The 142,086-nt window shown below is 41.3% G+C and overlaps 10 protein-coding genes, 1 long non-coding RNA gene and 1 pseudogene across 17 annotated transcripts in view; 8 read left to right on the plus strand and 4 right to left on the minus strand.

Annotated features, from left to right (window-relative positions):
- Positions 1–907: 907 nt before the first annotated feature.
- LOC116919885 (cysteine and histidine-rich protein 1) lies at positions 908–66,582 on the minus strand. 5 transcript variants are annotated; one of them, XM_045170409.1, is made up of 9 exons: positions 66,292–66,582; positions 65,845–65,907; positions 65,643–65,776; positions 65,532–65,573; positions 65,407–65,470; positions 65,193–65,340; positions 64,395–64,555; positions 26,813–26,864; positions 908–26,728 (listed from the first exon to the last, which is right to left on the minus strand). In XM_045170409.1, exons 1-8 carry the CDS (start codon positions 66,508–66,510, stop codon positions 26,829–26,831), a joined length of 867 nt encoding a protein of 288 aa, XP_045026344.1. In that variant the 5' UTR covers positions 66,511–66,582; the 3' UTR covers positions 908–26,728; positions 26,813–26,828. The 5 variants fall into 5 exon arrangements, with proteins under 5 accessions (XP_045026344.1, XP_045026343.1, XP_032781839.1 ...); XM_032925947.2 differs by lacking the exons at positions 908–26,728; positions 26,813–26,864 and adding exons at positions 62,714–63,361; positions 63,456–63,658 and having other exon boundaries at positions 66,292–66,580; XM_045170408.1 differs by having other exon boundaries at positions 908–26,864.
- On the plus strand, positions 49,059–61,771 carry LOC116919887. Of its 3 annotated transcripts, XR_006643911.1 has the most exons (4): positions 49,067–49,194; positions 56,433–56,560; positions 56,650–56,705; positions 56,863–61,771. It is a non-coding gene; the product is annotated as an uncharacterized LOC116919887 (long non-coding RNA). The 3 variants fall into 3 exon arrangements; XR_004392066.2 differs by lacking the exon at positions 56,433–56,560 and having other exon boundaries at positions 49,059–49,194; XR_006643912.1 differs by lacking the exons at positions 49,067–49,194; positions 56,433–56,560 and adding an exon at positions 53,464–54,939.
- Positions 66,583–66,866: 284 nt separating the features above from the next.
- On the minus strand, positions 66,867–68,718 carry LOC116919886 (D-aspartate oxidase). Its single transcript, XM_032925949.2, is given in 8 exon segments — positions 66,867–67,135; positions 67,201–67,482; positions 67,563–67,681; positions 67,684–67,715; positions 67,808–67,953; positions 68,011–68,134; positions 68,236–68,439; positions 68,503–68,718. Coding segments are annotated over 7 exon segments (1,032 nt in total). The 5' UTR covers position 68,439; positions 68,503–68,718; the 3' UTR covers positions 66,867–67,009.
- Positions 68,719–69,007: 289 nt separating this feature from the next.
- Positions 69,008–83,501, plus strand: LOC116919883 (laminin subunit alpha). The gene is given in 34 exon segments (XM_045170676.1): positions 69,008–69,213; positions 69,318–69,424; positions 69,551–69,697; positions 70,739–70,823; positions 70,889–70,931; positions 71,003–71,111; positions 71,314–71,484; positions 71,569–71,782; positions 71,846–72,055; positions 72,121–72,393; positions 72,458–72,595; positions 72,660–72,932; positions 73,007–73,141; positions 73,198–73,362; positions 73,423–73,581; positions 73,642–73,898; positions 73,970–74,458; positions 74,526–75,741; positions 75,807–75,913; positions 75,971–76,051; positions 76,117–77,002; positions 77,079–77,568; positions 77,627–77,976; positions 78,041–80,703; positions 80,779–81,264; positions 81,337–81,741; positions 81,774–81,813; positions 81,871–81,975; positions 82,045–82,250; positions 82,327–82,464; positions 82,466–82,573; positions 82,636–82,789; positions 82,854–83,081; positions 83,161–83,501. Coding segments are annotated over 34 exon segments (11,070 nt in total). The 5' UTR covers positions 69,008–69,047; the 3' UTR covers positions 83,427–83,501.
- Positions 83,502–88,141: 4,640 nt separating this feature from the next.
- LOC116919884 (E3 ubiquitin-protein ligase lubel) lies at positions 88,142–95,883 on the plus strand. The gene is given in 20 exon segments (XM_045170411.1): positions 88,142–88,515; positions 89,135–89,808; positions 89,870–90,082; positions 90,146–90,787; positions 90,854–91,096; positions 91,163–91,426; positions 91,488–91,656; positions 91,721–92,880; positions 92,943–93,011; positions 93,013–93,141; positions 93,201–93,479; positions 93,542–93,579; positions 93,581–93,623; positions 93,703–93,785; positions 93,866–93,975; positions 94,047–94,150; positions 94,153–94,209; positions 94,299–94,448; positions 94,561–94,735; positions 95,540–95,883. Coding segments are annotated over 19 exon segments (4,734 nt in total). The 5' UTR covers positions 88,142–88,277; the 3' UTR covers positions 94,630–94,735; positions 95,540–95,883.
- Positions 95,884–96,179: 296 nt separating this feature from the next.
- LOC116918496 (tubulin beta chain) lies at positions 96,180–98,791 on the minus strand. Its single transcript, XM_045170407.1, has 3 exons — positions 98,636–98,791; positions 97,577–97,912; positions 96,180–97,499 (listed from the first exon to the last, which is right to left on the minus strand). Exons 1-3 carry the CDS (start codon positions 98,690–98,692, stop codon positions 96,546–96,548), a joined length of 1,347 nt encoding a protein of 448 aa, XP_045026342.1. The 5' UTR covers positions 98,693–98,791; the 3' UTR covers positions 96,180–96,545.
- Positions 98,792–100,223: 1,432 nt separating this feature from the next.
- Positions 100,224–104,833, plus strand: LOC123466468 (annotated as a pseudogene).
- Positions 104,834–105,760: 927 nt separating this feature from the next.
- On the plus strand, positions 105,761–108,212 carry LOC116919463 (eukaryotic translation initiation factor 3 subunit L). Its single transcript, XM_032925461.2, has 11 exons — positions 105,761–105,919; positions 105,978–106,177; positions 106,243–106,454; positions 106,520–106,639; positions 106,698–106,807; positions 106,872–107,042; positions 107,103–107,273; positions 107,334–107,480; positions 107,539–107,702; positions 107,759–107,927; positions 107,988–108,212. The coding sequence occupies exons 1-11, from the start codon at positions 105,896–105,898 to the stop codon at positions 108,120–108,122; spliced, it is 1,623 nt and encodes a 540-aa protein (XP_032781352.1). The 5' UTR covers positions 105,761–105,895; the 3' UTR covers positions 108,123–108,212.
- Positions 108,213–110,552, minus strand: LOC116919464 (3-phosphoinositide-dependent protein kinase 1). The gene is made up of 9 exons (XM_032925462.2): positions 110,290–110,552; positions 110,181–110,223; positions 109,962–110,117; positions 109,640–109,885; positions 109,395–109,563; positions 109,224–109,320; positions 108,685–109,167; positions 108,473–108,625; positions 108,213–108,404 (listed from the first exon to the last, which is right to left on the minus strand). Exons 1-9 carry the CDS (start codon positions 110,383–110,385, stop codon positions 108,312–108,314), a joined length of 1,536 nt encoding a protein of 511 aa, XP_032781353.1. The 5' UTR covers positions 110,386–110,552; the 3' UTR covers positions 108,213–108,311.
- A 60-nt stretch (positions 110,553–110,612) lies between these two features.
- On the plus strand, positions 110,613–113,697 carry LOC116919459 (mitochondrial Rho GTPase). The gene is made up of 11 exons (XM_032925456.2): positions 110,613–110,838; positions 111,047–111,110; positions 111,182–111,413; positions 111,473–111,574; positions 111,658–111,865; positions 111,930–112,050; positions 112,137–112,329; positions 112,400–112,666; positions 112,751–112,966; positions 113,042–113,238; positions 113,316–113,697. Exons 1-11 carry the CDS (start codon positions 110,649–110,651, stop codon positions 113,443–113,445), a joined length of 1,920 nt encoding a protein of 639 aa, XP_032781347.1. The 5' UTR covers positions 110,613–110,648; the 3' UTR covers positions 113,446–113,697.
- Positions 113,698–113,964: 267 nt separating this feature from the next.
- LOC116919469 lies at positions 113,965–120,854 on the plus strand. Its single transcript, XM_032925468.2, has 5 exons — positions 113,965–114,152; positions 114,211–114,342; positions 114,406–115,718; positions 115,789–116,182; positions 120,616–120,854. The coding sequence occupies exons 3-5, from the start codon at positions 115,593–115,595 to the stop codon at positions 120,672–120,674; spliced, it is 579 nt and encodes a 192-aa protein (XP_032781359.2). The 5' UTR covers positions 113,965–114,152; positions 114,211–114,342; positions 114,406–115,592; the 3' UTR covers positions 120,675–120,854.
- Positions 120,855–138,426: 17,572 nt separating this feature from the next.
- Positions 138,427–142,086, plus strand: part of LOC116919456 (agrin) — a 25,449-nt gene continuing 21,789 nt past the window's right edge. Inside the window, 2 exon segments of the mRNA XM_045170406.1 lie at positions 138,427–138,907; positions 140,545–141,217. Of these exon segments, the coding sequence (XP_045026341.1) occupies positions 140,590–141,217 (628 nt within the window). The 5' untranslated portion in view covers positions 138,427–138,907; positions 140,545–140,589.

Below are 142,086 nucleotides of genomic sequence, written 5' to 3' on the forward strand. Positions count from 1 at the left end.
ACAGAAGGGTGGGGAGGAGTAGCATTAAGCAATCTAGGGATTTCCGCTCAGGCATCAGGTGGTATACGTTTACTCCACCAAAAAAAAAAGACATGAAAACAACGACTCGCATTTTTGTTCTTCTTCCTGCTCATTTCCTTCATCGTTTTTTTTTTAGCTTGAATGACCCATAAGACATTTGATAGCCTTACCTAATCGAGCTCAATCACTTCGACGTCCCATTTTTGTTTTTCTCCCCTCCATTTTTTTTTTTCAAAAGAAGGGGGTGGGGAATTATTTCATTTGCTTCCGTTTCTTTTCTTCATCGTCGTCCATCCTCATCAGAATGGCTCGACCGAGTCTGTATCGTCGTCATAACGTCACCAAAAAAAATTGAACGGGCCAATGTCGGAAGCTACGAAACCTTTTCGAAGGTTGTTGGACCGGGCAAAAACATTGAAGAGGGCCGCAGGGAGCCCTGGAGTGCTGGGCGAGGCCGCACACGCTGGATCAACACACAGACACAGGAAGTCGGCTCGGCTGGATTGCTATTTGTCTCTCTATTTTTTTTTTTCTTTTCTCCCTTCTCTTCTTATTTTTGTGTGTCTGTGTTGGTTCCCAAGAGCAGTCCAGCTATTCCCTTCAACCGGCTCCCCTCAGTAGCATTGTATATAACCATGACATTGGTTGGTGTATATAATGTGAAGCCGGGTGGCGGCAGCAACAGCAGTTTGGCCCACCAGCAAACGAAACGATGATGTCCGGAATATGTTTTTTTTTTTTTAGTAAATGGAAGAGAGTGGATTGTCGAGTTTGTTTCCTCCTCGTCTGTCCTGCTAAATGATGGAATCTCCCCTAACACAGAAAAAAGGACCCACCTCTTCTGTCCCCCCTCCGCCTTATTCCTCCCCCCAGTGAGAGCAAGTCATTTTTGATTGTATAACATGTGTAATATGCGAGAATATAATAGAGGGGGGGGGAAGGCGGAGATGAAAGTTTGACACGGAATAGACGAGAATGTGGGGCACACATACATGTAAACATTTTTATTGAATATCACATGAAAACATCTTTGATGTCATTTCATAGTGTCAAAAAAAAAAACGGCGGCGGAACAAAAGGCGTCCACACGCAGATAGGAAAGAAACATCAAAAGGCCAAATAGCCGTGTTGTTGTCATAATACATATATAACATGCAGAGGTCGTTGCTTGGCAGATCGACATCCAGCCCGTGGAATTCCGGAGAGGGTGGGACTTGCTGTTGGCTGAAAATCCATCTCGTTTCGCAGAGTCACGGCACTGATGGGCTTGAAGGATTTTCTCGTAATAGCTCCAAAAGGAGGAATCCTTCTTCTTCTTCTTTTACGCGCTGTCGTTGTGTTGTCGTCTCGGGCAGGAAGAAACGGAAATATAAAAAGAAAAAAGAGAAAAAGTGAGAGCAGTAAGAGAAACATTAAACGAGCAGCGATTTCGTCGACGCTGGCACGGCCCTTCTCTTATCGCGGACCCGTTCTTTTGCTCTCCTAGAGTCTCACCAACGCAATAAGCTCTCAATGTATGTTAAGCTCGACATTAGTATGAGCAATATCCAGCCGGAACACACACACACACACACACACACACACACACAATGTACATAGATGGGAAAAAGGAACCCATATATCTATCCGTTTCCTTATCCCTTTTGACTGCGCACAGTTTATCGTAGACACATTCATTCTTGCCTTTTTTTTTTTTTTATTCTGGGCCCCAACGATGGGGATTTTATAGGCCGAGGAAGCTGAAAGAAGAAAAAGAAACAAGAAGCAAAGTCAAACGAGCGAAAGACGGGAAACCTTCATCTGGGATGCAAAGCACATTTCGCAAAGTGCAGGCAACGTCTTTTTATTTTGTACACTCTACATATATCCACCGCCCCCAAAGAACAAATCCCCTGTCTCTCGTCTTGTTGACTCTTTGTCTCAATTTCTTCGCATTTGTATTTTTTTTTTTTCTTGCCACTCTGTGGCATCTCGTGCGCACACAGACAGACACACTTGTCTTATTGCATGGCCGCCATGTCGCCTTACTGTTCTTTTCATATTTGATTTCGATTTGTGCTGTGTTATTATTATGATACCCAAAGAGACGTCGCAGCGACAGCCAACGATGACGCCGAGTACAATGTGTTACGCTCGCGACAGTTCTAAAATATAATAAACAACAAGAAAGCATATAGAATGCTCTTGACGCTGCTGCAAGTCGTATCCGCTACAGTGTATAGAGTTTGGCTGTATCCGAGGAACTGGATGATGGAGATGATGGCATAAAATATCAAAAAGTACATGAAAATAAGGAAGAGAGACTTGATTCTGACACAACGGGGCCTGGCTCTTTTCCCAAATGATACACGCAGGCACTATACATATGGAGTGTAATCATAACTCGTAGAGACGTCATATATTATGAGACTTGCGTCGAAACGACCAAAACGGATATCAAATGTAACACACTGCGTCAAACACAGCCCATAGTCAACATCAGCTGAACCCTCCCTAAAAACTCAAGATTTACCGTATACATAGGACATTGTCCGTGACTCTTTCTTATATTTCATCTTTTGTTTTTTGTTTTTCCGGGTCTCTTCGTACTCATTTTTGTTTTTAAATTTTATTTCCACCATCATCTGTTCAAACGGAAATACGATGAAAGAAGAAACCGAAAGGCATAAGCTGCTGGTAAAAAGGACCGTCATCAGTCTGGCGGCAGCAATCCGAGTAGCAGCAGCCGGAGAAAAGCCAAGAAAAAAAAACAAATCTTACATGGGGGGCCAGCAGGAGTGCTTCAAGCAATCAGTTGTCTGAATATTATAGAAGCTTGTATGTATTCCTCTGGTGCCTGCTGGTATTTCTTGTGGGCCAAAAAAACCTTTTTTCTTCTTCTTGACATCGACATCATTTATAACTGAAAATGTACAGTTGACTTGAGAAACGAGCCCGGATCGTTCGGCTCCTCTTTTTTTCTTCGCAATTCTTCGATGACCTTCTCAGTGAATCTCGTCTCATTCAGTATTGATACGCAAACGAATACACAATTTTTTCATGAGTGCGATGATAATGTCCTACGTTGTTTGGTCCAATCCTTGTCTACAAGTTACGAAACTCTTCTTTTCTTCTCCTCTTCCAACTGCCGATGAGATCTCATATCTCATCCGTGGATAGCGGCTGTCTTTTGTACCGCACACCAGTCGCTCTGTCTTATTCCAGACCATCTTCACTGATGGCATTAAAGGAAGAAGCCACCACAATTGGCTGCGGAGAAAAAAAGATATAGAGAAAAGGTCGGTGACCATCACGTCAGTCGTCACCGAATCTTGGTCCTGTAAAGATGTTCTCTTATAGATGTAGCAGCCCGCATTCACATCATACATTTTGTACGACACGCACACATACATGCAGCTGGCCCTCTAACATAGGTTGCGTTACTGCATTGTGTGTTAAAAGGGGGGAAAAAAGAAAGAGCCAGACGATGAAAAAGAAACAAGGACAAGACGTGGAAGGCGAGGGTTGGTAAATGCGGCGCACGTGAGGAGCGGAGGATCGATAAAAAACGGACGTCGACGTCGGTGCTCATTTATCCAAGTTCGAGTCGACAAAAGAGGGACCGTTCGATGTACTTTGATAGCTCATTTATATTGTGTCCCCCCCATCCCACAACACGAGCCAAATCAGCTCGAGATAATTCCGAGGAACGACCGCACCGGCCTGACTTTGACATGTCATTAATTTCTTCTTTCCTATTCTTCTCGTTTTTCTTCCTTCTTCTTTGCCCTCATTTTGCTCGTTTTTCTTTACTGATTCTTTTTTTTTTCATTTTTCTCTTTCACTTTTTTTTTTTGTTTTGTTTTGTTTTTGGAGAGGAAAAATAAAAATCTGTTGGAAATGTACAGTGACTCGTTCTCATGATGTGCGTGCGTATGTTGATCGCTTCCTTTTAACCGAATATGACCCCCCTCTCGAAAAAAAAAAGGGAAAAAGACAGAGGATGTCTGCTGCTGGTGGCTCATGTCACGAGGCAAGCCCAAATAATTTTCAAATGAGTATACAAAAGCAGCGATAGGTTTAGACAGCTTTTTCAAACTTTTCCCTTCTGCTGTGTCTGCATAATTTGCCTATTTTTTTTTTCATCCTCCCCACAGCGGTGGGCCTCGTAAAAAATCACCGAGATGGGGCTGTCGCGTCCAGTTGGCCGAATTTCAAGGAAATCCTCTTCTTTCCCCATCATTGCTTTCTGCTATTTTTCTGACATTTTTCGTTCGGTGGGTCTTACAGTATTTTTAGAGCTGCTTAATGGCTCGCCAGAAACTCTAAACGAAACGAATTAGCAAGAGAAGAGCAAAAAACTGAAAGAAAGCGTATTAGTTATCGAGCGTCAATCTAACACTAAAAGGAAACCTCCTAATTGAAGCAGGGCATTAGAAAGTAAACGTAAAGACAGGATGATTGAAGAAGGACGTGATACAAGGAGAGAAATAAATACAGGAGAAACAGAGCAGAGAAGTAGAGAGAGAAGAAAAGAAGAAATGTCCATATGAAAATGCGCATCAATCTGAATGGATCAAAAGCTTTTCCGTGATCCTTGAGTCTTTCTCTTGTTGTCCGCTTGGTCTTCTTTTCTTCCAGGGCGAGGAATGAGCTCAGACGGGAAGGAAAACATCCCGACTAAAAGAAGCCTGTCACATAAGTAGCGTAAATAAACTTGAATACGTACAGTACGTATAACGATATAGACCAGAAAAAAAACACAAAGAAAGGAAAACAAACCGTATCCATGACAAAAGAGGAAGTAGAAACGACCAAAACAAAAAACAAATGAGGTATATGACCGTTTGCATATTGTACTCGTATACGTAGGCATTTATTATGCATCAAGTGTCAATGAGGCATGAACTATGTTGATTTTATGTCTAGGACGAATTAAAGTACTGAAAAAAGTAAGTCAACTTCCCTTTATGGGGCCCAAACTCTAAAAACGAAAGAGGGAATAAGGATACCTCAGATCATTGGCATATTAATAGATACACTTTCTATTCTATCGATTTAAACTTCATTTCAAGTATCAGATACTGTTAAATTAAATTTTTGTGTTTACGCCCATTGGTATAGGACAAATTTCAAGACGTTGAGGAATTTCGGACTCACTGGCCTTTCGGGAGGTTCGTATATTACAGTCACATAAAAGTTTTCTATGCAAAATAGCCGTTGCATCCAACCGTGTAAAATCGAGAAGCCGGCCTTAGGTAACAATAGGGGCTTTCCTTTCACTGTTTGCCCACATAAAAACAAAAAAAACAGGAGCTGCAAGGGGAGAGGGGGGGGGGGAACAAAAATGTGAGCCGCGTGATAGGGCAAGAGCTGGCAGGGAGGATGACCTCTTCCGTGTGTCAGGCTCACGGCCACGAACGGCCGGAATCATCCACGTGGAATTACCAGACTAGAACACATTTTGTTTTCCATGTTGCATTTAAGAAAAAAACAAAAAAAAAACAACTTAACAATGGATGAAGGGGGAATTCGGGGGTCCTTTTTCCTCTCTATCCTTTTTGTTTGTGTCTGTTATTGTTACGTTGCCCATCTTTTCTCTTCTTTCAAACTGAAGGTTTCCTCTTGTGTTGTCTTTTCTCTTCTTCAACATTTGGCTCCTAACAAAAAAGATAACACACACACACACACACACAGAGAGGCAAGAAAAAGAGAAAAATATTCGAGGGGAAAACTATGTTAACAACCCTCAAGGGCCAGTGGTGAACTCTCGAGTCACTCGGCTTCTTCTCGTGATGGTATATAGCTTTACGACGACGACCTACTCTTTTTTTTTTTCTCCCCCCGTGTCGACACATGCATATACAAGAACTAACAAATAAAATATTTAGAAGCGAGATGTAACCCTACAAAGGGAGACGACAAGATGAAAACATAGAGGGGGGGGGTTTGTTTTTAGATATTTTCAGAAGCCCCTCCTGGCTGACTGTTCTCTCCTAGAGACGAGTGTTTCCTCTTTTTGGTATCCCGCATTGTCACAACGGGCAGGAGCCATCACCTCATGTCAAAAGATAATGTAATAACGAAACGCAATTTGATCGAAGCAACAAAAATGAAAACCGCACCCAAATTCAATTAAGAGACGTGCAAGAACGATGGGGATAGTGCGTCTGTATACAGCTAGAACATAACGGGCATGATAGATGTGATCGAAACATCACGCTGAGTTTTAATTAATAGGTGAACATGACCCTATGATATTTGTTATTCTGATTAGCCAATATGGCTTCCATGTTCGTTAGGTCATTGGGCATTTGTACGTACAAACTCTTATACTATAAATGTCATATTTGTTTATTCAATTGTTATAGATATTATCGTATTAATGTGCGCTAGCATTCGGTCCACTTTCACCCGAAACCATTTTTTCGTTTGTTTCTGCCAGCCTTTTTGTCGTATTGAACCTTGTGTCACCTTTGTAACGTGAATCAGTACCACCCATTCGTTTGAAATGTCTCTATTCCACAACTGCCAGCCTTTCTAATCCAATTTTCCATCTTGAATTGCGTGTGTGGCATATTGGAAGGGCGTTGAGCCGGGGCCTTTAAGTATATCGCTGATTGGCTTGAAGAATCAACAGAACGTATGTACAGTATGTGACTGTGTGAGTAATACAATAAATATTCATAAAGCAGGGGGTTACGGTGCTACAGTCCGTGCTACGCCTTCAATACAATCGTGCGACGTATAACAACACCCACCTGGCGTCCACGAAGGGAAGGCATTGGGATTGCACGTGCGGGATTTCCCGCTGCCAGTGTAATTCGAAAATTAGACAAGATTAGAAGAACATAATGATTGAGGAGGTTGGTCGACTTTTGGCTTATGAGTTTGAAAAAAAAAACACGGTTTTTTAAATTGTTCGTGTTGTGGTCGAAAGAAGGATAACGCAAAATGTTATACTGTTCAATACCTTTCGAGGTAGCGCCATAGAAACTACTGCCGATTGATTTTGTTCGATAACAATCCAATTATCTTTTTCGATAGATGTCGTGTTAGCATCGACGTGCCCCTCGTTCGATAAGCCCCACGTGTTGTCCTTGTGTTTTTCCTAGTTATTATTTTTAATCGTCGTGTACATGAAGGGTCGAATCCGTTGGTTTGGGACTGTCATCAAGCTTTTGAATGCTTGCGTGCTGCCCAGTATTGTCCAGAGGGTTAGACTAATCTCTGTCGGTGAGTTCGTGTCACCACAAATACTCTGGAGCTTCAAACGTCTGGAATTTTCGTCCTTTTGCATGCGGTGGGGGGGATCTTTCAATGTCAACGAAAAACAAAAGTCTTTCAACTGCCAATTAGCAACAGGAGAGGCTGAAAAAGAAGGAAGGACTTACGTCCATTTATCGGTTTTCGTTTAATAGTTTTCCGACGTAAACATTGAAATGTTTCTGCCGTTTTCAATCTCCATTCGTAGCATTCCAAAGTGTTGAATTACTACGTTTCGCTATACACATTTGATGTTCAATCCTTGACGAAAGGATCGATCCAAGGGGATTGTTGGGGCATCACATCAAATCGATTTCATCCGGCGTAATAATCGAGCGGAAATGAGGTCTTCGACCAATGTCTCTGCTAAAACGTTGGAAACTGAAAAGAGGGGCAAACCTGGGGAGGGGATAACAGAGTCCGTGTCGTCAACACACTTGGCATCTACACGCACTTCCGTCAAACGATCAAAAAGCGGAAGGTATTGAGATGCCCAGCTGGCCGGAGGAAACCCCCCCAAATTTCATATCGTCCCATTCGGTTCGAGTTGTATAGACCCATTGATCAGCTGACCAATCAATCAGATTGTCCCTGCTTTGGCTTGAAAACTAAACAATCCATCCTTTGTAAATAATATCTCATCACACTTTCACATCCAGAGGTACATAACACTACAAATACAGTACGTAGTCCAGTCAGTAGGGTGAGAGGCGAAACGAAACGAGGTCATGTTGAGCTGCTTTTTAACCCACAAAAAAAAATTCGATTGATGTTGGCCGAGTCCTTCCGGCTCTGGATAGCTTTCCTCACACTCGTTTGGTGGGTACCCAAACGTTATAGGGCGTTTATAGAGGGTAGCAAAAGAGGGTCAGCTGCTGTGCACATGGTGCTGGCAATATAGTTGATGACGAAGCTGAAGAGATGAACGAAAAAAAATCCGAGGGTGGCTCAATCAATGAACAACAACAAAAAATCCCCCCCTCGAAAAGCGGCAGTTCTGTGTATTTCCATCGTATCTCTAGTTAGATCCGGAATCTTTCTATAGTCTCATCGTAACTAGCCAATAAAAAAAAAAAAGAGACGAAAAAAAAAAGAAACTGCATCGTATCTCTATAGGTATAATAGCCGAGGATTGGGGAATCGAACGATGGACAATAAGTCGCCCCTGTCGTTTCGTGGTGGACATTGTCGGATGAGGGGAGAAATAAAAGAAGAGGAGCAAAGGGGCGTAAAGTATAACGACCGTCAGGGTAACTGCAATGACGGCGGTAGTCGTGGTTAAAGTTCTCTTCTGTTTGTGTATTCCCTCGTTATGGACGTCCCTTTTGATCCCTGACTGTCCCTCTGCTGCTTATCCACCAACGATACACGGAGAGTAGGGGAAAATTGAAGGGCGCGGTTGATGCCGGTGGAGAGAGGAACCATCGGTTCACATGTGAGTCTTGTGAAGCGCATCCCTACAAAAACGACAGTATGACTGAGATTCTTTCTCCCCCCTCCCGTTACTATTTTTCATAGTGTATAGATGGCAAGAGATCATTATTGAGTCGACTGTTTCCTCCATTGTATTTCAAATCTACACAGCGCAATGTCGGACAACCCCTCCCGATTCTGTCAGAAAAGACGTACGTACGCTGCACTATACGGCGTGTGGATACGGTCTCCATCAGGGCTATACTGGAACGCAATCCCTCTAGTTGTAACACGTGCCCGAATGAAGCAGAAACAAAACCCATTGAAATACTATAACACTATACCTAAACCCATTTGAGTTTATTCTCTCTGGTGTGTTTTTCTTTGCCCGCACTTGCCCCGAGTTGAATTTTCAAACTTGTAATTCAACTTTTCCTTTATTTAGACCTGGTGAGATGGAGATGTTTGTAGTATGTACGAGTTTCTAGGTCGTATAGGTAAAGCACAAGATATTAGTTGGCCCCCCATTCGGATGAGATGAAAGAGATATGGAAGGAAAAACGGTTGAATGGATGTACGGAATAAGCATCCAAACTGCGTCGGTGGAGGGTAAATAACAGAAACTTTCATGAACTGTATGCCTCTTTTTTGGACTGTCACTATGAAAGACGGGCTGCTCGTAAAAACTCGATATTACTATAGGCTCTCCTGTATCGCTCGTTTTGATTCTCCCCGTCCGCTTTATTTCAATCGCCCATTTGTTCTCATCTATACACACTTTAGATGGCACAGAGTGCATACAGTGTCCATGTATTCCACTACATTGATGCCTTCCCCCATATATAAATACAGAGATTGCTGCGTATATATATACGTCTAACATAAACAGAATAGCCTCTTCAGTGTATAGATGTATCTCTTTTACCAAGCGCTAGCTATATCTCTTTTTAGGCATATAATATTGAGCATATAGCAATATCCTTTATATACAGATATACTGTTTCTTACGTACTATAGCACAATATGAGGAGGATATACTCTGCCAAGGAGACGGGAGTGAAATCACGCTGGCCCTGCCCATCTTCGATCTCTTTATGTGGCCACCAATTCTTGCCGATGCGAGATATAGCTGACAAGTCCCAGACTATAAAGAGACGGAGGGTAGCCAAAAATAAAAAATCTCACACACACACACACAAAAAAATGTATAATATATTTATGCTGTGGAGGATAAGAAGAAAGAAATACGTAGGGGAATCTTGGCCTATATTACATACATATCAACTGTATAAAGATATTGAAGAAAAACAAAAATGGGGGAGGAAAGAAAAGATGAAAAGAAATTCACCAGAGTTCTCGTTGAATACGGCAGTTTTCATTTTACGTTATTATTATGATTACAATTCCTTTTTTTTTGTGTGTGTGAGTCGAGTATAATCGAGCTTGTGTTCAATAATGTTACGTCATATGATGAACGTTATTATCGACCCAAACAGTTGTTGGTTTCGTGCGTGCCATAAGAATTGGCAGATGCTTCTCAAACGGCCAGGTGTTTTGTTTTTTTATTCTTTTTTCCGATTCCTCCATTTCTACCCCGACGCTATAGTCATCTTAAACACGAGGACAGCTACTGTTGCTCATTGTAGCCCAGAGTTTTTATTATTATTATTATTCACCTATTAGATTTTTATGCGTTGTAGCCCCCGCAGTGAAAAGAAACATTGCCAGCAGCTCGTGATAAAACACACACACACAGAATGCTCCATCGTTTCTGTAGTGCCTTAAGTTGTGTGATGGGGTTACCCCGTTGAGATAAGGGCCCCACCCCTCCAACGAAAATCAGCCAAAGGAAAGAAAATTACGTGCGAAAGAAGCGGACTTTTATTTATTTCTGTTTTCTTCTTTCCGCGTCCGCCTCGCTATCCGCCAGCAGCTAAGAGTGCGGAGATAAAAGTAGAAAATGCCTGTTGGATTGGATGTTCGAGGCGAGAAGATTCGAGCAATTGAGATTGGGACGCTCGATAGGGCGTTACCCCCTTATTTTATTTTTTTTTTCCTCCCCTCTTTTCATCTTCTTGTTCTTTGCATCGGATTAGATTCTTGTTGCACCAGGGCTTTTCAACGTACTTATACTCACACGGGCTTCCCCCCTATCCCTTTTGATATTCTTTTATCATTATCCTCTTGTATATATCGTTCTCTTGAGAACCATCTCCACCGTGAGTGGGGCATAGAAAACAGAAAGAGAAAATAGTGATAAATAAATGTGAAGATATAACACAAAGGATCTTTGATAACTGCAGGTTTCGCACTGCACGTCGCAAAACATCATAATTGACCTGTCATTATATACACATAACAGAGATATGCTGACACATCGGGGCTAAACTGCAGTAGAAGAAAAGAAGATTTTAATAAAAATATATAATAATAACTGGTGAATGAGACCTCCTCCGTTTTCGTGACGACCGTTCCTCCCGCATCCTCCATCATGCAACAATCATATGTTTTGAAAAACATCATCTCTTCTTCGCATGCTGTCATCACTGCTTTCTCTACATGTATGCAAAGTGATATGATGATATTCCTCTTTCTCTCCCTTTCCTTGAGTTCATATTGATGCGTTCATCATTCGAATTTCTTTCTATACGATCCGCATCGAAGAATATCATCATAGTACGTGCCTGTATTACATGTCCGTTCGGTGTGGAGAACTCTCTTTGAACTGATACCCTTAAAAAAAAAAAGTGATTATAAACGTCATCCAATGACATGGGTCGCTAAAAATAATCCCGTTCTCAGTGTACAGCATTTGACGGTATTCCTCCTCTTGCGCTCCGTTTGTAATGTCACTCTATCCCATCAAATAACATCGCGAATAGCTATAACGGCAGATCAGCGACCCGTACGCATTTGTACGTGCGCGGACCGTGAGCGATTTGTGCAAACGATGAGTCACGTTTTCTTGTCACCTTCATTCACGTCATCGTTCAAGAAAAGCCGATGCCCTTTCTTTACTACACTCGTAAAAAATGTTCTGGACACCTTAAACATTTATTTGTTTTGTTTGTCAGCTTTTTCTTGTAGAAATTTTGTTTAAAAAAAACAAAAAACAAACCCCGCCCAAGTTTTGTTATTTTTCCATCGCTTCCATCGAGTTATGCCGATAAAAACACGATTCCCCTTTAACACAAGTAGAAACCTCATGACAGCTATAGCGCTTAAATTTTCCTCAATTGTTTGTCCAAGTTTGTGCCATCAATTGCTCCTAGTGGTTCAAGTCCTTGAACACGTACGCACATTACGTCCGCGTCAGTACCGCACCGCAGCAACAAAAACTGTTAAAGAGAAGTGTATTGCGTGATGAAGACACCCCCCATACTATCTTCCCTGATCGATGTATTTACTCTCATTTTTCGTTTTGTTGTATTTTGTTTCTCCCCCTTTTTGTGAGCTCGTTGTGTTGCTGGACACGGCAAGTTTGTTTTATTTAGTTTTTCCCATCGGCTTTTTTCTTTTTTCTATATAGATGCCCACCACCACCCACTTGTTTCCACCTCGCTTTTTTTTTTCTTGATAAGATTATAAATAAATGTGGGCGTCGATACCGCAGACACGCAGAGTGATGGCACACAATGTACACACACGTAACACACCGCAACTGTAAGGTTGAGGCGGATCGAAGCGGTCGAACGACGTTTCAAACGTTGCCGTTGATGAAGAGAAGGAAAAATAGGGAAGCGAAGAAATTCGTGACTGAATTATTTTTGTTTTGTTCCGGTATTCTCTTGTCTGTATGGAGCTCGTTTTCTTTTCAATACATGCATCCATCACAACAATCGATGGTGTATTCTTCCATCTGCGTTGATTTCGTTTCCGCTCTTTCTCTATTTGAATACTTAATTCCTTGTACGTGTAGTTTTTTATGACTATTTGTCCTATCCTTTCCGAGAAGGGGAACAACTATGTTAAGTTTACAAGAAGCTTTGATTATTGATCAAATCACGCCGACATATAAAAAAAAAGGTCTTTCGAGCCTATCGGTATTCGTAGAAGGTTTTTGCTTATTATCTTGTTTCAATTCATTTTGAACCATGTTTTAAAAAAAAATGGCAGCAGTAAGCACACACGGTGTGCCTCGCCTTCTGTGAAATAGAAGGCGGAAGATTTTTTTTTTTTCCCCCTTCCACCGTTATCGCTATGTATGCAAAAAAGGGCCTGTATAATAGATCACGCTGACTTGGACTTCAAGGGACGATGAGTTCAAACACAAACCAGACAAGCGAAGAAGATTGGTTGATGTTCCCCCCATTTTTTTTTCTTTTCTTTTGGGGAGGACTACTTTGTGTTTAGCTTTTAAACTCTTTTAACTTGCAAACCCCCCCCCAAAAAAAAAAAAAATAATAATAAATAAATAAAACGAGAGAAAAGAAACAGGAAAATAAAAAGGAAACAGATTTATCAACATGTCTGCCAAGTTTGCGTCCATATACTCACGAACGGATGCTCATCTTCCTGACGAAGTTCCTCCCGAGAAAAGCTCAATGTTTTCATCAGTTTATTCGTTAGACATTGTCCGAATGAAAAGATGCCCCATCCGCAATTCAAAATAATGTGAGTCAGTGCGCAGCGCAAGTATTGCCAAGCCCGAGCGCTGTATACTGTACGAAAAAGAATAACTACGTACATATACATACACGTCTGCTGGGATAATAATAAATTTAAACAGCCCAATGCAGTACACACGTATACTGAATACGAACAACATAGAAACTATTATGCTTAGTGGGGTACCGTATATTGAATAACAGATACGCAATGCATAACAATATGAGATGCGTATTGAAGTTTCTTCGACTGAAAAAGGCCACACACAAGTGCGACTAGGGGACCTGTGTTTGCATCCGTAATTAGACAGACGCGACAGTTAGACGCCGTCATCGAAATTTCTCGACGCTTGCACATGCAACATGTATACCTTTCAAATAAATATATATAAATCAAACAGGTTTTCTTTGTAACCATTTGTTTCTATTCGAAATCCGATTGCGTTATCAGCCGTTTCTCCCTTTAAATTTATTTCCCGTTTGTTTGTTGTTTTTTCCATTCGTTGTGCCATCCTTTATCCATTGAGTAGATATATCGTCTATGTTGTTTGTATAGAAAAGACCCCCCCCCATACGCTTCCACACACCAAAAAAAAAACATCCTACACAGAACGTCAGAAAAAAGAAAAAGAAGAGGCGCAATCGGAAATATTCGTTAAGGGATTTGTTGGCCTGCGCTTTCAGTTTGTCTACTTAACTCACGTCGTCTTTGTATGTGTTTCGTAATTTGTGTGTGCAAGCATTGGGATACCCGGGCAAAAAAAAAATAATAATAGCTGGACAGTTATGGCTTTTTAGGAAGGCAGGGGGGCAGACACGGCTGTGTGGTGGCAGAGCGTGCGGACTCGGGATGTTTACGACCTCACATTTTAAAGAGAAGAAGAAGAAGAAGAAAAAGAAAAAAAAGAGTGTCTTTTTTGTTAGCTGTCATGTGTGGTGGTTGCTCGGTGCTCCGGTAATGAGCTCGACTATAGTCGATTTCCTGCGTGGGTAAAAATAACAAAACAAAACACAACAAGAGAAAAAAATCATAGAAAATGAACGGCGTGAGAATGAAATACCTCGAGCAAAGTGAGTGACTAAGAGAAAAAAAAAGGGGACAATTGGGAAAGAAAAAGAAAAAAAGAGGTGATTCGATCATCATTTATATAGTATAACACTCTCTAATTGTGTGTAGAGTTCAATGTTGTTGTTGCTATTGAACGGCATTTCGAGGTGCACAGCGCGAGCAACCGCACAGAAAAGAGTAAAAAAAACCCCAAACAGTAAAGTATTACGCCAACAAGAGTCTCAACAACGAACGTGATGAGAAAAAGGAGAGAGGGAACCCAACAACATAACTCGGGTGATTGTCTCTTAAATTGGATCTGTTCTGTTCATGGCAGCGAATATCCTGTCAGAGTGTCTATATGTACCACACACACACACACACACACACACAGTGTTAGATGTATAAAAAATATATTCTATGCGGCGTGTGGATGGCGTGGCAAGACCCCAGAAAAAAAAACGTTTCCGGACCCCCCCTTCCTTTTTACCTTCCCCCTCTTCAAATAGCAGCACCCCAACATTCACGTACACACACAAAAATAAGGGAGGGGGGGACTGTTTCATCCAGCTCTTCCATTCGGTTTGTGTGGTATGTCAGTACCCCTGTTGTGTATAGTTGCGCGTCCGGGTGCTGCATAGTAATAAGTATAACACATATACAGTATCGTTCTTCTAACACACCGTGTGTGTGTACATATAAGCCCCCCGCAATGAAAACGGGCAGATTCATCCCCCCTCTGCACATCGTTGGCTCGTTAAAAAAAACGGCCAACAAGAAGAGATAGAGATGAGAATTTTCTCAATCATATTTCTCCCCTATAAAAAAAAACAAGCATTTAACATTGGAGCTATAGGCTCTTTACCTCGTTAAAGCCAGCCCAACAGCTGCGTTCAGTTTTTTTGAACCGCTGTCGTTGCACAGAGGAAAGAAAAATGGGGGGAGGAATTAAGAAAAGCGACAAGAATGGGCGGATGATGAGAGCTGTGGCAATAGGAAACAAATTGTTGTTGGAAGATGGGCTGCCTCCACTTGTGCATAGCAAATAATTCCATTGATTCGTTCCATTCATCCGCTTCCCATTTTCACTGCGCTGCTTTGGGTGGAGGGAACAAGAAGAGTCGAACATTCTGTGCAACCACTCATCGTCAATGAGTGGCATGAAGGCGCATACCACCCAACAACAACAACAAAAGTGGGAGGAACAGGGAGGAAATTAGAAAGAAGTCGTTTGTCGTTGTCTGGCCAGGTAGACACAAATGCACACACACCGTATATTCACACAAAACGGCAGACAAGACACTTGAAAAACAACAAATTATATATGCAAGGACCTTTTTTCTTTTCCCCAGTCTCTAATGGACGATTTCCGGCAACTCGAACTTGTCACGTCCGGCTCAATGGACGGTGCAACCCAAGTTCTATTTTTGTTTTTTTTTGTTTTGTGGTGGTGGGCTTTTCCCATTTTCAACATGGATCCTTTATATAGGGACATGCTAAGAATCGACATTTTTCAAGTAAAGATATAGGGCCGGTGACAGGCCATTGCGGATCAAAAGGAAATTCAACTTGGTGCTGCCTGCTGTCTTGAGCCCATAACAACGGCCATCAGAGTTTGACCAGTAGGAAAAAGCCATAAGAGAATGAAGGATAAGACAAATAAAAGAAGAGGCAAAGGAAATGAGCCACTAAATTGCTCCCGTTGTCCGTCTCCTGGGCTCTCTAATCAGCTTCGCCGGACTTTTTTTTTTCTATTCTTTTTTTGCCCTTCATTGCGTTCTTCTTATCATTCACTACGATGTGGGTATAAGCACACCTCAATCCAACGGTTGGTCAGAGCCCGCTATGGGTTTGCTCCCCCCCCTCACTTTTTTTTTTAGTTATTTCTCTGTGGTCCTTTCTTATATTGGACTCGTCTACCCTCCTCGGTGTGTAATAGAAGAGAAAAGAACCCAAATAAAAAGGACGGCCAGCAGGAGCCATAACGAACGTGAACGAGAAAAAGAAAGAAATGGATCACAATTAAAAACCCCTCGCAGAGAGAGAGAAGAACAATAACAAGACCATCGAGATAAAAACACAACGGAGGTGGAACAACCGCCAACGGGGGTGGGGGGTCTCCACGACAGAAGAACGGAGCAAAATGAGCAAACGAGGAGGAACTCAAATGCGATGGAACAACTAGAAAAAGGAAAACAGTCGTGTCAATGCGCATCAGTGGCTTTCGCCCCGTTGCTAAACCAATCATTTTTCAATCATTCATTTGTCGAATTCATTTACAGACTCAACTCATTTCTTAGATACAAACACATCGAATCTAAAAGAGGCCGTGACCAACGATTGAAACCAACACTGTTATGCTGGGATAGTTCACGCGGGAGCACCATGTTTTCAACGATGAACGAACATCTGCTGATCGCGTAGCATCTCTTTTCAGGTCCTTTTTTTATTTTTCAATTTTTTTCCAAAGGCTCCACCAAGTCTCAACCGGATCCTCTCGAAAGCTTCAGCTTTTGAGTCCCCCACCCCCAAAAAAAAAAGGGGGTTTGTAAACGTAAAAAGAAAAAAAAGGGTTGGCCATCAACGACGACAAAATACAAAGAAACGCGTTGACAGTTTGAAAAGAGATTTGACCTCGATCCAGCTTTTTCTTTTCTGCCCATCAAATAGTTTGAAAAATGGAATAGCGCACAGGCCGTTTATTCACGTCGTTGGTTACTGATTAATAGACGTCATCGTCACTATAACCTCAAGAGGCTTTCACGAACAGACGCGTTCCACGAATGAAGAAGAATTTCATCGATTATCTTTTTTTTTTAAAGGTAAAATGATATTTGGCTACTGCTACGCGTTATGTTGCCACTAATACGTTTGCCAAAAGCACGTAGAAACAGATGAAATTAAACAACAAATGAATAAACATAATTCATTTGTTGTTTTTTTTAAATTTTATTTTCTGTTTACTTCTCAAAAAGGCCTCTTTATCTTTCACGTAGCATTGGTTATGCAGCTCTTCGTTGGCTTGACGTAACCGCCTATGTTATATCAAAAAAGGATGTGAAATAATTCGATTTCTCTTCGTGAATATTCAAGGCTTTTCGGTTGCGTTATGTCGAGGGACGCGTGAAGGGAAAAGGTGAAAGAAAAAAATAAATAAACACACAAAATATATATGACGACGTAACGGGCGAGTAGGGCACAATAAGTCGACGGGATAACAATCAGTCGACATTAGCATCATAAAGACGGCCGTGCAGCGCGCACGACGCGATGTGGGCGCGTCGTCCAAGTAACGAAAAAAGGAAAAACGTTAATGTATGTATGAAGGGACCGCAGACGTGGACACTATTTATGTCCACTAGCACCCTCCTTCTCTCTCCTGATATTTCCATCTATTTTGGCTTGTTCCATAACGCCGAAAGAATTGGGAAAAAAGAAAAGAACTCTTTCCTGTCCTCTGTGTATATATAACTAACGCCATCTTTTTCCTTCTCTCTATACACACCCCCCGTCGTTGTCGTCGTCTATGAATACACATATTCCATAGCTTTTTTTTTTTTTTTTTCGTGTGTGGAGGACTTGATAAAATATATGAAACTGGCCTGCGTGCGTAGACATTATCCGCAATGGTTGGCCAGTTTTTTTTTCCCCTCCCGCACGGAGTACATCGAAAACAGGGACATTATCCGGGGGGGTTGAAGAAAGAAAGAGAAAAAAAAAAGAGAGAGAGAGAGAGGCGGGTGTTTACACGTCTCATATATTAAAGCCTGAAAAAGAAAAAGAAAAAAAAAAGGCCACGCTCAAATCGTGAAAACCGCAGAGGGGGGAAAAAGGGAGACTCGGTAAGACAACGTGAAATACGATGGAACGGGCTGCCCACCACCACCAACACACACACCTATATAACAACACACGCGCTGTATTTCGTATATGTTTGTATAAATATATTTATACTCAACGAGGCTGATTTAAGTCTCGATAGGGACGACATATTTTTCTCGCCGGCCACTTGAATAAAGGCCAAAAAGAGAAAAAAAAAACATTTGAAAATGGAAAAAAAGCGGAATAACTTAGACGTGTTTATTTATGCAACTGCTAACAAAGTTCGGTTGGATCCCAGCAACACCTGTACAGTTTGAATAACATCAAACTGAATCGCAATGAAAGTAAGAAGCGCGACAGTCTGATTGGACTGCCGTTACATCAGAACTGTTTGTGTGTGGGTCACTGCAGTGAAATCAGAGCCTGTATTGTTTGTGTGTCTGACATTGCTCTTCGCCTCGAGGAAAAACATTTTTATTTTTTCCCTTTCAAATTAGCGTGAACGTGAACGTCCTTTCTTACTTTATTTCACCGTTCTTGTGGAGAGAGAAGAGAGAGAAAAGGAGAACAGAGTTCCAGCAATACAAGCAGCATGACGTGTAGTCGTGCATAACTGTCTGTCGTTTGGTAACGAGACACAAGAAAGTCAGACGTCAATCCTGTGAGGGAAAAAATAAAAGAAGGCCAACGACATGGTCGTCTTTTCGTCTCCAAATTGACGACCGTGGAATCCATCAACAACAATACGACACAAACGCAGAAATCTAATCATAAAAAAAGAAAGAAAGGAGCGCGATCAAATAAATTAAAACGCAACCAGACAACCTACTATTCGTGGAAAAAAAAAAGAAGAAGAAGCGAATAGACTGTCTGAATGTTGTGTACATGCACACAACATAATAAAGGGAAGTCAAAACTTTCCAGCTGAAACACTTCACGACGAGCGAACCGCTATGGATCCATGGTGACAGCAAGGCCATTTGTCGGATATCCGCTCTCAACTGCTGTCCGAATTTATTATTTTTTTTTTTCGTTATTTGTTATTATTTGATTTCACCCAAAACCTTGGCGACGCGTCATCATCTCTTTTTTTTTCCCGAGGTAATTCTTTGATTTGATTTCATAGTCGGGTTTTTTTATTATTATTTCCCCCCGCATTTCTGGTTTGCCTGGTTTCGTAATTTTTCATCGACTGTTCCGCAAGATGGATTGAGATAATAAGAAATGAGGTGGAGGAACTATTCCAAGAATCTAATCTATGCCCTTCTACATCCTCCTTCAATATTAAATGCCTACTGTACATTATTTATCATTTCTCGGCAGCAGAGCCTTTCGCTTCTTATTGTTACAACTCAAATAAAGTTAATACCCAAAGTGGCCGAGTCAAGAAGATCGTTCAGCCCTAGTAAAAAAAAAGAGCGAAACGAAAAAAAACAAAACAAGAAAAAATGTAAGAATATAATAAATAAAAGAGATGGATGAATCATCAGGGAATGCACACAGTTGGGCGTCAAACATTGTAATCAGATTTCCACGATTTTTCTTCTTTACACCGTTCCCCTCTTGAAGTTTTTCCTGCCTCAAAAAATATTAATAAAATTATATAAATAAATATCCAATAACCCTCTCTATGTAATCTCATTTTTTGTTTTGTTCGTTGGATGTGTTGGGATAGGATACACAGCAGACCATCCATCGTTCATTCCTCTACTGCTTCAATGCGATAATGATAGGGCTGTACAACCAGGTGAACACAGGTCACCCTCTCTCCTCCACAACTGTATTGTCTAAAGTCATTTTCTCTTTCATATAATTCCCTGACATCCACGCCAAACAAATTAAAGTAGCGTTTCTTTACTTCCTATAAGTCTCGAGAGTCTTGTCTTATATACTGTGCCGACTATTTCCGGCAAGTCTAAACAAGTCTACGTTGCGTGACGTGTTTCGGGGTGGTTTCATCAGGATAGAAGGATTAAAACATGCCTAACATTTGTGACTGTATAGGTCTGTCTTAACTCGAGTTTTAGTGAAAGACGAGATGTGGCCTCTTCATCTTCTACAAATGCCCCCACATAGGGACACGTCCAGAGCCTGTGGGGTATTAGCATATGATGGACATACAAGAAAACGAGTGTTAGTAAATGGCCAAGAAGAAAGGGAAGCAAACATAAAGCAGCTTGGTATACACGTACACATTCGTTGGATAAAAGCTGGAAGCTCAAAAGAGGAGGTCTAACATCGATATTGTACGAGACTCATGGCATGCGGATGTATACAAAACAGTTTTTCCAGGGGGGTGCGCCTCTAACCACCTTATAACTACTCACCTTTTTCCCTCTGTACTTTCTCTATCATTATTATTATCAAGTTGTATATGCCCGGCTGTCAATCTCTCCCCCTATTCAACTCCGCCTCTTCTTTCTATTCTTCAATCTTTGTGATGGACGAAGAAAGGGATGTTGTTCACCACATTAAAACCGTGAAACCTAAAGCTGAGGGTGATTGGCCGTAATGAATCGAATAATAAGGAAACATCTGCGACGGGAATGAAAATTTCAAACAGGAGATTGTCAAATGTAAAATGGGTTCACCTCTGCATATGTTTAACCCTGAAATATTAACAACCATTTTTCTTGTACAAGACACGAATTCGGACTCCTCCCATCCAGAAAACAAACACGAACAGACACTTACTTCTCCCCAATTTGGAGTTGAAAGAGAAAATGTGAAAATGATCGTAATAACATAGTCCGATGAAGTGTTTCGCAATCACGACAACAGGTCAAATGGATATACTATAATTTAACGGAAAATAAGTTCTATACGGTTTATACACATGTGTAAACGGGTCAACCGTTTCACTTTTATTCGCATTTAAAAGAAAAGAAAAAAAAAAACAGCAACCAGCAAAAAGAATTGTGTGGCACTATTAGCCTTGTAACAAATTCAATGCGATTACAATCAACAATAAAACACAATGTCTCTTTTCATATCTATCACATCTCTACCTTTTGAAAACTATAAATGGGAAACGGTCCCTCCGATTCTTGGTGGAAGCGGACAAAATAATAGAATGATGAATCTAGCGGGTGTTTTTTTAAAAAATGAGAGAAAGAAAGGGAAAAGTTTAAGCTGAATGATAAAATATTGAAACGTTTTTCGGGAACAAAGATTCACGAATGGATGTCGCTAACAATAGATACCGGAGACGCGGGCGGATGGAGAATGAGAAAGATGATAACCAACGGTGGTTATTGTTGTATTTTTAAAAAGAAACACACGATTGAGCCTTGTGACGTTGTTGTTGTGTATAATAGTGTGAATGAGTTGCAGCAGACGGCAAGCGGATGTCCACCTCACGGAGACAACACGACGAAAAAAAAAACAAAAACAAAAAAAAATGAAAGGGAGGGAAAGAAAACATAAATAAAATGAAAAACATCTGACCACACCACCGGGCTAAAATATCTACATTCGATATGCTAATACAAGCGACGATGCCAGTGTGATATCATAACAGAACAATAAAGACAGCACGGCTTGGTGTTGTTACGCTTCTCTGCACGAGAATGATAAAAAAGGAAACAAAACAGCCATGAAAGAGAATCATTTTTTTATTTTTTTTTTACTATACTATTATCTTATAAATTATTGTTTTCGTGTGTGTTGTCAACGAAGAATCAGCCCATATTTTCTGAATTTTAAAAAAGGAAAAAAAGTATACCGCTCGATTGTTATTCACACTGCATCAACCCTATCTCTTTTTATGGTCACCACTGTATGTATATTTTTAAATCCATTATTATATTTATTACTTAATAATAATAGTAGGGCCAAGGAAGCGGACGAGAAAGACTTGGGAAAACAATCGTTTGCAATCATAACGACTTTATTCATTGATGTTGCTGAAGAAAGGAAACAAAAACTGGACGGCTTAGAATACAATGGAAACAAACAAAAGAAAAACAATTAAAAATTTTAAAGAAAATGGCTGGTACGAAGTAGCCATCATTATGTTATAACTCCATATCGAAAAAAGGAATTTTTAAAAAACAATACAATGTCTAATATCCATAAATTGAGAGCTGAGTGAAAAGTCTGGTTTGAACGTCACATCACAAAACTCAAATAAAAACCCCCAAATTCTCTACAACTACTATAAAAAAACCAATAGCTCATATTATAGTCACCAAATAATGACTCTTTGCATATTTTCCTTATATTACCCTTGCCCATCTTAATTTTCTCAATATCCATGAAGAGATTAATATCCCAGTTCACATGTGGCACATAGCAAAAATGTCCCAGACAGTGTTATGCGCTTCATCAAAGCGGATATTATTATTTATGTGTTACTGTTGTTCTCTGTGTGTGTGTGTAACGAGAGTAGGCGTACCGGTATCATGCTAGAAGCGCTGCAGAAAAATATCACGCACAAGTGACGAGATAGAGCTAGACTATTATTTTACGTATAGCTTTGATGATGTAGACACATATTATACCTACGATGGAGAAAAATCCGACATGTTCTTTTTTTTTTTATGTTACCCTCAAACCATTTCGAAAAAAAAAAATGTTTGTTGGGTTGTGCATATATCCACACACGCATTAAGAACACACCCTTTCCGCTTCCTGCACAAACTCCGAGTCGTGTTGTTGTTTTCCCCTCTTCCGTCCATCGACATACCGACCGAAACAGATCGCAGTTGCGTGTCTATTTAACTACATTTTTAAAATAACGTTTCATCTTTTTTTTTTTGGAGAGCAAAACATGGAGAACTCGGCATAGGCATGATAGTGCAACGCGCTGGATTATGTCGGGAGCTGACGAGAGGGATCTGCTGCACTGGTCTCATTCTTTTTTTTCGTGCAGGATTTCTACGAAACTCTATAATTTTGGAGAGTGAAAATCACAAACATCATCGGGTTTCGACGCCGTTAAGAGGGAGGAACACAGAGTGAAAAAGGCAGACAGCTACAGGTTCTATATGTTTCTGATTACGACTCCCGACACCAATCACGTTCTCTGTGTGGGTAGTATAACCTTCTGCTCATCATGGCCTCTCTCCTTCTTTCTTTTTTCACTCATAAATTACAATGAATTAACGCTTAGACAGACATACACACAAGAACCCGGGCGGACGTTCCAACACATATACAAACATATACAAGAAAGAGTAAAAAAAAAGGTCTACAAAAGAAAAAGTTTCGAAAATGAAAAAAAAAAAAAAAAAAACAGTACGCCCCGTGGATGTGCTTCCCACTTCTCATTTCAGTTATAATCACCTGTTCATATGGGACTGGGCCAAGAAACTATGTTGGTAGAAAAAAAAATGTGGGGGGGGTGGGGGGTTTAGAAAATAATATTTGTGTTTGTGAGTTTTGGAAAGGGAAATCAAAATAAGAGAGAGAGAGAGAAAATAAAAAAAGAGAGAGAAAAAAGAAAATCATTATAATAACTAAAAAAACAAAACAAAAGAGATTGTTCTGAGCTCATAGCCGGAGATATGGCAAGTTACAGCAATTTGAAAAATTACCTTTTTTTTTCTTTCTAATTCATTTTCTTTTTTTTTCACCTTTTTATCTTTTAAATCTTTTTTTTTTTTACCCCTCTGCCATTTGTTTTTTTCTCCATCATCTATTTTTATGTTATTGTACTTTATTTAAATCGGTACATTAACCAGTCCTCTTATTCCCATTGTGTTCCATAAACTTTTCTTTTCCAGACTCCCGATTACCATCCGTCTCCTATTGCTTGAGTCGCCTCTTCCGAATTGGTGGCACCATTAAATAAACAAACACCTATGTACGGCCATTGATAGCCAGCACGTTTACGTAACACTGTAAACCTGTACCAAATCATACCCAGGTGAAGGTAGTTCCGCAAATTAGTTGATTCATTTTTTAAACTCCGTTTCATTCGTTTTTCAACAATGTCTAATTGCCAGCTGAATAACACAGCATGTCTCACGTCAACTTCTCTGTATAGAATGACTAACACCAGGTAGAGCCTCATTAAAACGTAGGAGAATAACAGGTTGCAAAAGGGATACTGCTCTCTTACGGTGCGGACGGAGCGCACCTGCATGCACGATGAGCTTAACGTCCACTCTAGACAGTTGCCGATATTGCGTTGCATCAAGAATAGCAGATGACCCTCTCTCTCCGAACGAATCGTATTTAATGCAAAGTGAATAAAACCAGAAGAAACACATCAGCCGTTCCCCTGGTTGTCGCCAGTTGTTATTGACTGTATCGATTAGGAAGAGTTGGGAATCAAATCAATCTCAAGACACACACGCAGCTGAGCTATAAGAATAAAGAAAAGAAGAAAAAAAACCCCACAAAAATAATACAAACTTTTTCTACACGGAATGCGAGATTGGCTGGGATCGATGGCCATGTCACGTGTATAAATATTGAGAAAGAAGCGACCATCAGCAGTCCAACAGGAGTCGTTTCAAGAAAAGGAAAATGGAATAGAGTGGTAGATCATGTCACGATTCCCCCTCCTTCCCCCCTTTTCTCTTCTTCGTTTCTTTTTCTTGTCCTCCTCATTCTGGTGGCCAGCCTCAATGTTTGTCAGCTGCTACCACAGGCAAGCGGCACGTCCTTGTCCGTCGCATTTAGGAAGGACAAGCAAGGCTTACAAATATTTTCTTCTTTCTTTCTTTTAAAGGCTATACATGTAATTCCATCTACCATTGCAGACCGAGCCGCTAGACGCTGGAACGGCGATGGGGACGTACAGCCCTTTCATGTCACCGGATCATTCAAAAGTTTTTGGGTTGCACCATGCATCATCATGCCTGGATATATAAATACTGGCCACATAAACATGTACAGTGTACACGTTTGATATATACCGCGCCAATTGGGACACACACACGCAGAAGAGTTTCCCCCTTTTTCTCTATTGAGCAACTCGTTCACGATGTTTGGGCCATTAACAACGTCTTTTTGTTGTTGTGCGGGGGGGTGATTGCTTGTCCGGCATTAACGTTAGGCGACAACAAATCCGTGAGACACAATGGATTTTTTTCCCGCATCCTCTTTTATTTTTTTTTTGTTGCCCTCGTTCGTGTCGTATTATGTAAGACGGGATAGAAGGGAATGGAAAAAAATAGAGAAGCGGTGCAACAATCAATATTGATACGTGGCATTGTAAGCGACGAGACTTTCCTTTTCGAAGGGGGATAGACGGGCAAGAGCACGCGTGATCGCGGTCAGACGAAAGACGTATAAGAATACGACAATAACTTAAAGCAAATTATACGTTCTTAAAAATCTGATCAAACTGCTTTTCATTTTTCTTCTGTACAATAGAAAAGAAAAGAAGGTTTTTAAATGATTCGAGTTGTTTTTATTCCGTTACGTTCTCACGATACCGACCCATATTAATATTACCATGATACATGTATATGTATAATACCAAAGTTTTGCTTCATAGCTTGTTTGTTTCGCTCTTCTTCCCATCTGCTATTTCCCATCAGAAACACGGATGGGGAGAGGCAAAGTTGACACGGACGAAATTTCAAAAAAGATTACATAGAGACACACGACACGGGGAAAAGCGATGCAGTTGAGCGCGTTCTTGACGTTTAGAAAATGTCAAAAGACAAGCCAGAGTGGCATAGACACACGTATACAAGCAGACAACTGAAGTTTCTATTCATTGGCCGCGCTTAATACCTCTGGATTGCCAGATCCTCTAAGACGATTGATACGGGGGCCTTATGCGGCAAAATACACGATATCACAATGTGGAGGAAACAACAACAACAGCAGCAACAACAAAAAAAGGTGAATGTATTTTCGGGGAATTGAAAGACAAGCGTAGGCTTGTAATGCATCGCAGATGAACGGATAAAGATGTAGAAGGATCTTAGAGAGATAAGAATAAAAAGACATAGTCGAGTTGCCGACACTTTCGAACGCGCTTCGGTATAACAAGCGAGAAAGAAAAAAACGCAGTGACTTGTGTCTTTGCGGTCGTTGCTTCTTTGGAAGTCAAAGTCTCCGAGACTTTGACGAGTCAACGACAGATGATGGAGAAAGGAACTTGCAATTGAAAAAAAAAAAAGAGGGAAAGACCGAGACGAAATAAGGGAAAAACAACAATGAACGACATTGGAAGTTTTGGCAGCAAAAAAAACAAAAACAAGTCGACCGAATCGCCGAAAATATTGTCAAATAACTAACCGGGATTTAAAAAAAAAAAACGTCTAAGAAAGAACGAAAAAAATAAATTATTTATTCACTATTTTGTTGTGTTCTTTTCTTCCCATTTTGCAGTTGAAGGCCGCCATCGAATTGCAATGTCATAGTGAATACCATCATCTTTTTTTAGTTTCCTATTTACGGTGGACTATATTTGTTTATCGTCTATTTCAAAAGACGGATAGATACAATTCCCGACGATGTTTAGAACGAGTTTTCGGGTCGTCCTTCGCGCGCGCGATCTGCTGGCTGTCGCACGCATCTCAGTCACGCACCTTCACGCACATCACGACCGCTTCGAAACACGACAATCACAACAAGAAGCCAAGAAAAATAAAGAAGCGAATGAACTCTACACAAATAAATACCAAAAATAAGAAGAAGAAGAAGAAGAAGAAAAAAATAAATTATCAAAAAGAAAATTGTTTAGATATACCGCGTGTGCCCATATATTATTTATGCCCGTGCGCACGGAGGCGTGTTTCAATCTCCGTTGTAGTAATAGAAGACGGGAAGGAGCCAACAGATGCGGAGAAATGTGAAAAGAAAAAAAAACAACAAAAAATCGGGGAATTGCATGCGGTTATTTGTTAATGTTTTTTTTTAAATTGTCATCATGATTATTATTATTTCTAGTGGTATTCTTCTTTTTTTTCACGAAATGCGAGATGGATCAATGGTTGACGGAGAGGGGAATGAAGAGAAAGAAATGAAACGACGAGTTGCTTTCGCTTGGCGCGAGCCATGACATCTTTATTATGAGATGCATCTTAACTCTATATTAGATGATGATAGTCAATCAAACTATTCGGCGATAATTATATATACATCTAACCATATCATCAATAGCCTATTTAAAATAAGGGGATGAGGCAAAACCAAGTTTCTTGGGTTTATTTGATTTTGATTTACTATTCCATTTACATTTTGAAAAGGGGAAAACGACGGCCGAGAGAAAGTTCAAACGCCGCCTGTTCGAATACGAAATTTCTGCCCCGTTTTATTGTTTCCTTTTTAGAAGGGCAATTTCTCAACGAGTCGTTCGAGTCTCGTAAAACTCAATGAACAATAACAGACTAATCGTAGCGGCCTTTTCGTGGTTGAAACGGCAGATTAACTGGTGAATATCAATCAAAGCTGATTGATAATCGCCTCGTCTCGTAAACGTCAAACAAAATCATTAAAAAACACGAGCAAAGCCAAATAAAAGAAAAGCCATTTTGCCCAACTCTTGGACGGCGGCTAACGTCTATGTCTATATAAGCTGTGGATTGTGTATATGTACATAGCACATCGACCCTCATTTTGGTTTGTTGTTTTTACGATGAGCGTCAGAGCCGGCCCCGTTTCCCAAAAAAAAAACACAGAAAAGGTGGTGCACAGACAAAAGAGGAAGAAAATAAAAGTCAATTAAAAGCAATTAGATTATTCCATCAACGAGCGCTCAGCCTTGACAGCCTAAACTGGATGCAGCTAATAGACACGGCTAAAAACAGCTCGTGTTTGCAAAACAGAGAGAGTCATCATTAACGTAATAATAGAAATCGTTTGTTATAATGAAAAAAACCAAAAAAAAAACGAGGAGAAACTTAAATTTCTTTTTTTTTGCGTGTGTTGGCATTGACACAATGGGATTGAAATCATTTCAAACGATCCGGGGGCTTCACGCACGACTTGCTTTTTCAAATGATAGACGTATATAAACACAGATATAAGAATGGGCGAAGAAAAGAAGAAAGAAAATTGACCACCTCCTTTTTTTTTTTTTAATTTATTTTCTAGTTCCAGTTGTTGTAATCGCTAACAAAAATTCCTAACGTCGTTGTAATTCGTATACACAATACAAATATAGCTCACGCGATTCTCTCTCTAGCGTCTGTGACATTTGCACGACAGATCGCTCGAGCCCATCGCTCTCTCTCTCTTTCTCTCGCTGATCCTTTTTGAAAATAAAAAATTCACATAAATAACACGGCGGTATATGGAACGCCGGTCGTCCGTCACGGAGCGTGAACGCTCGGGCTGAATCACTCAGTCATCAATCCCAATTCCCCCGCGTTTCAATTCTTTTCTTTATTTATTTTATTTACTTCCTTCTTCTATTTTTTTTTTCAAATTTCTTTTACTGACTGCGTGTGGCAAGCGAGCGGGAATGAGATTTCTGAAACGCAGAACAGCGGGACGACGTTGCCAGACCAGGACACGTCCAATTGGTAAAGTATAGCAAAACTGTATTGCTCCGGTTCCCTTGGCCATGATTTTCGCTCTTATTTTTTGTGTGTGTGCATTTTCTCTTGGATTTTCAGAATAGCTGGAATTCACCATATATAGTTTTAGAGCTACTGTGTTTGTTGCGAGGGGAGTTAGGACATTTGTTGCGGTTGTCGTATGCAAACACGCGCAAACACTGCGGACAAGTGCCAACAGATTCACTGAACCAGAAATCGCTTGACAATGCGACGACACAAACCCGTTACGGACGAATACCGTCTGTTTTTTTTTCTTTCTGTACTTGCCAAAACAAGAACAAAATTACGCATCTCTTTTTTTTTCTTCCTTCACGCCGTACCGTTTATTCTTCTCGCCTCAATTACACAAAATGTCAGTTAACCCAGTTAAAAAATAAATAAAATTGCGCATTTAAAAATCTTTTTTCTACAGAGTGCTACACTTGCAATTTAGTTACGTGTCTTTTCCGTCCAGCTGGAACGTTTATAGACACACACCGTCCGTGCGGTGCTATCGAAAGAAAACCACTGTGTCATTTCGCCCTCGGTTAACCAAGCGTTTTCTCAGCAATAGAGCGGCTTGTGAGATGTTGCAACCCCACACACTGCCGACATTCAGTCGGGCTCTGCCTGCCCCCAAAAAAATGTCTAGATAAATAGTACAAGTCCATGTAAATTTAGATGGATTTGTGGATAAGAGAAAGGCGGTTTCCCATTCAAAGTGCGGCCAAACGCATTACCGGGAGCGCGGAATCGGACGTCATTCTGTAAAACGACCGAGACCTCCTCCTTTCGCTCCTCCTCCACTAAATAATAACAGCTCCATTTTTCTTACTATTATTATTTTTTTGTTCAAGAAGTCGTTTCTTTTATTTTCTCTCGTGTCTACGGTTATTTCTATAGACGGCCGTTATATACGTATGTACGCGCTCGAACTCACACACGAAAAGCTCATCGTCGACGACGATAACGATGATGATGATGGTAGCCATGATGAGTTGGACTTGTTGTTTTAACAACAACAACACGAGAAAACTCGTCATTTTTTTTTTTACCTTCTTTTTGGCTGGCCGCATTTCAAACCTTCTATTTCTATATTTATCTATTATTGTTTCATTTTTTTTTTTTCTAACGGCCCTTATTTTTTCTGTGGGAAGTGGGAGGATGAAGAAGGAGGAGTATTCCAACAGCCCCATATAGTAAAAAGAAACAAGGAGCTGATGACACAGATATATGAACACTAGCGCTCGGCCCACTATATTATGTAAGTGAGCTTACAGCAATGGGTCCCACACAAGACAAAAACGCATTCATCGCCGTCGTCCCGAAATGGTTGTAATGGCTCTTGCCTCTCTTATTTATACATACCATCGACTGTTTTTTTTTTTATTTTTTGTCTGTTCCCACTAATAGTTAAAAACATCACGACCGCAAAAAAAATACAAAAAAAAAAATGAGAGCAATTTTCACTGCGGTCACAGCATTGAAAGTTGCGTTAACACACCTACAAAAGCTTCCACTTTTGTGTGTGTGTGTGTGTGTGTGTAACCGAAAACCAGCGTCTATCCATCACACTCGGCTACTCTTTCGACATTTTTGTTGTTGATGACACCGTTACGCGCTAGTGCTGCCACAGCTATACGCGCATCATCCGATTTTGGTTAGATAACTTTGTTATTTCAGCTGCGCTATTCAAAACGGATTCGGAAAGGGCAGAAGAGCAGAGGAGAACTAATCAAGACCAATATCTTTGTGAAAGCATCGTTCCGGTCCTTCAGAAAGGAAATTGATCAAATTCTCATGAACAAAATTGTGAGGAGACCCTGTGAAATCGATATTTTTCTAATCAAAACAACGTTATTCAAATAAATGAGGATACGAAACATTGAACCACTGCATTCCGTTAACAGCCAATTTTCAGGAGAGACTCAAAAACATGAGGCGGAGAAAGATCGCGACAACAAGGAAGCCAACATCCGCCGAATTCAAAGCAACGTGTACATCTCAACAATAGATAGCGGAAGGTACGGTACCCAGAGACCTCTACACTTTGATAATACGAGAGTCAAAAGAAAAATGTCTAATATTAAAGAAGAAGACAAAAAATTGGAAGGCCCCCGAGTACGTTAAGTATTATAGCATGCCGACAACATCGGCTCTTTCATTCTCTTTGGTCACGATTGCTTACTCCGTATAAATCACGGTCGAGCCCCGCTGATGGAATGGCGGCTGGTGAATGGGGGTCGACTCGGTCGGGTCTTCCATAGTATACAGACGCTGCTATTGCTATAAAGCCTTAAGAACACACACACACACACACACTACACACACCAGAAAACTACCAGACCTTCTAATAAATGGCTGACTTTGTATTCAAGTTCAGTGAAACCAGGCCCACATCGTTTTTTGGCCTACTACTTTATCCTCCTTTTTTTTTCTCTCTCCTTTGATGATATTCATTTACGAAAAACAAAAAATGGGAGGAGAGAAATAGGACAGTCGCCATAGCAAAAAAAAAGAATCGACCCAGAGAGAACAGAAAGAAAGAAAAAAAGACGTGACAAGGAAAGATGGAATACTCTAAAGAATAAAAAGACCCTGGCACACGCTCTTTTCGAAAATAACGGGGCCATGGCAGAGAGTTTACGGACCGACCCGACTCGCCTATTGAAATCGTGAAGCATAATTCAAAACGCTAATCATTTCAAGCGTGCGCTTAGAAAAAAAGAAAGAAAACAAAAAAGAAGGAAAATAAATCGGGATGTGTACCGAGTGCAACGCCGAGTTTTCGAAGCCAAAAACGTTGAGGAGTTGGTTCAGTATTTTTCGTTTGCGTTATGCATGCATAATCGAGCATGAGCTATGGCATCCACCGCCAAAGTTGGATCGTAATTGTCTTCTGCTCAAAAGAAGAATGGCGAGCTGCGAGACAGAGAAATAACTTTGCAGACGTCCCAACATCGCAGTGCGGATAACAAGAGAAAACAACACGTCCTAACTATATATTCGATTATTCAATAGAATGTGCTGTACATGCTGATGTTAGCGGAAACTTGAGTAATTCAAAAAATTTAATTCCTAACTAGTTAAATTAGAATATTAGCTGCATGTGATATTAAGACATTTGAAATGATGCAGCCTGTCCTTGACTTGCACACAGGGAAAGCCTTTAGTTTGGTAATCGTTCACGAAGAGGCAGGGTAAGAAAATTTCCTTAAAAAAAAAAAAAATGGCCGTCGAAAGTATGGGGGGAGGGGGTAGGAAATGTAAAAAAAAAAAAAAAACATTTTTGAATATTTTTCCTCGGAGAATGAGTGCGCTAGATGCACCCGATGCGAAAACGATTCGAGGTCAACGATTTTTATGGTAATTTACGGGAAGAGGTAGGGTACGCAAATTTCAAGGTGAAAATGGTCAGTGTCACCAAAAAGCAACAAACGCTTATACATTTTTGTTTTCTTTCTTTTCAAGTTGGTTTAAATAAAAAAAAATCCTATTTTCCGAGTTAGGAATATTCAAATTTTACATTTAAAAAAAATTACTTTGCGTTTAACTGCCAAAAAAAAAAGCGAAAGGCAATCACTGCCGATAAAACCCCAAAAAACATTCAATAAATCAAGAACAAATTTCGTTTTGTTGGCTACGATCCCGAATCCTTTTTCATCTGCTAGTTGTGTTACACTGTACATCAGCTGGCGATGCAATCAAGATAATAACATCTATAAATCAAAATGTGCGAGAACGAGCTAGATATAGTGGAATAGACGAGTTTTTATCCAAACAGCCCTTATCGCCATACATACATATGCCCTATCATATAAATAGAAGTCTAATAGTCAAATAGCAGTAGCGAAGGCTATATAGGACGTCTGGTCGGAACGGTCGCCGTGTCCTTCATTAGCATCAACTTATAAATGCCAGGGGAATGGGTGGAGGCGAGGAAGATGTATAACGATATGTAACGAAAATACAGGACACGGCCACCTTGCGCGGCACGTCAAGACGACGATGATTGATCTGTATCTCTTTCTCTCTTTTAACACACAGACACGCTTGGACCCGAACGGTGAACGAGCCTTATATGTACACACACACACACACACATAGACACAAGACACACACCGGCTAGCGCTATACAGAAACCCTTTAAAGAAACACGCTGCTGTTGCTCCTGTCCGATTTTTTCTTTATTTTATTTTTTTTTCGTGCATATCCGTGTGTGGGTCGGGAAAGGGGAGTTGGGCGTTTGCATAATTCATAGACCGTGAAGCTTTCTATAATACCGTACGCATGTGTGAGCAGAGGAACAGCTGGCGCCACTAGCAAAGTAGTTGTATACTGGCAGTAGTATCCGAAAATAATGTAAATCAACCCCCGTTGTTGTTGTTGTTGTCGGGCTATGAAATTGAATCGCCAATTTAACCGTCAATTTCCTTAAAAAACAACACACCAAACATTAAAATATTCGGAAAAGACTTTGGGGGAAGAAGAGAAAAAAAGGCAGCAGCCCAGGGTCCTGGGCTGCCATAAAAGACGAGCAAAAGAAAAAAGAAAACGTGCGTGAGTAAGGAATAAACAGCTGCGGTTGAACGCGGTCAGTCATATTGACCCGCAGCGAATTTATCATCGATAGATAAGACATGCAACATAAAAATTGCTCTCTCTCTCTCTCTACAATCCCATTTTATTCTTTCTTGAAATCGAAAAAAAAAAAGATGGCGACAACATGTGCGAGAGACCCGCATCATCTCGACAAGTTCAAAGTCTCCCGGTTCGTGCAGCAAAACACCAACAACTAAAGCAACTGGCCGATTGGCTATAACGTTCATCTTTTTTAAATAGTTAACGGCGCAATTGTTAGCCCGGGCTTCCAAAATTGGTCAGACCGTGATGGGCCCGACGTCATAAAAATAGGTAATGCAAGTTGCTTAACCATTGGCTATACACAACCTTGTACGACCAGCCCATTTCACATCACATCTATAATACATCATCATAGAAGGCGCTCCGTTTGAGTTATTTTTTCATTCTTAGATTGACGTACTAATGGATACGTTCGTTATTGCTACATTTCCTTTGATGTCTGTACAAGCCTTATATAGAAATTGTCTGATGGATGAAAGGAAATCAACGTGATTACAAACAGTTTTAATATATACACAAGCCGAATGCCAAACAACCGAGTGACGATGACGAGACCCAACGTCTGGAATAAAATTTTACATTTATCATTAAGCGAGGACGAAGAAAATGAAAGATTTATTGCAACAGTGTCGCGCACCTTTTTTTGCAAACGATTGCAAATCAAATCCTTATCTCAATGTTTAAGTTGATGGACAGCCAGCAGGAACAACTGGCACCGTTTCACTGGATAAAATCCGGGCAACGACCCATTTCCAGGACCTCATCCTTCCCTTCACCTTCCCCCCTAAAAAAAAGAACAAACAAAAAAAAGAAGAAAATCAACTAAAAGGGAACAGAAAAAAAAAAAAACGATCAGAGGTCACGTGAGTTAAGAATGTAGGAAGACATTGGAGGAGATGGGAGGATCGCAGCAAAAATGCACAAGGTAAAAGGAAATTATTATAAAACAGTCTATATCATATGATCTATCTCGTTTTTCTCTCTCTCCCGTTGCGGATGGGTAGAGTGTTTATACAAGAGGTAGGAAGTCACGCTCTTTTTCTCCGCTGCGTGAGTTACCGCTGTTCAGTGTTTGCCTCCGCCAGGGCATCGCTCCGACCCATCCGAAAAGTCCCAACATTTTTCTTTTATAAATCAAAAATATAAAAAAACAAACAACAAACAGCTGATCGGAGCAAAAGAGGAATGGCTCTCCCCGTATATACATATGTATTGAAATAAATCGGTCCTTACACACATCAGTCGGACGCTGTGTGTACGTATAGCAACGGCTAGCCAACACGCATCACATTCTTTTATTTTATTAGATTTTATTTTTCTCTTTTTTTTTTTTTTCTTTTCTTTTAAATTTATGTATATGTATGTAAGAGTGAGAGGGGTGGGGTGGATTAGCTAATTAGACGGCAGTAGCCCGGAGCAGCGATGGATCCACAGACGAGATGTTCCGTAAAATAAATAAAGAAAAAAAATGGAAGTTTTCGTGTAGAATGGCCGTCCTAGCGGGTACGTGTCAAATACTTTGACACGGAAAATGGTGTGAAAGAGGAGAGAAATGTCTCCAACTTTCCGTAGCGAAGGCCCAGCGCGCCCGTCACGACGCCTATATATCTCTACACTCACACGTACACATTTTATAATATATAATGCAAGCAATTAACCACCATTGTAGCGATCTCCACGACTCGATGTTATCCTTCTTTTTGCCTTAGCCTCTTGTCCGCATGTCTCTTTTTTTCTTTCTCGTTCCCTCCATCTTTGAAAAAAATACACATTTTATCTGCTGTCTCTTCTTATTGCCTTCTCTATGCAATTTTCTTTAAATATATAGATCATCAGATAAAGATAACACAATACTACAAGGGCGAAAGTTGAAAGCTTTGGGGCCGTTCAGGTCCAGGGATCAAGAAGAAATAAAACGAGGACAAACGAAAAGGAAAGTTATGTTTGCCCAGCCGACCACAAATACTTTTCCTTAATGCATTTATAATTCCATTTTTAAGTTTTCTTAGTTAGCTTTTGTTGAAATTTTTGTTTTCTTTTTTTATCTTTGACTTTGTATAAGAAGAAAAAAAAAAGGGCACATAAATCTCCGAACCGTCTCTTCCGAACTCTTCCATCGAATTGTTTGAAGTTGCCATGGAATGCGACCGCCCGGCGGTATGTGTCTAATCCACGACCAGTATGAACCCCATCGGCTTGTCTTGTTCTTCTTTGAGTCGTTTACATTGTTTTATTATTATGATAATCATTTCTGGGAAGAAGAAGAAGAAGAACAAGTTCGCCAGAAGAAACAAACAGGAAAATGGCCTCGTATAATGACGAACACGGTGCAATATTTCCAAGGAATGCCGCGGAGGGGAAATGTTAAATGTTGTTTAACGTTCGCGAAGAGGAAGAACCAAAAGGTTTCGACTTCCGAATAAAAAGATTTCCTTTTTTCGTGTGTGTGTGTGTGTTAAAAAATAACGTACACGTGGATAGGAAGATATAGCATTCGGCGATGTCGTTCTTGTTTGCCTTGCCTGAAAAATATAACTCATTGTCTTTTCCTTTTTCGAGATGGGTGGCATGTAAAACACAAAGTTTAATGTCATTTCAGAAAGAATGAAATTTAAGAAGGAAGGAAAGAGGAGGAAAATGAAAAAGCAATTTCCGTTTGGCGGGATGGGTTATGAAGAGAACTGTAGGAGATGAAAAGGTGAGTGCGCTCGGCACTGTGAATGAATGAGCATTAGGGGGCATCACGAATTCACGATACAATAAACGACAACGCCGCCAGTTGTTTTCGCTGGGGGGTATGCAGCAAAGGATTTTAAAAACAGGAACGGGAAGACGACAGCAACAAAAACGACTTGAAAAGAGTCAGAAACGAAAAATAAAACTGAAATTTCCGAACGAGAAAATGGAGGGACGTGAAAACAAAAAATTATCTCCATAAAACTACAGAAAATTCAACAAAAATTATATGGAAAAAGACGTAAAAAAAACAGAGCCCTGGTCATTACCCTAGCCACATAACTCTTTGAATTTTGCATGGCTCATTATCGTCATCCCCACAGTTCCATGTAGGGTATAACACGACCACTCGCTTTTCTCAGTCGCTAGTGTCATTTGTTGGCGATCAACGTCAAAACATATTCTTCATAAAACCATTACACTTTATCAAGCCGTTTATTACAAGTTGAAAGAAAAAAGTCATTTCATTCCTATTGTTTTCTAAATAAAAGGAAGGGAAAGAAACAAACGAAATGAGCAACGAAACGCAAAATGTGCAGGAAGTGAATCAAAAGAGAAGATTCCCAAATACTTTTCAAGTTCCTCTTCGTTTGGCAATAGACAAGAGCGTCTATATAATGAAGTCATTGCCACTAACATCCTTCTTATTTCTTTTTAATTCAACTGAATAATAAGCCTGAAAAAGAAATGCGAGAAACTTAATCGGCAAGCGCAATTCCTCTCCAACAACAGCAACTCTCAAATTTTGCACTGCTTCTTTTGAATTCATTAAAAAAAAAACCTAAAACCTCCTTCTCTCTAAATGTAATATTATCAAGCGCTACGCTAGTCGTATACTCTTTGCTTTCGGTACTTGAGTCAAGCACAAATTACACGACATCCTGCCCCCGTTTTATTCAAACAAACAAGCCAAAAGTGGCTAAAAGAATGTCCAATCCTCCATCCGAAATTCAATGCCCATTTGTTCATAGAATGGTAAGAAGAACAACATCAAACGAATGCTCACGCCTGTGCTATACTTTTCCTATACAAGAACGCGTACAGCACACACGCAAAACTCAAAGGAGAGAGAGGATGAGTCTGTGCGCTATTACGCGCGGTATGTACCCACAACAAACGATCATATAATCCAGCATCGGGGCGGTTGTATAGTACAGGACATATTTTTCATTTCTTACCTTCTTTCTCATTAGCTCGGCACGTAATAACAATAGCCACCATTATTACATTATCAAATTCATTAGGCACGCCTCAGACCTTTATTCTTCTCTCGTCTTATTTTTGTTGTTGTATTCAAACTCGTACACCTTACGGCCGCCAGAGTAAAAATAACAACATTGCCCGTCTAATTTTCTTTCTACTTCATCAGGATTATATACAACCATATAGGAGAGGGAGGGCAAACAACAAGCCTTACATAAATTAGGTAAAAAATAGGGACATTCTGCGCTTCTCGTTTTCGTGATTGCGGTGATGGTGGGGAATTAAAGGGCTGCGCTTGTCGAGACTGGAAAAGAAAAATAACGAAAATAACCAACGAAAAGATGGGCGTTGGTTATAAGGATTATAGCTAGGGTTTCCTCTCTCTCTATAATCTAAAAAAAAAAAAGAAAAGCTTCACGCTGTCGTACGTTTGTTCTGCACGTTACCGGTATAAAAAAAAATTTGTTTTGGATGTAAAATGTAACACCAGGACCACCACCATTGGCCCTGGTGGTCTAAATTTTTTTGTTTTAACTCTGCGTGTGTACAAGTATACAATAAAATAGGCACCGGTGCATTGTGTGGGGGGTGCGGAGAATGTAAGAATATAAGGTACTTAACTCTTGCTATGTGTGTACGTTATGGTTTGAATGTCTCCCTTTTGTTTTTTGATTGGGCTTTTAACACACACACACACAAAAGGGATTTTGCGGTTGTTCTTTTTTTTTTGAACCCCTCCATGGTTTGAAAAATTCATTTTTATGGTGTTGCGTGATGTGAAAGGATTGGTTTCGAGGACGATAATAAGTAGACGGGGAGAGGGGGTTAACACCCCCATACTAAAAGTCCAAGTGTTCGCGTCACTGCATCAGACTTTAGCCTTATGTTACACATTACTTCATTTTCAGAAAAACATATGTAAATTGTAATTTTTTTCTCCCTCCTTTCGGTTTCAGTAATCCTTCGCCCTTAAGGGTATAATCCCGCTTCGTTTTGAATGAATTAGCGGCCTAACGAACGTACACGTGAGCGTGAGCTCATTAGAATTAAGCGGCAATGCCATTCAACTGGACATGGCTCGGCTTGTGTACATCTACATGAGTGACATGCCGACTCTTTCTCACGTCCGGTCCCTTCCGGTGCACGTAACGTTAAAGGAGAAAATAATGAGCGCTGACTCGCAGCCGCTTTTGCGTGTGCAAATCCTCCCACATATTTTTCCATGTTTTTACAGCACCCAAAGACCGACTGAAAACCAACAACAAAGTGGATATCATATTTGCAGTAGCTCTTTTTTATGGCCATCTCGCCTGCGATAACGGATAGCCACACTACGTAAATATGAAGAAATTCGCACAAGAAAAATAAGAATAACAACTGAACGCGTCCATGTTTTTCTTTCGGAAAGTAATCAAAAACTGAACAAAAATAAAACCTGTAAAAATAGGGGAAGGACGAGATCAAAATGAAATATTGCTATAAAGGACATAAACGTACCGGGTATAAGCTTCCCTTTCTCAAACGTAACTATACCTTTTTTTTAAAGAAATGCATGCAGCCTTTTGCAAACAAAAAACCCCGTCGTTTGCTGTAACTCTGTTTCGTCGAATTGTTCTCTTTTCTCCGAAGGCCAGCCATTTCCTATTGCGTCTCGATTCCATTTGGCAATTCTCTTTAATATTTTTTACCCCTTTTTTTTTTTAGAATATTTTGTAAAACAGATTCGAACTACTGCATGGATACCGATTTCCTCCGGCTTCTTTTGAACGTGGACGTTACATCGACAATATTATTTGCCTTACAAAAATTTAAAAAAAACTTGTTTCGTTCAAGGTAAGAAACAACACAAAAAAAATGTCACGTTCAATCAAATTGTCGTGACAATCAAAGAAAATTTGTTTACATTTTTCTCGAAAAAAAAAGCCAAACAAAAAACAAAACAAGGAAACAACTTAGTACAGTAACTGTATTGGGCTGTGACAATCCATAGAGGAAAGCAGCTGAAATCAAATAAAAGAAAATGAGGACACGTGACCAAACGACGTATATACGAAAACTAATAATCAAAGCGTTCCGCTGTCTAATTCTGCTAACCCTTTCCCCCCTTACAAATATACAGAGATGCACCGTATAATCGCGTACAACACAGTTGATACAATCGACTTCCCCCCCACCCAAAATTCCACATTTTCCGGAGGGTTTTCGTGTTTTTTTGTTTGTTTTGTTTTGTTTTTTTTCCCGTTAAAACAAGCATTTCCTCGAACTGTCTAGTTTCTTCTTTTTCTATCTCATCAGCAGGAGATACCCTCCCTCAACCTGAGCGCGTTGCTGGCCACCTTTTCGCTCGAGGTGATGGCGGAGCAGAAGCAGCGGCGGCGATGATTTCAGTTTTTTTCTTTCCCACGAACCGCACGGCTGACCCCGAATGTTTGACTCTTTGAATTGCTGCGAGTTGCGTTGCAGGCCCGCCACGTATTGTGGGGCGTGCGTGCAGAAAAGAACTCGCCTCTCTCCGGTAGTTTCTGGCTAATATACCGCTCGTCTATATACCAACTTGGCAATCATGATGGGTCGGCAGCTGAGGACCTGGTCTTAACAGCCTCAGGTGTGGCTGATTGCTTCGGTTTGATGCGCATAGTGTACTATCATCATTAAAAACAAAAAAGGAGTCTTACTTCTTCTTTCTCTTTTTTTTTAAACCTCCGTATCGTCATGGTTTCTAATATTATTACTATAGATTTAAACCCCCCCCACATCTTTTTAAATGATCCTTTTCGAAAAAAAAAAATGGATTTAATTTTTAAAAGGCAATCATCCGGCCATGGAAATCTTATTATTCGATAAAGCTATTTGTGTTTTAAAAAAAACAGAAAGAAAAAATTAAACAGGTAAAAAAGGTGAGGAATAAAATAAAAATGCTAGTAGCTGAATGGACAGCAGGAAGGAGGGTGAACATTGCAGACGACCACTTTAATGTCCGATTACGTATATATAGGCACTCACGTGAAGGAGGTGAATGTACGTAAGGGTTGTGGAAAAAAAAGGGGAGAAATGTGTTGTTATGTAATTCGAATGAATTCTTATTTATTTAAAAAGGTTTGTTTCATTTTTTGTTTTCTTTTTTCCCGACTCTGTTGTTTATTATGGCCCGTAGCAGAGGCCACCACCTCAAAGACACAGACCTTCTGATGGTAACGCAAAGAGACTTGATGGTTATGATTATGGTAACATTTTTCGAAGAAAAGCGAGATGCCGTGATCCTATGCATAAAGAAAGAAAAATGGAAGGGGGAAAGTATGGGTGGGCGGGGAAGCCAACCAAAAAAAAAAACAAAATTGGAGAAGAAAAAGGAGGAACTAAAGTGACTGTGAGGATGTCACTCATAAAATATACATTATAAACAACGGTGGCAATTATTGGTGTACTATACGGTGGTGCCAGAATTGTCTACGGTCCCGCACGACGTGCGTTCCCCCTATATAAATCCGGCAGAACGAATGCCAATAAAAATCCCGCATCGCACTCGAAAATGTAAGTGGGAACAGACTTAATCAGATAACTTTGATCAAAACAAACGTATAGTCTACACCTATAAACTTTTATAACGTCAAAGTCTTGACGATAGTTGACACTCGAAACTGTTCAACGCTTCGACTTGCATTGATGCAGCATCATTCGCATAAAACCAAACTTTTGAATTAGAAAACGAAAAAAATGCCGTCATGTTTCGTGTCGAGTGAGAGACAAAAGCAAATAATCGTCATAATGAATACACGCCATCCATTCTAGACACATCGCAGTTTTGGCAACCCACGCGCAGACACGGACACGAATCTTACACAGCCAATGTCTATATGCATATATTTATTATATAGTCATACTTATTCACGTTGCACACTTATTTCTCTCATTTTCACGGGTGACTAACTGTCATTACGTATGCAAAATAATGTGCATGTACTCCGCGGCCCCCTCACACATTTTCTTTCTTTTTTTTCTTCCCCCTGATTGCTGACGGGGAATCATCTGAGTGTTAGGACCGAAAAAAAAAAAAACAAAACAACGCGGCTGCATTTACACAATAAATCAAAGCTTTTAGAAGGCAAATAGCGCGTTGCACGAAACTGAGTTTGATCGCTATACGAACGAATGGCATCATTTTGCTTGTTCTCACATATATTGAGGCAATACGAAAGATAAGAAGGGGTTTCTTTTTATACACAGCTACGCCTTTAAAAGCAAGCAGCCAGCTGCTTAATCCGATTCATTAGTAATGCGATATACTGGTGTTTTGTAGGACCAGCATGGTTTTGTACATTTGTCTGTCTAAAAGACGAAGGAAAATAAAGTAAAACAGGAAATTCGAAACTCGTCTTACTTTCGGCATGAAAGAGCAGTGGATATATATAACCAACATATTGGATGCATTCGACTACATGGAAAAAGAAATATATAAATAGAAAAGGGTATTATATAATACTATGCCGACAGCATTTCAGTCACAGACTATACATGAGGGTGGATTGTAAAAAAAATAAAAATGTGTAGGAATAAAGACAAAAAAAAAAAAGAAAATATCCATCAAGCCGCTCACGAAACGAAGAAAGCAGCCGAATGTATATAGAATATAGGCATAGAAGATGGCCCGGAGACAATATAAAAGCAGAATAAAAAAAAAAACAACAATATCCAAGCAGCAGCTTTTTACAAGCACCTTATCTTGAGTGGAGAGGGTTGATTTAAACACATAGAAAAAAAAAAGATAAGAGAGGGGGGCTTCAAAAAATTAAAATACGTTCAGAGGGGGGGTGTGCAGCCGGAGAAGACACCGAACTGTTACGCCGTTGAACCTGAATTTATTTGTCCCCCCCCCTTCTCTCTCTCTCTCGGTTTGTGTACGTGTGTGTGTTTATGCGTGACGAAACTATGGCTCGGCTTCACTTGGGGCTATACGGGCCAACGCACACGAAGTATGCAAAGAATGTGTTGTGTTCTTCTGTATGAAATTTTAACTCGTTGATATGTTACTTCATTTTGAGTTGAATTTAATTTCTTCTGGATGACGTGGATGACGCGGAGGAAACGTGCGGGAAGAGCAACACAACGCAGGTGTAATGTTAAAAAGAGAAAAGGCCATCAACTGGTAGCCGCACCCACAAAATGCTATAGCCACGGACACGACATTTCTATCTCCAAGAAAGATTTCTTACATAGAATCTAATAAATTTGAAAAATACAAAAATAAAACGGAGAAAACTTGTTTTTTTTCAAAAAGCAATTTGAGTTCCAGGTTGGCCACGTGTGTTGATTTTTTCTAGAGGGTCAAAAAAAAAAAAAGAATGTGACGGCAAGTTTCTCTTTATTGTCTTCCTCCTTGAGTGCGGCTGGTAGACACAATCGTTTTGCAAAAAGAAGTTGGGAGGTGTCAAACAAACGTAACACGGACCAGCTAAAAAGGAAGAGGGCGAAAAACGGAGATGGATGGGGACCCAAAGAAAAAAGAAACCGAAATACGCATTTGAAAAGAGCCAATAGAAAGAGACGCGGGCAAAGGCGGATGGAAGAAGAAGAATTACTCTTTGCCTAAGTGACAAGTCTTTGGACTGCACCATAAAAAATCCATCCCCACGCAGCATGCGATGGACACACGAGCCTCTCTCTCTTCACATTTCTATGCACAGCGTTCTTTGATGTATGCATTTCGAAACTTTTCCCTTTTATTTTTTATTTTTTAAATATAGGATTTCATTTTTGTTTTCCTCCAGGTCTTTTCCAGCATAGAAACCATTTCACCTTGCCGTCCAATTTTCTTTTTTTTTCTTCCAGGTTTTACCGTCTTTTGCAAATGCTAGATCGATAGCTTCCATCCCTTTGGCGTAAAACTGCGTGGAACCAAGCCATCAATTTACGTCTCGTTGTTAGTGTGAAAATCCGCAATATCGCAAGCAGAAAAAATGCATAATGGAGAAAGACGTATGCGAGTTAGTCCGGTCTCTAAATAAAACGAGAGGCAATAGCCCACGAAGAAGTGCGGCTCGTAAGGGTCTTGTTTCGCATCCTAACGTTTTTCTCATTTCTCTTGGTTTCTTTTAAATTTTCCTGTTTTTGACACGGTAACACGAATTCTACCTTAAAAGGAGCTAAAGGTAAAAGAAGAATTGGAAGAACACACAACCGAAAACATCCCAGTTTTTTTTTTTGTTTTTTTTTTTCATTTTCTTATTTTTCTTTTCGAGAGGTTTTGATTTTTATGGGTCGTAAGGCGGAGGAGAATCAGAGATCCAGCAGGGAGTTACCGTAAAGCGCATAGCGTACACATAAATTGTGCCACTATGGGAAAAGAGTTCTGTATACAGCACAATGAAAGGAGGGCATAACAAGATGAGGGTAAATTAGGCAATCTTAATAAAAAAGAACGGGGAAGCAAGACAAAATTGTGAGAAATTGAAGAAGAAAACAAAAAACTAAAAGTGGAGGTGAAATGGATGGAAAGGGAATAGAAGAACACGAAGAGGCGCTTGGCAAACGCGTTTGCCCAGTTGAGGTACAGCCAGTTTTGAGGCCGGCCTCTGAGTGTCTGTTTAATGGAAGGATATATTTCGGAAAGAAAAAAGAAGAAATAAAAAGGGCCTTGATAAAAAAACTAAAAAAAAAACACGTCGCCATTAACCTTGAATAATAAATAACTAATTTGGGGTAATTCCCAACTTGAGCACAAAAAAAAATTATGCAGATTCAAAAAGGTGTGTTGAAACAGAAAAGCCAACCTGTTGTACCCGCTAATTGCGCTGAAAAGAATAGCAATTAAACTTATCGCTAAAATGCCCCGTCAAAATGGATTTTCCCATTTGCAGTTTTACATTCAAAACAATGAACAAAATTGCCTATCACTCGTTGACACGATGATGTCACTCTACTGATGTAGCCACGTGACGGCGGTGCTGGCCATCAAGGCAAACTTGTTCCATCAGGGGAAGAAGACCATCAATGCGCGAATGGCGAATTCCCTCCTCTATTTCTTTTGCACAATTGAAAAAGAAATTCAAAAGAAGAGTGAGTCTAGCCCAAACTATAACCGGTCGTGATTTCTTTTGACCTTCTTTCTTCGTATTCTTCGTCGATCGTGATTTTTGACTCCTCCGTCTTCTCCTCCTTCGGTCTGTTTTGATTTTACCAACGACTCTTGTAAGAATGAACGCGTTGAAAATGGGACAATCCCGACATTTCGCGGCCGGCGTGAAGATTATAGCGATCGTATTCTCTCTGCTATTTTTCACAGACTGTGTTTCTTTTCTTGATCATTTTCTAGACGAATCAAACAACAACGAGGAAACGCTTTGCCACGAAATGAGCATCACAAAACAAACCACTAAAAGTAGAGGGGAAAAAATGCAATACACACGCACAAAAGAAAAACAATGAATAGAGAAATAATAACAGCTAAAAAGAAAAAGAAAAAAACTCCCACAAAAAAAAAGAGGCATTTTCCTGTTTAATTGACGGTTCTTTTATTTTTATTATTATTATTATATATTTTTTTTTTTTTTTGCCTTGACGGGTTATTGGTCACGGTAGAGTGGCGCCATTCTCGTCCTTCAATTTTCGTTGGAAATCAAACACAGCGGTTTGTGTTGTTCGTTGAAGGAGAACAAAACAAAGCGGCCTGCCGACCAGCAATACGCACTTCGAAATGAATCAGCATCTCGCCCGAAAATAATCAAAAATAGCAACTGATTGTTCACTCGATTCTTGTTTCCAATTCAGAAAGTTATCCGCACGGAGCGGCAACGACAGGAACAAAGAACTATTCCAACTAAACCAATTGACGCAGTTTTCCTTCCTTTTTCCCGTGAATTTACGAATGTTTGATTGATGCCTAATATAGGAGCCAACCTTCAAGCTGAAACTTGACGCATTACAATAGCGATATCGCAACCATCGTAAATAAACGAGTAGAAAGAAAGCCGATGGCGTGTGTGTCCCTGTAAGTTATGCATCTGTCGGATTTGTTTCAGCACGAATTGGCCAAACTACAAGAAGAGGACAACAACAACAACACATCGACAGGGTTTTTCCTGCATTGGAAATGTACCTCTTTCCAGTTTGATGGCGACTTTGACGACAAATCAAAAAGCCGTCATCGTACGATGCTATTTTGCGTTTTCAAACAAAAATGGCGTCCTTCTTTCACGAACTGGCCTTGCTTGCTGACCATTTGGCTACAAGTTTTTATCGCCCGTTATTGAATCCTTATCGTTTTAAGATTGGGCTCTGATAAAAACAGAATAAAATAGCCAACAGAAATTTAAAAAAAAAAAAGAATCTTTCTGAATTAATAACACATTTTTTTCTATTTCCAGGTATTTGGCTTATTAAATCCTTTGGGCGAAGGGAACGCACTTTTGATCGATGTAGAACTTGTTTTTCCTTATACCTTCTCGATTTAATTCAACAGATTTCTTTTTTTTTTTTTTAATACGAATTCAGAAGGGAACGACGGGTATAAGGACCTTTATTGCTTTTTGATGTTGGACGGAAATCGGGACGACTATCTTCATATGCATCGTCCTTTTTTTTTCTTCTTCTTTACACAACACCTATATATGCGGCGCACCGTTTCTCTGCCCATTAACTTGTTTAATGCTCAAAAGTTCCAAGCAGGGGGCCTTTTTTGCCCGGCTGCTGGTGTTGCGTTCACCCGTCATCGCCTTACTCCCTTAACAACAACAACAACAAAAATAGACATCCAACCGACTGCCTATACAAAAGCTTCCGGTCTTTACGATTCCTTTTATTCATTTTTTTTTTTCCCCTTTTTCTGGGAAGGCCCCGCATTTTAAAAATGAGTCACCCCCTTTATTCAATGCATTTAATTCATGGAACTGCTGCTTTGGATAGTTGAGAAAGAAAAAAAAAAAAAGCGATCTAATAAAAATATTAGAAAACCATCATTATGAAATAAAAGAACATCCCCTAAAGGCAATAGTTACTACTGGTGGTGGCACACAGCCCTAACACGCCCTCCTCTTTTCACTCGTCTTCTTCTCATCATCAAACGCCTACAAACGCGGCAGATGGTTACTCTGCTACACACACAAATGTCTAAAATAAATAAATAAATTAGATCCGGTACTCTGCATTATTATTTTTTATTTATTTATATTTTTTTTTTTGCTTCTGTTCGCTTTTCATTTTTGCCCTTGATCACGGCGAACACGCAATGTCTTCTTGAGTGGTATACGTCTACGCGACCATTAGCATGATAGAAAAGATTTCAGTATCTCTGTTCTATCAAACAACTAACAAACGAAAAAAAAAAGTTCTCTATATTCGAGACATACACACGCAGACACACCTTGGACGTATATAACCTTCCGCATTTGAAAAGCGGAATGGGGGTTTACATTGTCTATTATTAAGGGGAGACATTTGATGGTTGGTTCTTTATCTACTTGCTCCATCCGCAATAAAAACTCCAGTCTCGTCATTCAGAGTTGCCAACCGATGAATAGAAAAAATGGCAAGAGTTTTTCTTATTTGATGGTCAACGGGAAAAAAAAAAAAAGATTTGAAAAAGAGCTGATTGAAAGTCAGGGCTGTGTGTAAAGATCCGCAGTGAAGGGAGAACAGGGGGGCGGAAGACGAAGCGGAGCAATAGATGCGCATTTGTATCCGTCACGATAGCCAGAAACATGTGCGCCACATTGCGTTTCTTTTTCCCTTCTCTCTTTTTCAATTTTGGCTTCTATTTTGTTCGCCTTCGGTGTTTATGTTGGGTACCAGCCAGAAAGCGCCAAAAGAAAAAAAAAAGAAGAGAAGAGGATACAACATAAGAAATTCAACCCCGGTACGTAAAAATTGACTCGTCTGCTCGTGGCAATTCATTCCAGATGACCGAGCTCCAAAATCCAAAAGCGTAACGCTAAAAAATCGATTCTTTAAAATCTCATTTCACAAAAAAAAAAAAAAAAAAATCAAACACGAATTAAATGCAATGGCTGACAATGTTGCGCAGCCATTCCGTTTCAGCCGAATTCGTCGGAAAAAAAAAAAAAAAAAAACTTAATGTAGCCGTGGTCGGCATTGTTTGATCAATGCGATAGGAACACGCATCCCATCATTTTTATACGTTGAGAAAGAGAAAAAAACCAAAAAATCGGAACTTTTACGGCATTTTCTTCTTTCAAAAATTCAAACGCAAACAGAGCAATAAAAAAAAATGTTGTCCAGGCTACCGGAATTGCCATATATATCTCGGAACGTGAAGACTGTGCAGCATGTCTCGTAGCAATTGTTCACAAATAACGGCGCGATTACAATTTGACCACCTTTCACATCACGTGATAAAAGATTGGTGGCCTTCAATTATTACTGGTCACGCGTAACGCACGACGTCGGTAAGTTAAGAAACAAAAAACAACGACGAAAGAAAAACATCAAAACCATAACCGCATGTTCACTTTATGGCCACGTACGTTTCTAGTCGGTCGCATTTATTGGAGGAAAAAAAAAAAAACAACAACAAACAACTAACTGTCCAAACGATCGTCACCTAGTCATTTTGCCTTCGAGTCCGACGTATATTACAATGTGTGTGTACAACTACATTAGACTTGTTGAGGCAGCAATTATATTATAGCGTTAGTTGATCTATTGTTTTTTGTGACCTGCCGCATAAATCGAACGACTTTGCGTCACGTCAGGCAGTTGCACGCGTTAACCAAAATATCTAGACGACATAATAAAAGACCGACATTGTTTCGGATGCCATTTGCCGATGCTCCGTTTTGCTGATTAGTCAATGAGCGATGAACACGCACCAGCCGTTACTTGGTTCGCGACAGAGGTTCTTCTCTCTTTAACGAGAATTTCGTTATAATCACAATAATCAAACATCATTTCGGTGGAAAAAGAAAATCGATTCGTCAATCCACTCTAATCACCTTTTGTGCACTGGAATATTATTTGTTATATATGAGGCTTGTTGATAGTGTTTTCGAGACATTTCGTTAAAAACCGGCCGGTTCTTTATGTTGTTCTGATAATCACCCAATGAACGATAAACACGCATCAGACATTACGAATGTAACTGAGTTTCGTTTTTTTTTTTTTTTTTAATGTGTGTAGAGAAACAAGTCAGGGCCATTATCGCAATCAAAAACCATTAGAGAGGAACATGTAAGAATGAACTGATGGGAAATGAGGACAATTGCTGACACATTTCGTCCTAACGCGTTCATTGTCCTTTGCTAATACGACGTCCAAAATGTATCAAATAAATAGAATCTATATACACATTACAATTCATAGTTTCTCATTTAATCTTTTCCTCCATTTAGAAATGTTCAAAATAAATTTCATTCGCTGATTCCGCACGTAACAAACGAACCATCACAATTTTTCCCACGAAATATAACGAAAAAAGAAGAGATTGCCCTAAATTCAAATGCAACTTCAATCTAGATGGCAGCAGCAATCAGAGAGCCACAGTCGAGTCAGTCAAGCCCTACAAGTGTGTGATAGCAGTCTACACTCAGTGCCTTCGTGAAGGAAATCGAGAACAAACGCTCCTCCTACCACCGTATAGATCACAAGAGCTCCGCTTTCGGAAATCCCCGTTCCCTTTGAACCAACAAACGAATACACACACACACACAAATAACAGAATTTGAATATAATCTGATATTAGGGTGGTCTTGCTCCTCATCCTGGTTGCTTGTCTTACTTTACATGAGAGAAACATGAAGTGTCCCACCCCCCCCAGCCCAACAGACCTGATGGTATACAGTGTATTCGTTTATCCCGACAAAACGTGGGGGCATCGGGATTAGGTTCCAAACATGGAAAAGTATGCCGTCTGCTCGTCGCCTGCCCTTGATGTTTCTTTCGTCGTTCGTTTGGAAGTTTGCTTTCTTTCGTGCCGTTCTCTATAAGCTGAGCAGCTCTTCGTGCAGGGGCTTTTGCGGTGGCTGCTCATTACCGACCAATAGCTGTTTATCATGGAAAGGTATGTGCCATCATAGCATTTCTTTTTCTCGGTGTGTCTGTCGATGATAAAATAAGTATGAGGTAATAAGCGATACGCTTAAGGCTACGTACATTCCCGTAACAAGGTTCTCCCTTGTTCTCGGTAGAGTCCACCTGACTGCGTTTCTTGTTTTTCTCAGCCTTTTTCTCTCGAATAGACGGCCGCAATCGCTTATGACGCAACACATTCTGTGGGATGTTATTACACATTATCGGTCCCTTCCCCCCCAATTTTTTGTTTTATTTATTTCTTTTCGTTCATTGCCGTTAGTTTTTTTTTTTTCTTTCTACTTTGGCCGGAACTCATTGACGACATGTGCGTTCGAGGAAAGGGAAAGAAAAGTTTCGATCGTCGTTTGTTTCTTTTAATCTTTGTGAATACGAAGAGAAAGAGATAGGAAGCTTTCGTTTCTAATGCCCCCGCACTTCTTTTTATTTGTCCCTTTTCCTCTTTTTTTTTCTTTTTACATAACTTCGCCCCCTCCAATTTTTCTGGGAAAAACGCCATTTGTTCAGAGCTCTCTGTTCATGTCCGCCTGCCTTGATATCGTTTCAATCTTTTCGGACCATTCTTTTGCGTCATTCTTTTTTGTCCTCCCCCCTTTAGTCGAGCTCTTGTGCCCTACACACTCCATCCTGTGTGTGTCTTGTCGCTCCCCTCTTTTTTTCTATCTATGATTATACATTTTTTTAAAAATCAAGAAATTCAGAAAAATGGAATTAAAAAACAAAAAATAGAATAAAAGTTCATTTGTCCCTTTTTTTTTTTTTTTTTTTTTTAACTATCTTTCATATGTGTGTCGTTTGTTGAGCAGTGGGGAAAAAGAAAAAGAAACAACAGCACGATTTCCCGGAGCGGCGGTTGTTCACGCTGGCAGTGACAGCCGGCATTTAATTTCGTTCCTCCCTACTGGATATGTATGTGTGTGTATATATACTAAGGCAACCGAAGTTGAATTCTGCTTCTTTGCAACTAGAAATGAATAAAAAGAGAAATACATTGCATATCAATAGCCACGTGAATGGGTTCCATCATCCCAACCCCCCCGTCCAGGTCTCCCTTTTCTTTACACAAGAGTCGAGGCAAAAAGAAGGGAGGAGGGGGCTTTATAAACGATCGACTTAGCATCTCATTCAGCCCCACAAATCAGTCACGATTTTCTTTGGGGCCTACAACTTTTTTTTTTTTTCTTTCTTTCTTTCAAACATGCCATCCATCGTGCTGTCGTCGGGGGTGGAATAGAACATGAGAGAAAGGGAACGAAAGAGAAGTGAAAAGAATGAAGGAGAGAAACAGAGAACGGAGGAGGGCATACATATCAATCCGTTATTCAAATTCCATTGAAAAAGCATGGAACGCTCTGGAACTAAACATTTTTGTGTTGTTGGCCCATTAAGCTGAATGAACAATCCTCCTACTTCAACTGATTATAGCGACACAGACGTAGGAACCCCAACTAACGGTGCAGTATAGTAGCTATAAGATACACCTACGTCATAATAATGATCGGTTCTTGAAAGCTAACACCGTGTCCTTCCTTCGATCGGTGTATCTCCTTCGTGGAGCCAGGGACGAAAAAGTTTGGTGGTCACACAAAATGAGGGAGAACAAGAAAAAGGGCCGAGAGTTGTGGGTTACTGTTGTGGTTTTTGACTATCAATTGCATCATTTCCTTGTCTCACAAGTTGCAGCGAAGGAGGCCAAACAAGAGGAACAAGAACTTGTTCTTGTAGCCCAAAATGACCTTCTGATACGAAGAGACGGGCAACTCCGACCACATGCGCTCTGCCACCCAAACAGTTAGGAACAACAGCAAAACTATACACATGTCTAGAAGGTATACAGTACGTGTGTTACACAAGAAGACAAGCCAAAACAATGTAGTCTATGACGATCATTCTTTGGCCGTGATGCATCGAAAAAAGATTTTTAGACTACGGGTCGATTGTGAGCCAGCACATTACCGCCCAGGTAGAAGGTGACGTGACCGCTAGCTATCCAGTAACACTGGCGACATCCAATTAAGGCTCTACAAGGGCATACCAGTATTTATTTATTTCTTTTTCTTTTTCTTACTCTGTACGTAGGTGTGTAAAACGTAATGAACCACTGGCACATAGAACACGGGCCTCGTCTGTCGGAAATCATTATTCTTCTTCTCTTCTTCTCTATTTAAGTTGAGAATTTCGTGGCCAAAAGGTTATGGGAAAAGACCGCCGGCCATCTCGGCACAGAGGGGGAAAAGAAAAACATGTATAGAGAATGAGGATATAACACTTGACGATCGCATAAAAAAAAAAAAAAGAAACCCCTCTGAACGTAGTACACCGTGTATACCTGCGCGCGAGATACAAACGGAGGGTAGACGATCATATAAAAAATTATAAGCGCTAAAAGAAGAAGGGAGAATATAACAATCGGGGAATAGCGCGGCTCTGGATGTAGAAAGGCAACACACACACAAAGAAAATGTCGAGGGAATGTAATAATAGTTTCCTGTGCCAATCTTCTTTTTTGATCTCTCAGCGACGAGAGTTTCTCATCTATTTTTCTGACAGCCTGTCTCTCTTGAAAAATAAAAGAATAGTTTGAAACAGGGAAATAAAAAAATAAAAAGGAGGACGAACACACACACACACACACACAAACTGTAAAATCAATTGATGTCTGCGTGTGTGTGTCACACATTTTATAACGAATACAAAGGGCAACAGAGACACAAACAAACGTTGGCCCTTGTTTTATTTCGTCTTTTTATCTATTCTCTTTATTGGACCAGCAACGAAATCTGAATGGATTGGTAATGAGACGATTTAGACCCCGCTGATGAGAGAAATCTAGCTGAAATGATGAGATGCACAAGCTTCTTCTACCACACATTCTTTTTCTTTTTTTTTTTTTTTCCTTTGAGCCTCCATTCAAGTGTAACTAGTCTTTTTCATCATCATCATCATCATCATTCGTGGGGCTCTTCACTGTCTCTTGTATACTTGCCGGTTCATCTAGCAATCCCGAAATGATAGCTCCAAGGGATTGCTGGAGTGGGGGGGCGAACAAAATCAAGAAAGACCTGAACATTTCTGAAGCTCTTCATCTCTCATCTAGCTGAATCACTCTGAACTTTATTCTCGAGCTGAGTGTGTCTAGCTAGTCTCCAATTCTGCACGACTGCTGATGTCGCCAGTTTTTCTTCCGCACACACAGTGCGACGCTTTGATCGTTAAATGTCCATTCGATGGGGCGTAGGGGGGAGGTCTCTCTCGAAAGACACACACGGTAAGAAAAGTGGTGGATGAGAACGCTTCCGTCGACACACGGACTCGTTCAACTCGACCATTGCAACGATCAAAAAGAAAAACTATCCGTCATCGTCCGGATTTAATCTCATTTTTGCCACATCGACGACAATGGATGTGTCCCTTTCTTCGCATTCCCTGCTGTTTTTGACGCATCGCAGTCGGCAGCCTACACGATGCAATGTTCTTTTACCCGGCATCCATCGTTTGCCCGTCTTTTTCGATCGTCGCCCAGCCAAAAATATTCTTTCCTGCGCTGTTTTTTTATATCATTTTTCACACTAGCTCGTACTATCCACGTTCTCCCATCTCTTTGGTCGCTTCCGGCTCTTCCGTCAGTGTCCTGGACGTCGATCGGACCACCTCCTCTTTTCAATTTCATGACACACAAAAAATGAATCAATGTTTCCATAGGATCTCCTCTTCTCGCCTCTGTCCCTACACCGCACATTTCCCTTTCACGTCACCTCCCCCCCTTTTGCCTCTCTTTTGATCCAAACTATTAGTTCCATTGCCTCTAACTCCGACAATGGAATGGCAGACAAGGCGATACGAGGTGTTTGCTCCCGACATGACATTGGCTCCCGACAAATCGAGTGATAAATGCATTGAAGAGACGGTCGGTTTGCTACTGCCTCACGTTGTCTTTCGTTGTTGGCTTGCCTTTCTCACTCTACCCTGTGAATATCTGGCCGGGGGGAAGGCAGCCACAAGTCTAGCGCACCCACGTACACACACGCACACATAATGGCGACAAAAAGATCAAGCAGAGGATGAGGGGTTGCTTATAGTATCGTCGACAAAGATTTACTGCTCGTTCTCGCTCGAATGATTCCCGCCGGTCGTCAGTCAGAAATCATCACAATCGAATCAATATCTATGCTAACCCATCCCCCATCTCTTCCCCTCAAACTTCTCTTTTTTTTTTTTTTTTTTTTTTGGGGGGGGGGGGGAATGGGGACGTCTTTTTTTTTTTAAAGAAAAAAAGTCAGTTTCTCATTGATCAAACCTTTTATGTCAGTTGGAACCGATTTATCAATTCCCCGAAAAGAAGACGAAAAGAATTCACGAAAGGGATATTAAAAAAGAAAGAAAATGAATGAGTCCGAAATCCATTCAAGTAATAATAATAGGCTACAAAAGAGAATCCGAGGGATGGAATAAAAAAATAATAACGAGCTTAAAAAGGAACATAAAGAAAATAATAAGACGAGCTTTAAAAAAAAAAAGAAAACGAATAAAAAGGAGATAAAAAAAAAAATAAGAAACAAAAACTTGAATGGTGGTCCAGCATTGGCCTGGGTGACTACACCCGCGGTGTCGTGTCATCCATCACGTCACATGCCGCTGGACAAGAAGAGACCCGGCATCCGGGTTTGACGGGTCAAATGAGATGTAATTGCCCCATCACAAAATAAGAAAAAGGGGATTTTAAATATCGATGAGGCCCAACAAGAATCGCCATTTTGTCCCAGGTAGATTAGACAGACACACGCTATTTTTGTTTCTCTAGTTAAGACGGAGCTGGTCTATTAGAAGAATCCAGCAATGAAAAATCGAAAAGTAAAATTCACTGCCATACGTTAATTTTCAAAAATACGACGCTATATCAGGAAGAAGAAAAAAAACATTCCGTAGTGAAGGAGAAACATAACACCTAAACACGAAAACAAAATGGCGATGCGATGGAGCAATCATCAGAAAAAAAAAACATTTCGTCTTCCGTCTCATTTGGTGCTGTTGATAACAATCGTGCCCAGGTAAATAGTAATAAAAATTCTTCTTTTTTTTTTGTGCCCATAATTACACATTTCAAACGTGGAGGACACACACCAGCAGGAGGAAGGCCAAGTAGTTAACATACACTCTCTCTCTCTGTGTGTGTGTGTCTGTGCGCTTACGTCTATACTCCCTAGTCCCGCGGCCATCTCCTCCTTGCATCCGGACTGAGATATATAGGGAGGGGAAAGAAAAAAAAAAAGGTTCGAGTTCAAGGCTGTTATTTATTTAAAAAATTATTTTATTTTTACTTTGCACCCTCAGTCTCTTGTACGAACCAATCAGAACTGAGAGAGAGCTACGTGTTATTATTCATCTACTACCACTACTACTACTACTACTACCTCTTTTTTTTTTCCTTATCTATAACGATATGTAATTTTTACGAGAGGGATTATTCTTTTTCGTTACGTGGCTACTGGCCTCGTCCAGTAATTACAGAAGCAATAGAACAAGCCTCTTCCAAAAAAAAAAATTTTTTTTTCAACAGTCAACTACAACATATCCAAAAGACCGGTTACGTCTATTCATCTCCATATTGGATGTAAAAACATTTCAAATCTACATATTTATTTTTTTCGATAAACACGACAAAACAAAATCACCAAAGACACGCCTTTATTTCTACTATCCAGCGATTGAGGGCCAGGTAAAACGTTCGTGCCACAATGGCTCTTCTTTCCAGCAACCACAGGAGGTTAATTGCGTCAACCGCGTTGATCGTAGATAGCCTTCTCAGTTGTTTACAATGTTCACAACAAAAAAACAACCCCAGCATGTTTTCATTGCTTGTTTTTTTTTTCCCCGACCAATTCGAAAAGGATAATCGCTGGCCGATCCATCAGCGCCACGTATTGTATTCGCTGGACACTGGTATTACCCGGTTGGCGTGCATTGCGACCATATTGGGCACCTTTAACAGAACAGTTTTGACGCGAACAGGTTGTTTTGTTACGCTACACGTACCGATTTCGTATACGAAAAGACGGATGTTAGATACGTGTCCAAGAAGCAGCAGTTTTTGTTTTCTGAATCATGGGGTATTGCTCAAAATGCCATGAGCATTTTTTTTTTTCGGGCATCGTGCACGTACAATTGACGAATACATCATCAGTGGCTATATAGCGAGCTTTCGTGACTATCGGTCATGTGCAGTAAATGACACACAGCACTAGGTATATACACACACATTGTGAACTTGTTAGGCATTACAAAGCACGCGACCAGTTTTCATGTCCGTCAGAAATGAAAAAAGTCTTTGTCCATCCAATGACCCAATTATTCATTTGCATATATCAATCTTTACTCGGTCGACAATCGGCTTTGTGAACAACAGCTGGTTGGACAAGAATTTGCCAAGAACCGTGTACATTTTGTGGGGGGGATTTTCCCCTTATCCAGGCCAGCAAAGTCATCAACATGACATCAGCAGTCTGCCCACCCCCATCGATGTATAGAGACATGCACTGCTCGTACAACTCTTTGACTTCTTTCATTTCTCCTTTACACTTTTGTGTTCCCTATATATATAGATTTCTTTAGGAAGCAACAACCTCTTTATTGTCATCTACAAGGACCTTCATTTGAAATGAGCCACTGTACTTGGTTACCTTTTCCTATTCAATCCGTTCATATCCGCCTCGGCCTCTTTTTTTCCTTTTTTTCCGTATCAAAACGTTACGGTTTGATTAATTCTGAGCATCTCTTTGCTAAGCCCTTGAGAAACGACCGTGAATGATTTTTTTTCATGTTGAAATAAGCAATTCGAAAGGAAAGTTTAGACACAATGACGGGCTGACTGCTAGTCAGTCTCACTCAAAGTTAAAAAAACAAAAAAAAAAAAACATGGAAAAATGCTGAATTCGACTTCATCGTGATTATTCGGTCGTGAGTAAATATCATCATTCACGAATAATTATGCTTTTCTCATTTCCTAGTGGCAAGATCATGCCATTAGATTTTGTACAAGAGGATGAATGCCAACGGTTTCTCTGATTTGATTCAAAAATAAAAACGTAATCGTGAAAGTGGGAATGATTGGATTTAATTAAATCATAGATTGACATTCAGAATCTTGAAACTTCGTGTCAATCTCCCGTTGGATTGAACAGTTGAAATTGGATATTTTTTTCGTTTTAACAGACCAACGACCCTGGTGGGTACGAACATGTTAAATTGAATGTGTTACTCAAAAGGTGGAAAGAAAAAAAAAAAGCAACTTGGGTCAACACCCGTCCCTCCCACCCTCCACTCGACTGCAATTGAAAACGGTACAATTACACCCGGAGATTGAATTTCTTTTTTTTTTCTTCCAATTTTTGTGTCGGACGTGCCGTATAACCAATTTCTTTTTCCATAGGGAGACGGATGAATGATTCGGTCCAGCCAACTTAAACGCCAATGAAGTTATCGCCGGTACGTATGAACTGCGCTCTGCTTGCCTCAAAAATAAGGACGAATTCAATAAACTTTTACGTATCTTAATATCATTCCCCCTTTTTTTTCTTCATATTGTCATCTCTTCACCTCCCCAATTTTTTTTTTGGTCCCCGTTCTCTTGATCGACAAACAGCTCCCGGAAAAAATGGTGTATATCAAGATCGACAAATGCCAGGAGCGAAGAAGGAAGAAATTGTAGCGAGAGGCTAAAGTAATAAACGTCAGTCAATTTCTATTTGCACGACGTAGCAGATATCAGTGAGCCATTTAAAACACGTCCGGGGGGATGTGTTCTGTTTATACAGCACGACAACATCTACATACATCATCGAAAGAAGAGAAGAAATAAAAAGATGTAGTAAGTACACATAGCTTCTGATTTCTCATCAGCCCTTTGACTTTTTCTTTTCTGTTACATGTCGCGGTTTTCGATAGCTCGTCTTTCAATCGTACTAAAGAAATATTGACTATATGGGGGGTCTTTGGGTACGATCCTCTCTCTTTAAATCGGCATCTTCTTACAAATTCGTTTTCTTTCCTTCACATCTTTCGTTTCGAAATGTTATCACGTCAATCGTCGGGCTACCAGATGATATTGAACCGAAAGAGCCCCAAATCCCGGGGACCAATCCACCGGTTAATAACGAGGAGACTGTGCAGAATTGAGAGCAAAATGGGTACAGTAATAACAGGAATTTCGTATGTGCAGTGGGTTACCACCTCTGTGTGTGTTTATGTTTCTATTTGGCTCTATCGGAAAACATGTCGAGACTAAATTTAAAGCAAAAAGAAAACGGGGCCGATCGATCGTCTAGACAGCCGTAAGCCGGAGGCAAACGGAGTTGGGAAGAACGCCGGCGGAGTGAGGAGCGAAATCACGTTCATCCTAGAGCTAATGCCAGTTAATTCCCGCGCAAGTTGAAGTCGGTGTGAGAACCTTTCATTAGGGAAATAGTATAAGGAAGGAGAAAGAATAAGTAAGAGAGGAAATCATCCTAAAATCTACAATGTTTACAAGCAAACGAATGGAATCCCGTCTGACGGAAGTGCTGTTGCGATGTCGTGAGGCCAGCGGGATTAACGAAAGAGAACGTAAAAGAAAGTCAGAAAACAACAATATGAAAAGAAAAAAAAAAGAAAATCATCACGTCATCACGATGCCAACGGGCTAAGAGGGAGGGGGGCTTTTTCTTAACACTAAAGCAATATGCAATTGGCGTAACTGCGGTTCGTCTCTTGGAAACCCATCGTCACTCTGATAATTCATTTCTTTTTTTAGAATTTAATCTAAATCTAAAATCGAGGACAACGGGTCAAGTCAAGCGCGACATCTAGTTGCATCGGCCACGAGCAAGCTTTTAATAAGTATTCCTGTTCATTTTGAACAATAATCAAAATTATTAAGCCCCGATTGAAATAGCGTGAATTGATTTCGATTGAATGTCGTGTGTCAAGTTCGGTTTTAGAACAATAGTTCCAAATATAATTTTTTTTTTTTTCTTTTCCGAGAACCAATTACATGACAGTAACTAACGTAGATTGTACGCAGCGACTGTCACGGCGACTTGCTCGTAAAGGGATTTGATGGTAGGAGGAGTCTAGCGCAATTACCATGTTTCCTGTCCTCTGTTTGTATGTGGCACACAATAGCTTTCAGGAAGGGGGGAGAGACGGGTGAGGTCTGTCATCATCAGCTATTCCCTTAGAAATTTTTTTTTTACCCTACAACCAACGAAGAGGGGGGGGCTCTTCGTCTCCGTGACATGACGCATTGGAGAGCAGCCCTGAGAGACGGACGCTGAATCAGCAAAAGAGCTATGGAGTGGAGGGAGAGAGTGGAGGGCACCGAAGCGAAATCCATCGTGCGTTGATGTATAGTGTCGCTCCACTTGGCGATGTCATAGAAACTGGTCACAACGTCAGTCAACTTTCACTCTCGACGACCATTGCTCTTTCACACTCGTTGTTTTTCTTAGTCTATGCGATGGGGAAGCTCATTACTTACTGCGAACCATATCTGCCAAATTGTTTCCTTCGACTCCTGCCTCCTCATTCTTTTTTTCCTAGTTTCTGTAAAGAACTTAATGAATTGAGTCATCCACAGCGACGCGCGATCACGCCTTATTATTTACTGCGGGTTGGTTTCTAGCCGATTTGATCCGGCTTCGATTGTAAACCGTTATGGATTATTCCTTCTGGCGGCGCAACTGATGCGATTCAAGAACACAACATCCTCGCAACAACCAGAAACTTTTTCGTTCGTATAATATTCTTTTATATCGGCACCGAGAAAGGCAAGGCGACGGTTGCATACAGAAGAAGGAGTTGTACTCTCTTCAACGATTTGGGAAATTACCCGAGTTCTCTCTTTGAAGTGAGTAAAGAAAAGAGTTGCGCGGATCATTACATTTCGCCAGACAGGCACTAGGGGAGAAAAGGAAATGAATAACGAAGCTTGTTGTTGGTCTAGAAAGAAAAAGAGGGAGAAAAAAAAAGAAATACTGTAATGTTCTGCCTGCTTTGTCCTGGGGAGAGAAAAGGATTGATGTGTTCTGCTGGCCAATCCAATTTCTGTGGTCACAACGACATTTCTAGAAAAACAAGCGAAAAGAGCCGAAAAGAGAAATGATGACGAACTCCCTCATTTATGTGTGATGTAGCGCTAATGACAGGTTTTTGTGGCCAGCTGGAAATTTAATAAATTGTTATGCCTCTCTTTTTTCTTTTCCCTTTTGTAGTCAATACGGTCAGACAAAGTTCCATCCCATCATTTGCTTTTGTTTTGTTTTCTTCTTTTTTTTTTTTTTTCCCCCCTTAATGCTGGCTTTGTACTCGAAACGACTGCCAGTTATTAGAAGCCAAAACTGCCCCCCATGTGTATGTAAACGGAAGGGCGCAGTCGTCTCGTGAGCGTGAAAGCCCCGAGTTATTCGATGCACTTAATGACCAGTCATGTCGTATATTATATGCGTACAGAAATGGACAGAGCAGCGACTTGGCCGAGATAAAATATATCTAGAAACGCCTCTGAGAACTAAAAAAGAAATGTGATTGAAGGTAACTCTCTTTTTTTAAGTTCGTCCGTTCGTGGATGCAAAATGGCAATTACGTCAGAACTACAAGGCGGGATTGTTTCTATTTTTCCGCGGAGAAGAGTTATCATTTATTTTACGGCACCCTTTTTTTTTTTTATTCTCAGAAAAAAAAAGGAGTAAATGTTAAATAAATTAAATCGGGCGGGACTGGGGAGGGTTTCCTGTTTACAATTATCTCGCCACCCCTTTCTCCCTTTGCCGCCACCAAGAATTAGAAAAAGAACTAAAATTTTTTAATTTTTCTCTGATTGTTTTAAAAAAATGATCCAGGTATCCAAGGCCCAAAGACGTGGGAATCCGGCATCTTTTTCTGGATAGTGGCACGAGATCGCTCAGTTCAATACAGGCCGCCCGTCCGCTCGTACTCCCCCCTCACAGACGCCATGGAGCGCAACTTCCCACTAAAGAAGCTCCTCGTAAAACACAAAAATCAGGTATTTATCTCCTCAACTAAGGTCTGTTTTCTCTTAACGTTGGGAAACAATTGCCGATATCCGAGAAATGAAAAAGGTAATCATCGAAAACCGTCAAAATCGAATGGTTTCTCCGAACGCGCGCACAAAACGATCACACACACACAAATCGCCTTTTTTTTGTTGTAACGTCACACACACACACACACACATAAAGAGATACATAAAAAGACGAGTTTATGGATTGGCTCTGCTTCGGCCAGAACGGACTGATTACAGAGAAGATAGGCTTATCATTATCTTCCGGATTCAAAAACAAATTTGATGGGATAAAAAATAAAAGAGGCTACCCCCATTGCAATAGCGAGATGGCATCCATTATAATCCTCAAGACTGCTTTCCTTAAGCTTCTTCCTCCCTCTGTTTCGAGAGCCTCGACCTTAATAGCCGCGTGCATATCCAGTGTATACAGCTTCTATCGGAGCCAAAATGACGACAACCAACAAGGTTAAAGAGAAAGCGTTTAGAGCTTAAGTCGTAACAAGAGCCATGAAGAGGATCTAAGTCCCAATTGTCCGCCGTAGTATTTCATATTGGCCCACACACACGCACACCTTATAGCTGCTGCCTCATTATGTTTCTGGCCTTTCTTTTTTTACGACCCAAGTGGCTATGTTTTCTGTATATAACTTTTTGAAGCGAGAAACATCCAAGAGCTTTTTAGCTGGGGCATAGAGTCAAGAAACAGGGATAGAAGGATGGTACTGGGGTTTCCTCCCACTGAAAAACATTGACGTGCACCGTTGCATGCAGAGCGCACTCTTTTTTTCTTCCTTTTTTCTAACGGTCCTCTTTTTTTTTCTCTAGTGCTGCTCGTAAATTGGAGCCATCTGGGCTTACATTTTTATGTTCGACACTTTCCTTCCTGTGCCTGTTTCGCGTCCCCCCCGTACTTTTACTGCGTCTCCTCCGCCCCGTGAAATCAAGCGACCCCCGCACGCACGGCCCCTCGCCACGTTGCAAATAGGGAAATCATTTAGGGTATAACATATTAAGCGAAAGGGGGAACTTCGATTCACATCAACTTGCGATAGGAAACCAAAAGGAGTATAAAGGTAGACTGATTCCGGGGATTTGCAAAAGCTCTAACGCCCCATCCGCCCATTCGGCACGTTTCTCCGACATGCGATTGGAAAATGTCACCATCGACTTCCCCGTCTATTACGATATATTTAGGTGATCCAAAAGGCAAGCGTTTTCTTCCCAATTTTTTCGTTGAAAATCTACTACTAAATTCCATATAGGATGATGTCTTCGTTTAAGACCCAAAAAATAACGACGTCCCTTCTACCCCCCTCAGAGCTCCCATTTTTTTTCAATCTAAACTTGTTTTGGATTTACTTAATGGTATTTCAATATGCCTAAAAATGTAAAAAAAATAAATAAATGAAAACCAACAGGCACAATGTATATACAGACGTAAATGTAATCTAAAAGTAAACACAAAAAGTTTGAATAAATTTCCTCAACCAGTTCTTGTCTGAATAACTTTTGGAACATGAAATGCCACGAAAATGAAAATACGTCATTCAAGGAAAAACCAAATCGATCCTGCTGGCGCAATAGTCGTACACGTACCCCCGTTTTACATAAAAACTGAAAATGTAGTCGCCTAGCAAATAGATTATTCCATCTCACTGTGTCTCGTATCATTGCTCCGGCTACGCCCCTCACGCTCGCACACGTCGACGCACGCTTTTCTTTTTTCACGTACCTTAAAGGACAATGATGTACACGCATATTATACACGATGTGGGTTTCCATTATTCAAATTAACATGTGCGACGTTAGTTGTTGTTTTTTGCCTGTGAGGACGCCCACGGCCAAAAATGTGGAGTACTTCAACTTGCAACTATAATATAGACCCTTATGATGCCATGTTTGTTTTTGAATGAATTAAATACCAGGGAAACATTGACATTTGATACTTTCACACGAACGAAACGCGGATAGAAAGTGGGAATGTTTTTAAAAAGTTCCACTTGACAGTGTCACACTTTGGTCGTACTCTTCAACGTCGTCTTTCCCAACTTGTGAAAACTTTTCAGCCAAAGTGGTGATGGTAAACAAACGAGGAATATTTTCCTAGAACACTAACAGGCCAGCCTCGGGAAAATATCCGTATCAATATTTCATCAGCTCAGCAACAACAGGGTCGTAATTCTTTTTGCATTCGTGCTAGACACCTATTCACGAGTGACGTTCCCCCCATAATGTTAACAAAGAGAAATGGAACTTTTGGTTGTATACGCGAACCGCTGGCGTCCGAAATGTTACACGTGATTTTTATGCGTTGAGACGGGCGTCAGTTTGCCCAACTTACGTATTCCTTCCCGAAGGAGGAGAACGTGTCACATCCATCTCTGCCCTCCTTTCTTTCCCTTAAAAAGAAACACAATGCGCTATAATCATCACCTTTAAAAAAAAAAGATAAAAAAATGTATTGATTCTTCGTCTTTGTTTCCTTTTTTGGGTGGTGGCAGTGGTTGAGAGAGCAAAATCCACCGTGACAAAAGGTGGGATATATACTGCACCGAGAGAAATTATTCATTAAACCAAATACAGAGTCTATTAAACACTACATCTTTCTATATTTAATCTAGATCTGCTTTCTTTCTCCGAATAAAGTTCTTTTTTCTCGTATACGTATATACGATTGCAACATAGAAATATTAATGAAAAAAATCGCAATGAAAAATTTAACCAAAACACGCAAAAAAGAAAAAAAAAATGAGAAAAAATGATAATCGAGGAACGCCCAAGATACGTTGGTCTTGCTCGTTTGAGGTAAAGAGTTGGAAGAGTGGATCCCGGAGAATTTAAAATCCGGCAGAAGACGCTAGAGACTACAAAAAGGATAATAAATGGTTGTGTCGAGATCAAGAAATCCTGAGCGCAACAGATTTGTTTTTCGGTTCCACTCCCTTTTTCTCCGTCTACGTTACGCTACGTCTACGACGAACAGATGCGTACGTCTTCGATTTTCAATTTCTGCCAAAATATGATCATCAGAAAACATAAGGGCCAACCCCTGTTTCACTTGGGACACATAAACATGATCAACCTGTGAGAGAAAAAATGAAAGTTTTGACTCCTCGTAACCGAAAACGGCGCGAGCCTCATCATCAGAGCGGCTTCTTATCGCATTATATACGAACCGGCAGTTGATCGCTTTGCCCGAAAGAACTTTGTTGCATTCAGCTGAATCTGTAAGCGGGAAGGCCACCAACGGGCTTTCACAATTTGATTCGGAAAACTCGAAATGATAGATTTTGGGTTGAACTTGCATTTCCCCAAATGGTCCACGTAGCATGAGAAAGTAAAGAGTGATGGGACTGGTGGCTTTTGATTTCAATATTAACTGTAAAAAGCACAATAAACAGAAGCGTTATAATGAAATCTAAATGTCACGGAATATGGCGATGGAACGATTCCTCCGTCCCGACAGCTCCACGGAAGAAAGGAACAATCAACCGGCGTGAGTGCCATAACTGTCCACATTTGGCCTATTTAAAATAGCCGATATCACGCCACGGAACGATTGTCCACGCTGCAACCGAAGAATTCCCTCAAAGAGTGATGGCGACACAGTCCTTGAAATGTCCTACTTTTACTCTCGTGTTTTCCCCACTTTTATTTTTCGTCACACTCCGTATGAAACTCTCGATTCATTTCACTCTAAATTGTGTTCTGAAAGTTTTTTTTTTTTTTTCTGAAACGATCGCACCACGTTAAAAAACTGCTTTATCCACGTTACAGGTAGAAATAGGATGTGGGTTAATGCACCCAAACCAGGTCAAAATGCACTCTCACATTTTTTTTTTTTTTTTGTGTCAAGCGCACAGGTTTTAACTTGTGGCTTCAATGACTGTTGATCACGTTTCTAATTTTCCGATCATTTTTGTTTACCTCGAAAGGGAAGAGCCTTGTGTCATTGAAACTGAAAATGCTTCGTCCAAAGCTTGCAAGTACGTCGCTCTTTGCACAATTCAATACGCGTTCCAAACGACGGATTGTACCAATCAATTTTCTCCTTAGCTTTGCTTTTGTCTGAACAGTTTACGATTAATTATTCTAAATAAACGATAAATCGGTACCTGGTAACTTATTCCGCGTTCCGATGATTGCGTAGGGTCCTTCTGGTCGGCGTTAATGCGGGCTTTAATAACCCACTGATGACTGAAGGCGTAAAAGCGACTGGTTTCATAATATAACTTATGAATAAACTCATCAGTTCGGTACGGTTTCAGCTGAACATCTAAAAAAGAAGAAAAAAGCAATCATTACATAAAGGAAATTTAATGGTGCGAAAATGTGGCTGCACTAAAAACTATTAAGCAGACGATTTTTTTGCAAATCGCGAAGTGTAGATTGAAAATGTTTTCACGTGTTCACTCCCCAACTAACTAACGAGCCTTTTTGTGTGTGTTCACGATTTAAGAAGAATTGAAGATCTAAAACAGAAATGAGTTCTACGACACAACGAAACTTTCTCAATACATATTGCAGTGTAAGCAACAATGTACTTTCTATGGCCTCGCCGACACTTTTGCTTTTGGCATAACCGGTTCCAGCAACTATGTTTCGTTTTGCCAAAACTTTGCGAGTCTAGGGTAAGTTTACCAAATTACGTATTCTGTAAGTTAAGATTCTCCCCAACCCTCCTGATTTCCATACACAATCTCGCGAAAGTAGAATTGAACTGTATGGTAGCCATGAGCAAAAAAGGAATTTGTGCCAAGGGTGTCAATGTAGATATCTGTTACTAGGATATCTTCAAAGGTAAATTAAGAGGCTGTAGTTGGATGCTAAGCTACGAAAAAAGAACATCATATCTCAAAGGGATGTGCTAGAATAGGCATTAGAATGTTGACACAAGAATTATTTAGAATTACCACTGAATGCAATTTTCTCGAATGAGAGTAAATCAAACAGAGTTCCATAGAGTTTCTTCTCTTCCTGATGGTTTCCATCCATGTTGAGAAGAAACTCCATTAGTTCACCACCGCTTCTGTGTGGGTGAACACACACAGACTCGTGAACCTAATTATGAAACAGAAGCCAATTAAAATTAAGCAATGTACGTATTTTACTATATTGATGACTTGCCGAGACTTCATGGAAAGGGCCTCGCCATTGACAACCGATACGACTGAATTTACACATAGTGGTCCTGCATTTAAAGTTTTAAAGTTAATCTTTGAGACTAAGTATGATCTGTAGCCAAAAAGTACCTTTCCTCGCAAAGCTCCTTTTCATGTTTCTCAACAGTGTTTCTGTTGGTAAAAATGTTAACAGTACTATCTGGCATGTATCAATCTTTATGATAGTAAAGCATAGTATACCTGGAGTATTCATTTGAACAAAAGCGACACTGAGCTGGGAGCTCAGAAACAGCTTTTTCCACAGCTAAGTTTCTGGAAGACAAAGTTTTGCTGATTTCTGTACGGCAATTGGGACAAGTTGCAGTCTCATCCCTCTAGGGTTGCCATTTAAGTTTTCATTTAAGTCAATCAGCTATTTATAGTCTGATTTAATTCAACATACCATACGAGCATCTGCCAGCAAATGGTTAAAGCAGCCAACACATGATAAATGACCATTAGAGCACTGCAAGTAAAGTAAAATTGATCCAATTATTTTAAGTTTTGTATAAAATAAATTGTATTATGACAATGCTATGTGTTTTATGCAAGAAAGTATATTTTAATGAGATATTTAAAGGAACATGCTTCTGAGCCCCATTTACACCCAGCAACAAGGTGAGCCCTTGTGAATATAACCATATACTTGAGCTCAAGGCAAAACATAAAATGGGACCCTGGAAGAGGAAGAGCCAGAACAAAGAAATTCAATTGGAGAAAATTTAATGTAGCTATAGATTAGATAATTTGCAATATTCAAACAATATAGTGCACCATAAGTTATTGTCCAATGTACGAACATTATGAAAAATCTTAAATACGACTAAATGGAGAGAGAAAAAAAACTCACCTGGTACACTGCGCTGGAAGGTAGATCCAGGCAAACGGAACAGCACAAAATACCCCCTAGTCGAGTTTCCAGTCTTTCGTCTACATTTTTGTTTTTTTCAATGTTACTTTCATCTTTACGCTGTTTTTTAGAAACTGGCTCAAAAGACTCGCTTCCTGTTTCGATAGAATCTCTGGAATCGATGACATCACTCGAGCTAGCTAAAATTATGTCGGACATCGCCCTATTTGTGTTTGTTTCTTTGTTGTTTCCAGTGTGTTCTAGTGAGATACGTAGTTGAGTCGACTGAGGTTGTGAAGAGAGCTAAAATAGCGCCATCTAACAGTCACTTTTCGAAAGGCAACAGGAGAAATGGAAGAAAACCTCGACCCCACCATACTATTCCAATGGTGACCAAATAAACTTAATTTAGCGTTTTTGGACGCCAGAGTTAAGCAGAATAGATATCCTATGTTGTATCCTAGAAAAGATTTCGTTTCCATGTCTACACGAAATCCTTTTCGAAAGTTTCCCTTTTCCCGCGGGTAATGTAACTGACATGTACCATCGTTATAAAATATTGCGAACTCTATAGAACAGTTTTAACAACATAACATTTATTACAGATTTCGGAGGTACAGGGGAAGGAAAACGGAGTAATCTTTAAACTGTACTATATAACTCTAAGTTCCATTGAAAAGAATTGCATATTTAGAGCTGTCATTATAGCCATGCTATCTTAAAGTTTAGCGTGCACTTTGGATGTGTGGCCACCTAATACATCTTCCGCCAACTTAACAGCGTACTTCGCCGTACCTGGTGCAGTTGTTACTCCATATCCACCATGGCCATATTGATGAACAACCTGGGCAAATTAAAACATTCAGGAATCAAAACACAAACAGCAGCAAACTTTTTCAATTTGAATACCTGGAGATGTTTTCCACTAGATGTAACAATCACTTCTCGTTCAACTCGCACAGGTGTCCTATGCGGCCTAAGTCCCGCCACTTCTTTTATAACTTCAGCGCTCTTCAAATTTGGTAAAAGCTCTACGCAACGTTCCCATATAGAGGCAGAATCATACTTGTCAACTTCTTGCTTAAAGCTATCATATTGACGGCAACCCCCCAAAGTGACGTAGTCGATTCCGGGTATGATGTATGTGTCGTAATCTCCGTAAAAAAACATCTTCACCCAAGGAGCTTTCACCTATGTTAATTTAAGAATGTTATGTTTATTACATTAATCATATCAGGAAATTTTAGACGGTTAATTAAAGCAATATTTACTTTGAAAACCTGCCCTCGTATGGGTACAAGATCATGGTCTAAACACAGTTTTTTAGCTCCGAATCCCGTACAGTTCATTACTAAGTCGTAGTCGTATACGTCGTTAAAACTATCAATGGTTTTTTCACGATTTTCCCACCAAGCATCTCAAACCTGAAATTGACGTGGAAATGAATTTTTTTGTTAATTTTTAGATGGCGCAGCACTTCAAGCGAAATAAACTTCCAGCCAGCAGTCCATCATACTTTTTTCGAAGCCAAGGGAGATGGTAGCGACTTTCGATCACAAGTGTGGTAAAGAAGGCTCCATATTTCCAGTTTCCCGGACAAATCTTAAGCTCAAGCTCATCTGCTGGTCGATACACTGGTAAAAGACCTTCCAAAAATTGATTCTGAAAAAATAATATTTTGATTTGAAATGTTACTTTTCCTCACAACTTATGGTTTACCTTGGTTACTTCAGGAAACTTTGAAGACAGTACGTAACCAGACACTTCCTGAACCCCAGCTTCAGCAGCTTCTTTGGAGTCTTGGATTGCTTTGTAATGATGGTAGGCATCTACAAGCCATTGCCTATCAAAATAACAAACTTATCATTTACATAAGGTGGAAAATTGCATCAGCAAGACATACTATTAGTGCACAAAGTTGGCTATTTGATTTACTAGTTTTACTTTGTAATTTCTGGAGTAGGTCCTTTGAAACTTGTTGATGGCCTGAATATGCCTGCAGCAACATCACTTAATGTGTCTTGTTCAAATTTGTCTGCGATGACTGTGACATCCAATTCAGCATGTTTCTCTTTCAGCATCAAGGCAGTTGTCATTCCCACAATACCAGCTCCCAGTACACATACACGTTTTGGTTCCGTCATCATGCTTTGAAGAAAAAAATGAGGTTTTACACGGTTTGTACATAACTTTAAAAAATCTAATTCTTACAAGTTTGTTACCGAGAGATTGATACGCGAATATCGTAAAATTTGCTTTACGAGAAAAAAGATGCGTCAAAGATGGGAGTATTTGCTTCTCCGCTATCTATTTTATGCACCATTTGTAGCATAAAATAAAATTTTCTTTCTCAATCTCAGGTTCAAAGTGCGATTTGTTGTTGTTTTTATTAGATTTTTTTTCTCAACAGGCTAAGGACACGCCCCCAGCCTCTACCGACTGATTCTTGTCACTACGGATCCCAGTGGCGCTGCAACAAGGAATTTCAAATGTAAGATTGAAAAACAAAGAAATTTGAATTATCGCTTGTACGCTTATATTTTCCGATATAACACATCCATCCGCTAATCTTTTCGTTGTAAAATATTTCATTGAAAGAACGAGATGACGAGAATGGGGAGGGTCCAAACAAAACAGCTGGTACGTACAGCAACGAAGAAGAGTGGCGACTGTGCCAAAAGCTTTATGGGTAGTTTTAAAGCTAAGAGCTTGTTTGAGAAAATCGTCAAACAGAAGGCAGAGGACGCCGAGTCAAGATGGGTGTCCGAGACTGCCCGTCATTTTTCACTGCGGTGATTGTGATTTTTTGCATTCATTTTGTGAGTGCTCAGCGTGATCCCATTCCAAAAATTCAAGTTGTCGATGGAGGATTATCTCCGCCTTATTTTAATCTTGCAGACAACCGACGTATTTACGCTTCAGGTACAACATATTTTCTACTGAATATTCTTATTTCTTAAGGACGCAATTAAAATGGAAAAAAGCTAGAAAACATGTAGCTTTAACCTACTAAATATTTCATTTAGCCACGTGTGGAGAAGATGTCACTGGGCCCGAATTATATTGTAAACTGGTTGGTAGCAGTACCAGTAACTTGGATCCTGGTGAAGATATCAACATTATCAAAGGACAGGTATATATCACTTCTTATCTTAATTATCATTTCTGGATGCATAAAGTGGGAGAAATATAATGCGCGGAGAAAACCGCATCGCTAAAGAATTATAAATTTTTTTTTATGAATAACATTTCATTCTAGATTTGTGACACATGTGATCCGACAGACCCTAAACGAAATCATCCAGCATCTAATGCCATTGATGGCACTTCCAATTGGTGGCAGAGCCCACCTATGTCTCGAGGGTTGAAATACGCAACCGTTAATTTAACCATCGACTTGGGACAGGTATGTTGTTAAAAGCATTACATCAAACAAAATGGATTTTTAAATGAATGAAAGGAAACAAGGGAAAAGAAAAAGAAAAATCTGGTTTTGTCGTCAACTTCGTCTCCATGAGAAGAAGCAAGTTCTACAACTTCTTTGTAGGCTCCGTAGGGGACCGAGAGAAAAAAGCATTGGGTTAGCAGAGGTCAATTTCAGAAATCGGAGAAGGTCTTTTGAACTTGAAAAAGCAAGAGAACCGAGGGTGGGAGCAATGAGATAGCAGTTAGTCAGGCTTTAACAGAAATAAAATCCGAGGGAAAGATGTTGGGGGAACTAGAAAAATATACCGACAAGACATGCACATGTGGTTTCCATTTGCGCTCTTGACTGCTTCATAGCTGTCTGCATTCTCAACAGTCAGTTCATTAGAATGTTCCTACTCATCACAATGATTGTGAAGCTGCGAAAATTTGGAATGGGACGCATTTTAACGTTCCTTTCGATAGTCATTCGTAAATGTAGAACTTGGACTTTCCGGGCCCGATAGTCTAACTGCTTCTAATCTACGAAGGGCCATCAATGTCGGTGAACACCCACTTCCCGTTAAGCTCGTATCAGATGGTTCCAGTCACCATATACTTGTCACCCATAAATGTCTATAGATTTGTAAATATCACATACCGTCTTATCATTTAGCTTTGACTACGGTTTATAGTTACACCAAAATGTAGGTTGGGATTCTGTGCTATTTGGCCTGATTATATTTTCTTTCAACTAAAAGTAAACAAAATTTGTTTTCCGACAGTCAATATAGCCCATCACATCCTTGAAATACTTGAAGGGCGCCAGGGAGTGGGTAGAGGGGAGCTTTAATTGATGTTCTTTCCAGTGGTTCGTTTCCGACGAGTAGGGTTTGGAGTTTGCGTAAACATGAGAAATCCATGTATACACATGACGGACATCTGTCGAACCATTGGTCGACTACACTATTTCTTCTATCGGAGTCGATAAGGACCCCTTTTTCCACGCGATATTAAAAACAAATCTTGAATAATATTCTAGGAATTTCATGTCGCCTATGTTTTCATCAAAATGGGAAATTCGCCTCGACCTGGAGTCTGGATATTAGAACGTTCCACTGATAATGGCAAATATTATTCATTAATACGCTATACCATAAACGTGTATGATTAACAGAATGATTGATAACAGGTATTACGTATGCACCATGGCAGTATTTTGCTGACACAGTAAGGTAAACCATGAGCTAAAGTCCAGTGTGTTTGAGATGATTTAATTTTGCAATTAATACCTTCATTTTTTTAGTGACTGCGTTGATCTGTTTGGGCCCGAGACGATCGATCCCATTTCGAGAGACGACTCGGTCATTTGTGAAACACAGTTTTCTAAAGTTGTGCCACTGGAAGACGGAGAGGTAATTGCGTCATTATCAATATTGTTCAAGGTTGCAAAATGACAAAAACGTGGCAACTATTTTCTCGATGGTTTGGGGGCATTTAGCAAAAGAAAGGGGTGGGGGTAGATTTTTTCGTTTCCTATACCCATTTTACTAAAAATTGTATGAGTTTGGAGTAGAGCGTCACGCAGTTACGTTCTCTTCATTTCTTCGCAAACAGATTGTCGTGTCCCTGCTAAACAACCGCCCATCTTCTACAAATTTTTACAATTCGACCGTTTTGCAAGAGTGGACAAAAGCAACAAACATTCGTCTAAGACTTCTGCGGCCAAAGACATTGCTCGGCCAGTGGGTCAGCTTTTCTCGTAATGATTTTACACTAACTCGTCGGGTACGTTTTGCATTTATTTTAAGTGGTTATTTTGTCGTATAAGTTTAAACGGCTCTTACAATATTTTTTTTTTTTTTTGTCTAGTTTTTCTATTCAATCCGTGACATTTCGATTGGTGGACGATGTGTTTGTAACGGCCATGCTGAATCTTGTGACATTACCGATCCCGAAGACGCTTACAAATTACTATGTCGTTGTCAGCACAACACGTGTGGACCTCAATGTGAACGATGCTGTCCAGGTTTCGTACAAAAAGCTTGGAAACAGTCCAAGGCATACGATCCTTTCACCTGCGAACGTAAGAAAAGCTGCTATACCAAATTTTATAATCAATTACTTAATCCTTCTTTTGCGATTTCAGCGTGCAATTGCTTCGGACATACTGACGAATGTCTGTACAATCCAGATGTCGATCGTCTGGGCACTTCATTGGATATCAACGGTCAATATGAAGGTGGAGGTGTGTGCCAGAATTGCCGTCACAACACACAAGGCATCAACTGTAACGAATGCAAGCCAACATTTTATCGTCCTTATGATAAACTTCTTAATGCTACCGACGTATGTCAACGTAAGTGAGGAAAACGATATATGTAAACTTTTTATTGTTATACCTGATTTGCCTCGTTTCTTTAGCATGCCAGTGCGATGAGTTTTTCTCGACAGGTAATTGTGCAGAAGGTAGTGGTCAATGTGAATGTCGACCACAATATCTTTCGCCGTTGTGTGACCAGTGCAGTTTCGGATATTACGGATACCCACAGTGCAAACCGTGCGACTGTAATATTAATGGAACTCGAGATCAAATTTGCGAAGTTGGTGGAGGACAATGTCCCTGCAAATATAACTATGCCGGCAATAATTGCGATGAATGCGCTGAAGGCTATTACAACTTCCCCGAATGCATACGTAATTAATTTCCTTCAAATGTAATTCTTTGCATGACCTAATTGCCTACTTTTCTTCCCACTAGCGTGTCAGTGTGAAGCTCCAGGATCCATCTCTGATGCTTGTGATCTAGAGAATGGACAATGCCAGTGTGATCATAATTTCGGAGGGCGGGCTTGCGAACGTTGCGAACATGGCTTCTTCAATTACCCAACTTGCAAATGTAACGCAATAATTCACGCTTCATAAAGTAAACCTATATTTAATCTTTTTTTTTTGTCTGGCAGACTGCAACTGTGATCCACGAGGAACCATCAAGGAAGTATGTGACAAAGGAACTGGTCAATGTATCTGCAAGCCAGGGTATGGTGGAGCTCGGTGCGATCAATGCCAACCAAGTTATTGGGGCCATCCAGACTGTAAACCATGCAGTTGTAGTGATTCCGGAAGTGCTTCGAGCATTTGCACACCAAATGGAAAATGTCCCTGCCTACCCAATTTCTCAGGCCGTGCTTGCGACCAGTGCTCACCAGGCTATTACAGATACCCCGAATGCATCAGTAATTTATTTTGGTTTTTTACGTTTTCCTACCTGATCGGTGAAGACGGCATGTCACCATATTTTTGCGTTTAGGTTGTAACTGCGATACATCGGGATCGTTGGGCGTTTCTTGTGACGATGAAGGACGTTGTCAGTGCCGCAGCAACTTTGATGGACCGCGGTGTGATCGCTGCCGTGAAGGATTTTACAACTATCCTGCTTGCGAAGGTAACGTGGTTTCAACATAAACGAGCCAAATGCAGTGGAAAATAATTTGGTTTTAGATTGCAATTGTGATCCGGCGGGTGTTGTCGAGGCGTTTGCTGGATGTGGGTCTGTGCCCAAGGGTGAACTGTGCAAATGTAAAGAGCGTGTTCAGGGACGCATTTGCAACCAATGCAAGCCGCTCTATTGGAACATGCAAACCAATAATCCATTAGGATGTCAAGGTATCACGCTTAGACATTTTGTATCCTACTGTAGATTAATACATTTATTTTGGCTTACAGATTGTGATTGCATTGTTGCTGGAACGATTGGTTCTCTGCGTGTGTGCGGATCCGATGATGGACAATGTTCTTGCAAATCTCGAGTAACTAGTCGACGCTGCAGTGACTGTGCTGACGGTTTCTTCAACTTACAAGAGGATAATCCGTTTGGCTGCATGGGTATGTGTTCGGAATCGTTTGCACAGCAAAACGGAGTTCTCATTGCCATTCCATTTTCAGATTGCGGCTGCAACATCGGCGGATCGGTAAGCCCTTTGTGCGATAAGACTACTGGTCAATGCGTTTGTCGCCAACGGATTCAAGGAAGATCGTGTGATGAACCACTTCAACTGCACTACTTCCCCACGTTGTATCAATACCAATACGAAGCCGAAGATGGTTACACACCAACACGTTCACCTGTCCGATTTGGTTACGATCAGGGTCAATTCCCTGGCTACTCTTGGCGTGGTTATGCTGTATTTTCTCAGATTCAGGTACTTTATTTCGGGAAGAAACATTTTTTGTGTGACATCAGGCTTACGGCCATCGCTTATTCTCTCCATAGAACGAAATTCTCCAAGAGTTTATGATTGAGAAGCCCTCACTTTATCGTATGATTCTACGTTACGTTAATCCAAACGAAGAGACGGTAATGGCAAAAGTCAAGTTATCGCCAGAGAACTCCCACGATGCCGAACAGACTTATTTGGTTCGCTTGGAACCAACCCGAGAACCTCAGTTTGTAACTGTAGCTGGACCTTCTGGTAACCTTCCTACTCCATTCATCTTGAATCCGGGAATGTGGACAGCTTCTATCGCCACGAACAAGAGTCTTCACCTTGACTACTTCGCTCTTTTACCTGCTGCATATTATGAAGGAACAATTCTTCAAGAACGGGTTCTTAAACCCTGTCTTCATCTCGATCAACAACAAGGATCCTGTCGTCAATTTACTTATGCTAGCCTTGACTCTTTTCCTAGTATTCGAGGCGATGCAGCCTACACACTTGTCGACGATAACGCCGGCCCGGCCGTGGTCATTACAGATTCACGGGTATAACAAGAGTTTTCTTTATTCCTTAAAAGTATTTATTATTTTCTTTCTTTTCCTTACTAGTTGATTAACTGACGCTGTTGCTCTCAGCGATAGCCAACAGGAAATTAACATGGATCTTGGAGTTCCGCGAGCAGGCAACTACGTCCTTGTCTTAGCTTATGTAACATCTGGTCAAGGCAGGCGAACTTACATCGAGGTAGACGTTCAAACAGGCAGTGAACATCGTCAACAAGGCGTGGCGATTTTGTATGATTGCACTCTGCGCACCAGTTGCCGTCAAGTGGTGACGGATAGTGAAGGAAAAATTGCTGATTTCCATTTGGGAACAGATGTCAACAACAATGTGATAATCCGCAGTGCGTCCATTAATGAAGAAGCTGATGCAGCCATTGATTCCATCATTGCTGTCCCTTCAGCGGAATGGTCCCTCGATTATGTCCAACCCAAATCGGTGTGCATACAACGCGATGGAAAATGCGTTCCCGGAAACTTCCCTGCTGCCTCCGATTCTACCCGCGTAGAGTTTGAAAGTGGCAATATACAACAGGCCACAAACAATCTTCCTGAAGAAATTTATGACGAAAATGTTGGTTTAATCTATCTGGATATGAAGGAGCCAATGGTGGATGTAACCGGTAAAGTCCCCCATACTGGTTACTATGTATTCATCGTTCATTACTATCAGCCAACTCATCCGCAATTCGAACTCGATGTTTTGCTACAAAACGGACAATTCTATGAGGCGAAGTTGCCAACAAATCTTTGCCCGTCAAATTCTGGATGTCGCTCGGTTATCAAACAAGCTAATGGTAACCAGGCCTTCCAGATTCAAGAGAATTTCATCTTGACGCTGAAATCCCCTGCCAACAAGACCGCTTGGGTGGATTATGTTTACGTTGTTCCAGCTGACGAGTATACCCCAGCTCTCCTGGAAGAATCCCCAATTGATTTGACATCCGAATTCATTGCTCGTTGTGGCCGGAACAATTTCCAAGTGGACCGCAATACGCCAGATTTCTGTCGACAGGCAATTTTCACTTTGACAACCGAGTTCAACAGCGGTGCTCTTCCGTGTCAGTGTGACTTCCAAGGTTCACTCTCTTTTGAATGCGACCCGTTCGGTGGGCAATGCCCTTGTAAATCTGGCGTAATTGGCCGTCAATGTACGCGCTGCCAGACTGGCTATTTTGGTTTTCCTGATTGCAAACCATGCGACTGTCCTTCCACTGCTCTTTGTGATCCAGCCTCTGGCTCTTGCATCTGTCCTCCTCGTGTAACAGGTATGAAATCAATCATTCCTTTCATGTAGTGATTAAGAAGAAATTTATGATCCGAATCTTTACAGGCGCCCGATGCGATCAATGTGTGGCCAACACATACGGTTATGATCCAATTATTGGTTGTGAGGAATGTAGTTGCAATGCTCAAGGTGTCCACCAGGGCAACCTCCAGGTGAATATTAACATGGAATGATTAGTAAACATTTCTTACCGGTATGTTTAATTTCAGTGCGAATCTTCTACTGGCCAATGTCAGTGTAAGCACAACGTTGTGAGCCGCAAATGCGACCGCTGCGCTTTCGGATATTGGGTATTTTAAATTTTATTATACCATCGTTTATTATTCTCTAAACGATTATCTGACTATCACTAAAGGCTTTCCCCTACTGTCAATTGTGCAACTGCGATGTTCGGGGATCGGCTGAAGAAATCTGTGACCAAGATACGTCTAGTTGCTTCTGTAAAGAGAATGTAATTGGTCCGTCCTGTGACATGTGCTCCTCTGGCACATTCAACTTGCAAGAATCCAACCCAAGAGGATGTAGCAAATGCTTCTGTTTCGGAAAGGCATCTACATGCACTACGTCGCAACTTTTCCGTTCTCACGTCACTGACATGAAAGATTGGACGGCAGCCGCCATCGTTGTTGGTCTTGTCGGTTCACGCCGTAGTGTCGATCAAGTTCAGTCCTACGATCAAATGATTCGGGCAGTCCTCACCGATTTCCTACCTGAAGATGGCTCTTTTTACTTCTCGGCTCCGTTAACTTACTTGGGCAATAAGCTGACTTCTTACGGAGGAAACCTCAATTATACTATAGTTTACGTCGCTGGAACGGCTGGGTACACTGTAAGCGCTCCTGATATCATCCTGATTGGAGGCGACTTTACCCTGTACCATTTCGGACATGAGACACCATCGTCATCTGTCCCGTTGTCGGTTAGTGTTGAGATCAACGAGAGAAACTTCGTCCTACCTTCTGGACTTCCAGCATCTAGAGAGAACCTTCTAGTGGCTCTTAAGGATGTTCGGGGCCTATACATCCGCGGATCTTATTCGGACCCAACACGCGAAGCTCGATTGTCGTCAGTTATTATGGAAATCGCAGTCAAAGAGCTCATTGACGACGCTGACGTTGCTGTTGCTGTGGAACAGTGCAATTGTCCAGTAAATTACCAAGGAACTTCGTGCGAAGATTGTGCTCCTGGTCATTTCAGGGCTCATACCGGACCATACGGTGGCTTCTGTGTTCCCTGCCAATGTAACGAAAAAAAATTTCTACCATCACATTTTGGGTATTACTTGCTTACAGTTTCTTCTAACGTTTAATCTAAAAGGTCACGGACACAGCGACACATGCGATCCAATAACTGGAAAATGTTTCAACTGTAAACATAATACTGTTGGAGATCACTGCGAGAAATGTGATATTGGTTACCAAGGTGATGCAACCCAAGCAACGCCTTCAGACTGTTTGATTTGCGCCTGTCCCCTTCCAATTGAGTCAAACAACTTCGCGCTAACTTGTGATTTTTCACCGGCTGGGGACGAAATCGCTTGCCAATGCAAACCTGGATATACTGGCCCGCTTTGCGAGTCCTGCGCTCCAGGATTCTATGGAAGCCCAGAAACTGTTGGCGATTTTTGCAAACCTTGCAATTGCTCTAACAACATTGACGTCGATGATCCTCAAGCATGTGATTCTGTCAGCGGTGAATGCTTAAAATGTTTGAATAATGCTTACGGACCCGCTTGCGGTCTGTGTGCTCCAGGCTTCTATGGTGACGCAGTGGAACTCAAGGATTGTCAGGGTTGTCACTGTGACGAGTAAATATTTTTTACGATAGACATTACGACCTCAAATAACCATACTTTCCATTTAAAGGTGCGGAACGAGCCAATGCAGCAGTTTTACTGGCATTTGTGAATGCCAACCCAATGTCATCGGTGAAAAGTGTGACCGTTGCGCTCCCGATCACTATGGCTTTAGTTCCTGTCGGGGATGCCGATCGTGTAGCTGTGCCGAAGCGTCAGAAGGAACCCAATGTGACGATAACACAGGACAGTGTCGATGCCGTTCAGGAGCTGCAGGTCGCCATTGCGAACGTTGTGTATCTGGATTCTGGAATTACACTCCGGCAGGATGCCAATCATGCAACTGTAATGAAGATTTTGCCATCGGAGTTGGGTGTAACCCTGCAACAGGCCAGTGTGCTTGTTTGCCTGGTGTTATAGGTACGAAATCTTGTAAAACATAATTTCAGCGCAGATAATGAAATCTGCAATTTGTTAATTATAGGCGATAAATGTGAAGCGTGCCCCTACCGCTGGGTTTTAGTTCCCGACCAAGGTTGCTTTGAGTGCGATTCCTGCACACATAACCTCTTGGATGTGACTGACGAATTGAGGGTTATGATTGACCCCATCGCCGGTGAGTTCCAAACAGTCGCATTGACTTTCTTTACTCATCAGAAAATTGCTTCCATAAACCAGTCTGCTTTGGATTTAAGAGCTGAAGTTGGAAATTTAGACGTTTCTCAGATACAGTTTGGGCCACTAGAAGCTGTCACAGTTGAACTAGAGGCAACATCTCGCGGTATGAAAATAAAAACCGGCTACATCGAGGAGGAGTCTATGGAAAAAGCCGGTGAAGCCAACAATGTGCTTATCGAGTCCATCGAAGTGGAAAAGCTTATTCAAGAGGCTGTGCAGAAATCTCGTTCCATTATTGGTGAGGTTGCCATTCTAGCCGAAAGTTTGGAAGGTGGAGCAGGACCCCAGATTGACAAAGCATTGGGTGAAGCCCAAAATATGCTACAAGAAATTCGCTCAAGAAACTTCCAGCAAAGACAAAGTGGAGCGGATCATGAATTACAAGAAGCCATCAGCTTGCTGGGAAAAATGAAAGAAGAAGCGCTTCCTGTTCGCGACAACAACTTGTTGCTTGTTAATCTTACTGCTCGGCTGAACGATCTTATCAGCCGGGTAAAAGATTTGAACAATAACATTGACAGCTCAAAGGATAAAATTAAAATGGCTGATAAGCTGACAAGCGCCAATCGTGCTTCGTCCTCTTTAGGTGCAGTGGTCGACATCCAGCAGCGCAATTCAACTGCTAGCGCACATTTGAAAAATTGCGCACAACTTTTAGCGAATGCTACAGCTTTGATGGAAACTGCCAGAAAGAAACTTGATCAACTAAAATTGGATATCGATCGTGTTATGACATCAAAAGATACACTCCATGAAACCGTCGAACAGAAAGAAACTGATTTAGCCGAATCGCGAAGAATCCTTTACGATGCACAATTCCACGCAACCAAGCTCGGAGACCAAGCAACCGGATTAGACGAAATGTTGACCGACACACGCCAAACTTCCGAGAATGCCGTTGCTGCTGCTAATTCCTACAAAAACATTGTTGATGCAATTGACGAAGCCATCAAAGCAGCTGAACAGGCCACAAATGCAGGTCAGAACGCTACTCAACTTTCAGCGGGGGTTGGAGAACGAGCGCAATTATCGCATCAACGATCGGAAGAGCTATTAGCTCAAGCGCGAGACGCACTTCAACGAACCCAGACTATGCTGAAGCCACGTTTAATGGCGGCAGAAACACTGGCCAATTTGGTGGAAGAGAATAATCAGCGCACGGATGAAGGTCTGAAAGCCGTTAACGACGCATTGGATAAAATCGTTCCTAGCAGTAGTTCAAAGGAAAATGGTCGTAAAGCTGCCGAAACAAGCAATGCTGCTCAACAGGGTGGCTCTGAAGCTTCATTGAAGATCCAAGAGATCACCAATGAAATCCCGATGCAAAGAGATCGAACCAATCAGCTTGCTCGCGATATTGATGCTGTCGGCAAGAGTACTACATTTTCAGTGTCGAATCTGGAACGGCTCAACTCGGTGTTGCCTGATCTTCGCAATCTGCTGACTCGCACTAAAGAGAAGCAAGGTGTTTTGAGCGAGATGGGCAAGGATTTGTCAGCCAAACTAGCCGAACTGCGACAGAAAACGGCATTGGCCCGCGATCAAGCAAATCGCATCACAGTAGGAGTTACTTTCTACCACAATTCAACCCTACAGCTACGCAATCCAGAAGGTCTTTCCCGCGCAGCCACGGCCAATCAATTTTCGCTATACTTCCGAACATCTGAAACGAATGGTTTCCTTGCCTATCTTGGTAACGAGGTGGGGACTAGCAAGAAGCTAAGGCGAACTCGTTCAGACGACTTCATGACTCTCGAAGTCCGTAACGGATACTTGACCCTCACGACAGATCTCGGCTCAGGTCCTCAGTCGGTTCTGAACGATCGTTTTGTCGCCGATAACGTTTGGTACCAGGCCGTTGTTCAACGGACAGGCAAGTCTGTTCGATTGACTGTGCGAGCTGAAAAAGAAGCCGGTGAAGTAGAGGTTTCCACCAAAGAGGCTGTCTTGCCGGGCACCTTTTCGGTCTTTAATTTAGATCAAGACTTGTCCAAGATCTTTATCGGTGGATATCCAGCAGCAGCTAAGATCCAACCTACCGTGCTGTATGCTTCTTTCCAAGGAGAGGTTGAAGAGGTTATGATTGGCGACGCGGCAGTTGGGCTGTGGAACTTTGTAGATGCCACCAACGTTTACGGTGCCATCGAACGCGACAAGCTGAAAAATCTGCAAGAGAGCACTGGTTATCGTTTTGATGGTGAAGGTTATGCCACTCTAGATCGCAAATCTTATCGTTTCCGCGATCGAGTTGATGTTCAATTGAAATTCAAGTCTATGGCTGACAACGGTTTACTCTTCTTGGCTGGAAAGGGCAAAGAATTTATGTCAATTGAAATCAACAAGGGTAAAGTGGTATTCAGGTACAATCTTGGAGATGACACCGTAACACTGAAATCACCTGAAAGATACAATGATGACAAGTGGCACACAATCGAGGCTGTTCGACGGTTACGTGATGGCATTCTCAAGGTTCGGCGCAACCTTTTTCTATGATTTATTAAGTCTTCGTTTATTCAGTATAATTTTTTTTTTATATTTTAATAGGTCGATGGTGCGGATGTGGCCCAAAGATCGAGTACTATTGGAGACTCTGACTTGTCAATTACCAATTACATGTACTTTGGAGGCTATCCTGGAGACCATCGTTTTGAAGATGTCACAAACGTGGATTTTGATGGCTGCATTGATGAGGTTCAAATTTCCGGAACACCAGTCGATTTGAGTCAGAATGTCGAAGCCTTTGGAGTAGTCTCCGGATGTCCAGCAAAGGTGGCTAATATCGTCTCATTCAATGAGGCTGGTACAGGATATGTCTCTCTTCCGGGCGTCAATATTGAGAATTTCGCCCAAGTCAGCCTCAAATTCAAGACTAAACAAGACAGTGGCTTGATATTTTACATGGCTGACGAAGATCAAACCAACAGACTGTCTCTCTCTCTACTGGATGGTGCACTGGTACTGCGGTCATCGCCAGGTGGCCATGTTTCGTCTGAAGGACTAACTAAACTTAATGATGGGCAGTGGCATGTTGTAAGTATTTTTTCGTAGCCACTATTTCTTCACTTTTTTGTTTATCGAACTCAAAATGTATTTCCCCGTCAGGTTACTGCAACTGCTGATGGCTCACAGATAAGTCTCGTCGTAGATGATTTCGATGTTTACACACTCGATACACCCAACAGTCCTTTAGTAATTCCTGCTACGCCCATCTACTTTGGTGGCGTACCAGATCGTTTTGCTTTGGCTGCCGGTGCTTCGGCAACCGATTCATCGTTCTCTGGCTGCATTGGTGACACGACTATCAATGGCAAGCTGATCAATTACGCCTCCTCCACAGGAAATCAAGGAGCCTCTGTTGCCAAATGTCCTCTTCCTGATGTTCATGGAGCACCTACTTTGAAGCCTAAACGAATCGATGATGAAGATGCGTCACCTCCCATTGAATCGGTACCATCGGAACCGGAACCGAACCGGTACCTGTACCGGTGCCCGAAGAAGAGTTACCTTTAGAACCAGATATTTTGGAGCCAGTAACCCAACCCAGCGGATATGTGACAGAAGCCACGACAGAAGCAGAAGGTAATCGTAACGAAACCGTAAAACAAAAAAAATTTTAACAAAAGCATTGGAATTTAGTTATCACGACAACCACTGAAGCGATTCCAATTACAACAACTACTGCTATTCCAGAAACCACAACTATTCCTATGGGTCAGTGCCGCCTTCCGATCCAACCTGCAGGTAAGTGAAATGGCCTTTGCGAGTATTGCTTTTTAATACTTACCATTTTTTTAAATTGTCACGCATTAGATGATCCCGATGTCGACGATAACAGTGGCAATCGCTTTGGCAATGTCAAGTTCAGCCGACACGAGTACGTCGCACTTCCTGGGCGCCATCGACAAAAATCAGAATTGTCGGTTGAATTCAAAACTTCTGAACCCGACGGTATTATCTTCTACGCAGCAGAAAACCGTCACATTGACTACACAGCCCTGTACCTTAAAGACGGAAAAGTACGGCACATTTTAAATTATTTCAATTTTTCTTACTCATCAAGTAACTTTTTAATTTGCCCGTGTTGTTGAACAGCTCCACTTTTCTTTCAATTGCGGAACGGGTCCGGCGTTACTTTCCAGTCCTGAAACTTACAACGATGACAAGTGGCACACGGTAATGTTCAACCGTGATCGTCAAAACGGAACCCTTGTTGTCGATGACCTCGTCGTTGGCTGAGGGTAGCTCGCCCGGCAATACACAGACGATTAACGTCGACCAGCCCTATTATGTTGGAGGAATCTCACCAGAAGTTTTAAATAATGCTCGACATAATTTCAAGGTTAGATTAAATCATTATTGTTTGTATAACCATTAGCCTAAACAACATGGAGTTACATTTAGGGAGTCGAAGGAGGCTTGATTGGATGTTTGAGAAATTTCCGAGCAGGCTCCCGCCCTGTTGGAGAACCTAGCTATACTGAAGGAACTGAGCCTTGCTCCTCCAAGGTTGAGACAGGGTCTTTCTTCGCCCTTCAAGGGGGTTACATCAAAGCAGGTAATACCACGAATAATAGTCTATACGAAAAAACTCGATTTCATTTGTTTCAACCTTTACGTAGTTGAGAATTTCCGCGTGGGTTTGGATATTGACATCAGTATGGAGATCAAACCTCGTGGAACGTCAGGCATTCTGATGTCCGTACACGGTCGACGTGATTTCCTACTTCTGCAGATGGTTAACGGCGCTCTTATCTTCAGCGTCGATAACGGACGAGGGCCGATTGTGGCGACCTACATTCCGCCACATGAGCATCATATGTGCGATGGCAAATGGCATTACGTTCAAGGTATGGAGTAGCTTCCCAAAACTTCAATTGAAGATTAAGAGTTAACCAGACTTTCGTATTCTTTTTCAATTGAACGCAGCCATTAAGGCGAAGAATGTCGTGACATTGTCCGTGGACAATGTGTTTGTGGAACCTGGAATCGGTGTGGCCGGTGTGTCGTCCACTGATACAAATAATCCGTTGTTCATCGGTGGCCACCCCAACCCGAGTAAACCACGAGGAATCAAGACCCAAGAGCAATTCGTTGGTTGCATCCGCAATCTGAATATCAATCGCAATTTATTGCGTTTTGGATCAACGCAGGCTATTGGCAGTGTTACAGCTACTACTTGCCCGACGATCTAAAGCAAAGGGGTCGTGACCCAGATTGATTACTTCAGGATGTAGTGAAGACATCCCAATACATTTATTTGAAATCTGCATGCAAGTTGGTGGACATTTCTTTTAGTATCCTAGCTTACCTACTTTGCTATAATCAATTTTGACGTAGTAAGTTGAAAAGTAATAAATGCATTATATGGGCACAAGCGCTTCAAAGCGTAAGCCTGTTTTTAAACTAAACAGGGGACCCCTATTTTTCAGTGGTTATCGCTAGGTGGAGGTTCGAGTCGACATTTGAAACACGATAAATAAATCGTGAGGAAAATTCGTAAATAATGGATGGAAAATTCCCCAAAAAATCAGAGTAAAATTAAAGAAAGGCTTATTTGATACGCCATTAGTTGCACTGGCAATTTTCTAAAAATTGCATAGCTCACTGTTTTTCTCCGTTATATAGACAAAAACAACTGTGCTTCTCCAAAAGTAAGTTTATGTGACTTAGTTTTATATTCATATAGCGTAAAATAATTACAATGGAGATACAGTTACCGATTTGAATGACACAAAATATTGTTCACGCAATTCGATAAGCCTTTACAACTAGCACCTTAGTGACTCTGCTGGAAGATTGTGTAGGGGAATCTCTGACGAACGAGATGGCCTCCAAACTGTGGCAATAATGCTAGTCCGCTGTTAAAAACCTTGAATACGAAGCTATTTTTGACTTTCTTCCAGAGGAATATGTTAAGTTTAAATCGGTGACGCTTGAGGCACAGACCAGCTGCATCACGAAAGTACACAATAAGCAGAGATGATGATTCTGATCGAATGCTTTCAGCATCACTAATGTGTGTTAACTTTTCCTAATTTGATTAAAAAAACATGCAAACACATTTGACACATCACACTGTAACTTAATGCAATCATTTTAAATTTTTTAAGAACATGTATGGAAATTCAACGGGAAAATGCTGCAGTAAAGGCAGAATCTATTCATGCTTTTAAAGATTGATTCTCACTGATGTGCGTGGTGTCTCACAAGGGAGAATTTTCCCGGTAGGAGGGCAGAACGAGCTCGACGATATTTTTGGGATTTTGCTTTTCGGCAGGGGTAGAATGTGAATCGTTGGCAGAATGCCGACAATTCCAGAGGCCGAAGCTGTCTGTCGCATTGCTTTGCGCTTTGGTGTCTATTCCAGCGGAGTGAACAGACATCACCTCCGAAGTGCATGGCCTGCGGTACGCCTTTCTCCATCTCTCCGGCATTTTACGATTTTTCAATCAAATTTTCAATGAGGATTGCTTCTTCCGTTTCCGCTGTTACTATCTAGTGTCGATACTATCCCATGCCTCTTGTCAGTGTCAAATGAAATGAGGGTACGTCAACACGGTTATTTACTTCAGTCGCCAGCAGTCATATTTTGATGTAAAGTCTGTTCTTCGCAATCAATTCTATGTAAGTGCATTTCCTAGTGAAGTTTATGCTAATTTTTGTTTTGGTTTCGTTTCCCCCTTTTTTCGTGTTATACCTGGGAATTATTCAGCGAATTACGCCGGCTAGTTCCGAAAATAAATCTGCATCTGCTGCCATCGAAGCTGCAACGGCTTCAGCTGAGCCGCCACCGTTGCCGACTACGCAACCACCGCCCTTAGAAGACGAATACGAAGACATTGAATACGGAACGGGTGGCCATAAAGCCACATTTTCCGTTAAATTTGGTATAAAATTTGAAGAATTTAGGGTCCGATTTCGGCTATCTAACCCGTTTATTTGACTTGCATTTTAGGGGGGAAAATGGAAACAAAGAAAGGCGATGGACGTCACTGTGAGCTTTGTGGATCCTCGAGTCCTCAAGTCCGGTGTGAAAAATGTCTCAACCAAATATTTTGTTTATCCTGTGACGACATGTATCACCGACATCCAAAACGAATGAGTCACACTAGAAAAGTAATGTGATTATTTTTTAATGCGTTCTTTAAGTGAGATAAAGACAGAGAGATGTTGACTTTAACAGGCCCTGGATTGCATAGTCCCGTCAGTAAGGCCACCTCTGCCGCCGAAAAGTACTGACCATTCTATACCTCCTCCGCTGCCCCCACCACGTAACAAAGGGAAGAAAGGCCCATTTTCTACACCCTTGCTTAGCCGGAAAGATTTTTCGGTATGTTTTATTGGCTAAATATTAATGCAATTTGACTCAGTCTAACGAGTTCTTTCATAGACATCGCGCTTAAATGTTTTTACCACTCCTCTACTGGGCAGAAAGAGCGGAGGATCAACTTCACAAAATCAAGTAATGATTAAATATTAATTTGATTTTAAATATTTAAAATATACAGTACTAATAATGGTGATTTGTTACAACAACCAGTCTCCAATGACTCCGTCCTTGCCTCGTAAGGAATCTTTCATGGAGAAAATGGGATCTCTAAAGCGATTCATGGGTTCTAGGCCTCTACCTTCAGCGCCTGACAGCAAACCACCAGGTATTTATTTTATTTTTTTTTTTTTTTCTTAAAGAAAAGGTAAATAACTTGAACTGAACGTGAAGTTATTGCATGTCGCGCAACAGGAAAAGACGATAGACTACCGAAAGAAAGATAACAAAGGCTTCGTCTGTTAAATGTTATGACTAACAAAGTGTGTAAAAAAAGCGATAACGAAAGCTTCTGATCAACATTTCTTTGTGAAAATCTACAGACTTCCTTGTCGCTTTGCTTTTGCCACATGGCCGATTGGCTCGTTAATAAGTCAGTCAGCAGGTTATTGTTAGAACGTATTAGATGACTTGCGGACAGCTAGACATGTATAACCAAAAGGAAAGAATGTATAACCAAGCAAGTTTGCCATCTTCCTGTCTAATCACCAAACAAATGTTGTTTTCTTATTTTTTAAATGCTATCATAGCCAGCAGGAAGCTGTTGTCTGTTGTTTATTTTAACTCTGCTTCTTGTAAATGTTTGTAAACAAGATACCTGCTGTGGATATTTGTTATTTTTAGTTGACAGTCATGCTTAAATGTTTCGAGTCAAAACCTTGCATTATTGCCTTTCAAGATTACGCAAAATCGTTATAAATATTTTTAAAAATTTGCATTTTTCAAACTTTACATTACAGTGCCTCCTATTCCGCCTCCCAAAGAGGCGTCACCCATTCAATTATCACACAAATTTCCACCGACAGGAATTCTTAAAAAACCAGCCTACGGTCCTCCACCGTCACCATCATCATCATCGTCCTTCGAGCCCCCTAGACTTTCGCAAACGATGCCTAGAAAAATGGCATCCCCCTCTCCGGATCTCAAAATGTCGCAGTCAGTTGACTCACGCCAACATCAACCATTTCGGCCAATGCCTTCTTCCCAAAGCAACAGTGGCAGCTTTGTCAGTTTGAACGAAGCCGCGGTAAGAAATAAAGCTACCGAAATAAGAACGTACAATGTCATAACCTTCTCCGTTATCTTAATAGCAAATGAACTATCCTGATTGGGAGGAGGAAAGGTTGAATCCACGTCACCGATCCAGCAGCATTGCTGGGGTCTCAGCCAACTGGAGCGCTCATCCGGGTTATCCCCGACCTGGACATCATGAACCTCCAGTCCAACACCCAGGCTACCCCCCTCCTTCTCGAAGGCCCGGTGGATCCTCTACTATGAGCAGTTCATCCGCATGGGATCTTTCATCTGGACCTTCTCAAGGCTTCCCACCAATGACTCCAACTAGAGGGAATCCAATGCAGCAGGCAAGAATATCATAATCCCCATTAATCAGACAAGGTCATTCCATGAAATTATAATACTTTGCAGGCTCATTCAATGGCTCAACTGAATTGGCGGCCGGGGATGTGGCCACCTGGAGGACCTGAATTTGGTTGGGATTTTCAAAATCCCTTATTGGCGCACGTAGGGATCGTAGATTCTCCAATGAAACGGACTCCCAGCAATTTGAGTATGTCTTCGGCTGCTGCCGAAGCGCCGCATGGCATGTGGCCACAACAACATATGATCCATCCAATGATGTACCCACACTTTCACCCGTCTATGATGTACCTAACTGGTAGCCAAAGTCATCTGATGGGTGGCCAGGCTGGCCCTATGATGATGATGGCTCCCGGACAACAGCCGTACGATCCGAGGCCACCATCGCCCGCATCCAGCCAACGTTCGCGGCGCTCTCAGAAATCACAGCGGTCAACACAGCGATCATCACAGAAACAGCCTCGCCATGTTGGTTCAAGCTCCAAACCTGGACGTTGGTCTGATTCTGAAGATTTCTCTGGCGACAGTGACGATTCGCTGCGTGATAGACCAACATCCCCACGGAAATCGTCCGTCTCTGGCCGGAATAGTAAAACCGGTAACAAGGACTATGGATCCGTGAATCTTTCAACTGGTGTTCGACCTAGAAGTCCTAAAGTCACAGTACCAACATCTACTGAAGTAGAACAAGACTGGGAGTGCACTCATTGCACATATCAGAATAAAGCCGAAACTCGAATATGCGCAGTTTGTTGCAGAACATCTGATCATCACCAACAGTCTGAGCAACAGATAGGCGATGATGAAGAGCTTCCTATCGTCATGTCGAATTTGACATTCAACATTAAAGAAGATCGGGTCCGCGAACCTGTACCGGTACAACTTAAAAGCGAACAGCTGGTTACTAAAGATAAATCACCCAACAGAGCCAATGACAGCCGTCGAGGTTCTATGAAGTATGACAATGTGAACAAACATTACGAAGATGTCAACGACATGTTGAAACGATTGCAAGTGCGGAAAGACGATCCAAAACAAAACGTTCCCCAACAACTCCCTCAAGAGCCTATTGAACAATTTCATCAACAGCTCTCTCCCCCGTTCCCCAAACACTTCCATGAGCAGTTTCCATCAACAGGTTCCTCAACAACCTCCCCAACAGTTCTCTACACAGCCCCCACAACAACACCAGAACTCACTGCTGGATGAAATCGATGCAGTGGAGGATGATGATGATGAAGAAGAAGAACGTTATATCGAAATGGAGGAGAAAGAACCCCTTTATGAACGTGTCCAGTTTCCTCCTGCTTCTTCAACTACCGTTGCTTCTACTAATAACCCAGACGAAGCCCAAGGTAATTTCAGCGTCAACGGCTACCTACGGGCGGCTGAGCATGCCAAGAAAGCACGATTTCGAGACTAAAACATGAAATGAACCATCACTTTTACGCTTCCCCTTCTTCGCCATTCCCTATCCTTTGCTAACCTGTTTCAATGTGATGACTCGTGCCGCGGAAAAAGGAGTGATAACGGTTCTTGTTTCTTTAGATTGCCTTTTGTTTCTTGCAAAACTTCACTGTTTTACCTTTAGACTTTTAATCTTTTAATTCCACCTACAGTATCCTGTAGATAAACAAATCTGATCCCACAGCTTAAAATTGGACAAAATCTCAAACAGACGAATCAGATCTTAAGTTTTTTTGCTTTTTCTAGGGTCTTTTGCTCTTTCAGGATACTGTACAATCGCATGAAGCTGTTATCACTCAACCCATCCTGGGAACCTAACTCAACACTACCATTCTCTAGTAATAATCTTGATGTGATGACATTTGGTGTAGTCTTAAATCTGCTCGTTGTTCAATAAAAGCTGAACCTGCATCTTTATTCGCTGGGAACGGGAAAACGACACGTAGCTTGATTTTTTACATTCACGGAACTCTAATTGAATGATTGCCTGCTTTCTCTTGCCCCCAGGTAAGAGCCAGTCAAATTCCAGTGATCAGAGGTCTGGAAGGGAGTCCATCTCCAAGAGTCCATCAATCGAGAAAAATCCGAAAACATACTATCAGAAAAATGAGACAGCGTACCCTACCGCAATTTCCAAAGAAAGGGCCGAAAGCCAGTCTGTTAGTCCTAATCTAGCTGAACCTAACAAGAGAAAAAACAATCAAGAAAAAGGAGAAACAAAAGTCACAGCAACTACGACACCAGCCCAAGGGTTGGCGGCTTTAAAGAGCCTTATAGCCAAAGCGGCCGCAGGAACGTTGAGTTCCAAGAGCTCACTGACTAAAACTCAGGATGAAACTACTACAAAAATTGAAAAGAAAGTCGAAAATATTGAATCATCTTCTCAGAAAATTCGTAGTAGTGATCAGGCTAAAAATGCGCCATCGTCTTCAAAAATTGTAGTGTCCTCAGTTCTAAAGCCTAGCAAAGCAACCGTATCCACTTCTACATCGACTTCTACCTGTACGTCAACTGCCACCGAACCAGCCGAGGATGTTGCGCAAGAAAATGACTATTGGTTGGAAGAAAAGTTAAAAATGCAAAATACAGCCGCATACCAATCTTTTCAAAAAGGTGCACTCCTAAAGAAAAACTTGACTTCCAAGGGGACGTCTCCGCCACCACAAACCATATCGACTCAGGTATTCAGCAATTTTTACCAAGTACAAACTTTAAAGTTTTAATTGATGTTTATCATTCTAGACCTACGAAGCTGTGGACCCAATTAGAGAAATAGCTAAAATCCAAGAAATTCCTGCTCCCAAGCTGAAACGCACGTTGTCTCTAAACATGGGAGCTCGAGACCTTAAAGAACAAGGACAAGAACCTCTTACCGGCCGACACAATTTCATGAGCCGCAGATTTCAGCATAAAAACAACCCAGACAATCGCAGAAACTACACAGGTTCTACGCAGGTATAATTCTTTAGTATTAAATTATTTTGCTTCCTTTTTCTGACAGAATTTTCTTTATTTCAGAGCTTGCATCAGATACTTCATGACGAAAGTCCACCTCCAAGAACGACCAGTGGAACATTCTCTGATCGCAGTTTATCTCAAGAATCGATGGAAATGATGGAAGAGTCTGACGGGCCCTACCGTATGGGTAAAAGCAGCCGAAACAGAAACAATAGATCTATGAAAGATCTTGCGATGGAAAGACCATCTTTCCACAAACGCAACTATGAGTCGGATTACGATGAACGGCGATATTCAAATACGAGCAGTAGCCGCTATCGACCCGAGTATCGTCCTCTTGGTAGAGAAAGACATCCACCTCACGCAGCTCCAGCGCTGGAGAGTCGTCGAAGGATGTTTGAACGTGAACAGCAAGGCAGTCGCAGATGGGAACCGGAATATTCAGACTCCTATAGTGATGTTGACTTCAAACGACAATATTCGAATGATATATCACGTGACCGTGGAAGAGAGAGAGAAAGGGAGCGCGTCACGGAATATAGACGATTATTTCAGCCACCAAGCCCTGCACCCGAAGATTTCAGGCTTAAGAAGCCATCCATGAGACGTCAAGATAGTAACACTAGCAAAAGCAGCCAAGAATCTTCTTTCAACAGACACTACCCGGAAGGATTGTTTGATACGTATCGATCTAGATTTGAGGTTACTATGTTTATCTGTTAAAAATTGATCTTGTCCATTTAAATTGATAATTTTCTGCTTATAAAGGGACGATCGGGAAGGGGAACATCATCTGAAAAATCCGCTCCGAGTAGTCGTGGAGGTTCCGTGTCAAGTTCGGAACCTCTTCCTTTGCTTGAATCCAGGCGAACATTAGCTGGCCAGCTAAAACCCATGGATTATCGAAGTGGTGCACCGGAAGACAGTTTGCTTAAACGGCGAACGAAGCCTATACCGCAAAAAGTCATTCAAGAACAATCTCCAGTGGTAAAACTGGATTCGCTTATCAAGGTAAACGTGTCAATACATTCACGTGATCATAAAGCTAAAAAAAAAAAGAAATTTTTAATCTCTTAGGAGGCAAAAGAATTAGGATTTGAGGCTGAGCATTTGCAAATTGCTTTATCACTTTGCGGTGACAGTCAACCTGTTAACTGGCTCAGGGACAATTGGCTGAATATGATCGATACGGTTGTCACGCTGGCGACCAATTATGGGCACGAAAGACCCGACAATAATATTGGTACTCTAACGCGCGAAGAGGCCATCCGTGCAGTATTGAAAAATCAAGGCAACATCTGGAATTCCGTGACCGAATGCGTCGAAGAGCGCCAAAGAAAAGTATTTTGATATTCTAAAAAAATGAAGGAAATAGTTATTAAATTTATTATTACTTATATAGTTCAACGACTTACTGATCCGTGGTAAGGGCGAGTTTGATCGTCAGGATATTATCACTGCCTTGACAGCCAGCGCCGGAAACACTGACATCGCGTATGCCGAGCTGTGTAGGCCACCACCTCCACCTCTGCCTAGCACCAGCCCACCGGCTCCTTTTCATGAACGATCAGGTTTTTTCAAAACTACATTCCTTTCACTAGCCTCTATGCTAATAGAATTTTTAATGAAAAATAGATTCTTCATCATCTCCGATTCCATTTGCCGATGATTCTTCCGATTCTGAGCCGGAGGAAGAACTACCCGCTGCACCTGGTCCCATTACTACGTCCATCAAGCAGCCCAACAATACAAGGAGCGTAGAGAATTTGCTATACTTCCAGGCTGCCCAAGACCACGAGGAAGACGACATCTACCAAGATATATCTGATCCTGACGATGATGCTATGGCAGTCGTTCCGGCCAAAAGTGTGTCAGAAAATGATAACGAAGTCGAATTATTTTCTACGGCTGAAAGTAGCCAAAATGATGTTACCGAAATTGATGGAATTGAAGTGGCAGACACGCGAGATGAAATTGTTGACGAGGAAATGAAAGATGTCATGGAAAAATTGGATCAAGACTTACATAGGATCACACAAATGTCAGACGAAATCGGAAGGGCTATAGCTGTTAGCGAGTCGCAATCACCGGCCTTAATGCAAGAAGATGATCAAACTGAGTTAAAAAATGATGAAGACATCACAGTGAAACTTTCCAACGCAGGATTGGAAAACGAAGCCAATGAACCAAGTATTGCAGATGATCCTGAAGATAACGAAGCGGAGACATTCAACGTTGATGTCGCTGAAGTTGAAGAAGAAGCCATTGAGCTAGCAGAAGAAGCTACTGATGAAGTCTTAACGCATGATGAGAGGGAAACAGAAAATGTAAACAAAATCGACCAAGAGATGTTGGATCAGTCAGAAGAGTTGCCGGGAAAGACAGAAGAGATACCGCACCAGTCAGAACCAATTTATGAAGAGTATGAAAAAACAAACGTGCCAGTAGCTGACATTTCTACTAGTGTACCGATGGCAGTCGAAGAAGATGACGAATTCAATAACATAGATTACATTGATGATGATGAATACGAAGATGAATATGAGGAGGAATACGAAGAAGATGTTGCAGGTGCCATCAGTGACGAGCACGGATCTGCAGAGGATGTCGAACGACCTTTTAGCGCCGATATTTTTGAGCGCCACGTACAAAAGGTTATCGAGGAAGATTTCCCCGATACCAAAGATGCCAAAGCACCAGCTGTTCAAATAATCTCTTCCAAACTGAATCAAGTAATGAGTAGAGAAGTAGCTGCAACCAAGAGCACACCTGAAGTTGTCCTTGCACCGTACGAGGTAATTGAACACCGATAATTACGTTTGTCGTGGATACGTATATTTTCACTGCTATTCGACAGCGCAAGGTCCGACAATTGCTGGCTGAAGGGAAGGCCGTGTCCTACGAAAAAGCTGAACTTGCTGCCAGGACTAATGGATCTCAAGTTCAACGAAGACGAATCGATTTACGCAGCCAACGAATGCGGTTCCCTTTACATGGCCATATCATATTTACAGCAAGATTGCGAACTCTGCGCAAATAAATACGGTGTCAAAGAGGTATTGATTCATCCTTTTCGCAACTGATAATTGCATTGTGAATTTCAAACGTCTTCTAGATGGTTTCTATGCTTCACTGCACACATCGCTGTTGCCGTGGATGTGCCGAGACTTACTTTTCTACACAAATTCGCGATCGAACAATAGTAGATGCTGTGTGTCCATTTTGTTCAGAACCGTCTAAACTTGCCGAGGATGAAGAGTTAGCAATGGACTATTTCACTCATCTGGATATTCTACTCAAGGGTATTGTACCGCCCAATATTCACGAGCTTTTTCAGCACAAATTGCGCGATCGCACTCTAGCCAAGGACCCAAATTTCAAATGGTGCAACAAAGTAATCGACCGTACGCATAATTTATATCTCCTTGACTACTAATGCGGTAAATATTGGTTTAGTGCTCTTCGGGTTTCATCGCAAATCCACGTCAAAAGCGACTTATATGCCCAGATTGCCGAGCCGTGACGTGCGCAACTTGCCGTAAACCGGTAAGTGAATTACTTGAGAAGTAGAATGGGACTTGTACGTTATTGATTGTTACGTGTTTTGCTGTATACAGTGGGAGAAACAACACGAAGGTTTGACATGCGAAAAATTTGCCGAGTGGAAAGAAGCCAACGATCCAGAGTATCAAGCAGAAGGGTAACTTTATAGAGAACGGATATAGGTTCTAGACGTGATAAATGATCTAATATTTGATGAAACTTACTTCGACTTGACAGTCTGGCCAAACATCTGGCAGAGAATGGAATCCGGTGTCCCCAGTGTCGTTTCCAGTTCTCATTAACCCGCGGAGGATGCATGCATTTCACGTGCACGCAATGCAAATACGGTTAGTAACGCATCGATCAAGTCGACAGCAACGGGAAATTATCGCGTTTTTATACAAAAAACCAACAACAGAATTTTGTTCCGGATGTGACCGGCAATTCCTGATGGGAGCCCGTTGTGGGGTTGGGCCATTCTGTGACAAACTGGGGTTGCATGCCCATCACCCTCGAAATTGCCTATTCTATCTGCGAGACAAAGAGCCGCGAGATCTCCAGCAGCTTTTGACGGTATTGGGGTGAACCAACCGTACCCGCATTCGGAAACAATGCTAGTTTACATCACACCTTTTTTAATTTTTTATTGCCCATTCATTTTATTCACTAGGAACATGGGGTTCCATTCATGACGGAGCCACCCGATTCAACGGAAAACCCTAAACAATGCGCAGTTCAACTGCAAAGAGAAACTTCAGACGGATTGGTTGACGACGTGTGCTCCAATGAAGTTAAAGAGGGACAGGCCTGGGCTTTGCAGGTGAGATATTAAGCTAGTCAAGTTTAAATTTAAGAAACTATAACGCTTATTGGTGGGAGTTGAAACGGGACGTTTTTTCAAATAAAACTCTATGGGCTATTCGATGAACAAGGCTCCATTATGTGGAATACCTTGCGGCTTTGATTACCAAAAACGACGTGGATCCATTGGATATCTTTAGCTCGGATGAGCTTGAAACGCTACTCCAAACAGCCAGCATCCGCCGGCCGTCCCGGTCGCTCCCACCAAACGCGCCTCTCGTGGCATATCGCCGTAGACTTCTCGAGGTATTGCCGAAGGAACTGATCCTTTTCTTTTTTTTTTTGTTTTTCTCTTTTTTTTTTTTGTTGTTGCCTGGAAATGCACGCGGCTCCTGCCAATTTATTGCCGATTTACTGTGTGCGCCTTCCTTCGCTTGCGGTCCTGCAGTCAGCACTACATAGAGTACTTGGTGCAACTGATTAACTTCAAAAAGATCGACCCGCTGAGCGTGTTCGAGGGTTCCGAATTGATTGCCCAGTTACGACGCTCAGCTATCGACATACCTGAACGCTTAGAGAATGAAACTGACGCCGATTTCTACGGGCGTTGTGCCCAGGTAAAACTAATTTTTAATTTTCCCAGTAGAATAACAGAGAGTGAATTAATTTAATAACGGTAGTTGAGGAAAAAGAAAAAGGGTCGCTGGGTTGGGTCATTTGTATTGCCAAACGACTAGGCGGTTGTTATGGCAACCCCCGTAGCATTCTGATGTCATCCGATAGGGTGTTTTTCGTTGATTGCTTTGTTGCATGGCTGCGCCGTATAATTGTTTGGCTTATAGAACCTTACCCCATGCTTTCACTGCCCATCAGTTTCTATCCGTTTGATGGCAGGGGGAATAGAGCGATTTCTCTTCATTCTCCATTACTAAACATTTTGATAGAATGAATGAGTCATACTATTCCCCACTAGCGTGAACGTTCACAACGAGTCTTGCTAACAGGCCACTGATCACGCTGCATGATTCAACTTAGCTTTTAGTTCGATCGGCCATCACTATATCCTTCGTCCTATTTTTGCCGTTGTCTGGTGGCTATTTTATGCAACAGGTAATTGAAGAGAAGCTGCCACTCCATTGAAGCAATAGAAACCGCCTCTTGGTCGTCACCATCTGGAAATTAACCGCCGAATTTTCTCGGACGAATGAACCAACACGTCTGGTTACATTTTAATTTACTGTCATAAATTCTTTCTCCCACAACCCTTTTTCCCCACGAAACAACAGCAGCCGAGCGGCCTGTTTTATTTGACTATGTTACGATCTTGTCACACAATGCCCCTTTCAACCGAACAGTATACGTGAGCGACGTCATCGTCATCATAAATGCAATAAAACTATGCTGGTTATAAGGTATCCAATAAAAGTCCTAGATCAAGGACGTCCGCTTACTAATGGTGGTGTAGGTGTGCTCAGTGATGACATAACGTATGCATTGTATCCATCAAGTTTGTATGTCAAGGGTATATGTATAGAAGTTAGTCAGGGAGTGTGTTTCCAACTGGTCGACAACTCCCTACTCTGCTGGGTAAGGGAGTCGTCTACTTCATGCGCTTTATTCACGTCTGGAATATAGTGGGTCATTAGGTTTTCCATTTTTGGTCGGATATTTAGCCGACAGCCAAAAATAGAGATTAAATTTTTGCAGGTCAACGCGATAGTGAAGGAATCAAGACAAATGATTTCAATTGTGACTTTGCTAACCTGTTTTATTTTGTTCAGATTGTTTGCGCGGAGATGAATGTACACAGGGAGACAGCCCAGACGAAGGAGATCAGATCTGGAGGGTTTCTTAATAAAAACAAGGGAACATAAAAGAGCGAGGAATGTGGTAAGACACGAAAGTGTTGCTACTAGGTTTTCTAAAAATGGACGAAACAGTCAGGAAAGCCAAAAAAGAATATCGGAAGCGAAAGACATTTTAGTTTAGAAAATGATCAAAGTGCACAGACATCGGCTGGACTAAAGGGCTATCTGAGAGTGCTGAAGATGGAAAACGTATTTCTCCCTTATGTTTCGGCAGTTCACTCAAGGACGGAGAGGGCAGCAGAAGGTATTTAGGCAGCGTCTTGGTCAGCGTGATCACCATCTTCTTCGAAATCAGCCTCATCGTCAGCGGTGGCTTCTTGGTATTGCTGGTATTCGGAAACAAGATCGTTCATGTTGGATTCGGCTTCGGTAAACTCCATTTCGTCCATTCCTTCCCCGGTGTACCAATGGAGGAAAGCCTTACGACGGAACATAGCTGTGAACTGTTCCGAAATACGTTTGAAGAGCTCTTGAATGGCAGTTGAATTTCCGATGAAAGTGGCGGACATTTTGAGGCCTCGAGGTGGAATGTCACAGACGGCCGTCTTGACATTGTTGGGGATCCATTCAACAAAGTAGGACGAGTTTTTGTTTTGGATGTTGAGCATCTGCTCGTCGACTTCCTTCATTGACATGCGGCCTCGGAAGATGGCTGCAACAGTCAGGTAGCGTCCGTGGCGAGGATCGCAGGCAGCCATCATATTTTTGGCGTCGAACATCTGCTGCGTCAGCTCGGGAACAGTCAAGGCGCGATATTGCTGGGATCCACGGGCAGTGAGTGGAGCAAAACCAGGCATGAAGAAATGCAAACGAGGGAAGGGCACCATGTTGACAGCCAATTTGCGCAGGTCAGCGTTCAATTGGCCGGGGAAACGTAGGCAAGTAGTAACACCAGACATGGTAAGTGAAACCAAATGATTCAAATCACCATAGGTAGGCGTGGTCAACTTGAGCGTGCGAAAGCAAATGTCATAAAGAGCTTCGTTGTCGATGCAATAGGTTTCGTCTGTGTTTTCAACTAACTGATGAACTGACAGGGTGGCGTTGTACGGCTCGACGACCGTGTCGGAGACTTTTGGAGAAGGAACAACTGAGTACGTGTTCATGATACGGTCGGGATATTCTTCTCGAATTTTGGAGATCAGCAAAGTTCCCATGCCAGATCCAGTTCCACCACCAAGAGAATGTGTCAGCTGGAAACCCTGTTTCACGAGTCAACAAATTCGTTCATTTTTTTTCCTTATAGAATCCCGTCTCGTTTTAAATTGAGTTGTTTTACCTGAAGGCAGTCACAGCTTTCAGCTTCTTTGCGTACAACATCCAGAACAGAGTCTACCAGTTCTGCACCCTCGGTATAATGGCCTTTCGCCCAGTTATTACCGGCTCCGCTTTGACCAAAGACAAAATTGTCTGGACGGAAAAGCTGGCCAAATGGACCAGAGCGGACGGAATCCATCGTACCGGGTTCCAAATCCACGAGAACAGCGCGGGGAACATATTTTCCTCCGCTAGCTTCATTGTAGTACACGTTGATGCGCTCCAGCTGTAACTCGGATTCTCCATGGTAAGTGCCATTAGGCTGGATTCCGTGTTCATCGGAAATGATCTCCCAGAACTAATTTTATAGAAACGGAAAAGATAATTAGAAACAGCAATGCTCATTTAGTTAAAAATAAAACCAACGAGTTTTTAAGTGCCTCACGTAGGATATAACAAAACTACACCCAGGGAGGGAACCTGCTAGACAACCCATCAGCAAGGGCGATGACTCAGTCAGACGAGGGGTCGAAAAAGGTTCGGGGAGGGGATGTTGTATCCCATACAATTGCTCCATCAAATTGAGTTCACATCTGCCACATGGGTTACAACATAAGAATGGGGGAGGGAATTCACAGTTGTTCCTGTCTTCAAAGTTTATGGTCTTTAACCTCATTAATTATTTTTTTAAATATCAGTCATCACGACTTCACTATCCGGTCTAAAAGTTCCCATCTCTAACAGGAAAAGACAAAAATATTATATATATTTCGTTTTCCTTTCGTGTCGTTGGTGTTATCTTGCCGGTTACTTTAACTTGAAAGCCTTGATGGATGCGACAAGCAATTCACGATCATTGTCTACGAATTGCATGCCATCAACAACTGCGCAAAAAGCCGTGTCCTACCGCATCCCAGTTTTTTTTTGCAAATCTTTGGATGGCGGGTATTCCCACCAACAAAGAAAAATGGCGGATCACCACCAAATGGCCATAGAAAATCGCTCTGTTCACCGGTCTTTTCCTCCCAGCGTTTAAGGAATAACTCAAAACACTTTATACAGACAGAATTCAAATGTTTACCTTGGCTCCAATCTGGTTGCCGCACTGTCCAGCTTGAATATGAACGATTTCACGCATTTTCTGTTTTGAAGTAAAATTGAAAGAGAATAACTCTAAAGTCTAACGATTCTCGTCGCTCCGGCGCTTCGATCCTCTGGAATGATGTTTTATCAAAAAGCACAAGACTTTATAACTTTCGAAGGAAGGGGGTATCCTTTTGCCCTTGGGTGCAGTGGGAGGTGCTTGATACATACTAGAAGCCTTACCATTGGTCCACGCTTTTACTGTGCAAGCCATTCCCTTATTGGGTGATTTCAAATTTGTGCCAGGGGAGAAAAGCCGCGCATTTGATGTCCATTTCAGTTAGACGCATACTTCACATACTTCTCAGTTTTATAATTTGCACATTAAAAACCGCAACAAATAAGTATTACGCAGCAAAGCATTACGTTGCAACGTCGTCCAGAGTTGATTACACAAATCTACAAAACTTCTTTATTTCTCGAATGCCAAGAAATAACAATTGCATATCTTATTGACTTTGTAAAGCAACTAAAGATCGGTTTCAAATACCGTTTAAAAGAGATCGGCAGCAAAAAGATCGGTTTCAAATAATTTTTCTAAAAAAGAAAAGGTAGTCAACTGGATAATTGTCGAAAATTTTATCACGTTTTAGTGCAAACCAATTCGCTTGCAATTTTTTCTTTTTGCATAAGTTTTGAAACCAACTAGCATACCAGTGTAGTTGGTTACATCCTGCTTAAATGAATTAGGTATTATGGTTACAAGATCCCACCAAACACTTACAACAAACATGGCGAATAGTCACCATGACAGCAGCATACCGGTGAATCACGCGACACAGGGGGATCCAAAAACAAACTCCCAATTCTGGCAGACCACTGCCAGACGCGATCAATACTCATGTGTTTAGACAACCCCTGCAATCCGCCTCGACATTTTTTTATGGTCTTCGGAAATGTATCCTGAATGTATCTGCTGTGCTGCTTCATATCCTCCATCCAAAGGATACAATCGTACTTTTATAAAAATTATTCTGTAACTTATTTCATGAAACACGAAATAAAAATCATCCAACTATTTTGACACATAAGGTGTGCATGATATTTAACTGGAAGGTGCATAGCGTACTAGCAGTTAATTGCAAAGTTTTTTCCTCATTCGGAAAAAAATTGCTTATTCGAGGAAATCTCTAACTCTGCAAACGTGCGTATGAGTTCAGTTGCCTCCAACCTTTTTCCTATTTTCAATATATAAGATTCTACTAATATTCGACTTTAGGTGACCAAGGGGACTGTTGTCGACTGCCACTGCGACAGCCCCTTCGATTGAATTAATTTGAAAGGGGGGGCTGGTGTCGTATGATACTACGACACTGGCCCCCCCGTACTTGAATGATTTTAAGAGGGGGGGCTGGTGTCGTATGCCTACACGACAAAGGCCCCCCCGCTTCTATTGCCAGGGGGGGCTGGTGTCGCCCTCTTCGCCGACTGTAGCCCCCCCTGCAAAAACGGTGGGGGCCAATGTCGGGGGGACTGGTGTCGGGTGGGGCTACTGTCGGGGGGGCTAGTGTCGGGGGGCTGGTGTCGGGGTACCCTCCGGGGCCACTGTTGGGGGGTCCAATGTCGCGTTCCCTTCTATTACTCTGCCTGAACCCTAACAGGAGTTGTCGTCATGTTTTGCCTGACAGCGTTCAGGCCCCTGAACGAGATGGAGTTGAAGGATTCAAGGATCCTATTCGAAGTCAGTTGAATGTAGGGGTCACATGGTTGACGGTAATGGTGTAGATCTTGATACTAATAAAAGGATAAGGATGTTTACATTCCATTTTTAGAACAATTGGATTCGACTCAGTATTCTATGTAAAATGGCTGTTGATGTAGTGAGAAAATTGTCAAAATTGGTTCTGTCTAACAATAACCAGCAGCAAAAGGAGATAGTGCAACAAACCATAGACACACTGAGCAGAGAAGATGTAGATTATTTTAAAAACTTAATAGGGATAATAGCTTTTAATCATGCACCTTCAACAGATTTTGAGAGCAGTACCTGATATTGTGCATTCTAATGGGGCACCCAATTTGATTCGCTTGGTTTTGGAAGGATTGTCATAGGGCCATCACAGAGACAACTTGATGCTTAATGTTATGAAATCAATTTTAACTGAGTTATGTGACAGTGAAGCTGTTCCAGAAAACTGTGCAGTTGACATTGTCCATCTGATGAGTTTGAATAGTCATGACTTAAGCAGTAACAACTTAGCAGAGCTAGTACAGCTTTGCTTGTTGTTTATTCAGAAAGGGAAAAACTTAAAGGGAAAGTAAGTAAACCAATATAAACTTCCTTACTTTATTCATGTTCATTATTACTCCTTACATTTATTCATGTTTTTTCTGTTTAGGTGGCTTTCACTTTTTCCAATGATATTTTCAGAGTTGGGAAAACAAAACAGAGTTCCTTTAGACTCAGACTCAATGACAGGTGCTGAGTATTGTGGTGGAGTAATAAGTTCACTCTGCGATACAGAAATTGCAGTAGAGGATGCAGTAGCATTCACTGCAGTTTTGAGAGAACTGAGAATCCCTGGCACCATAGTTCACAAGTATTACTTTCCAACAGAAATAAAATTTCATACCTAATGCCAATTTAGGTTTCATGTTATCATTTTAAATATTGCTAATATATTTAGGTTTGTTTTAAAATTGTGTGCCATAATTCCAGACATGGAACCACAAGAAGTACCTCCGTTTGTTTACCAACTGCTCTTCCTGTGCTATCAATCAGATCATTTGATCCCACTGGAGCATTTGGCAAAATATTTTGAAATGAAGCTAAGCCGATATGGCCAGAGTACGAATTTGAGCTCGCGAGGAGAGTCGATGGAAATTGACTGTGATATTGGTATGCGCCTGATTATAGATATTCTGTTTTGGTTATGAATAGCTTGGGTTTTATTAATTTAATAGAGATTGGATCCCCTAAGGAAATTTTACAAGCAAAAGCAACTTCGATTTTTCACATTTCCCGAGCAGCGGCCACGGGTCACCCACTCGGCAAAGAATTCGTGAAATTCCTTCGTAGTAGGGTTGATGTTCCCGAACTTGTCATGGTTCCATTCATTCTCGAGGTCGCATTATCACTTGGAGCCTTACCGCAACTTCGAGATATTATAGGCTTGTTGCGGAAATTGGTGCAACGTCTTCTTCGATCCAACGAGCGGCTGCGACATTCTGCTTGGATGAGGGAATTGATGTTGGGGAAACAAATCGATGTCCAGAAGATGTTTAACACCATCATGTTGCAAGGCACAAGTGAAGGAGATAACATTGTTAAAGGTATTTTTATACTAATTCCGGTAAAATCAATCTTTGGTATTGAATACCGTACACTTTCTTTAAGGATTTGAACTACTCGCCTTTGATTTGTTGGAAATCCGAAATGCGGGTGGCTTTGGTCGTCCAAGTATAGCTGGACCGAACCTTGGTAATGCATCAAGTTCGTCAGGTATGCTGAGAGTTTGAAAATAAATTAAAAACCTTATCAAATATATGCAGATGGCCAGGCACCACTTCTGGAACTGTACCGGAGCAGTGTTGGCATATCGGCGCTCATATTCTTTTACAAATGATCAGAAAATTCCCGGATTCAGCCCCACTCATTGTAAAAAAACTTGCTGAAAGGTAATTTTCCAAATAGGGTGTATGTTACAATTGCACTTTTACATTTGCCTTTGCTTAATTAGATTACAGGACGTTAGTAATGATTCGCAATATATCACAACGATTTGCTTGATGGTCCAGCATAATTCACTTAGCATGCTGGAATTCAAAGTTTCTTTTACCATGTTGTTATACAGCATGGAATATCGTGGATTAGTTTCTGCCAAACGTCTTTATACGGGTATCTCGCCCCTGTTTCGTTCATCAGGTGCCTTACGTGACAGCGCCTTTCTGGTGTTACGCAAGCTACTGCACAGGTAAAGCTTTGCTATTTTAGAAATTTACAGGCACATCCCTACATCCCTCCACACATTCTTACCATTATTCTTCATCAAGTTGTTTAGAGGAAGTAAGACAGGTTGCAGTAGTGGGTTTTCTAGAAATTCTGAAAAATTTTCGTTTCTACGTCCCTACAATCGGTTCATCCCTCAGCCAAACTTCCATGAGTAGTCAGGCAACAGTAGATGTGCATCACAGCCAAACATCAAATTCCAACAGGTAAAATTATATTTAAAAATGTTATACTTACAAAGACATTCACCTACATTTGCATAAAAATCAAGAGCGTTTTGTAGTGAACTCTTAAAACTTCTTCAGTGCGCTTTGAGTCAACAAGCATCGGTTCGTTTGACACTATATCAGAATTTGCCCGAGGTTGTTTCCCGCAATCCGGAACTTCTTCCGGAGTGCATTAAGATGTTGCGTTGTCATTTAAAAATTTTTATTGATCCCGAAGCTGTAGTCCAAGTCGAAGGATGGGCACAATTCCCACGTGATAGAACCATTAGGACACCTTATTCAAGCCATACACCAGGTAATCCGTCCTCATAGATTCAGTTTTTGTAATAATGAAAAAATTAATTTCTTTTTATGCGTCTAGAGCATTTTGCGAAGTGGCAAAACAAATTACTTTGCGAAAGAAGATATCGATCCCAAAAGCGAAGATCAATTAGATCTAGGAGTTCTGCTAATAAGAAAAGTAGTCACAAAAATGGCCGAATCATCAGTTGATGATTACGTCGTAGGGGACGTACAGGAGCTTAGCGCCCAGTTGAAGATCCAGACACTTTCATCTGTCTGTATCGCCCTCGCCGACTTCTGTCTCGCCGAAAATGCCACCACAAATGTAATAGCGGCCAAACGCTTAGTCAGTCTGTACGAGATGCAAACCCGTTTTGATTCACTTCTCAGTGAGGTCGGAAAAGGCAAGGCTCCTAAAAGAACGAAGAAAGGGAAAGAAAACCCCATCGATCAATCGCCAATAACAGATGACACTCCAAAAGCACCAATGAAGATATTTGAAAAGTGCACTCCTAGTCTCCAAAGTATTTCTGCGTTCATAGGATTTCTGAAGGACAGCAATCAAACTATTGCTAACGAAAAAGAGATACTGGCGTTTTTTAAACCACAAATTGGGTTACGACTTTGGTTCGCTCAATCAGCGTTCAGTAAATTTCAGGCGTTTTGCAACAGCAAAGACATCGAGGGACTTAGCCCAGAAAGTGTGACGAAATTCAGTGGCACTATCGCACGTGCTCTAATACTCCATTGCCAGAACACGCGACAGGTAGCGGACGATCGTTCTTCAGCCATGTACTGCACAGCTTTAAACTGCCTTCACGACATTATTCTTGGTTTCTGTAAACATAATCCTACCAAGCTAGGTTGCTTGTTAACGGCGATGGATCAAGTGGAAAGACCAGCAGCTGGAATTCCTTTGGAAAATCAAATCGCAAAAACCTTGAAGCACTTTAAAGATTTGTTAAATCATTTGTTGTCAGGAAGAGAAAATGAAGATCTCGTCACGAAAGCAGTCTTACCCATCGTCGGAACGTTAATCGTGCTATCAGATCAGTTAGACCCAGCCGGTGCTGAATATACAGAGCTGTTTGATTGGACGCATAATCTGTGTAAAAACGTTGAATGCAGAGAATCTTCTATTGCAAAACCCCTTATTAATCTTCTTGCTCACTTAAGCATGGCATCAGAATCAAGTCCGAGCATTTTGGAGGAGTTAGCTAAAGAAGATCGTCGAGAACGTTTAAAGTTTCCAAATTATGCTTAAAGATGTCTTCCATTAGCTGCAGTAAGCTTGGAGAAATATGACTTGGCTTGCTCACAGAAATATTTAGGTAATCATTAGGAAGCTCTGTTACCTCTGTATCATTAGTAGCCATTAATTCAGCCTGCAACTCACTCTTCAATTTTCCCCATACCTCCTCAGTGTAGAAGTGGACCATATGTGTATTAAGAATTGGAAGAAATAATTCCAGAAATGATGATAGCTTTTCCAAGGCACTTTGAATAGTTATATGTCTCGTCTCCATTTTAATAATGTGACTTCAAAAATGTAACTGACTCTTAGCAGAGTAACTTGCATCAACTTTAAGGACAGCACAACAATGTTTGAATTTGGCTCGTATCTCTTGAAGTAAAGCCCCAGACACAAAAAATGAAAACAATACACAATTTTATTTTATTTTTATTTTTTTATTTACCCAAATTTTGTATCATACTTGACAAACCAACGTGAATTACCTTGGCGGCCTTGGCGGCTCAGACGGCAGATGGTACAAATTTGTCAACCAGAAATATGGTTAAGTCGTAAAGAAAGTAGATCACAAAACACACAAAGAAACACGTCAAGATTGGACTTTTTTGCCAATTTAAGCCCTTCCTCTCTACTATTCCATCCTTTGTGTCAACTTTGAATTCGCCATGGTCTTGGTTGGTCCGTTCGTCCGGTGGCTGACGGTGGCCGGTGTCTGGTGGCTGGCTTGTGCCGTTCAGCCTCCGCCGTTCTGGGTGTTCTGTTCTGGTGGAAGTCTGGTCCGGGTCCGGGTGAGGTCCTGGGTGAGTCTGGATCCGGGAGATTACCATGAGCATTCCTTGTATGACATTGAATGCAGTTATTAGCAGGCGATTTTGTATGTTGGTAAATTCGCCGTTGCTGTTGTTGGTCCGTTCGTCCGGTGGCTGGTGGTGGCCGTTGTCTGGTGGCTGCCTTGTGCCGTTCTGGAGTCTTTGTCTATGATGCAAAAAATCCCTTTCATCGACAAAATTGGGTACTGCTTCATTCCCAAAGAGCCATGATATTAGCATGAGCAATCGTTGGAACATTTTCGATGCAGTTATTCGCAGTCGATTTGACTCTTATACATTCATTCAGACACAAGACCACTAGCAGAACTATGTTTGGACCAATAGTTCCAGCTATTTGGAAAAGTATCATTATTTCATACATTCTCCATGCGCAATTGGATTTGAAACTATTTTTCGCATACATTTCGTTGTATTTATAGTTTGTTTAACAATTATGTTTATAAACTAATTAAGAATTATTCATAGGCTTATTCCTGGCTGAGCGCTGGAAAAAGCCGGCAAAATATGCGGCAATGCCGCGCCGAAACTTAGTGTTTTTCTGCATTGGAGCAACTCTAAAACCGAAGTAATTGCGATACTCGTGGAGAACCTTTCCTTTACAATATTCTCAATATTTCGATCTAAATTTCACGTCAACTGTTATTGAAAGCCAAGCAAGATGTATGCCGAAGAATTTGATGATGTAAGTTGACAGCATTGATCAAAAATTCTACACAATATTGAACATTCTTGATTTGTAGTACGAGTACGAAGCGGATGTCTATGAACCGACTGGGGATCCACGGCTTGATGCCGAAAATGAACGATACACTGGTTATGGAAGTGCTCCACAGTACGCACAGTATAGTATGCCGGATGTAATCAAGAAATTCATCATTTATTTTCGGGAAATGGTCAATTCTGGAAAGCTATATGAAATTCAAAATGTTTATGAGAACACGTAAGCTCATTCCTGTTCCTGTCACAAGAAGTTGTATTAGTGTTGCTTATAAAAATACCTTTTAGGTTTCCAAAGTTGACTGAGGAGCACTTCAAAACATCTCCCTGGCCAGACGCTGATGAGGTTTCTCCACTGGTTGATGATGATTTACCTTTCCTTATCTTGTATAAGGAACTCTATTATCGTCACATTTATGCACGAATTCAAGGAGGGCCAACAATTGAGCAACGTTTTGAATCTTATTACAATTACTGTCAACTTTTCAATCATATCTTGAGTAATCAGTAACCCTTTCTAGTTTTCTGACCACTACTTAATACTATTTTATCTGAAATTTGGTAGGTGCTAAAAGTCCAGTAGTTTTGGAACTCCCTCACCAATGGCTGTGGGAAATAATTGATGAATTTGTCTACCAGTTCCAGTCTTTTGCTCTTTTCCGCTGTTCTCTTCACAAGAAATCAGGTATATCCTTTCTTGTTCCTTACCTTGTTCTATTTTTTCAGCATTTTTTGTTTTGCAGCTGAAGAACTTGAATTTATTAGAACTAATCCAACACTATGGAACATTCATTCAGTATTGAATGTGTTGTATTCATTGGTTGACAAGTCCAACATCAACCAACAATTAGAGGTAAGAACTCCCGGAACACCAGTTATCGAAGTCACATGTTATGACAAAACTGTTTGCTGTTTAGGCATATGCTAAAGGTGAAGACCCCGACACAGTAGCAGGAGAATTTGGTCGCCGTCCTCTTTACAAAATGTTGGGTTACTTCAGCCTCGTTGGATTGCTTAGACTTCATTCATTATTAGGAGACTTCTATCAGGCTGTTAAAGTTCTTGAAAATATGGAACTTAACAAAAAAGTGAGTCCTTAGCAAATTTAGCAACATTGATTTGATGATTGTGAAATTATCTGCCTTTAGACTCTGTACTCTCGGGTGCCTGCATGCCAAATCTCGACCTATTACTATGTCGGGTTCGCGTATTTGATGATGAGGAGGTATGCTGATGCTATTCGAACATTTTCGCATATTCTCCTTTACGTTCAGCGCACCAAGCCTCTCTACCAGGCTAAAACGTATCAAAATGACCAGGTATTTAAATTTTCTGGAAGAAAAGTAAACCAGGGTTTTATTTCCATTTTCTTTATACAGATCAACAAACAAACGGAAAAAATGTATGTTTTGTTGTCAGTTTCTCTTGTTCTTCATCCCCAGCGAATCGACGAATCTCTGCAGGCAATCCTGCGAGAGAAGCCTCATGCTGAACGCATCATGAGAATGCAAAAGGGAGAACTTCAAGTATGTGCTATCTATAATTTAAAAAGTAGCAACTAACAGAGGTTTTCCCATGGGATAGGAATTCGAAAACGCTTTCGCGTTTGCCTCACCTAAATTTTTGTCCCCTGTCCCCCCACCAGTCGAGGCACCGCCCGCTGATCATAGACGTGAACCCTTTCAGCAGTTAGCAAAAGTTTTTATGGACGAAGTGCAGCAGCAACTTACTTTACCAACCATTCGCAGGTACGTCTTTTCATATTGACAGTAAATGCGGAAATTTAAAAGCTGTTTCCGTCTAGTTATTTGCGTTTGTACACTACTATGCCTGTCGCCAAAATGGCTGCTTTCTTGGAAATGCCAGAAACGGAATTCCGTACTCATCTGCTGTGCTTTAAACATAAGATGAAAAATGTCGTATGGACCAAGGGCACTTCTGGATTGGACGGTGAACTGCAATCGGGTTCTGAGGTGAAAAAAATTTATTTTGCTTATATGATATAGATTTTACTTTTTCGTATCGTGTGTTAGGTGGATTTCTACATTGATGGAGGAATGATCCACATTGCCGACACAAAAGTAGCTCGTCGCTACGGTGACTACTTTATTCGGCAGATCCATAAATTCGAAGAAATTAACCGCGTATTAAAAACACAGAAAGTTTAAAACAAATATCGGGAATATCCACTCCTTCGAATATTTACGTTTACATCTAATTGGTTTTCAAACGCGGAATACATAAACTAAGGGAGGAAATGTGATTGTTGGATTGTATTCGAACATTCAGGAACATTAGTAATTTTCAACATACATTTTTTTCTTTACAAGATTAATCTTTTACCATTCCGTTTAAATTTAATCGTAGTAATGTTTTCGAACTTCTTCTAATGCTTTACACCATTCTAGCGCGAATCCTTCGGGATCTTCAAGGTAGTATGTCCTCCCAGGCTTTGTAGTGCAAAAGACACCAAAAACTATTAGAGGGGAGGAATCGTCAAAGGTAAAAAGGCATTTACCGTGTGAATATGGAAGTTCTTGAAATTTTTTGGTTCGGCCTTCAGCGTCAAGCCAAACGGAACTTGACCTTTTAATACCATACTAGATGGGTCGACATAGTACAGATTTGGTCCAGTTGTCAATAAAAACATTCTTCGACGAGAAAAAAGACCCTAAAAGAAGTTGTTAGAACAATGCCTCACTTCTGTTGGCACAATAACGAAAGATTTACCTTTCGCTTGTCAATCAGCCCTTGTTTCAGAATGAGCTTTTTGTCGACCAAATTATGCCACTGCGATTGCGTTTCTTGTTGCTGAAGTAGTCTGGCTTGAAGCTGTTGTTCGTTTACTGGAAAATTAATCAAACCTTTCTTCATCGGCTGAGACAGCACATTATTAGCGCTACTGGTTGAGGTTAACGCGTCTTTAGAAGGTGTTGGTGCGGAATTTCGACTTTGCTCTGAAGGCTCATCATTGAGCTGGAGGCCTAACAGTTTACTCAACTGTTGTCCACTGAGACCTGGTTCTGTGTTAAGGAATTCGGACGGATCGCTTACTTCAGAAGCCAATTCTGCTACATCTCTGCATTTAGTTGGCCAAGGGGGTGTTTTCAGATAAAGTGTGTCAAAATCTATGGACTCAAAAAATCTATGGTTTTTTATTGAAGGGTAACCACCAAAATCTTGCGCACCAAGCCTTTCTTTTGAATCTATCACCTAGTAAAGAGTAAAATTTACTTTGAATACCAGTATAAATAGTAAAACCAACCAACCAGCAACTTCGAAATAAAATCTTGGGCGACGGACGGAAATAGAGAGGGATACTGAAACTCCAATTTAAGAATTTTCTGGAAGATAGCATATTCACTCCTGAAAAAAGGACGAGAAAATATTATAGTAGCATTGCTTCCGCTTCAACTGGAATGAAAACGAATCACACAGACCTTGCCTGAAACGGTGGATTACCATCTAACATTTGATACAAAATGCAGCCAATCGCCCATAAATCCGATGCTGGGGACGATCGCTTGTCAGTTAGAATCTCGGGTGATACATATTGAGCCGTTCCAACAAAACTGCTACGCCGAGCAGTGCCGTCAGAATTCTCGGTTTCTGTGTGAGGAATAAAATCAACTACATAATGACTTTTTCTACAAAGCACTACTTACTGATTCAAGATAACCTTCACCTGGTAAAAATGGTGGTTGGGGTATAATTTTCGCCGAACCAAAATCTGTAATGAGAATATGTCTATGTGTATCTAGCAATATGTTTTCTGGTTTTAGATCTCTGTGGATGACTCCTAGTAAGTGCATATGTTCAACAGCATGAACCAATTCTGCAGTATAGAACTGTGCTACTTCTTCTTCAAATTTTTCTGCTTTTTGAAGATAAGTAAGTAAATCCCCATTTGTTGCACGTGTGAGGACAAAATCTAGGATTTAAAACAAACTTATTAATACTGCAACTGAGACTGATAAGGGCAATAAAAAAGAAATAGAAATACTTACATAGTGAACTATGATCCTGAAATGTACAAAATAACCTCACAAAAAATGGTGCTGAAGTTTTAGCATGCTTACTCAAAAGCATCAATACCTCCTTCTCTCTTTTAACATATTGCTGTTTTTTTTCCCTTAGAATGTGACGTTTCTCACATACTTTAACTAAACACAAATATTAATTTAAAGTGTAAATCTATGAAAGTTCAACATAAACAAATTCCTTACTTGCAAATTCTTTGCTTGTTTGTATGTCTTTCGCCAAATAAACCTAAGGAAGTCCAAACGTATATTACGCAAAATTTATACTGAGAAAACTAGGGCGAAAAGTACTGACGGTTGAGAAGCTCCCCTCTCCAAGCACACGTCCAAAAATGAAATCATTAGGCTCTTTTTTAGGAACTATGGATTGATTATTTGTTTCACTATCCATTTTGTCGGTGCAGCAAGGGATCTGATTCGCAACGAATTTGGATTGCACAATTAAATTCACATAACTCACAGTTTTTGTAAACAAACGTTATTATAAATATTTAAGAGAACTCGGTAGCCTAGGCCTAAAAAAGCCTTAAAACTTTGCTGTCAAATAACACCAACGTTGACTACTTGTAAATTGTGCCGCTAGGTGGCCTATTATGATTATGAATCAAGCTCAAGCAGACTGCTTGTTAAGCGGTTTCCAACAGAAGAAAAAAGATGGGCCCGTTTGGGAGAGAGGATGTTCGAATTCTGTTATTAGGAGAAAGAGGAGTTGGAAAAACCTCGCTTATTCTGTCGTTAGTTAGTGAAGAGTTCCCTGATGTTGTTCCCCCACGTGCCGAGGAAATCACTATACCGGCCGATGTCACACCAGAACAAGTACCAACACATATAGTCGATTTTTCAGGTGTGTTCACGAAATTTTTAAACGCTATTTATTTAGTTGTACTTTGAATGAACCATGTAGCATAGCATGCTTTCATCTAAGTTTATGCCACACATGTACAATCAACAATTGGCAGTGAAGACTGTACAACTTTTTTAATAAGACAAGCTGCAAGAAATGTGGTTTTATTTTTTTTTGTTGCCTTACTTTGCACTACTTTGGTGAACAGAAAGTGAACAAACTGAACAAGATCTTGCCCGGGAAGTCCAGCGTGCTGATGTAGTTTGCCTAGTGTATGTATCATCATCTTTTTCTGCTTTCAATCTCATAATGAATCATGAAATCCTTAACATATTCATTGCAGTTATGCTGTTGATGATAACCATTCTTTGCAACAAATTACTGAAAGATGGCTTCCATTGCTACAATCACTGAGGCCCAGAACCAAAGATGATGGAGGAAGTCAAACTGGGGAAGTTGTATCTGCAGTTCCAATCATTCTGGTTGGAAACAAATCTGATCTGCTTGAACAGGGAAACATGGACTCAGTGTTACCCATCATGAACCACTATGCAGAAATTGAAACCTGTGTGGAGGTACATTTTGACAAGACACATAGTAAACTGTTATGTCATTTTTGATTTCCTTTTTCTAGTGCTCTGCAAGGACCCTTCGTAACATTTCGGAGATGTTCTACTATGCCCAAAAAGCTGTGCTTCATCCGACAGCACCGCTCTATATCGCTGAAGATCGAGAGGTGAGATTTGAACTAATTTTCTATAGATCCTTTATCCTTCAAGCTGTACAACAGATTGTCCATTTTGTTATATGTTGCTTTAGTTGACTGAGAAATGCAAGAAGGCTCTCCGACGAGTATTTGCTATTTGCGATCGTGATGGGGACGGATCTTTGAGTGACGTTGAACTGAACGCTTTTCAGCAGCGATGTTTTGGAACGTCTTTACAAAATCGTGCTCTCGAAGATGTACGGAATGTTGTTCGTCGCCACACCAACGACGGTGTAGGATCCAACGGCTTGACGCTCTCTGGTAATTTTAGTTCTTTTTGCGAGGTAAAAACCGCTTATTCTATTGGAATTTCTGCTTTTGAAAGGATTCCTTTTCCTTCATCGTTTATTCATTCAACGTGGACGACATGAAACCACATGGACGGTGCTAAGGAAATTTGGATACGATGATAATTTGAACCTATGTCGGGATTACTTGCATCCACCGTGCGTGATCTTCGTCGTGTTTGTCTAATCCGACAGTATAACATTCATGCATTTTTCTTTTTTTATTACGTTTACGATGCAAACAGGTTGCGAGTTCCTCCGGGATGCAATACGGAATTTTCTGCATCAGGCTGGGCATTTCTTGTACAGCTATTTGAGCAACACGACAAGGACAAGGATGGAGCTTTGAACACGGAAGAACTCGCGTCACTTTTTTCTCCTTGCTCAATAATGCCATGGGGGCAAAATTTAAAGTATTCGGTACCTACCAATGGCCAAGTAATAAAAACTACAATCCAGTTCTTTAAAAACCTTTTTTGATAAATTTCTTACGTTTCATGCTTTTTAGGGTTGGCCAACTTTAAAAGGTTACATGGCACAGTGGAGTTTAATGACATACTTGGATGTCCGGAGGACGTGCGAGTTGCTAGCGTACCTGGGATATCACACTGCTGGCACGGACAATCAACTTTCTGCTATAACTGTCACAAAAGCTCAGCGTTCTGGCGGTAGCAAAAAGCGCAATACACGCACAGTTTTTATGTGCCATGTCATTGGTCCACCTGGCGTGGGCAAAACAACTTTTTGTCAAGGATTGCTGGGCCGAACCGTAGACGTAAGAGAGAAAAAATTGTATTAACAAAAATGAAAAAAACAAAACAAAAACGTCTCATTAAGATATTCACGCACATGTTTTCAGGAAATCGACACTTCTAATTTGTGGTGTGAGTTGCCTCGATATGTCGCCCGACAATTAAGCGTCTACGGCCAGAGCAAAATCCTTCTTCTTCATGACGTCGATGCTTTAGGAGCTGACTCACTCTCCCCGCAGCAAGTAAGTTGCGATGTTGCGTGTCTTGTGTACGATGCCACAGACGAACACAGCTTCGAACACGTCGCCAGATTATATCTAAAGGTGAGACTGATGAGCAAAGGTTTTGGGGATGGTGCAACTGTAGCATAATGTCGTTCGTTTTGTTGCCAAAATTAGTATTTTGCCGAAACGTCGATACCCATTCTTATCGTTGCTTCGAAATGGGAATCAGGCCCTGTGCGTCAACAATATCTGCAACAGCCCGAGACATTCTGCCGCAAGCATCGATTACCTCCTCCTCACGGTTTTAGTGCTAAAGCAGGGCGTCTCCAAAGCGATGTTTACATCAAACTAGCAACCATGTCGTCCTTTCCGTAAGTCACTTTATTTGAATGAGGAAAAATGATTAAGGATACAATTGCAGTGGATCATTTGTCATGGGGAATTTCAGATCGTGGAGGCCTTCAATGTTGAGTGGAAATTCCAGCGCTGTTTGGATCCGAGCTGTCGTGGGATTAGCTGCTGCTACCGCCCTGGGTCTTATTCTGGCGCGAACCATACGCCGTCTCAACATCGGTTGATAGACAAGTGTCTTCTCTCAAATGAACCTAAAGAAAAATTTACCGTTCATAATGAAGTTGCAGTGACAAATTTTCAGATGAAGATTAGATCCACAAAAAGAAATTCACATAAGAAATTAATAACATTATTCTATGACTGATGCGCAGCGTTCCAGTGTTGTGTAGCAGTAGAAAGTCCGTGTTGTTGGCCACTAGATGGCAAATCTTATTGGGAAAAGTCATTAAATAAGAATTAGAATTCGTCAAAGGTGAGCACATTTAAAACCCGAATTTTTTTTCTTACGCGCCCTGCATTTGTCGCTTCAAAACGCGAACGGATCCATTACAGGATTATTTTGATGCACTCTTCATTGGAATAACATTAAACGCAAGCTTAACAATCCGGATGGTAACATTGTTTTTTTGGCAATTGAAACAGTTGTAAGTTTAAATTATCACTCCAAATTCCTATAGAAGATCACTTGAAATGGTAATCGTTAGATTGCATTTTTATCCCTTAAGATTTTATGTTGTTCGAGAGAAATCGTATAGAAATCACCATTTTCTAACGAAGAAGATAAGTTCATTGGCAGGCCAGCCATTCTTTAACTGTGGATATGTTAAAATCAAGCCATAACCTAACACACGAAAACGACGCAAGATATAGAACTCGAGTTCGTTTCAGAAAGGGAAGAAACGTGCGCAAAGAGAAAGATTCGAAAACTGCTGTAAGTTTATTTATGGCTTTTATCTTTAAAAAAAAAAAAAGTTTAAATTCCTTCGTAGTTGTGCAGGCCACGGAGTCGATAAGAATAAGTCTTTCTGATCTTGATTCGATGGTGTAATGTGTTTGTTTTGATCCGATCTGTGACGCCGTGTAGTGCTCATCTCCAACAACCGATCAGGGACGTCGTACAGGTGCAAAACATCGTGAAGAATTCCAATGGATTTCGTGTTTTTACAGCTGTTTCTCTCTCTCAGTGGCCATAACGCATGGAAAGGCAGATTTGGTCCGTGACCGATGAATCCGAAATCCAATCTCGCGAATGTAAATCGAAAGGCCCCCATTCCATTCCGTGTTATGGCGATGGCCTTGTATGTTTAAATGGTTTGGCTGGCAGCTTCTTTTATTTTCCACACTTTTTGTAGTTTCAAAAACCTGTTATCAGATTGAGCTTTTGTGTGTATAAGGTCGACCTCGGATCTGCCTCCGACCGCGAAAGATCCACTCAATTCCGAGAGATCGAGAAATGCGTCTTAACAGTTTTCACACATCTTTGACGCGTGATTTCCAATTCGACCAGGATATGGGAATACGAGCTGCAGAATAAAACCGATACTGCACACACCGATAACAGACCTACCCGGATTTCTCAGTTGGAGAAGTGGTAACATCCATCCAATATCGACTCCACGACTTGTGCAATATACTGTTACTACACTACAGAAGAATTTAGAGGGAGCGGGCATGACTGAGATAACTCAACGAATAAACAAATAGGTAGACGGTCGTAAGAAAAGAAACCAGGTGCTAAAATCCCATTCCTGCAGCCTGGCGCGAGAATGATGGGAGGGGTACTCCTCCCTAACATAGCGCCGGGCTCGGTCATTTGTTTTCCCCCTGAAGTGCTTCGATGCTGCCGCCCCATGTCTCTCGCGCCCATCCAAAACTCTCGCAGACGTCGTCGTCTCTCATAGACTAACATGCCAGAAAAAAAAATCAAAAGACTTGAGTGGGGAAAGAAAAAAAAAAGAAAGAGAACTAAATCGCCGGTTCGTTGTCCACGGCTGTAAAGGCTTGAGTGTCTGCTGAGTGCATAGTATACCTGAACTGGACGGACGAGGGAAAACAAAAACAAAAAAAGAAGAAGAAAACTATGCCGCCGCCCTACTCCGCCTTACTTTTTTTTTTTATATTCCCGTTTATCTACTTTATCTTCTCTCTATTCTCATATAAAATGAGTTGTGTGATATTGAGAACTTTGAAAGACTGCTCGATCGCTTCAGTCGATCATCGGCCATGAACGTCGGCGGGAGCCCGTTGATTGGCCAGTCCTCGAAAGTAAAAAGTGATTAATTGCGTCTGCTCTATTATCCACAACGATTTTTAATCAACTGGTTCGTTAGTGATTAAAAAAACGAAAACGGTCGGGAATAAGTAAATAAAAATGACGGCAATGCTGAGGAAGATGGCTACAGGTTATTCACAGCTATTCGGGTTAGTGTGGTTAGTTCTTTTGTTGCTAATTAGCTACGGTCACGCAACAGGTTTCGTCTGTCCTAATGGTGAAGAGGTCAGTTATACAAATTCATTTATTTTCTATTTTCTCCATAAATTAATCTGCTTGTTTTTTTTCCCGACAGTACGAACGGCATTTGAACGAGTTGTTGAATGACAACGACTTCATTTTCAGCGGAACGGTTGGAAATGTAACCGACGATGGGCGATTAATCCTTATCCGAATCAAATCGCTATTCAAAGGCGTATGGAAGAATCCCGATATCACTTTATTGGCCAATCAGCCGTTTGAATCGTCATCGTTGTCTTTCATCCCGCTGTCGGATACGAAAAAGGATGCCTCCCGCTGGTCGCTGCCTCAACGTTCTCATGTCGGCTGCTTTGCATACGGACCTACCGAATTGAGGCAACGGGATTCGCGGGTCTTTTTCGCCCGAGTCTACGGCTTTTCCGTCCATCTTCAAACTCATATCCAGCTGACCAAATTTATCTTGATGAAACTTCGGATTTTAACGCTGAGTAAGTGCCCCCTCCACCTATTTTTGTTTGTTTTAATTCTGTTAATTGAATATGTGTTAGAAATCGTTCTGCTTCTCTTGTTCGGCTCTCCCATTCCAAGAGTTATGTATCCTAATCACATTATGCAATCAAGAACCTGTCTAGTCACGATTCGGGGTTAAATTTGCGCCTTATTCTTGTCTCTACATGGCTCTGTTCCGTGACTGAAATTTTTCGGATCATTTTTTTATATTGGCACTCCCATTTACCGAGCTCTATCGCCACGACATCGAATAACAGCAGCGGGATTCCATTTACATGCTTTGCCAACGCCAAGATACCTGTGATTTGTTCCAGGGCTTCAATTAGCCGCGTTTCATTTGGCGGCTACATCAGACCTTATTCGTCCTCCTCAACCGCTTACTCTATGTTCATTCCTTTTTTGTAGTTTCCTTTTTACCTTGTCGTTTCTTTTCTTTATGCCAAAAAAAAATGGTTCGTGACACGTTACGGGTGGTCTTTTTTTTTCCTCAACCGCCGTTTGAACGAATTTATTTCCATTTTTGTGGGCCCCCATTTTTTGCTTTTTACACGAAGAAAAGAGGCTTTTATTTATACATCGAATGTCTCAATATATTTCACCTTACACCGCGGGGTTCTCGAATAGGGGATACGAATGAACTTAAAGTTCGAGAAATGGAATAACCCTGCCGAATAAGTGGCATTCAGCGGTATATACGTGGACGGGAATATCGTAAAAAAAGGAAGTGAAAAAAAAAAAAGGGAACGACTCGTTCTTCTTTTCTTGTCGTTCTCCCTTTGATCGCCCGCTACTTTATTATTTTTTCTAGATCTTTTTCTCTCTCTCTTTTTTTTTTGAATATCTTTTATGGCTTTTTTTCTTTTGTAACGAGGAGCGCAATACGCATTGTTTCCATGGCGCAAAGTTGGTATTTCCGCGAGTACGATTTCTCAATTCTACTGTGCCTCCAATTCTTTGGCCATTATTCTTTGTTGCGTTGTCGAACACAATCAGAGACACCTTTCTTCTATTTTATGGCGAGGATATCGCGGCAAGTACCTGGCCGAGTGACGAATATTCCTAGCCCGTCTGTATATCTCTCTCGCCACTTAAGTCGAAAATGTCGGATCGTTGGTTTGCGAACGCCTTGGCCGAGAAAACGAGGCAGAGAGTTACGGTCTCCGATCATTTTTACGACTTGCCATACGTTCTATATAGAGGCGCACACGAGTAGGAAAAAAGACTTGACAGCTCCGACATATCAGCTGCAACCTTCTCAGGTGTAAAACTGTTTTCCCAAACGTTTTTTGAACAAAAATGAGGAACGGCATTCTAATAAAAAAAAAAAAAATAAATAAATTCGTATAGAGCTCTTTTCTTTTGCCCCTAAAATTCTTGTTTATTGAAAAAGGGAATCGGTTAGTATGCTATTGTCGAATCGTGTAAGCTCCCGTCGTAATTTAAATACTTAAGCAACTGGCGGGAAGAAAATAATGCGCTCCGAACGAGAAAAGTCGCAGTGTATTTTGTTTTCTTTGCTTTTCTATCCGGCACGATATATTCAAACGGCCGCGACGGCTCGTTGCCTGTTGCGCTCACCCCACCCAGGTGCTCTTTCCGTAAATCGTGTTTTATGATCGGAATCACGGCGGATCACGGCGACTGCCACGCTGCCGTCCTCTGTCAGTAAATACACAAATGCGGTCACAACACGTACCGGTTCGTGTATATTTCGGGCGTATGTTTTCCAGCAGGCCATGCAGCATGGCGAGGAGGAATCCTTTTGAGACGGGAAAAAGAATCCGAAGAAGCCAATAAAATAGGAGAGAACCAGAGAACCTGAATAAATAAATAAATTCCAGTATCCGACACCTTTGCCAGGCTGAAAGTAATTAAAAATTGAGCCTGCGGCCGTTTGAATAACGAGTAAAGAACCATTTGACCTCTCAGCGACTGTTCATTTTCCCTTCAAAAAAAAAAAAATCTTGTTTGCTTCACCATTTCCTTGATAAAAATAGCCTCATGTCACAATTTTGTTTATACTATAACCTAGTCTGACTAGTTTGTGGGAAATTGTCGTCCTTCTTTTTTGTTAAATTTATTTTCAAATAAATATGCATTCTTGGGTTTGCCGGCTGATCGTGCCTTTGAAAAAATATATCCAGGTTCCGACGATCCCAATCAGGTCTTCTATTCATTCCGGTGCTATTTTGCTATTGAGCTGGAGAGATCGTAATCAAAATCCACCGTCGAAAAGACCCAAACCAGCCGACTATTGTTGGTGATTGTTTTTCTTCTTATAACGGATGAAGGTTGAACTTATTCATCCGAGTGATCGACTGGAGTGCGCCGTTCACAATTTTATCGCCTACCAGCATCGAACGTGGCCGTTTTGACAACACACAACCCCAAAATGCGTGTCTGTAGTGTTGTTGTTTTCATTTCTCGCCTTGTTGTGCCTCTCAAATTCGATTGGGACTTTTCAAGCAACCGGAGTTGTTTTTGCTGCGGGTTTTATTTTATCCCAACCGACAAAATATCCTGCCAAGCAGCTGATCGTCCGTGACGATGATTTCCATGATGACAGGCATCACCTGTCGACTTGGCACTGATGGCTCAGTTGAAGCTTATACAGAAGAGGCGAATTTTGGCTTTACCCCCCTTGTTTGTAATACGTTTTGGCAACTTGACAAATGTCTCGTTTTACCGCTGTCACCAAGAATTTGTTACCAACTCAATGCAAGCATGTAATTCTATTGCTCATTGTATCCCAGTCAAGGGAATTAAGTCTCGATTAATCAGCTACTTTTATTCAAGATTCTACCCAAAAATCGTGAAAAAAAAAATAGCCTTTTTAATATCGTAGAAGCAACAAAGTCCCGACTCGACTGACAACAAACAATAAACCCATATCGGGCCACGAAATCATTCAACCACCCGTCGCTGTTTCCCTCAGTTCGTTCTTCAAAAAAAAAGGTTTTTATCGGAGATCATTTCTCTCACGCAGAGCGAAAAGTTTTTTCTTTTTATTCCTTTTCAATCAACGAGCTCCATCGGGACTCATTAGTCTCAACGAGGGGTTGCGTCTTCACTATCGAAAAGAGCCGCCTGTACAATCGAAAAGGCTCGTACATAACACGCTGGCCAAGACGAACTAGTCCTCTGTTGTTTTTCTTCTCGATTCTAAACGGCTTCGTCAGTGAGTGTCAGGGAATTTAATGAAGGACGGAGGCTCTTTTCTTTTTCCCACGTGTGAGATAGAACAATGTGCTTACGCATGGCGTCACAAAACATTGGCCCCAACAAGAAATTTCCGTTTTACTATAAGCCTCTTTTCTTCCTGCTTCTCATCGTAAAGGGTGGAGTTTTTCTTTTTTTTTTATCTCTCTCTTACCACGGCTGTTTTTAAAAAGCCTTCGTCTTTCTATGCCTTTCCAAACTGACATTTCTTTTGTGATTGAATCGCTTCATTCATGTGTCTCATTAACCTGTCGATAGGTCTCTATTAAGAAAAGTGCTATCGACAAAGCCAAGGCTACCTTGAATCAAAGTACCTTAGTCTACTTATTCTTCTTCAGACTGAATTGATGTGAACACCTTCTACGGCATTGGGTCTCCTATAGTTTTGTTAGCTATTTCCTCCGAGGGGGAAAAAAAAGTCACGTTCAATCGCTTTCTTTTTACAACCTGAACGTTTTGGGATATGGGCGATTTCATTTTTGGTAGTGGTGTCATAAACATCTTTTTTTTTACAACCGGAATTTTTCATATTTTTTTTTTTACACGAAAACGGACCATCCTTGTTCTCGATCAATGGTAATCAGGTCCTAAGATGTGATGGGACGCCCTGAACAATCAGGGCAAATCATCATCCCCCCTCCAATATTACATCCTTGATCAATCATCTAAAAAAAAAATGTGTTATTTTTTAAAGAGGTAAGAGCCGTAGGAAAGAGAGACCAAAAAAAGAAAAAGAAAAACCTTTGAATTTCTTGCATGGTGGTACTACACACCCAAAGCAAAACCCCAATGGCCAACACAACTTAACAGGGGGTGGGACACTCTATTTTCTTTTTTTCCTAGTCAGAAAGAAAAGAAAAAACACAAAAAATTTTCTTTTTCCCTGTTTCTCTCCCTGCCTTGTGTGTCCATGTGATTCTTCATAGCACCCAAGGCAAAACCACTGATTTACCGAGTATTGGGCATCGATCATTCGGCATTCCGAGGGAAGGCGGGAGCGACGTTAAATGTGAACAGAATGCCTCGGCATTGCCTAGTTGGAATGTGGCAGATAAAAACAAACGAGTCTAGTAATATGCGGTGCTGACGTGAACCAATAAAACTAACAGCCCGTTTTTACAGCTGTGAATATAACCTGTAACTGCAATTCGACCGTCTATCTAAATTTTAATGTAAATTTCACAACGAGTAGCTGTCGACCATTTGGCAACTGGCAGCGGTGGGCCGGTGGGTGTCTCTGACGAAATATGATGAATTGGCAATACCGCAAGACAACACGCGACGAGATACTTAAGAAACGATTAGTTATTGTTAATTTGGCCTCGTGAAATGATGTATTGGCAACATTCGAATCGTCATCGATCAGATGTGTGTTTGACAATCTGCACTGGTGTTTGAGATGAATTAATTGAATAAAAAAAACCTACACGACTGTGTCTCGTTTTCTTTTGGAAAAGAAACTTGTTGATCTGTTATCACATGGGAAAGGTGTGATTCCATGTCCGTCGTTCGTTAGTGAGTCAACGTCCAACAGACTGGATTGATTCCAGGGAAACAAGAACTGCCGTCGAACATCCCAAATCTGGCGATCTCGAGACACCACCGAATGGTAAGTGGCCAATCTGGTTTTCAATTCTTTCTGTTGTACAGACGTAAATGTAATGGCGACCCGCGTGGCCGACATCTTTGTTTCTCGTTTTGCTACCGTCTGTGCTTATTTTTTCCCCCCGATTTGGCCACACAGTTAACTGAGAATTGGGCATTCGACCAAAAATGCAGCGTAGACGAAACGTTGTACGATCTTACCGTGTTACACACCAAAGTCTTAATCTAACATAAAATCAGGGAGGTTTTTTTTGTTGTTGATCAGATGACCCCGTTCCCTCGGCTTTTTCTCTCTCGTTGGTCAACTGGAGAAATCCATAGAGAAAAAAAAAAAAAAGAAACTTTTAAATAAACAATGGAGGTTGTGACTTCGTGAGTTATAACGTGCCCTTTGCTTTAGAGAAATGGAGTACGATCTTAGAGATGACGACTAAGACGGTATAGAAGTGACGTGAAATTATTGTTAAGCTTTCAGCATCCACTCCCTCAGTATTTTTTTTTTGTTTCTTTTTGGAACAAAAAAAAATTTTTTTTTAGAACTTTTTTCAACTATTCGTCTCTTTCCCCTACTTGGTCTAATGACGGGCTCCACTGAATAAGTCTCTCAGAGAGAAAGAAGGAAACACGTCACCCATTTGTCTGTTTGTGAGATTGGTGGAGCTGTTGGTTCTTTGCCAGACTAATTCCTTGACGAGATGAGGAGGTAAAAGAGAGCGGGATGCCTCAACGTGCCAGGGAAACAAGAAGAAGAAAAGGGGTGAAGGCTTGTCAGGAAGTTTTATGATTCTTTTTTTGACTTGTTTTGTTATTTAACCCTCTCTGTTGAACGTTATCTATAGCCTTTAGCTTGAGGGTGTTCTGTTCATGTCGGACTAGTGGCCGTCTTTTGCTTTCCGCCCCCCAAAAAATTTGTGTTATGAGCTTAGCTCACCTGGAACAGAACGGGAAAACATTTACACATTTGCATCTTTCGGGCCTATTTCTTTGGCTAGTTATTTCAACTTCCTTTCGCGTCTTGTGAGGTCTGTCAGTGCTAGCGCTGAATTAGAACACACAACTTCTTTGGCAGGCCATATAACCGTGTTGTCTCTTTTCCTCCATTCTCCTATCTTTTTAAATTGCCACTCGACGTTGACCCTTTTTCTTTTATTTTTTTCAAGAAAAAAAAAAAAAGATTCTCCAAAGAAATAAATGTATCTTTGTTACAGCCCATATGTGGACGGGCGTGCACATGTTTTACGCGACTATCGTACTCGGCCGTCCACCCGACGGGAACGACGGAGCGATCGTGAAAAACAGATTCACGACCGCTGACAAAAACGGAGGGAGATAATACGTTGATGTTTGAGGAAGGTAAAGAAGAGGAGACGAAAGAAAAACATTGAGAGTCTATAAAACAAAACGATACAGACACGAAGACAAACAGGCCCCTTGTATTGGTATCAAGTCGCCAATAAAGCAAAGCGGAGACTCGCTAGTTGTTTTACGGCCCGTCGTTCTTTTTTTTTTTCGATTTTTCAAGCTCGATCGACAGGTTGATGGCCGTCTCGATTTTATTTCCCTTTTTTTTTTTCACATCTGTTATTGTTCTTATCTTTTTTCAACAATTCGTTTACTGTTTTTGATATTCGCCGTGAAAAATGGCCGATGCCTTTGCGCAGTGCCAAATGTAATGATGCCGCTGCGCACGCGCGCGCCACGACTCTTACTCGACCCCACCCAAACATTCTCCAACGTCGCATTTATTTTTTTTTCAGCCCATTTTTTTTTTGTTTCTCTTTTGCTGAAGCGTAAGGTAATCTGAGATCGGAAAAATCCAAGAGGATGTCTGGCGGCGCCAATCGAAATCACGGCCGTCGTTAAAAACCACAACTCCTCCTATATTGCCTCGTTGTCAGGTGTGCATTTTTTTATATTTTTAGTTATGTGGCACTGCAACCCGCGCGAGTGACTTAATCCGCACCTCTTTTTTAAAAAAAAGAAGAAAAATCTCATGAATATGAACGATGTTGTATTTCGTGCTTTGTTTTGTCTTATGTGCGCGATGGATCTTTGGTGATGAGTCAACTTGGCGTGCAGATTCTTTTCTTGATTTTGTTTTTCTTTTGTTTATGTTTTTTTTTTTTTTTTTTTTTTTTTACGAACCATTAGCATATCGTTCCCGAATGGGCTTTTTAATATACAAGACAGATAGGAAGAGAGAGATTGGCTTCTTCCTTCTCTTCATTTGGCCGCCACCTCTAGCGCGGCCATATAAATTCGCAGTAACAAGTTTAATGCACACACACGCACAAGTCACCGAAGACGAAGAAGCATCTTTTCCCCCTTTTTCTTTTTTGTCCAAATACAGACGGTGCAAATTGACCATCCGTCGGTGTCAAGCATTTTTCCCTTTCTGGCAACATTCTCCGTTTTAAGATGCACAATACTGAGGAAAAGCCGCAAAATTATTCTCTCTTTTTTTCTTCCTAATTTTTTAGGGAATGCAAATCCATCACGAATTAAGTGTATACGAAACATTTTGTATTCTATTTTTTCATGTCTTTCTCTCGGAATTTCTTTCTCTTTTCTTAAAGCGACGAAGAAGAACAACACGCACAAAAAATTGAAAGGTTTTTTTTTGGGTATTGCTTCGCCCTCCAGGATGGGCGATTTCTACAAGACGTCGTCCTGGAACGATAATAACGGAGTGCGCGGGCTTAAGCGTCGGGTAGGATAAGAAAGGGCGAAAGACCTCCACAGATTTTGTTTTTTTCTTTTTTCTCTCTGCTACATTCTTTGACTCTCGTACAACCTTCACTGATGCTTGTTGCCACTCGTGATGTATTATTATTACGATTGCATCAGTTGTGAAGGTATTAAAAGAGTGGGCGATGGAAAGGGGAGGTAAATACAAAAAATAATAATGCGCGCGTGGCACATTCTTTTTTTTAAATATTTTATTTACCTCTATAGATGTATACATTTCACTGCTACTCTATTTGGTTGAATTATCCTTGCAAATGAAGACGCCCTAAATTCCCTTGGAATTTTTTGTCTGAATTAAAAAAAAATAAAATAAAAGATTTTTTAAAGTGAAATGCAGGGATTTTTTGTTGTTTTGTCTTGAGACGATGATGTGGGGGTCTGGTCGCACGCGATGTAACCCTCATATCTGTTAAATGAAATAAAAATGAAACATGTAGAGCTGGTTGGAATCTGTGTGGGCAGAACAAAAACTATCATCCAGGAAGAGGAAGAAACGTCAGTGAGAGCAACAAAAAAAAGGCATTCCTTTGAACTGTTCCCTTGGAACTGCGGCCTCTGTGTAACAGATTGAATCAAATTGACAACCACGTGTCAAAAGAAACCTCGTATTAGTTAGCCCTCCTTCCAGTTTTCTTCTTTTTTATTCGACAAAAAAAAAAAAATAAAATAGAAGGGAAAATCATCATGTTTTTGTGAGCTTGAAATGTCTCGAATTTAGGCTCGGTCACACATGTCCGTTTCTTCTTTTACTTTGTTTTGTTTTCCTGAAAAGGGGATTTCTTTTTCCTTTACTCCCTCTCCGCCATTCGGTAAGACTATATTCAGACAACACCAAAAACTTAAGGTATGTGTGTAAGCAACTGGTCAGCAGCAACTTACACGCAGAAGGACCATGTGTTATCATGAACAATCATCACGTTCCACTCGACATCCAGGGGGGGCAGCTGCTGCTGTTAGTCCTTTATAGGACTGCAGGGTGTGTTTTTTTTGTTTTTGTTCCCCTTTTTATTTTGTTTCCCCTCGTCTTGCTTATAGTCTCTTCATATTTTTCTCGATGGTAATCAAAATGACCGATATTTAAAAGCCTATGCCGGCCCTCCCTGGCGCGAGGAGTCGACCCACTTGGATGGTTTTGGAAGCTCTTAAAAAAAAGAAGAAAAATTAAAACTGACTTTTGGGTAGGGTCTTTTCGAGTCACGCAATGTCCCGCGTCGTCGTCGATTTCACGTTACATTTCTGTGTGTACTGAATATGTAAACGAACATTTAAATTCAGTTTTTTTTTTTTCGCTGTTGAGGCTGAATTGTAGAGAAACGAGAGTGAACTAGCAGTCCACCATCTCCCGAGGGCTGTTAGTCACCTTCAGCATTTATCTCTCGGTTTTTGTCGTGTGGCACCAAAGTCGGGAGAAATGATTGTACATCTCAGGTCGCCCTAGACGTGGCTATCCAAATTTTTTTTTTTTTTCTTCCTCTTGTTCGTATCGTGTAGGCACGACGCGTTATTGGAGGCTAGCAAATAAATAAACACCACACGAACAAGAAAGATGGTTTTAAAAAAGAGACTCCCAGTCGATAGATCGAAAGGGCAAACACTAACGAAAATAAATGCCCATCTGTCAGTTGAAGATTAATGAAACGGCGCTGACTTCTTACAGCAGTTGAGTCTTGAGGGAACTTGAAAAACACAAAAAATGTAAAAAAATATTCTTTTTTCTTCCTTTTGCTTGTTCGGTATATACCACCAACACCCAAGTGGAGAAATATTTTGTTGTTGTTGATGTTGTTGTTCAAACTTGCACGGTATGGGGTGTACTGATTGGACGGCAGACTGTTATAATCATAGCTGCCTTAAGGTGCTTTTCGTTATTTCTATCTCTATCGCTTTTTTTCCTTTACGTGCTGTTGTCCTTTCCGATTCTCTGCGAGACAGCGCCAACAATCTCCCTTTTAATTAAGCGATAATGTCCGGCCGTGTAAATCTCTTCGTTCTTCCAGTAGGATCATTAAGAGATTCCACTCAAGGCAGCACGAAAGAATAAAAATGTGTATATTTACCAATAAGGACATCGTGGTTGGAAACGGTGCCGTCCTGTTGCTGCCAACTCAGATCGAGTCGATTGAGGAATTTTCGTTTTTCAGCTTTTATTTCTTGTCGATTTTTTCCCGTTTTCCGACGGCCGTTTGTGAATACGAGTCCGAGCCTTTTTAGCTTGGCCCATCGGTAATAACTGCGCAACATAGTACTGCTTTATTAGTGTATATAGAGAAAGAGAGAAATTTCAAACTAATATACCTCGAGTCTATAGCCAAAAAAAAAATGAGGGTCGGCGCCGTCTTTTCTTACTTTATCGGGAAATCCTGCCGCTGTCATGGAAACGTTATTTTCTTTAAAGCGAATGACCTCTTAAATAATATTTTAGATACATTTTTTTTCTTGCTTTTTGAGCTCGTTCAACTGGTGGCTGTCACCTTTTTCCTCGTTCTGTTTTCATTCTCACACAACTTTGATCTACACAGCATCGCTTTTCTTGATATCTCTGAAGCGTGAAATTGTAGGTGGTAGAGGGTCACCGCGGTTCTTGTTAAGAGCTCGAGGGCTTTCACGTGCCCAAATTCCCGCTCCCGAAATTTCTCGCAACATGTGTCGCCCGACGCCCCATTTCTTTTTCCCTCTCAATCTTCGCTTCTCTTTTTTTTAAAATGTTGATGTTGAATTTATTCTCGTTTTTGTTTTATTTTTACGAGACGAACGGCACGCACGTACTCTGCTGCTGTATATTATCTTTAACGACGCGCGCGCTCACACACACAGACCGCACTCACCGCCAGGGGTCCGCCTTCTCCGTCATCAAACAACAAGCGATAGAAGCTGCGGCCTCTCATCTCTTTCATTTTCGTCTGGTTGAAAGCGATGCAAAAAAAAAAAAAAGAAACTGTTACCGCACTTATCGACCATCTCAGCGCCATTAGTTTTCTTTTCAAATCTGCCACTAATTGAAAAATTTTTTTGGGGGGGTTAACAGCCCAGCGCGCGCTCTCACGTCGTATAGTTTTTGTTGAATAGCGATGATATAAAAAGACGGACCTTATTGATGATGAAGTCCAAACCCGTAGGTTTCCGAGCATGTAGGAATAATGGTTTTTTTCTTTTTTAAGGTTCCTTTTTTTTTTAATGCAGCGTTATCTGTCACCTATTTCTTTTGGGTTCCCTTTTTTTGCAAATGATTACGTGACTGGGGTTGGAAATGTTTTCATCATTCATAGTCGAGCCATTTTCTTTTTTCATATGTTGCTTATGATGACAAGTTATAACTTTCAGTTAGGTTAATACTGTTGCGCGTGAAACGAAAAGAGCCGAGGGGTCGATGGATGGAATTATGGGAAGAAAAGGAGGCTCAAGCCTCTGGTTTAAAAAAATGTGTTTTTTCCTTACTCCCTCTCTTTGACCTGTTGATGAAAAGCCATCAGCTTTGGAGAACTGACAAGTCTAAAGAAGAGAAGCATTTACAATCACCTAACGATTGACAAGGGAGACTGATTACTTGATTCCCGTTGCATCTTCTTCCTGTCAACTTCGATATCTGCCCTCCTGCCCCCAACCCCCCTCTTTTTTTTCTCTCACTTAATCGTGTGGCCATGACGCGGCCATATCGGCCTGTACTCGCCCTAACAACAAAAGACCGGAACAGAGCGTGAGTGTGAGTAGCGTAGAGCAGATCACGACAGCCATCCAACTATTCGTCGTTTTATTCCTTTTTACCTTTCATCATTCCTGCTCTTAGAAATGTCGCGGGGAGGGGGCAGGCTGCTAGAATGGACCATTAACTCCTCCGCACAAGGTGTGAAGAAAGAATAGGGCGGAAGGATTTGTGGTGCGACCGTGGAACGACATGATACACGAACAGTTTGGAAATGAAATAGAAGAAGGCCTCTAAAAAAGAATATACATCAAGGTTATCTAAAAACACACCGGTTTTTTTTTAAAACCCATATCTGTGTTTTATTTATATATATATTTATAAGAATTTATACCCGTCCATCACTTTTCCTCTTTGGAACGAGATTCGTTTTTTTTTTCTTTTCTCTTTCTACTTTTCAAATTCGTGTTGTTGTTTCGTTTGGTTCTCCACATCGAGAGCCTTGATGGGTTTGTCGTGACCGAGTCTCGCCCCAAACGACGCTATCTGGAACAGAGGGGGGAGAGAAAGAGTCAAAGAGTGTGAGAGATGCGTGTTTGACTTTATAAGTGGATTTATATAGGGGCAAGAAAGAAAGAAAGAAAGAAAAAAAAAAGTCGTGGTGATCCGGTTAATTTGTCACGATGACTGCACTTGACGGCCCCTTTTTCGGCCATTCTCGTTTCACGTCCCGCGTGAAAAAGTCATTTGATATATTCGGATTATAAACAACAAGGTGGAGGAAGAAAAAGAGAAAAATCAGAACACTGATAAGATTGATGACGCTTGTTCGTCACTCTCTTATTTTATTATTATTTTTTAAAAATTCTTCTTCTTGCTCTAGACTTTCCATTTCCTATTTGGTGCGATCCGAAATCCCGGCCCAAAAAAGGGGATAAAAATTATAATGGCATCATTATTCGGCGGTTTCACTTTCCAATCTCGGGTTCTTCTCCGTTTTGTCACTTGTCCCACTAGTCGTGGTGTTCTTTCTAACCGCACTAACAGCACCGGTCATTACAGTTGAATAAAAGGGGGGGGGGGGAAGATATCCACTAAAAGATAACGAGGATAAAGAAAACGGGGCAAAAAAGCGGCTGCTTGATATCGCCGCCCTTATGGTGCCGACGACCGTTCAACACATTTTCCGTTTGCTCTTGAGAAAAAGTCGATCCGAAACTGATTTCTCGGATGCGATCGCTTGTTTCTTGTATTCAGGGGGGAGGGGGCAGGGAGTTTTGGGTGTGTGCTTGTGTGTTTTTGTTTATTTTATTCATTTATTTGTTTTTATTTTTTTTTTCTCCCCCTCTTTTTGGTGAACCGCTTCGAACGCGGGTTGTAATGACGTTTTTATTGACTCATTTGCATTCTCCCCACTTTGTTTTTTTTTACCTTTCCGTTTTGTCTTTTATTTTTTGTTTTCTGCTTTGCTGAGAAAATGAACGGAAGAATGGTTTCAAACGACGAAACTGCTTGCTTTGAGGTCGGGATCTATGCGCGCCCTCCACTTTGAAATAAGTTCCTTGTGAACCGAGGGGCCATCCTCTTCGTCTTCGTCAGTCGGAGGGGCCAATAGATTTCCATCTCGTGTCCGCGCGCGTCTGCAGGATGCTTCTCTTTTCCCCCCACCGGTTTCTCTTGTGTTTTCTATACACGATTGAAATCAATCACAGTCCATCCATTCGGGTCCGTCCGCCCCGTCGTTCGATCCGTCTATTCCAAAAGCTTCTCTCGTCTCTTGTTGTTGTTGTTGTTCTATCTGTCGTTGTGACCAACTGGCAGTTTGTAGACATTGGAAACGAATTGGGCATCAATTGAGTCCTCTCTTCTTTTGCCCGTTTTTTTCATTGCCATTCCGAAATTTCTTATTAAAAGACGAGAACCAAAGGACATAAAATCTTTTCTTCTACACGGCGCCAAGTTTGCGGTGTTTTCAAAGATGCAGGGAAACAAAAAGAAGAAAGAAGGATGGGCTGTCTTTATTTTGTTTTTTCCCCTTCACTTTGGCCCAATGATTTCGCCAGACTTGCGTGCAACGATTCACAATCGAAAGAACAGAGAACGGGCAAAACATCAACATGCAACAATTCTCGTTTTTGTGCTAACGATGTGCCAGTCTTTTGGTTTGTTGCGTTTCGTCTGGCAGCTTTCGTCATATGTGTCTGATCGCATCATCAACCGTTCCCGGCCATTGACAGCGGCCAGTGACCCGTTGACATTTTTCAAATACCACAATCGCTGCACATCATTTTTCAGTCGTCATTTACCTAATGACTCTTCCTTCCTTTTCTCAGCCAATGGCAGTTGTAACAATGTCCCATTGTTATCCTCATCACTTTGACTTTTCTTTTTTGTCCCCAAATGACAATGTAAAAACCAAAGAAAATTGAAAGAATTGATATCCGAAAAAAAAGACAACTTGCAGTTGACGAAAGAGTTTTTATGTGACTTTGAATGACGTCAAACGACAGTGAGAGAAACGAGCGTGTCTTTGTTGTTGTTGAAACATTTTGATTTGATGACGAATCCTATTTCCTTTAGCTTCTTGTTCGCTTTTAAAGAGACAGAAAAGAAGAAGAAGAAAAAATCGTAGCGGGTGGGAGGTTTTAAAAGGAGCAAAACGAGTATTTTCTCCCATTTACTGGCGGGATTCAGCTGGATATTCAAGTTGAAATTCCAGACCCCGTGTGTGCGTGCCTCTTGTCACCCGTACCTCCTCGTCGTGTGTATATGTCTACGTCGTATAAGTTTACAGTGAAAAAAAAAAAGGACGAATGAAAAGATAGTCTATGGGCTCCAGTTGAAATAAAATGAATATGAAGAACACGAAAAGGCAAAAGAAAAAAAAAAAAAATTGTTGGCATCCAAAAATGGTCCGGCTAATCCGTCTCTATTCAGGGCCATTGGCACTTGAATGCGACACACAGCACGTCGCCTAGCGCGCGATCGGCTCAAATGTCGTATATTATTTTATTTGGAGACTTCTTTTGCTTTTCTCAAAGAGTTATTTCTCTTATTCTTCGTATTTTCTATTGCATGCTGCGAGATGAAGTCTCCCCATCTTACGTTTCTCAGCGTACGTTTTTTTTTTTTTTTTTTAAATTCCATTTTCTGAGCAACTTCTTTGACAGAAAATATGAAAAAGGGAGGGGGGGAGATGTCCGAGGGTGCCGTCATTTAGTTATTTTTAAGAATACGAGAAAGAGAGAAAAATGATTTCTCTCTCAAATGTCACATCAGATTGCGCTAGGGGGACCCGCGTTATGCAGCATTCGACCGAGAAGTCCAAAAAAAAGAGAGAAAGATCCGCTGATGGTTCTGGCTGACAAAATATCAGCACCGATGGCCAGTCAGGTCCAGCAGCGCCCCAAACGTGGGGGACACGTAAGGGAAATAGCCCAGCGCAGTTTGACAGTTTTCCAATTAAGGTCATTCTGTTGACTTGTTAGTTTTTTCTCCAGTTGTAGTCCGATTGAGTATTCCGCCCCACTGTTTTTCACAATATCTTTGAATCTCTCATCGTTTTCGAATTTTCAACACACAGACGCGACTCATTTTTGTTTTTGTTTTAAACCCTAGGAAGGGGGGGTGGACGGTAGGAAAAACCATGAAAATAAAGGAAGAAAATGATTTTCGAATCGCTCATCCATTACAAAAACATTTGATTTTTTGTTATTTATTTGTTTGTCTTTACAATTTATTCCGGTTCGATTTCAAGTATTTCGGGGTTTGTTTTCACCCGTCTGTCGGTACATTGTAACCATTTTTTTCAGTTATAGAGTACCTTCGTTTGTTTTATTTTTTTTTCCCGCTGCTTGCTCGCTACTCTCAAGAGTTTCTCTTCTTTTATATTCACGCCGTTATAATAGATACACTCAGGGGGTGGATGTATCGGTAAATAGACTTTGAAAGATGTTACATGAGCAATGACTGCCTCCCGTTGGTTACTTGTTGATTCCCAGTGATAGTATTTTATTTTATTTTTTTCATCTCCCTCTTTTTTTTTTTTTATTCCTCTCCGTTCCAGCGTCGAGCGATCCTCCTTTCTCCCTATTATATTTACCTCCCGTCGTTGCGCTTCTGCCGCCGCTTTCTGCCGCTGTGTGTATGCCCCAACCAACGGCGAGCAGTGTGTCGGTGCATCACCTTTCTGGCCCTGTACAATCCAACGTATTTACAAGACCTTCTGCATATGTGGGAGTGGATACGTTCGCTCTGTGTGTGTGTGTGTTACGAGAGAAAAAGAGAGAGCTGAAGTAGTAGGTAGGCGAATAGAAGAGTATAAGCCTACGGTATATGAAGGGGGACTGGTTTTTAGTCCATGTTGGGGATGAAAAAAAAAAGCGAATGGTGGCCAAAGGGGCTGCATAAAGCCGGCCTACGCTCAGGTTTCAGGAGTCAGTACCTACCTGGCTGGCAATAAACCAGCAACGTATTTTTCTTTTATAAGCGGGGAAATACGAGAAAAAGAAACACATTTTTTTTTTTTGCGTTGAAAAAAACAAAAATAAAAACAAAATTGTGATCAAGGGGGTTTTTGATATTGCGCGCCTTGAAGAAATTTGAATCAAAACATGCGCTGGCTAGTCTGGATGCTGATTGGCCTTGCGGCTAGTGAGTGTGTCAGTGCTGCTCTGGACTCAACATCCGCGGCTGTATCGACAAGTGTCTACGATGCTGTTGGCGAGCGACGCTCAGCGACGGGACTTAAACGGAATCGTGCGTCGGTTAGCCGACGTCGAAAGACGTCGAATGCCAATCGACGAGCGCGTTCCAAATTGGCGAAAAGTTGTGGTGGACAAGTGGGTAGCGTTCTGCTCGAAGAATGGTTCCGATTTTGCCAGTTGGTATTCACGGCGTCCGTCGAAGACATTGACCGTGAACGCGGCACGGTCCGCGTCTCTATGCGTCGAGTGATCCGTTCGCTATCGAATGTATCGGACTGGACGGTTGCCAGTTTCTTATCGCCGCGGAACCAAAACCAGCCATCGCTGGCCGGCCAATCGAACGCGCTAGATCCGTTGCCCGCCGTCGACACGACCGACAACCCTCTTATCAAACCGACGTTGATCTTGCACGATTTATTTGACGCGCGCGAAAATTCGTGCGTGCCCCAATTCCGCATCCGCATTCATGACGTCCTCCTCTTTCTCGTCCAGATTCATCCGCTCAATCAGACACTTCACCTGGTCTCGGCGCCGTTGCGTATCACGCTACGCAATCTGAAACTGATCCACACCTCGCCCGGGTCGCCATCATCAGGTAAGTTCTTATCATCGTCGGATGATAAGTTTTACAACGGAGGGGAAAAAGGGAGGTGGGTGGGTTAGTTCACGACGTGATTGAAATCGATCCCTATCGGACAATGTGTTTTGTGTGTGTGTGTGTTTGTGAGAGCGCGAGAAAAAAGAGATGAGGGAAACAAGAGAAAGGTTATACGTGTGAGGACAAGCCGGATAGTTTTCCACCTTTTCCATCTCCTACGTTAAATGGAGACGTCACGAAAGAGGCGGATCGTTTGGACGACTCGACTCTTGATGAATCTGTATCTAATGGCTCTTTTATACGTTTTGTTCTGTAAACGAATGGAAACAGTACAGAGAAGGCAGCTGTATAATATCACGAAATTACGGCTATTGTTATCTGTCGTCGTCCTTTTTTCTTAGATTTTTTTTTTTTTTATCGCTTTATAGACCTTGATTTTTATGTGTTTTTTTTTTCTTCTATTTTTTCTATTTTCTTTGCCCTCCTCCCCGTTCCGTGCTGGAGCAAACATTAAAGGGCGTGGGTGTGCGTTGTAGCTTTCTCTGTCGAGTCATTTCTTTCTCCCGGACGAACGCTGAAGTAAAGGGGAAAAAAAGAAAACCCGTGTACAGGAAAAGAGTAGGATGAGCACAAACAGTTAGACGTAGGGCACTAATGCATCACGGCACATCCGTATGCAAATGGATTGTCTGATGGACTCTCTTACCATCTCCCTGCTTGTCAGCGTCGTTGTTCAGCACAGTGGCGTCCAAAAGGAAAAAAACCACAAAAAATATTTGATCTCCCCCCCTCCCCGTTCCCCCCCCGCTGGTAGATGGCGGACTATTTCCTCTTCATCAAAGACATACGGATGTGTTTTGATTCATCATCATCATTCCATTTTGGACATTGTTTTCCGTTACTGTGCGCTACCAGCAGCAACGTCCTTCTTTTCACATTTTTCAACAAAAAAAAATTTTTGTTTCGTTGTTTTGTATGAAAATTCTTAACTATTTAAGAATGCTTGATTGACCGACCGAGCTGCCGGGTTCCGCTCCCGACACACGCACTTTTATTTTGATAATGCATTACTGCTGTGTTCAGTCAAATATTCAAAAGAAAAAGAGGAAGTTTCGAAAGGGAAGTCTTTCATCAGGCAGCGAATCCCTTTCTAAAAAAAAAATCTACTTGTCATGAATTACGTAATAAATAACATCCAGCCCGAAATTCAAAAATCTATCTCATCTAGGCAAATGTCTTTTTCAAGGTTGCCCCGTCCTCATTCACGCACGAAAGGTTATGTTTCAGAGGCGTTTGATGCTAATACTATCTATATATGTGAGGAGGCTGAATAAATCATGAACCTACTACATATAGACGTAGACGTCATTGAGGTATCCCGAGTCGTGCAGCAATCAATAATTCGAAATTCTTGTCTCAACTCGTGCCATTGAGGCTATCGAATATACCCTTAAAAAAAAAAACGAGAGTTCCGACCTCACCTATATAGACTTGTTTTGAGGTGTGTGTAACGTGTCGCTCTTTATCTTGGTGTCTTCGTCGATTTAATTGAGCTTATGCCCATATACAAAACAGAGAAGGAAAAATAAAGAGACTCTATAAATGGATGAGGACGAATATCAACTCTTAATAAGAGAAACCGGTGTACGTTTTTTTTTTTTTTTTTTATAATATGCAAAAGAACTTGCGGGAGGTGTATTAACTGCAGTCACACATCGACGACATTATCATCGAACGTCATTTTCGAGTTCTTGTCTATTTCTACTTTTAGCTATCCACAAAAAAAAAAATTTACATAGATAAGTAATAGACTGGGATGGCTTGACGCATGAGATTTAGATTGAACTGAACCGTCTTGGGAGGGGCCAGTAATAAAATAAAATAAGAAAAAAAAAAAAAAAGTTCGCCTACTGGTTTCGTTTGTCTTTCTACTGACGTTTTGTTCGTGTCTGATCTGCATGTGTGTTTGTGTGACTGCGTATCCGCGTGCGCGTTTCTTTGCCCCACTCACGCTCACGTTTCCTTATTGGGACGACCGATCCCAATAAGCGGCGGGCGCCAAATGAGTTATGGGGTCTCTCTCTTTTTTTGCTTTCACGTCTTGTATTTTGCCTTTTCGCCGCAGAATGACTTTAACAGCTGACTTACTGTTATTGTTATACCGGATGGCTAGATTGGAAACACAAAAGAAATCATCTTTTCCATTCTTTCCATCTGTCTCTTTTCACATCTTATTTTATGTTTTTTTATTCCGTTTGTTGTTCTCTTTTTTTTTTGCTGTTGCGACTTGCGGCCTCTCGTTCATTAAAAAATCTTAGAATGTCGGACCCAATCTGTTGTTTTCTTGCATTCGACTATATCATTTTTATTTTTCCGTTGTTTGCTGTCGCCCGTGGAAGATGATGAAAAATTCCGTAATGGCTTTCAACAGTGATGAATAGCGCTGTGTCGTAACGCAAACACGAGTCCATCACCGTCAGCTACAGGGAAAAGAGACGGCCACTGGAATAAAAAAGAAAACAGGCAACACGTCGCTCGAAGGTTGGCCACCGTTGTCACCGTTCAAATTCCTTTAACTTTGTCGACCTTTGCGCTGCGATGCGCATTTGATTTTTCTTTCTTTTTGAAACGAGACGACGATCGATGGCTGTTTAGGTAACGAGTTTGGTGCGTCTTTTGTGGCTGCGGTCCTACGGCTCGTACGAGATAAATTACTAAGCTAGTGAAACATGTCAGTTAAAGACTAGGTCTTGTTTTGCATGATTGAGCTGGTTCAAAATAGGAACCCCCCCCACTCATTCTATCCATCTCTTTTGCGGCTATTTATAGTTTTTTTTGGGGGAAAGGTGGCCCAGCAAATCAGGACTAGTCACTGCGATCAAAGGAAGAGCATTCAATTCCCACCATCGCCGTACGAAATGGAGAGCGGCACTAGAGAAAGAGACTTTCAATTTTTGTTTATGGGGGGGTTGAATTCGTGAAGAAATTTTTGTGACCTGACGTGACCTGACCACAAGACAAATTGCGGTCTTCAGCCCGTTAAATGACTGGCTTATCTGAGCGACCCATCGCGCGAACGGGGAGGTCCGTCGCTTACCCTCCCCAAACAGCCACACACGCTTACACAAAATCAAATAGAAAAATTGTAGGTTAGAAGATGATTGTCTTGTTTTCTTCCCTACATTTTGAAACTAGGAAGAAGAAGAAGAACAAAAAAATCGGACAAAAGATGCAGAGTTGAACTGAACGAGCGAGCGCACGAGATGACTATTCCAACAGGTTGTTTCCAACAATCTGCATGAAAATGGGGTCTTTGTAACGAACTACCCTCCTAGTTGGTTCGTAGCACACGAGGGGAGGATAGAAACCACCTTCTTTTTTGTCCCTAAAAAGCCTTTACATGTTATGAACTCGCTAATGGAATACGTCAAGGCACAAATGGCTCCGGTAAGGGAAGAACCACAGCCGATAAGGAACGACTTTTTTTTTTTTTGAAGGCATATATAAAGACGTGGTGAGGGGGAAAGAAGAAGAAAAAAACGGGCAGGAAGAGGGGGGCCAGGGTTGATTCACGTTTTTTTTTTCAAAAGGTGGGCCACGTTTATTTTTTTATTATTTCTTTTATGTTTTTTTTTGCCTTTTTTCTTTGAAGGGAGGGGGGCTGGTATCTTGCGTCGAGTGTCGATCTGCTAAGCACTACGTTGCGGCGTTTATATAACTAGCCCCCCTTCGCAACGGAGCTTCCATCGTATACGCAAGAAGAAGGGGGCGAAAAGAATGTATTTTAACCGGACGCGGCGTGTGCGCTATCAATGGGAGGCGATCGTACCATGTTTCCAATACTATCGGCCGCTTGGTCGGACTCCCCCCCTCTTAAGTCTCAGTGAAAGAATTTAAGAGAAACACTTTTCTTCTCATTCTTGCCTTCTATTTTCTATATGCCGTTGTAAAAGTAGAGAGTTATCTTTAAACCATTTGAAAAAAGATTTGCTGGTCGTCGTACAAATCTCTTTGTACATGCGTCTCTTTTTCTTGTCTACCCTTAATAGACTTGACCGTTTTCGGATTGGCAGAGTCCTTCAGATTGACTGATAATCGATTGAAATGTTACCCACAAAACCTTTTATTTTATTTTTTTATTTTTCGCTCTTCCCCCCCTCTAACGGTTAAACCTACTGCCGTGTTGGAAAAATGAAGGAGAGGTGTCCTGTAGACCTTCGTCGCCGTGCGAAGGTACACGGAAAGTTTAACAAAGTTATTATTATTATTTTTTATTTTATTTTTTTCCTATTCTCTTTCTCATCTATTAACGAGGGAATGTTTTGTTAATCAAAAATGAATGACGTCTTCGTTTTTTTTTGTTTTTCCCACCGCCCATCATCCGGGTGATCTGGTGCGGCTGCGGCTCTAATCAAGGGCTACTAATAATACAAAAAAAAAAAACCTTTCTGTCCGAACCAATCCCAGATGGAACTGGAACTTAATGGGCGGAGGAGGGGATGCCTTATATGCAAATGCTCTGTTGGCTCTTTTTTTTTTTTTCTTCCGCGTGCACTCTCTTCACAGCAAACGGTCGAATGCAGGGGCATACCTCCGGTTCCATTGAAGTCAAATGCAACCTCCAACTTGCGTGTGATGATTTATTTTTCAGGATAGAACATTTTTCGGTTGGGCTAAGAAAAAAGGAAAAATTTCCGATGTTTGTAGAACTTCCCCCAAAACAATCCTCCTATTTAAAAAGGGAAGGGAGAAGGCAAAAAAAAAAAAAAACAAAACGGGCGCTGCGCTGATGATGGAATCAGCTGAGAAGGCTTTGATATTGACTTGTTCCTTCATTTTTATTTTTAGTTTTTTTCGTTTTCCACCCCGCTGCTAAAGTCTGATAGGGTTCTTGGGTCTAGAGGCCCATGGTGCACGCGAACCAGTCATTGATCAACCTGACTACTTTCCCGCGCCAATTATTATCACGGGATGCAATCGGTTGCGACCCCCTCAGCATCGTCTCATCTTCTGCCCTTTCTCCTCTTGTCCCTCCATACATGTCCGGGGTCATTTCGTGCGCTCAAGTCGAAAATCCTCAGCTATGGTAGCGCCATTTCTTAATATTTTTTGTTTTGTTTTGTTTGCTGTCTTACGTGTTGTGAAGAAGCCCATTTGAATAGCGCGCCAGATGGCGTCTCGTGTGGTCCGCTCGTTGTCCTTTCTGCTGGCCCGTAACCAACTTCTTGTGTGTGCGCTGAATACTGGACATTTTTGATATTTTATCGGCTATCAAGTCACTGTCGTGGATGCTCCCGTTGTTGACGTTGTTTTCGAGCAGCCTAGCCGACAGTCACAGGAAAGAAGAAGAAGAAGAAAAAACAAAAAAATATCTGTTTCGACGTGTCTTTACAATCTATTTTTTCCGCCGAGAGCTCCGCTGGCGCTGCTGGACGACGGCCATAAAAGATCGACCCATCTCAGGCAAAAAGGGACTGGAGGGTGTGGTTGAGTATGTGTCTTTTTCGAAAGGACGAAGGAATGAAAGAGAGAGAGAGAAAGAGAGAAGGTCTATCTGCTTCTTTTTCTTTTCCTTGCTCTCTGGTTGGTTGAGATAATGGTGGGGGGACTTTAGTATATATATATGCATACACGGCGTTTTGAAGCTTTGCTGGCCCTTCTTTTTATGGGTTTTCTCTCTTGTCTCACCGGTGCTACCCGCCCGAACTGATTTCAGTGAACTACTGCCCTCCGTCCTGAGCAGATCCCCGCAGAGCTCTCCATCTTGATGGTTTGTTTTGTGCTTGTGGCAGTGTAAACGCATCACACACACACAAAAGTGTTTGTTTTGTTTTTATTCCCCCCCAGCCGATGTGCGTTGTTGTGTGCAGTTTGTTTTGTGGAACATCGGTGCGCACACGCGCGCCTGTTGCGTCGCCAATGTGCGTGTTTTCGTCGTCACGTGTGATGCAAATCTTTTACTGCCTGATTGATTGCAAAGTTGCTTAAACTTGACCGTTGCGTTTCATTGATGCGTAAAAGACAAAAGTCCTTTGTCTCTTTCACGTGCACTCCATTGATATTTTGAGTGTGTGTCCTGTGTGTGTGTCAGTTTGCGTGATTGGAAATCTCGTCGGTTTGGTTCGACGGAGCTACTCTGAAGGACACATTTGAATATTTCTAATCCAAATTCGTGAACACAATCGTGGTTGGTTCGTCTTGTCTATTTTAATTAAGTTTGTTGAAATGCGTTTTGGGAGAAATTCAAACGAAAGGAGTGGCCCGTCAGTGATAGGAAAGAAAGAAAAAAAAAAGGGCTGACTGCTCGTCTTGCGTGAGTTCCCGTTCCAATCCAAAACGACGCCCGATTTGGGACCTTTTTCAGATTAACGAACGTTTCAGTGGTAGATTAAGTTTTTTTTTTTTTTTCTAAGAGACGCTGGGGCAGTACGGTTTAACTAGCGTGAAGGATAACACAGACGTCTTAACTTCATTGCGGGAATCTTTAATTAAGGGGAGGGGGGGATTCTATGCGACCCATTCGATTTTTTCTTTACGTCGATCGTATACGTTTCGTTTTCACGATAGTTTGAAATGGAGACGTTCTGTCATTGATTATCTTCGACGAATTCTTTTGCCTTATCTTTTACGTGTAGTAGTATCAATAGCCTTTGTTTGGGATTCTTTTGAAATTCTATAAACATCATTTTCGGTAGCGTAGTGTAATCGAAAGAGTTTGATTTTGATTAGCAATCATTCCGTTTTCCTTTAACATTTGTTTGTCTCCACCTCTACTTGGCATTGCGTCGGAAAGCTATCAACATCATAATTAGTATTCCATTTTCATATTCATCGTCTCATTAATAAGCGGGAGAGATTCTTTGATCGAAAACGGTTACGCTTAGAATCCGAGCCGCACCTCAAAAGCGTGACTGATACTTCAATCGACTGTACCAGTCCCGAAAAATGATAAACTAAACGGGGAGGGGGGAAATACCGAAGCGAAGAATCATCTGTTAGGAAACAAATCAGTTAGAAATTTCTTTCTTTTCTCATTTACTGCCTTTACAAAATTAAAACAGAACGTTGCAAGCGTATTGCATAAGTTATCGATAAAAGCCCTGGCGTCTGGATCAATCTGATGGGAAGATGAGATGGTGTGTGTAAGTTAAAGGCATTCTTTGTCTAAACAAAATTGTTGTTTTTTTGTTTTTCTCGAGAGAAACCAAACAAGAAAAATCACCTGTTCACATACCGTGCGTCAAGATGAAGGAAGACCTGCGTCCATGTAATCGTAGACACCTGACGTCTCCTTGGCTCTCGCTGATTCTTTTGTCTTATTTGCTTGTCTAATATACTAGCTGCATTATCCTTTTGTCCAGCTATTACACATAGTCACGAGCGTAGTATATTGGACGGGTTTCATTCGAGACTGAGAAAAAAAAACAAAAAATCAGACAGAGAGACGGAGCGTATGTGTAATCTGATTGGTTATAACCAAAAAGGTGGATGTAGAAGAATAGAGAAGAGAAAAGAGTAAGACGTCTTATATAGCTCGTAGGTGTTAATCCTTCATGTAAATCAGTCCGTCTTATTGGCCGTCTTTTCGGATTGGAATCGGTTGGCACCAGTTCGGTCGTGAAAGTGCGCCATCTCTGGCGTGAGCAGATAGCCCCACATCTTCGACGGGAAACTCTTTTCGTTTTTGTTTTTGTTTTCTTCTTTTTTTTTCTTCTCCGAAATGTGTTGCAGCTATATAATTTATATATTCCGCGTTTTACTACCGCTCGGCCACTTTGGATTGAGATGATGAGACCCTATACCACCACCTTGTTTTATAAATAGTCATCGTCGTTGTCGTCTATTGGCCGCCGGCTTGCAGTCGTAAAAATGGCGCCTGTGGTGATGAGACGGTCGAAATCGTGGCTGTGCTGGTTAGCGATTTGGATGGCGTGCGCGAATGTGACGAGAGCGACGGGAGGTATTCAGCCGAGCGGTGAAAGTGGCAACCACGCGGCCGATTGGGCCTGTCCGCTGGAAAAGTGGTCGCTAGAGGAGCGCCAAAATCGTTCGCAGGTGGTCTTTACGGCCGTGATTGAATCGTGCCAAACGGCCGTCGATGCAGGGCAAGCCGTCGATGACGATCACGAACTTTGCCAGCGCTATTTGACTCAGCAGTCGCATGATCACGCCATTGTAAGCGATGCCGATGTGGCGATTAACGTTCGAATCAAGAAGGTCGTCAAGGGACTGGATCGCATGTGGGAAGGACGTCGGGTGCTGGTCGAAGGTTTGAGGGATCCGCGCATTTGTCCGAGCCGCGTCCGGCTCCGTGACACGCGCATTTTCCTGGCGAGTTACGTCAATCAGCCAATGTCATCCGATGACGATGAAGCGATGGATCCCGTTCACGATCATCGGCCGATCGATTCAGCTGAACCCGTTCGACTACGCCTCAACTCGAGCTTGATGTCCGTCAGTCTGCGTCACTTGCAGCAACTACGGGCATTCAATAAAGGTAGTTGTTTGTTTTTATTCAATTTTGTTTTTTCCTTATTTTCCCCAAGTCCATCATCCATCGTTCCATTTCTTTTCGAGAAGTCGAGCGATCCCATTTTTCAATTATTATTTTTTTTTAAATGCTGCTTTCATGATTTTCATGACCTGTTTCAAAAACAAGCTCAGTTTAATAGGGCTGTGTAATAAGACGGGCCAGGGACATTAACTTGGCCTCTCTCTTTCACTGGGAACTGTCTTGGCGTCCATGCCGCCGGATCAGGGAAGCTTTATTAGGAGTCGTCGCTGACAATCTCGCTTTATTCTTCGTATATATACATTTTTTTATTTCGCCGAGGCTATGACTATATTTAGGTATAAAACGACTTGACGATACTGATAATCAAGTTTGCCTTAACCCTTTTCTTTTATCGAAACGTTGCGTTGACTTGGTTGGCAGCAGCAGCAGCAGCACAGGGAGCCATCAACCATTTGCTTTGAGTTCTGATAAGCATGTGGCCGGCTGTCTGTTTGAATGACGCACAAGTAGAAGGATTGAAGACAGCGAAGAGGTTTGATGGAATTTTCCAAATCAAGAAAGAAGGAGAAAGAAGAAAAAAAGACAGCTCTGTTAGCGTGTAGTTACGATAACTCGGTCGGTTGCGCGGCTACAAGATTGAACGACGATTGCCCAGCGCTGGAAGAGACGAATGGAAAAGGATATGAATTCTATCTGCGCCGTTTTATAGAGTCATCGTTTGTCTTTCTCTCTCTTTCGATATCGTAAAGCCTACAAGGGGAATGCCTTGATAGATGGAGCTCTCTTTCTGTGTTGGCAACCTCTAGGGAAATTTTGCTAACAGTTTCGATCCGCTCTTTTACCCTAGTGAA

Source organism: Daphnia magna, linkage group LG3, assembly GCF_020631705.1.
Source record: "Daphnia magna isolate NIES linkage group LG3, ASM2063170v1.1, whole genome shotgun sequence".
NCBI lineage: Eukaryota > Metazoa > Arthropoda > Branchiopoda > Diplostraca > Daphniidae > Daphnia > Daphnia magna.

Coding starts and splice junctions, on each gene's coding strand:
- LOC116919464 (XM_032925462.2), bottom strand. CDS start 110,385: ATGGATAGTGAAACAAATAATCAATCCATAGTTCCTAAAAAAGAGCCT. Junction 109,168..109,223: donor ATTTTATTTCGAAGTTGCTG/GTTGGTTGGTTT, acceptor ACTCTTTACTAG/GTGATAGATTCAAAAGAAAG. Junction 108,626..108,684: donor GGCTGATTGACAAGCGAAAG/GTAAATCTTTCG, acceptor AACTTCTTTTAG/GGTCTTTTTTCTCGTCGAAG.
- LOC116918496 (XM_045170407.1), bottom strand. CDS start 98,692: ATGCGTGAAATCGTTCATATTCAAGCTGGACAGTGCGGCAACCAGATT. Junction 97,913..98,635: donor GCAACCAGATTGGAGCCAAG/GTAAACATTTGA, acceptor CTATAAAATTAG/TTCTGGGAGATCATTTCCGA. Junction 97,500..97,576: donor AAAGCTGTGACTGCCTTCAG/GTAAAACAACTC, acceptor CTCGTGAAACAG/GGTTTCCAGCTGACACATTC.
- LOC116919469 (XM_032925468.2), top strand. CDS start 115,593: ATGACGGCAATGCTGAGGAAGATGGCTACAGGTTATTCACAGCTATTC. Junction 115,719..115,788: donor TCTGTCCTAATGGTGAAGAG/GTCAGTTATACA, acceptor TTTTCCCGACAG/TACGAACGGCATTTGAACGA. Junction 116,183..120,615: donor ACTTCGGATTTTAACGCTGA/GTAAGTGCCCCC, acceptor CACAACGAGTAG/CTGTCGACCATTTGGCAACT.
- LOC116919459 (XM_032925456.2), top strand. CDS start 110,649: ATGGGCCCGTTTGGGAGAGAGGATGTTCGAATTCTGTTATTAGGAGAA. Junction 111,111..111,181: donor GCTGATGTAGTTTGCCTAGT/GTATGTATCATC, acceptor TATTCATTGCAG/TTATGCTGTTGATGATAACC. Junction 112,330..112,399: donor CGGTACCTACCAATGGCCAA/GTAATAAAAACT, acceptor CATGCTTTTTAG/GGTTGGCCAACTTTAAAAGG.
- LOC116919463 (XM_032925461.2), top strand. CDS start 105,896: ATGTATGCCGAAGAATTTGATGAT. Junction 106,178..106,242: donor CAAAATGTTTATGAGAACAC/GTAAGCTCATTC, acceptor AATACCTTTTAG/GTTTCCAAAGTTGACTGAGG. Junction 106,640..106,697: donor TTCTCTTCACAAGAAATCAG/GTATATCCTTTC, acceptor TTTGTTTTGCAG/CTGAAGAACTTGAATTTATT.
- LOC116919885 (XM_032925947.2), bottom strand. CDS start 66,510: ATGTCCGACATAATTTTAGCTAGCTCGAGTGATGTCATCGATTCCAGA. Junction 65,908..66,291: donor CTTCCAGCGCAGTGTACCAG/GTGAGTTTTTTT, acceptor CTTTACTTGCAG/TGCTCTAATGGTCATTTATC. Junction 65,574..65,642: donor TGTTCAAATGAATACTCCAG/GTATACTATGCT, acceptor TTTTACCAACAG/AAACACTGTTGAGAAACATG.